Source organism: Numida meleagris, chromosome 9 (assembly GCF_002078875.1).
Source record: "Numida meleagris isolate 19003 breed g44 Domestic line chromosome 9, NumMel1.0, whole genome shotgun sequence".
Taxonomy (NCBI): domain Eukaryota; kingdom Metazoa; phylum Chordata; class Aves; order Galliformes; family Numididae; genus Numida; species Numida meleagris.
This window is the reverse complement of record NC_034417.1, coordinates 13,770,531-13,892,426: the sequence shown is the minus strand read 5'-3', so window position 1 is coordinate 13,892,426 and position 121,896 is coordinate 13,770,531. Positions and strand designations below refer to the sequence as shown.

At 44.9% G+C, this 121,896-nt stretch overlaps 2 protein-coding genes and 1 long non-coding RNA gene across 11 annotated transcripts in view; 1 reads left to right on the top strand and 2 right to left on the bottom strand.

Annotated features, from left to right (window-relative positions):
- Nucleotides 676-8,513, bottom strand: LOC110404042. Its single transcript, XR_002442029.1, has 3 exons — nucleotides 8,481-8,513; nucleotides 3,866-4,056; nucleotides 676-897 (listed from the first exon to the last, which is right to left on the bottom strand). It is a non-coding gene; the product is annotated as an uncharacterized LOC110404042 (long non-coding RNA).
- SV2B (synaptic vesicle glycoprotein 2B) lies at nucleotides 17,170-64,352 on the bottom strand. Of its 2 annotated transcripts, none has more exons than XM_021407701.1 (13): nucleotides 63,950-64,352; nucleotides 43,315-44,207; nucleotides 35,226-35,406; nucleotides 34,862-35,013; nucleotides 33,418-33,551; nucleotides 32,704-32,793; nucleotides 30,823-30,933; nucleotides 29,705-29,793; nucleotides 29,107-29,271; nucleotides 26,265-26,398; nucleotides 25,601-25,801; nucleotides 23,153-23,312; nucleotides 17,170-22,211 (listed from the first exon to the last, which is right to left on the bottom strand). In XM_021407701.1, exons 2-13 carry the CDS (start codon nucleotides 43,829-43,831, stop codon nucleotides 22,028-22,030), a joined length of 2,118 nt encoding a protein of 705 aa, XP_021263376.1. In that variant the 5' UTR covers nucleotides 43,832-44,207; nucleotides 63,950-64,352; the 3' UTR covers nucleotides 17,170-22,027. The 2 variants fall into 2 exon arrangements, with proteins under 2 accessions (XP_021263376.1, XP_021263375.1); XM_021407700.1 differs by lacking the exon at nucleotides 63,950-64,352 and adding an exon at nucleotides 46,781-46,902.
- The window catches only part of AKAP13 (A-kinase anchoring protein 13), a 197,250-nt gene continuing 161,836 nt past the window's right edge, over nucleotides 86,483-121,896 (top strand). For 7 of the 8 annotated variants that reach the window (XM_021407540.1, XM_021407539.1, XM_021407535.1 and 4 more), the window contains exon 1: nucleotides 86,483-86,688. In XM_021407540.1, coding sequence (XP_021263215.1) covers nucleotides 86,488-86,688 — 201 coding nt within the window. In that variant the 5' untranslated portion in view covers nucleotides 86,483-86,487. Of the gene's footprint in view, nucleotides 86,689-119,535; nucleotides 119,638-121,896 lie in introns of those variants that run through there. The other variant, XM_021407537.1, reaches the window with a different exon arrangement.

Genomic DNA, 121,896 nt, shown 5'->3' with positions numbered 1-121,896 from the left:
CTGCTTTGTCTTATTCGGACATAAAAGTTCAGTCACAGACTTTCCTGCACTGAAAAATACTCTAAAACAAATTCTGACTTCCTGCAGGAGAATTCCTATTACCTCACTTCCCACCTAGGGAAAGCTCTTGGAGGTGTGGCATAGACTATCAATTGTAGTTATAAGAGTAAATATACATTCTGGTTTAACACCTCTTGCTTTAGGCATTCCGCAAATAACCAATATAGCAATAACAAACAACAATTTAGAAACGATCAGCAAAGTGGAAAACCAACATAGATAAAAACTAAAAAGCCAAAGGGCATCATTAATATGAAGGGAAGTCTTCCCTTTAGAATGCATCCATGATGCAGAAAATGCCTATTCATAGGCTTTCACCTGCTCCCTTTTCCCTTAGAGAAAAACATGCATTAGAATTGAATGTTACAATTTATATGCGTTAGAATCGAAAAGAGAGACACAGCCATGAGCTTCTGGTTGTTTTGAGACCTCATTCACCTTAGTTCTCTCCTCATAGCTATTATAAATGTTTGACAGGTAGCAAAGGAAAACATATCTTGACTGCACTGGAGTTGAAAAACAGTTTCTGCCCTTCCTAAGTGGGGGGGGGAAAAATAAAAAATAAAAAAAATCAAGATTCCCATGCATTTGGACCAATAGAAAAATTAATCCAGCTACAATTTTACTGAGTATGACTGCATAGCCCAATAACAGTGGTACATGTAGAGAGGCAGGATAACTTTAAAGTATTATAGGCACAATTAACCACACTTCTTACATTAAGACGACTTTACAGGTTCTTGCAGCAACCAAGGGTTTTCATTAAAACCTAATTTTAAGGGAACTTCATTTTCCAGGAGAGATATCTACAGTTTCCTCCAAAGTCTGAGAACGGTCCTAGAAAATAATTGAAAAATAGAATTTCCTCAGGAAAAAGTTAAACTAACTATTGGCTATCAAAACCACTGCTCACTACAGAATAAGAAAAAGCAATCAAAACTTCTTCGCAAGAAAAATCAGCATCCCACAATCAAAAAATGTATTTGACAAAAAAAAAAAAAGCAAGAATCTTTTGTTTTCCTGGTTGGTGAAGTCCTCTCCTGTTCCTCCAGGTTATAATTACCAGGTCACTGGTATAAGCTATGTTCCTTTTCTCCTCTTTTATGTGAGCTTTTAATACCATCTTTTCCTCGGCCACCCCAGAACACCCCTTCCCAATGCTCCTAGATCCCTCACCCCTGCTAATTTATCTCCTGTGATCAGGAACTGGAACCCTCAATGCAGCACAGTCTTTGCAAAACCCTGGAGGTTGATGCTCTGTCATTCTCTTAGCAGAGCAATCCTCCCATCACTGCTGAAGGCTTTCTATGGCACTTATTGCATCAGTTTCAACTTGAAAAGTGTCCTACACAATGCTATTCACATTGGTTAAGGACAAAAGAAATCATTAAATGCTTTCACCAAACTTCTGATGTCAGAAAACTCCAAACTTCATCCAGTTAAGCTGAAATGAGTGTTCAGCTAATGCAAAACATCTGAAATGGCATCCAGTCTTATTTTAAAGACCATGGAAGATAGGACATCTGTGACACTAAATTATTCTGCTGGTTAATTACTCTTCCCATTTAAAAGTTTGTCTTGTGTTCTAATTTATTTATTTTTTACATCTTGACATTCATTTTAAAAAATATTTTCTCCTGAACAACACACAGGCAAATCTAGTATTTATCTGCATTGCTAAACTTCCTTTTGGAAGTAATATTTTTAAAAATTCCTGAGTTCCATCAGCTGTGGGTTTTTCCTGCTCTTGTTTCATTCTCTCATCTTGATGTGATGGTCACCCACACACTTTATTTTCCGCATGTAACACATTGTGTGCAAATATACTTGACATGCATACACACAGCATATATATATCCACACACAAATACATATTTATGTATTATTTTCAGTTGCTAGCAGCTGGAGCTGAAGCAGGATGCTAGTTGAACCAAGACATCTCCAGCCCAGGCTGTTGGCCTGTGGCTCTGGCCTAATTTGTTAAAGCCAGATGGAACTAAATATAACCCTCAATTTTAGGAGCTCCAAACCCTATTTGCATCTGCTGCACTGTATTTGGTACTTCTGGGAAATCACACTGTAGAAAATCTCAAGACCATTAGCAAAATCTCTTCTGAAGGTAACCAGGATTATTTCCTCACAAGCCAGCAAAGGCACTTCTAAGCACAATGAGGACGTGCTTTGCTCCCATCATCCCAGTGGCTGAGCACACTTCTGCTTTTAATGGCTTGTTCTGGGAAGCAGACAGGCCAGCAGGCAGAGCCAGGCACCATGGCATGGTGATGGAGAAGGCTGACCAACAAGCCACAGGTCCCCAGTGCTACATTGTCAAAAGCAATGTTCTCATTTAGTCACTTGCACTCAGTGTCTTTCAAGCCTCATTAAACTCCAACAGGAGTAAGATAGTCTTTGCGACGGATGGTATCTTCATCTCCAGGACAGAGATTTTTAGAGGATGTCATCGCCATCGCTCTGACTTGGGATAACACTGAAATAACTGCTGTCAGTCCCATAATGAAAGCAGGATGGAGGAATGCTGCTCACAACAGGCAGCCATCAACACTTCCAAAACTCTCCTCTGAAATAAGGCCACTGGGTTGTCCCTAAACCTGGTGCTGGGTGTGGGTCTTGCTGTGCTCTGCGGTGTTTTGGGCTGTCCGGAGCAGCAAGCAGCACGGCAGCCAGCAGGACCCCAGCCGTGGGCGACAGCTGCAGAGGCATCATTACTTCCCACCTCCCACTGCTCTGTGCAAGCTGCTGCTCCTAGCTACAACTGGCTTTTTTATTTCAGTTTAGTTTATACGTGACATAATTTCCCCATAAAGGAGGGCTAATTGTAAATCCAGATGGAAACGGAACGGTTTGCGTGAAATGCACTTTAATTAATTAGCTAAACGTCTGCAAAGTGCTTTGAAGATGTAGAACACCATACGAGTGTTAAATGGTAATAATAATAATAAAATAACAATAATTATTTTCCCCAGGAAGCATGCATACAGCACGTGCCCGGAATATTCCTATCCAAGAGCAAAAAGAAGAAAACCCCACTTTACCTCTGACATTTTTCTGAGGGATGAGTACAGCAGTAAAATAAATTCATTCATTTATTCATCCATGGAGACAAGAGTTTGGATCTAGTTTAAAATGAAAATAATGGCCCCAGCACCCATTAGTCAGTGTGACAGAGCAGAAGTATAATTTAGAGCAGTTAAGCAAGACAGAGCTGTTTAATGATGAGGCATCTGATAAGGGGACCTAATGGCTGCCTAATCCCCATTTTCTTTTCCCATAAAACCAGTATAGCCCAGCAACACAATGGCCTGCAGCAGCTCAGAGGCTGGGTGTCATTCTGTCTCCTCCTAATGGACGAGGAAGGAGAAAACAAAGGCTAAGATTTATTCCTTCACAGTGCTCCTGGCTGCAGTCAGGGACGATGGTCCCCTCCCTTGGAAGAAGTGTTTGTTCTGATGGCTGCATTCGCTTGGGTTTGTTTGCTGCAAACATTTAGACAGGTTTCTACACAAGAAGTTAGTGAAAATAAAAAGCCATCGCAAAGGTGAATGCAAATATATGTTTGCCAGAGAATTTGCTCTGGAAGTATTTGAAGGTTGCCCTGAAGGTTCTATGCATCTTCAGGGTAAACATTCAGCTCAAGAGCCTGCCTTGTGCTGTATCACCACGACTGCATTTGCTAAAGGAAACTGGGCTAGATCATCCTCACTTTGAAGGAGAGAGCTGACAGCACAGTGTACCCTCAGCTTTGTGACAAACTTTCACTTGAAATCTCCCAGATTTGTGAACTCACCCGTGACATCCCACAAAGTACATCTGCTTGAGCAGGTCACTGCAGAGATGGAGGGGTAGGGTAGGGAAGCTCTGTAGATGGTTTGATTTTTGTCTCGCGTAATTCATGCTTTACACAAGCGCACAGATGAGTGGTAGAAGTTTGTGTCATTAATCAGTAGTTCATACCCAGAGCATTAGGGATTTTAAAGCCTAGGAGGTAACGTGACAAATGAGAAAATGACATGTATTAATGGAAAACTGACTTTTCCCCTTTATTTTCCTCACTTCTATGGCAAGGCTGCACTTTCAGAGTGCAATCAAATTCCTTAAGAGGTTCTGATGGATATGGAGAGAGAGGAAAACACCATTTATCACTCAGAAAAGCTTCACATGGCACAAAAATGCCCCTTTACAGTAGCATAACTGCAGGAGATTTCATCTGCCATGGAGCCCACACGATGGCTCTCCCTTCTCAAACTGGGAGGTTGTACAAATCACAAGCAAAGCATTAAGCTCCTCAGAGTCAGAAATCCATAGTTTACTTTTAACCTATTTTAGAAATAAACAAACTGGAGAAGGAAAGTAGGACTTTCTGCAGGACTCTGGCACCCAACTCAACCACAAAAAGCATAAGTGAGAGTCACAAATCTAGTAGAATTTTATGACTAAAATATTTTTTCTGCCCCACATATAGTATGACTCTAAAATGTGAGACTTTAACCCTGCCAAATCTGGACTTTATGGCTACATGTAAATGGTTTACAACAAATCATAGAATCATCTGGGTTGGAAAAGACCACTAAGATCATCTAGTCCAGTCATCAACACATCACCACCAGGCCCACTAAGTGCATTTGTACCTTTGTAACAGAGATGTGCATTCTCCACCATAGTAATTAACCAAAAGCTGTTAGAAGGATTTTCATATTTCTGAGTCCAGGCAGTATGCCTCTAAAACGTCAACTTTGCCCCTAAACTGGAATAGTATCTGACAATCATCAATGAGCATTTTCTTGAAGAGTACGCATAGATTATGAATAAAAACCTGAGGATTCTAAACATGCAAAAATAACACAACTTTACCCTAATTCTGAATTCATCTCAATTTTACAGAGCAGCAACAGGGAATTTGAAGCCTCCATGGAATGGCAACAGCACTGAAAGAATACTGAGAACTGAGATGGACCTGCTGAATTTGACTATTATTCTAATGAAAGATTCCCACCCAAAGACTAAAGGATTTGGCCCTTGGAAATACAACTTGTACTTGCAGAGCTGTTTACTGACCTTTTCTGTGAGCCAATGTAGTCACAAGCAGAGAGATCAAAGGCCTGATGAACGTCTGATGTGAAGTGAAAAGAAAAGGCTTCGGGCTCTTTCCCTTAGAGAAAGATGAACACTCATTTCCAGTTAATTTAATAGGATATATGCTGAAAAAAGGACTCTGCTATACACTGTGCTGAATGCAATTTCTTGTATTTTCTCTGCCTAAGTGGCCAGTCTGTTCTAGTGAGTCTCTGTTTTAACAGATACCAAATATTGTTTGTCAGATGAATGTACCTCTTCAGGGGCTCAGCTTGCAAGGCACTGAATGTGCTGCACACATTATGTACTGCAGATTCAGAATGGGTATAGAAACTCAAAGTCATGGCTGGTTTGTGACAAATGGATGGAAAGACCCAAGCCTCCAGTGGGACAGACCAGCAAAGTTTCACTGACATAGCCAGAACAGCAATGATTGCAGCTCCTGGTGGTCTGAGTGCTGGTTTAGATCAGTTGGCTGTAGAACAATTAAACAGTGGCATGAAGGAGGACCATACTTGAAGGTATCAGCATCAGACTTAAAGCTGACAAGTAGTACCAAACAGTGCATTTCCTGACCAGTGAGCATCTTACTTCTGAGCCATTGCTAATAGCTGTTTTTTAGCCTAGAATCCAAGCCACTCACCCTAAAGAAGCAAAGGTGAGCTCAAAGGGAAACAGCCCAGCTGCCCATGGTACCACTCAGTGGAAGCAGCTCTCCTCATGCACCTCCCAGCACCAACTCCTGCACATTTCATTGGAAGAGGGGAACAAAAAAATGCATCTCTCCCAGCTCCACTGAACAGTGTCAGGGCTACGACAGAGTGACGGGAAGACCAAAGATTTGCTGATCTTTAACAATCCAGCTGGGGTGATTAGGGCTGTAAAATGGTTCAGTGCTTCTCTGCACTTTTAAAACTACTTACAGATGACAGAGTAATGCCAGAAACACTGTGCACTTACCTCTGCAGAGGTTGTAAAAGGAGACCTGCTCCTAAAAGAGCATTTTACCTGGGAAAACTGCAGCAGCTATATTTGTGCCAGCAAAGTACACCACTCCTAAAAGTTAGCCTAGGACTGAAGCTCTCTTAAGACTCAGCACCCCCATTTGCATATATCAAAGCAAGATGCTACCAGGCTGTTCTCCGAGTAGTGGAACTGCTCCAAGGAAATTACAAATTACTTCTGTTGTAACAGATCCTAATTGCACAAGGATGAACTGAAAAGTTTGCCATGATAAAAGATTGCCACTCTCTGCAAATCAGGGCTGCAGAGATGTCTGCGGATGTCCCTGCCTGTCACATTCACCCTTCATTGTTTTCTTGTCCCCTGTTCTCTTTTCCTTTGGTTTAACCTTCAGTCCTAAACACTCTGGTGTGGTTAGGTTATCACTTGTCACAGTGAGATGGAGGTCTTTACCCAGACTTAGGGAAAGCAACTGCGTACACCACAATCACCCTGAATGACAAACTCCCACTCAACAAGGAACAGATCTTATTTCAGCACCTCCAAAACTGATGTATACTAGAAACAATGAGAAGAGAGAAAGAGTCATAGCATATAGTGACCTGACCAACATAGGCATTAATTTTGACAAAGGCTCCAGTGTTGAAGTAGCTGTCCTACAGCCTGCTGTGCCTTACAGACACTTTTCACTTAAACCAACTGATAAAAACCTTGGGTCTTATCCTGGAAAAATGGAGACGACAGCAAGAAAATGAACCAGTTCAGGAGCTTCAGCTTTTCCCGAGCTGAAATCCAACTGATATTCCCAATGGAAATAAATTAGCATTAAAACACTTTAACTTTTCATCATTCATTAGAGTAAACATCTGCTGCTCAATTATTTTCCTTTTGCAGGATCATTGTCTTCACAAGTCTGAATGAATTGATTCCTTCAAATTGGGTTGGGTAGCACGAGAGCTAAATATTCCCAGCAGATCAGAGCATGAGCTGAGTGGTGTATGTGTGTGAAATAAATTCCCATCCAAACACGGAGGAAGTGACAGACCAATACAGAGCTACCGTTACAAGTCCAGGAGTGGCAGAAAAACAATACAGAAGCACACAGATGTGCAACATGGGGTGTGCTAGGTAAGAAGAAAAGCTTTCCTATTTTAATAGGTAAAATGGAATTCTGAAAAGGAAGTCAAATTATTAGAGAGAGATCCTAGAACAGACGAACCACAAAGTTTAAGAAAAGCCAACAACTCTGGTTGCTATCCTTGCTGTCTCCATTCCCAACCACATCAACATCCGCATTTGTAAGAAAACAAAGCCTATAATAAAATAACCACGTATCAAAAGTCAGTGAAATTCAGACAGGCAGCAGATGCTTTAGTTTTACATTCCTGAGATGAATAAAGAGGCAAAAATAAGGCACGCTTACCTTCCTTCCAATAACATGTCTGACAGTGACAGGTTTTGCGGATACAGACACACATGTGTGCACATATGCACTCAACATTGCTCCATAATATCAGGTTTTCTGGCTTGATCTCAAAGCTAGCATCAGAGAGAAGACCAGAAGCTTCTCCTCTACTAGTTTACAAACTATTACTGAGAACGCACTTATCCTGATGATCCCGATTAGGCCATAATTTATAACCATAATACAGACTGCCCCTCGCAAAGAAAGGACAATTCCATACAAGGGAATCCATCAAAAGGTGCTGATACATCACTCTCAACATACTAACAACCCAAGTTTTTTTTTTCCCCCTCCTGATTCCTTCTCCTTTTCACCTGTTCACCAAATGGAAATCACACTAATAGGAAGGCAGAGATACCAGCTGCTCTCTAACTCTCTCCATTTATCTCTCTTAGGTACTTACGTACATGCTTAACAATAAACACCTGCTTGAATCCGTTCTTATTCAGTAGGACATTCAAAACTAACTCATTGAAAGCCCCACTGATGCTAAGCAGAGTTAAATATAGTTAATGTCACGCTTAAAATTCATTCCAGACAAGGAGCACTTTATCAAGTCTTTATATGGCAGTGGATGCCTTAGCAATACAGGCATAAACGACCTTCAAAAAGGAGCTTATTAAAGCATTTCATAGCAGTTAAGGACAAATACCTAAGAGAATAGTTAAAGAAATGTATGACTTCAGACCCTTGCTACTCATAAGTAAAAGCTCAAGCAAGTTGAGAATACGAGGCTCAACTGACTCAAATAAATAAATAAACGAAATAAAATAAAATATCACAAAATTTCTGGAATGCTATGATGTGATAGAAAACAGCAATAATGGCAGGGTGGCAAAGTCCTAGGCTGCAGCAAATGAGAACAAGCTCAAATACACAGAAACGAAGAAAAATTGCTTACCACTAGAAGGCCTCTAGTAGACAGGGATCTCCAGCAAAAGACCTGCACCTCCACTGCCAACCCTTAAATGAGGGCTGGGAAGGGGTGGATCCTGGCTCCACCCCTTCCAGTCACTCAGGTGCATTACATGCACCTGAGCTCCCCTGGGCTGGCCCTGCCTTCCCACCAGGTGCTCAGTCACTGGTTCAGGCCCTGACTTAGCATTTCCACTACAAGCTCTGAGAAATAAATGCACAAATAAGTGCTTTTTTTTCTTTTAATTCTCAGGATAGCAACTACCCTTGCTGCCATAATACCCAGATGACTTCTATGTGTTTCATTTTGTCTGCCTAAAATGTAAATCTACATGTAGCATAATGTGCTGGTAACATAGGGGTGCTGTTTTGTAGCTGCTTACCTACCATTTCCAACACCTGAAAATCATGATCTAATAATGAGACCACTCCAATGAAAACCATTCAAAATATCTGTTACTTTCCTGACTCATTGTGACTGAAAGAGGTAACTCATCACTAGTACAAACTGTCCACTTGCCTATCAGTAATGACAGAAATAGCCCCTGGATGATGTATGGCGTAGAATGACTATAAAAAAAATCTACAGCTAAGCATGTGTAGTGAGGACTCCAAAATTGTACCTATGGTCTAGATTGGCTCAGGTTGGAGAGGACCTTAGAGATCATCCAGTTCCAACCTCCTGCCATGGGCAGGGTTGCCAGCCACCCTATTAGGCTGCCCAGGATTCCATCCAACCTCAAGAACATAAATAAAGCTACTTCTGGATTGAAGAAAATTTGTCTGTGGTATTTGTAAAAGCCATCTGTTCGCCAGAAGTTCATTGACCATTGCACAAATGGAATGACAATGTCTAATGGGAAGTGCCTAATGGCAGGTGAAGGGAGCAAGTTGGGCAGCTCAGTCTCTAAGCATTAAAAACTGGCTCTGGTTGAGCTGCCTGGCTGAACTGCCAATGGCTCCCCTGCTAGAGGTCTCAGGACATGTATTTACAGATAGGTTTAGGGCCCTTTATCAATTTTCAGCATTTTGCAGTTCTTCCCAACCCTCTACAAACTCTGTCTGATTTTGCATCTGACCTTAGCTTTGTGTGAATTGTAGCTAACACTCCCAGAGTGGAAGATGTACAAGAGCAATGGAAAAGCAATAGGTTTCATGAGGGTAACAATTTAAATCTATACTTTGCATTGTTTCTCATGCAACCACAAAACCCACACAACTGAAAACACCCAGAAAGTCCTTTCAAAGTGCCAAGAGCCTCCCAGGTGCTCACCCAAAGCCTGCTGAGTTCTATCCATCACTCCCTTACTTGCAGCCAGCATAATTGCTCACATGTGCAAAGCTGATGAATGATTGCATGAAATAGACACACATGGGTTAAAAGTAAGTCAAGTTCTGCTCCTTCTGCCAGCTGGAAAAGGAAGGTTGGAGTGTTTGTTGGTTTCCTGTTTTTCACCCACACCTGGGTGAAAGGACCTGTAACACTGGAATACCCAATAAGAACCTGTATACAAAGGACAGGACAGTCTAAGAAAGATAAGAAAAAAAATATCTGAAACAAACTCAGTCCCTTTGCTGGGGAAAAGCTGCTATTTCACTCCAATGCCTCCTGAAGCTGTGGATTCCTCCCTTGGTCTCAGCAGTGATTTTCTTTCCTTAATTAATCAATTACACATGTAACTGTGGTCCATTAGCAAGGCAGATGACTGTCTTCAGCCTCTTATTACTGGTTTTGGAAGGGCCCAAAAATATTTCAGCTAGGATGAATAGGTTTTCTCTATGAGGTTTTAAGGACACCATTTAGCTTGAAAAAAAACAAGAACTAATATGGGCATAATAAGCCAACTCCACCTGCATCGTGCACTTGGGAAAAACAACAGGCCCCAGTTTTAGACCTTGTCTGCTCTTAATTGTACTTGGAAGAGTACGTAATGGAAGGCTAATGGTACCTATGAGTTTAGTTCACTTAGCAGCACAGAGGGGATGATTTCCATGCAGTATAGCACTTTGCTTGGTTGTTTTATAAGATAATGATCAGGACAAATACATTAGTAATAGACTGTCAGGACCAGAGTGTCCCGGGTTATAAACTCCAGCTGGTCATGATCATAGTTATTAATAATAACCGTAATCTGCATTTCTAAATCACAGCTGATGACAAAAGCTACCAGAGTCTGTTTATACAATATATATATTACAGTAAGTCTAATTTTGTCTGGGTATAAATATATGGGCATTTTCCAGTTTGCAGGCATGTTTTCAAAGAAGCAAAATCTCAGTTCCTAGCACAGCTCCGTACACCATGCTGCACACAAACACCCAGCCAGGATTTCACAACTTAATTTTCTGACATCTTCCCCTAATAGACACAGTGTGTATATGCTTCTCATTAATCTGTTACTGACAAGAAGAACTCACCATTTTGATTTTAAATCTCATCTGGAAGCCTGAGAGCCTCAATTCTCCAGCTAGTGCTTGCCCCTGGGTCACTGCCACTATTAATAGCTGATTTGTATTTACATACTTTGTTTTGCACTGTATTCGCTGCCTTCTGTCTGTTTTGCTTCCTGATTCTGAGGGTGAAAAAAACAGTCAACATGGGACATCGGCAACTGCTCAAAACTGTCCCCCCTCCTGTTGCCTTCTCTCAGTCTTTCTGAATGTTTTCCTGATTATTTTTCAGAGAGGCTGAAAGCCAAGAAATTCCTGGAAAATTAGTTCTGAACCCAAGTGCTAAAAATAACCATTTCATAAAATGCTGAGAAGAATACAAAGCGTTCCCCTCTCTATATTTGCCAAAGCATCACTGAAGTCCAAATAAATTAAACTTCTTATTCAATCAGCACTGCCAAGTGGATGGGTAGAATCATCTTGCTCTCCAGCAGAGAGCACTGGATGACAAGTGCATTAGCCGTATCGTAGAACATATTTTGGTCATTGTTCTACCAGTAGCAGAAGGACCAGGACCTTGAAATTTTTACTGGAGCAGAGTGTCCTACATTCCTGCTAGAATATCTCTTAGAGCTCCTGGTGTTTCCCCAAGCGAATGAAGTCAACTGGGCTCTCATTCTTTTGTCTTCTAAGAATATTAAGACACTGTGGAGGAGTGAGATGTCAGGAATAAAAGGATAAAATGGCCCAAAAGCCAGGGTGAAGGCAGCTCACTAAGAAGCAATCTGCATTGTAAAGAAGTCTCATAAATATGCAGCCTATTAATAACTGCCTCCATTTGTGACAAATGTCACTGAGCTGATTTGAGTTGCTTTGGAGGCAGAATGGATAGCAATTATGTGTCACCCCCGAAGACTCTCTCAACACACGGTTCACATTTGAGGCACCTTGCTTTCTTTTGTTGTGTTTTCCTTAGTTGTGTTTTCAACACTAAAGTCCTGGTTTTCAAAGGTTTCAGATTTAGGATCACCTCTGCATGCTATTTGCATCTCTCTGACCCATCCATCCCATCTCACTTTGTGCTGCACAAATTCAAAAGCCAAACCTGAGAAGTATCAGAAAGTAATGGAGATGGTTAAGTCTTTGGACATTTCATGTACATTCAGTGCTGTGATAGCTTAGGAAAAGTTCCTCATAGAGTTCTGCTGATCCCCGCTGCAGTTTGACAATTTCAAGCAATTTGCCATAGAAGTGCTCTTACAGAAACCAAGACATTCAGAGGAAAAAACAAACTCAGAGGTTAAAAAAAAAATTCACCTGGTGGACTCTCAGCAAGAAGCCTTTGAAACGGATTCCTTTGTTCCATCCCTCAGAGAGGGACCACAGGGACAGAATCCCCAGATGTGATTGCTGATGGGAGCTGTCAGTCCTTCAGGCCGCATGAATCCCCACCCAAACAGGCCCTGACTGTGGGCTTAGGCTGGCTGAGTTGTTTTATTTCCCATTATAAAGGTTCTAGCTCTTCACTGCCATCCAGTCCTCACCAGGTCTCACAGGCAGTTTAAGAGACAGTAATGGCAAAGTTATCAACACCTTCACGTTTTCTGTTTTGTTACCTCCAGTACAAATATCAATTACACAGTCTGACAAGGAGAAAATGAAATTGCAAAGTATTAGGCTGCAGGTATTTAGTTTAATGATTAGGGCTGTCTTTAAAACACTATAATGACACCATCCCAGCCAGATAACAGAGAGATGGGATATTATGGGCATTCCTACACTTTGAATTTAAATTAAAATTTGCTGTGATTTAAGATGTTTTCTCCTTTGAAGGTCTGTACTTTCCTTGGAGAAAATAATTATTCTCAGCTAATAATGTGAGTCGCTAGGCAGGCGATTAGTGTTCTTGCAACAGTGTAAATTTGCTTCCTATAGTCAAAGTCTCGTGTGCATTATTTACTGTATGATAATCTCAACCTGGAATGAGTCTTTGACTTGAAAGGACACCTATTCTTTAAAGCTCATCATCACCTTGCCCTGCTTTTGCATATGCCTCAGATTGGAAGATATGTTGTTCTTCGTGATTTGCAGAAGTCATTGCCAAATGCTGGAAAGTCCAACAGCCGGGTTACCTTGATTATCTCTTTTATGAATAGTAATAACAGCAATGACAATAAATAAAGCCAAATTATGTCCAGGGAGAATCAAAGTAATCACTTGTGAGATATGACTGTAACAAGAGTAAGAAAGATGCCAGCTAGTATGTAAGCACAGGCAGCATCATCCCTCATGTCTCATTTTGAAACTGAATAAATCAGGCCTCCATCCAAGGACTTCACTCTAAGGTTTAATGTCAGGCAGTAGGTTCTTGTTACAGATGGAAAGGGGAACACAAGAATGAATATCCCAGGATTATGATCATAGAGCAGCTCAAAAAAAAAATTGTAATGTTTCATTCTGCTTAAGGGCAGACACACAACTAGGTTAGGATCCCTGTACAGTAAACATGTAGACAGAGATTTTTCTTTGTGTTGTCTTTAATGCTTTGTGCAGTTATACTCACAAGTGTATGTTAAAGTGATCTGAGGAGGTGCCTAGTAAATATCAGCAGAGTGGGGGCCATTTCCCAGTATAACACAGCTGCAATACACTGCACAGTGCCCTTTACATTAGCCTCTCACAGCAAAGTGGGCTTGTAGATACCAGCTGTCTAGTTCTTCACTACCAGAGAGCGCTCCAGTATTTGGAGAATCCCAGAGAATGGAGGCACGGCAACAAATAGCTTCCCACTTCTGAAACAAACATGGCAGTTTGAAAGTAACCCAAGTCAAAGCAATGAGGACTTGTTCTTACCTTACATGTGCATAGCCTGATAAAGAGCAGAAAAAAATCTAGTTCAGAATGTCTTTCTTCTCAAAGTGACAAAGAGCTGTAAGTTCCAGCAGCCACAGCTCCGGCCTGATCCAGAGCCTGCCAACCACTGCTGCCTTCAGGCTGGGGCCTGTGTGCATGGCAGAGACTCAGGGCCGGAGTCTGTTGGAAAGGTCCATTGTAACTCCTCATCCCAAACAGACCATGGTCAGAAAAGGATTTGAGTGCAAACTTCTGTTTTTTATTTCATAAGGCAATTTTGGTTTCTGAGTGGACACTGGAAGGTTGCAATAGTGATGTAAGGATACACTTAACTTCAGCCTTGCATTCCTCTGGAGTGGGTCCAGCATTCACCAAGATTACTTCTCTTTTCTCCTTAATCAGCATTTCTTCCTCTCAAGTTTTCTACTGAACCCTGACCTGAGAGAATGAGATCAACACGAAGGTGACACCCCTTCCAGATGAGATGTGGAGGGGACCACGCGGCCCAGTGCGGCCTACATCCAGGCCAAGCCAGGGCTGTAGCCTCTCTAAGATCCATCTGGTTAAGGTCAAACGAGGGCTGCAAAAAACCTTGCTGTTCAGTGGCCTGTGAGAAGGAACAGGGGTGCTGGGAAGTTCTCAGAGCTCTTCTGTCCTTAGTGTGAATGAAGATAGATGAAAGCACTGCATTTATCGCTCAAATACATGTTTCAGGAGGCCATCTACAATATTCTCTTCCTAGTCTGAAGCAGATCTCAAGGCTCAGAAAGGACTCCCTCTGGAAAAACACAATCAGCTCCTTCTGACGCCCTGCAGCCTGCACAGAGCCTGCTCCAGCTGCCGTCCTGCCAGAGGCCTTTCTGTACTCACTTAACCAGATCACAGGTCTCAGAACATGTTTTGCACAGGCTGTAAGATAGGCAGCTGCAGCAGCTGTTGATGTTATTGGGTTAGTTTTCAGCAGGCTCACTCCTCTGATCAGAATCGTGTCCCACCCATAAAGGAAAGGCAGTGAGGTTTTGTGGCTGTAGGTTGTTTGAGACAGTAAACAAGGAACTGACAAATACGTGTGATGCCCTTTGTGGCAGAGGGAGGCAGAAGCAGGTCACAAAAGTGCTCTGGGAGGAAACTTCATCACACGGAGCTCAGATCTTACCTCAAGGCCGTTCTGCTTGCACTGGAGGTTGGAGGAGGAGGCACTAGTGGGGCAATGCTGCTAACACCTCACAACGGTTAGCGGGGCTGGAGGCCTCACGCTGACCTGTTCCTAGTTCTCTGGGTAAGGCACTGGTCAGCCCAGAGCTTTTCTCATCTAACCAGAGCTTTTCTCATCTAACTTTTTTTCTCATCTAACTCATCTAACATTTTGACAAGGGATTTGCCTCTCCAGTGGAAAACTCTTAGGAGTTGCAGACCAAGAAAGCAAAAGTGGCAAGGTGCTGGAACAGCCTGCCCAGAGAGGTTCTGGATGCCCTGTCCTTGGAGGCGTTTAAGGCCAGGTTGGATGGGGCCCTTAGAAACCTGGTCTAGTATTTGATCTAGTGGTTGGCAACCTTGCCTGTGGCAGAGGGGTTGGAACTTGATGATCCTTGGGGTCCTTTCTTACCCAAGCCATTCTATGAAAGCTTGAAAACCAGTGCACTGGACTGTTGAAGCAGAAACTCTTATTTTTCTCCCCCATAATTACATTTGCTTTGCTTCAGATTTGCACAGCTCCCACTTTAAAAGCTTTGGTACCAGGCAGAGCTCTGTCTTTTCAAGACTTTCTAACCATCGGTCCCTTTAGCCCTGTTTGCCTTAGCTCCCTGCGGATCAGAGCCCTGTGCTCAGCCCGGGATGGCAGGAGCAGCAGCACGGCCAACTGCAGGGTATGCGCTGTGCAACTGCTGCCATCTTCTGGTCTTATCCATACTCATTTCAGGCCAGGAAAAGAATCAACCTGGTCACTCACAATAACTGAGTTTTACATATAAATGTGTATACATTCACATACATAGGTATATGCACACAAATGTTTGTCCGTGTGAAACAACTGATGAAAAATAAATTCATTTCTCACTTGTGATTTTTCCAGATGGTGCCATTGAGGATTAGTTGTACTCAAAGGATAAATAATTTTATACCACAGGCGTTTCCATTATCATGTGTCACGAATACAGCAAGATCCTCAGTTCTCACTGAAAACAGTAAAAAAAAATATGCTGCAACCTCTTTGGTTAGGTATTTTATGTGTTATATCATCTTACAAGGGACTGGTCTTAGAAACACAGATTCACTTGACATCAGCCTCAAAGCTGTAGTGCCGTTTATACATCAGCAGGGTGTTCAACCTTCAGCAGTTTCAGACACAAACTGCAAAAACAGAGCTTCATCTCCCAGCACCGACTGCCTGGCCAAGTTATTGACTTTTGAATGAAGTCAAATTGCCGAATGGGATCTCAACTTGAAAAGTCCCCCCAAAAGTGGAATTCTGAGGTGAATTGATGGGCCACTTTACCATAATCCATCTCAAATCATATTCCCACTATCACAATTCACAATTCAAAAGCATCACTCAGACCTATTGCTGGACTTAGTGGCTGCTGGAAATGCTGTCATTTATAGCTTTCTTCCTCCCCAATGTAACCTTCTCTGACAGCTTAGCTGACCCTGCACATCCAGGGAATCTGGGTCATTTCTTGGTAGCTATGGGAATCTATTCCTGAAATCCCACATAATGAGAAAAATGAAATTGTCAAGATAAAATCATTAGTATGGAAAAATAGGAACAAAGATTTGCCAGTCTACCCCACTCTATCTCAGGTAGCTGTTTCATATAATCCTTTTCTTATAGGAGAGGGCACTAGTAAGGACAACTCAAAAGCACCTTTAAGGGTAAATCTCTGACCTTTATTTAAAAGCCCGCTTCTAACAAAATGGTTTTTGATGATGCTTGCTAAAACACATCCTCCAATGGAAAGGCAGAATACACACAAGGGGCTTATGAGCTGTAGACACTATAGCTCTGTACTCTGCAGCCAGAGATGATTGGTATTGCAAAATTCACAGCTGGCAGCTCCCATTTGAGAGCAGCCCTCACCAGGTGCCTGAGCCTGCTGCTGCCTTTAGTCTACCTGGTAGGACCCCAGCCTGCATGGGTCCTCTGGGGCCTGGTTGAACCTAATCTGAGGAAAATCGCCTGACATGGTCTTCTGATGACTGGAGTACCTTCATGGTTTGTTTATTATGTTCCTCACCAAACGCGTTAAGAAATACACAGTGTGATAAAGCAGTAGTAGAAGGGAGTCTTAACTGAGGTGGGATGGTGTGTTAGGACATACACATTGCATACATCAGAGGCAGTCCCTACAATTTCAGAGAACAAGGTCAGCCACAACAGCTCCTGTGAAAAGACTCAAGGTTCACATTAAACGCAAACACTATGGGAGTCATTCTTTTTCTTCCAGCTTTTTAATGTGACAAGGGGAACAAAAACAAAGTCCATTGGAACAGCTGCAATTTCCAGTGACAACCAGACACAGATCAAATTTAGAAAAAAAAAAAAAGAAAAAAGAAAAAAAAGAAAAAAGAAAAAAGAGGGAGGGAGAGTTAAATAAAGAAAAGGAGAAAAGGAATTGGAACTGGCTATTTCACACACAGCAGACAGAACATCTAAATGAAATATTTCATAACACGCACAACACGGGGTGTAATTTGCAGTGGAACTTGCAGTGTGTGAACGTTTGTACAGCACTAGCATTACAGACAGCAAAGAAGTTTCATTCATTTTTCTTTCTTCACAGTTCTCAGGCTTGATTCTTCCCAAAAGCAGCATTTGCTAATACAAGGGGGAGAAACCAAAAGAAGAAACTTTGTGGAAATATGATGTATTGGGCTCAGATCTACATAGACATAAAAACATATTCTTGTGATTTATGTGTCCTTTGGAAAGTCAAAGGACGTAAGCAGGAGACATAAATGGACCTAAGACTTCCTTACCAATATCTGAGTATACTCTGTTGCTGGAAGTCTCAAAGCAGGACCCAGAAGAGACTTTCAGGTCTGCAGAAAGCTCAGCTCCATGCAGCTTAGCTCTGTGCCCATGTATGAACCCGATCTAGGAACTGGACTGCTCCCAGACTCAGGGGATATCACTTATTGCACGTCTCCAGTGTCACCTAAGGACATCAGCTGCCTGACCTCTCTCCAGAATGCAAAACAATTGGCTCTGGGCTTGGGTTTTCCAAGAGGGACCATTTTCTTTGTCCAAAAGATCCACACACAGCTGTTTATTAATCATACAGCATTTCAAGGGGATTGAGGATCGCATGGGCAAGCAGGAGGTTGCCCACCCAGTCCCAAGCACAGCCACCACTGGCAAGATGTGGCACCATGAAAGGTGAGAGCAGAAGCAGTGCTGCACAGCCAAAGTAAAGGAGTAGGAGTACAACAATCAGTTTAATCAACAGGGAATACAAGGAGGCAGAACTCTTACTGTAATACCACTGGTCTTCTACAACGGTAACAACAGTGCTTTGCGTTCCTCTAAACATCTGTTTCTGCGTGCTCGGGAACCCAGTAATGAACTGCTCCTGTGGAACCCGATACTCTGTCTGCACATGAAGACACAGTAGACCAGGTCATGTCCCTGCACCTTTTCCATGCCACCGTCCCTGGCTGAGCGGCTGGACTGGTGTGCCACGTACACATGAAGTCCAGCTGTCCTCTAGAAGAGGTCTTTGGGATTTAAGGCAAGTCCCCTGTCTTGGTCCTTGGTGCCCTTGTTGCTGAAAAGTTCATTAATCCAAGGAAATAGAGCTCAGCACTGGGCTTGTGATCAGCCAGAATTTTCCTCTTCTCTGTGGATAGTCCAGAGTCTCAAAACTCCATGACAAGGAGACTGTTCACTGTGGCAAGTGTAGGCAAAGAGAACCGCTGGAGGGCATGCTGGCCCTTGCGCTGCAGTATAATGCTGAATTACAGTAGAAATGAAGCCAAGCCATCAGAGGAGGTGACTGATCGAAACTTTCCATGCGTGGTGCTTGGTGCCCTGTGGCTTGAGCTCAGCCTGGTCAGCAGCACGCAGCTTGAAATTCAGACCCAAATCAAAACACGGACAATGCTGAGGGGGCTGCACCCAACAACCGCTTTGCTCCTGAGAGTAACAGTGCGAAGCCTACGCTCATTTGGATCATGACAAGGACAATGAAGAAACGTTGGGAGTGTTCACTGTGTCTTGTCCACACTGAAGTTGGCTGGGAGGTGTCAGAACAGGTCGACCTCACCTCCTAGATATGGTGTCTAAGAGGGGTGTAACACATGTTCACTATTTCTTACAGCTGAGAGTGATGGGAACCCTGGGTGATTAATTCACGTTCAGACAGCTAAGTTGCAGGTGTCTAACGCCAGCTTACGGAGTTTCCTCCTAGATTGTCCTTTCTTCTTTCTTTGTTCACTGCTGCCCTTTCCCAGGCCCTGCTGTTCTAGCTGCCATGTATGTTTGCCTTTTGTTTTTGGTCATGAATTCCCCAGTCAAGTGTCAGGGATGGGAGCATCAAGACCCATAGCAACATCCCCTAGCTCTGAAGTGACTGGCCATGAGTTTTAGAGGCACAGTCACATGGGTAGCCAGGGTGACACTGACTGCAACAACCTATTACTCTTTACCTTGTCTCAGATAATCTCTCAGATATGATGTTTACCAGGCAGACCATGTGTAAGAGTCATTCTGTAAAGAAGAAAGGTTTCTAAGATTGGGTGACTTTTCCTACTGTTACCTGACCATCTTTATCTCCTTAAGAACTCAATTTCTTCCTTCTCAGGAAACCAACAAGGAAATAAGCCATGCCATTAGAGTCACCAAGCAAAGTGAGTGGAGAACACAAATAGTCAGGTTTGCTGTCGGAGCCCTGGATATATATATATCTAACAGAGCTTCATAAAATAAATACAAAAGTTCTGGCTCCACAGAGCAGCACAACAGAATAACTCCGACCATTAAATAAAATTCCCCTTCCCCCAGACTCAATGTGGTCATCGGCATGCAGAGCCAAACAGAAAGGATGGACCATAAAGACCGTGGCGATCTTTTGTGTTGAAATACATATTTGGCTGCTTCACACTGAGCAAAAGTACCAGGCATTCTTAGAGGAAAAACACGTTCTGGGTTGTGGTTCTCAACAGCATCTGTGATCTGCTGCCAAAGGACATAATTACATTCCCTCCTACCTTACAGAAGGAACCTTGCTGTTTTCAAGACAATCAAAAAAGGCCCTAAGCTACCCATAACATGAAGAAATGAGGCATAATAAGCCTGGCTATTGCAGTGGTTTGTGATTTTATCAATTTCATAAACCTCAGAATAAATCTATACAAATCCCAAATAGCCCATTGGGACCTATCTGCTCTTTAAGCGCTTATCCCCAGTTGACACAAGGATGGAAGCGGTGCTCTTTAGATGGTTTTGCCTCATTGGCAAGGATTTGCTTCTTGTGATCTCACCACATTTTCTGCCCTTCACCTGTCCTGTGCAGCAGTGCCCACGCTCTGTCACAGCTGCGTGGGGGTTGACCTGGTGTGTGAGTGACTGCCTCTGTGCAGCTGAAGGCAGAGGTGTTAGACTTCAGTCTTGCTGGATTTCAGCATAGCATTGCTTGTTTTTCTTAAAAATAAAAGGGGGAAAAAAAGAGGGATCCAAAGAAAGGTAAAAGGAAAGTCACAAGCAAAAGTACAAAAGAACTTTTTGTGCCAGAAAACATCCTGGTGAGATAAATACCCTGCATTATGTGACCTTTTCTGATCAATTCTGGTCTATCATTGAGCTCGCTGAAAGGATCTAATTAGAACTATCTAGGTATTTATAAGCATTAACGTGTTATTTAACAGTATGTGTTTAAGTCTTGCTCCCCATGAAAATATATCCAAAAATACATGGCTCACTTTACTTCCAGGTGCAACAGAACTTCAGTCATACAATAAAAGGGGCATATGAAATTCAGAAATGGTCTTTACAGGATATCAAACAGAACTGTCTCACCTGATGGGGAATATAATTTTCTGTACAGTGCAAGCTTGCTGTGTGCATTGCCCGTGTAACAAGTTAAATGGCTATAAGTAACTGTGCTTACAGTATTTCAACGAGACCCAAATATATAAGAAAATGAAGCATCATATTCTTTAACTATTATGGCTAAAATGCTGGTAAATTCTCAATTACCATACTCTAGACATTAGAGAAAAAGTATCCTATTTACACTGGATAATATGTACACATTTGGTTTGTGGAATGCTCCAACATCTTATCAATTTCTCCCCTGTGAAAATCTGTAGGAAAAAAGAATCTTTATCATCGTAGAAATATATAGTCCCAGTCATCAATACATTTAAATATTTGGTGTCTGGATATGAAGAATGATGCGTCACCAAGTAGGTTGTAACTCCAGATAATCTTGAATTAGTGGGATTAGATCTTAGTGCCTCTCTTAGAATATTTTAATAGTGCAGAAATTTAAAATCATAAATTTCAGTAGCTGATCACTTCAATGTGTGCACGTACGTTTGCAAGTATGTGAAAATACATATATATATAACAATGTATATACTTCTCTCCCAGACCAAGAAGGCGCCTAGTAATCTCTATGCTCAAGTGAAGATAGTGAAGGGCTTTGAAAGCCTGATTCTTCCAAGAGAGCTGAGCACCCACCCTCAAATCTTTCAGGACTCTCTCACTCTTCAAGGTGATGACCCTAAGTCAAGACAGATAAGGTCACTAGTCACATCTGCAGCTCTGGTCCCTGCTGCTGGATGTGATCTAGAGCAGGTTTGTTACCTGCCTCCCATTCAGTTGCCTATCAGAGTTGAGCACAGTGGATTTGAGTTGCCAGGGAGTGCTTGGCAAGGCAGGCAGGATCTCACAGCTCGGCAAAGGCAGGCGGGATCAAGGTTTGCTCTCATGTCGGACACGCTCACATCCGTGCAGGCACACGCATGCAGAAAGCCACTGTTCCTGTCCTGTGTTGCTACACTGGGATGGAGTGGGAAAGGACAGGATCCCAGTGTAGGCAAGGTTAAACCCAAACAGCAAAGCTCTGCAGGGCATGTGTAGTAGCTGCATGCACCAGTCGTGGCTGCAAAAGGGTCAGATACTAAAGGGCTTCATTTTTATCCCTTTGGGCTCTTCTTTCCCCCTCTGCCCCCTCTCTTTGAGGTATTGACAAAACAGTATAGAAAAGGACATTTTGATTTTTTCCAAACATGGCTCTTTTTAGTTCTTCTTCCATGTCTACCCCTGACCCCCCTGGCCTCAGTTGCTCACATCAGGACCTGGTCTCGAGTCTCTGGCAGGCGCAAAGCGAGCAGGCCACCTCCAACCAGAGCAGAGGAAGCTAGAAGGATGGGAACCACCTTGGTTATCCCTACAAAGGAGGCAAAGATTGAGTTCCCCAGGATGGCACCAAACTTGCAAAGCCCATTGAGGATGCCAAAGGCTGTTGCCCTGTGGGAAAGACAAACAGAAAGCAATGGTTAGGAAGGATGTTCTTGGCATAACTACAGAAAGTCTGGATGGATTATTTTGTGAGTTATAGAATGGCTTGGCTTGGAATGAATCTCAAAGATCATCTAGTTCCAGCCCCCAGTGCTTTTATGTTGCCTAGGCTACTCTCCTGGCAAATAAAAAAGAATAAATAGTAAGTAGATATAACTGTTTCACATGTCTGTGTGATTGAAGAAAATGTATGTGGAGACTCATTTCTCCTCTTATCTCAACTTCTTCCAAGCTCTCAAGTTGCCCCCTACGGGAGCCTTTGCCCTTCTCAAGAAAAGCAGTACACAACCAGTCTAGAACTTGTCACAGTCCCTCTGGGCTGTCACCAGAGAAACAACCAGGGCTCTCCTCCAAACCCTGCTTCACCCAGCAGCTGAAAGCATTCTGCTTTCAAAGTACAGTTCTCCTTCACTTCTGCTCTTTCCAACAGCTTGAAAAAGGCAAGAAGAGTCTTATAACGTTTCTGGCAGGAAAGCATCTTCTGCAGCACATCCTCCCAAAGTTTTCTGCTCTGCCTTGTCTTCCAAATCATTCTGTGCACACGGCTGTCTCCTCGTTGTGGAGGAGGAGACTGTCACGGCAATGAGCTGAGATGGGCGGATACAGCCTGAAGGCCAGACCTCCACGCACATACATAGAAACGACAGATTCTCTGTATTGCATTTGCCCGTAATCTCCATACACCCACACAACTCCTGCAGACAAGCCACCATGCATGCAGTATTATGATTGCAAATGTCTGTGCCAGTCCAGTCTAGCCACAGGACCGAGCCCTTAAGGTCTGGTTAAAATAATAATAAAAAAAAATACAGCTCCCCTTATCTTTCCATCAGAAACCAAGAGGCCAAAGCCGTAGGGTCAAGAGTGAACAGGAGAAAAGCTCTGAGCACCTTTTATCCGTGGGGTACAGCTCTACGGTGATCACGTCCAGGGCGTTCCAGGCGGCGATGCTGGCCCCGCAGAAGAGGCACTGCCAGCCGATCATCGCCGACTCGCTGTTGCCAAAAAAGAGAAAGAAGCAGCACACTGCGGAGATCAGCATTGAGCCACCTACGGGGGAACCAAGGGAAAGATGTTGGCACAGGTTTCTCCATGCTGTTGATAAAGATGGCTTTCAAGTGACAGCGCTTCACCCCAAAATGAATGAAATCTGTACGAATCCAGAAGTACCTCGATGCTGCCTATCTGTCCCTGTCTGATGCTGGAAGCCTGCCTGAAAATGTTCTCAATAACCATCTGATCTTGCTGATATTCCCATTCTATGGAGGCTCTGAAGACAGGCTTTTCCAGGCAGGTTTCCAGCATCTCAGACTTCCAGATGGACCCAGAAAGAGCAGGGGGAAGTAAACAAGTCAGCAAGGAGAAAGAATCATTGTGAAGGTTTTTCAACTTAAGTTTTGAGTGAAGAGCTGGAGCAATTCACATCAAATTGAAATCACTTGACACATTTCTGGACTCAATTAGGATAATTTACAGTCGATTGTAAGAAGCACTTGAGGTCTCTTTTAATTATAAGAACATCATTAGATTTCATGGCGCATTTGCGCAGGAGCCATAATTTTATGAACACCACTGAGGGAGAAAGTGAGAGATTCATGCTCAGTTAGCCACAGTTCAGATTCAAGAATATTAATAGCTACATCACTGCTTTCTTCCCCAGTTGGGAATTTTCACCTGAAAGAAGCAATTTTTGCAACATCAAAAATATCTTTCACTTAACAGTTCTGTTGCTGCTGAAATATCTCCGTTTACTGCCAGGAAACTAAATAAATTTTTATTTGTTTGGGTTTTTAAAGTTCATTTGAGACCAACCAAAATAATTTGGATGCTGAACTGGAACTAAAATGTTTCATTTTGGATATTATGTTGTATTTTGCCAATGCAGTGCCCTGCCTATGGAAAGCTTCCATGCAGGACCCCATGCCCACTTCGGTGGTACCTGCCCAAACTGCATTCCTCACTGCACAGTGTGGATATTTCCTCTGCTGAAAAGGTACAGGGCAGCATTAGGGTTACCGTGTGTGTACCAGATCTGACATTTTGCATAGGAAAGAGTTTAGTGGAACACGATAAAACTGAATTGAAGTCCCAGTGAGGCACATAACGCAGAAGAGAAATTCAGTTTTCATGTTAAGCTGACCAGAAATAATATGTTCAACAGAGTGCTACGGGTGGGATGCCAGAAGGCTGTTTCAATTGAAAATTCCATAGTGAAGCGTTTCAGCATGTCGTTCCCAATTTTTGTCCTGTACTTTTCATTCTGCAGAAGAAGTAAGCATTTAGGTTTCCCGCTGTCATCTCAATTCCAGATGAAAATACTGAAATGCTGACATGTTTGCAGGGTGGGCAATTTGATTCTCATTCGGTTTAATTTATTTACTGCAAACCCTCCGGTTTGTTTGGCTCTTTTCCAAATTCACTACGTGAAGGCTCATTTTGCCCTCCCAATGTAAATTCCTGACACACTGATGAGGTCATCTTCCATACCTTTAGCCATCTGACCATGAGGCTAAACTAACTAAAATCCCCTCTGTAATCAGAAAAGAGACAGGTGAACACAGAAGAGTGATTCACCCTTTACCCCTAAGTCACATCCCTGATTTTACTAAGCTCACTTGTCTGTCCCTTGAGGCATGATTCCATAGTACCTGGGAGAGCAAGATCTGAGCCTTGGAGCAAGCAACACCAGAAATTTCCAAAGAAATCATAAAGCCGATAAGGTGACAACTTAGTCCCTTATGGCTAAAGAGTGACATTTACTTGGCTGTGACATGGTCAGTTAATCTACCATATGTTTCCTGAAGCTGTCTGTAAAATCATTTGAAAATCAGAAACCCAAAAGAGGGAACTCCTGGGCTGTCAAGCAGCTACAGCGAATAATTTTTGTGAATATTCATTGCTACAAGCAAACTGTCTTATTTATTTATACATAATGCTGTGGACATGAGCATCAGCTCAGCATCACCAGATGGTCCTGCTTCAGCTCAGACCCTGTGGTGCTGAGCAATGGATAAACACACAGGCTTTGACATAAGAGTCAAAAAGGCAGATGTCGCCGATACATAGAAAAGCAAGGTGGGAAAGTGAGGAGCAGGTAACTTGCCCAGTGCCACAGAGTAGATCACTTGCAGAACTAGAAATAGAACTGAGTTGTTGCGAGTTGCTGTCTGGTGCCTCACCCTCCAGTCTTTTTACTCTTCTGCTCCATTTGACGTGGGAATGATTCATCTCCACCTGAGCCAGCTCAGCTCGCCTCCCTGTGCAGAAGCGCAAAGCCCTGGATCTTTGCAGAGCTGTGCTCCCTCCTGACCCACTCCACAGCCATGTTCTCCACTCACCGATCATCTTTATCCTCCCTATTTTGTCCATAAGCAGCGCAGAGATGATGTTGCCCGGCAGCACAGACAGGCTGCCCAGGAAGCTGACCAAGTAGATCAGGAAGTCATTGTCCTCCTCAAAGTCCAGGTGGCAGCCTTCCTTCTCCTTCATGAACGTCGTGTTTATGAGCCTGCAGTTGATGAATTTGTGTTCGTAGAGATCTGCAAGAGAAATGACCAGGGAGTTTATCTTTTAGTGGCAAACTCTTTCCAGATTCCTCAGTGGAAATACAGAGTTAAGCAAGAGAAGGAACCCAATGTGCCAACGGGAGCATCCTCAGCCTCTGGGGCATTGTTAGTGATGGCGCGTCTTAGTGACAGGCTTATGCCCACATGGAAAGCTAACTCAGTTTGTGAGAAAATAAATAAGTCCAGTTAAACTATAAGGGAAAGCCCTCTTTTTCCTCTTCTTCTTTTTTCTCTTTCTTATTTTTTTTTTCCCTAGGAAAGAGCCAACCATAAAGATAACAGCATCCAGTCCCTTAGTCTGTCTTCACCCTCTTTTTCCATCATCACCCTCATTACACAGTGCACACACAGGCACACAGATCCCTATCATCTTTCTCCTAGAATCTGATGAAATAGTTCCTAATTAGAGATTAGATCATATCAGGAATCCCATTACCAGTGTTATAAAAGACTGTAGAGATGATGGTGCAGTTTTCAAAGAAGGTTTCGCTGGAGGTCACGTCCTCAAAGTAGCATTCTTCAAACAGCGAGTCCTCAAATCTCACTTCCTTGAATTTCATGCCAATAAATCTGTGGGGCAGAAGGTAGAACTTCATTCAGTGCTTGGAGATGGTTCCTACATTGGACAGCACGTCATCCTAGTTTAATAGACAGAGCACTAATGACAATTTTTAGGGTCACTTACAGGAAAGGTCTTTCTTGAATGCACAGCTGTCCTTCCAACAAAATGCTTCTGTATTTTGCATTTTATTAGGAAAGAGGGCTTTGAGGACTTCTTTAAAGAGATGGATCTTTTAGAATTTCTGCTTGCTTTTCTATCTCTCAAAGTAGCCACAAATAAGAAAATATGTTTCTAAGGCTGAGTGGACATAAATCCTCTCACTTTCAGCACTAGTCTACCTGAAGAAGACATAATTTCACCCTGCATGTGGCATTTTCTTCATGAGCTGACCTTGCTGCCTTCCTTATTCTGCCCCTTCCTCAGGCAGAAATAAAACCAGACATTATCAGGAGTCCATTTAGCCATTTGGTGAAAGGTTTCTGACAGTTGTTTAAACTCACAGTGATTTTTAAAGGCAAAGTGCAGTAAGATTTCTAGAGGGAGGTGTACGGCCTGTAGCCATCTCTGTTCAAGGACCGCTGCGTATCATGTAAAGAAAACAGATTACACCAGAAATAATCAACAGTGTCAGGTGATTGATTTCTCCTTCGCTGGGAAGCCTGGCACATCTGACCTGCCTGCCTGAAGGATGACACAATATTGATTTACCTGTGAGCTTTTGCAGGGACACGGGGAAGATGTATCAGTTAATGCACAGGCATGTTAGGAAGATGTAAAGAGCTACTAAGTGCAAGCATTATTGCTCTAGCTATGGAGGCCGCAGCTGTCACCAAATAAAAAGGCTTCTAACATATACCCCGAAGCTTAATTGAATTGAGCACTTACAAGACAGTCTAGCGTGATGGCTATTTACACCATTAAGAGAACACTGCTGGGCTTATTAACTGAGGCTACTAACAGATATTATTAATGCTCTGAATGTAACAAGAAGACTACTCAAGTCTTTTGCACTATAGAGAAGGTCTCATAGGTTACAGCAACACTTCAGCTGTTCTGCATTTGCTCAGTAATAGCCTGTGATGTATTTACTCACAAAGGCCCTTAGAAGTCTTTTGCCTGCAGATTGCTTTCTTAACATCTGTCTTTAAAAGAGTCATGCAGCAATGCCCTGTTGTTCAATGGAGTTTTAGCTCACAGGCAAGGGCCAGAGGGAAAACTGAGCTATAAATCATAACAAGATATGCTATGGACATTGCTGGAATGCAGTTTGATCAGGTTTTGAGTTACTAAATTGGAGAGGACAAAGGCAGGAGTACAGTGATACACATCACAGTTTTACATGTTCATCCTGGAAGGTGCTGAGCATCCTCAATTCCAAACAAAGTTAGGGAAAACTGAGGATCTCTGGGATAAGACAAAAGTCCCCAAATCCTAAATTTGGCCTCCAGTCACATCTCACCAGACTTTGGCTGCTCTGTAGGCAGGGGCATAGGAATTAAGGGGCTCAGTTTGCACCATCAAGCACAGATCCTCATTGCAAGGAAGGTCACTGGGGGGGGCGTAGGGGGGCAGGATGGGATCCTTGCACCAAAGTCCATCATCTATACACCAAGGAAATTGAGACAAACAGCTCCTGAGGGGAAAGAAGCCACCTGGATGGGCAACGAGGTGTGGCTTTAGTTATGAAGAGTAGAATAATAAGTGTTTTGTGTAAGACTGTGGCCACCCATGTAGTGCAAAGCTGCTGGAGTAGCACCCTTTCTAGGCTCTCTGCAGCAATGGGCTCACCACAGTCTACATAGGGGTATTTCCCACTTATTACATAGGGATTTAGAAAAATAAAAATGACCTGCTACACATCATTAGGATTTACATTGCTGTGGAGCTTAGAGTGAGCGGGGTCAGGCTGGATGCAGGGAAGACAAAAGGGAGGAAATCCCGTCCCTGGAGGCATTCAAGGCCAGACTGGACATGGCTCTGGGCAGCCTGGTCTAGTGGTTGGCGACCCTGCACTTGGCAGGGGGGTTGAGACTCGATGATCTTTGAGGTCCTTTTCAACCCAAGCCATTCTATGATTCTATGATTCTATGAAAACAATGATGCTCTCCCAGAGCACCTTCTCTGGCTTCAGAGCACTAAAAGAGAAGGTGGCACATGCCATGGTGAGATGCTGCCCTGTGCAGGAGAAGCACACCAGTACAACCTGCCATGTCATAACACACACTGATGGGCTGTGGGGTGGAGATCAGGGAGAAGTGGTTCCAAGGACTTCAACAAAACTTGTTATCTGCAAAACGGAGCAAAACATCAGTTTCTGTGCATCAGTTGGCTCTGTTGCCCAAAACCAGTAGATGTCAGTGTGTGCTAAGGAAAGAGAAGTCACCAGTGCATCGCAGCAGCCCAGCACAGCTGAATGCCCCCACATCCCCGGCGCACCCCCTCTGTTTGGAGATGTGAGGGGCTGAAGTGGTGTGAGGAAAATGGGACCAAAGGATATTTGATCTGTGGAAAACTGCCTGCGGGATCTGAGAGAGATGGATTTTATATCCAAAAGAACAACCGAGACATTCAAGTGTGTGGGAAATGAAAAACTGAGCTTTCTAGAAACAAGGCTTATTTCTCCAAATGCTATGTGTATTTTGGGGGATCTCATTCCCAGTTCCTCTCGTGCTCTTTTCCCCATCAGCCTCAATCGAGCTGATTTCTGTTTACTTACTTATCATTTCTATATTCCCCGTTTCTATGGATCTGGTTCTCCAGGGTGAAATTAAAGGTGAAGTGTGACACTTCTTCCTCGTCGAAGACCTTCACTCGGGACTCATAGGCCTCTTCTTGGAGATACCGGATCATGTCAGGGAACCAGACAATAAGGCCATAGTAACTACAGCAGAGCGGGAGAAATGTATTAGGGACCCTGGCACTGAAAATGCCGTAGTGCTTTTCCAAAAATCCACTTCATAATTTGTAAACCTGCTAAATTCCCAGTGCAAATGCATTCCCGAAGCAAATTCTTGCTTAGCTCTGACAGGACCAAGAAAAACTCTGCCTCCTGTAACATACTGCTCTCAGATGCATGTTGGTTCATTTTTGTTCACCTAAAGCAAGGGAACTCATTTAAATTTTAGTGACAGACAATGAATCCTTAGCAGGAAAATACAGTGAAGTGCTATCCTTGCTGCACAAGAGACCAGCAGAGCAGCAAGAAATTTGGAAGCTTCCCTTGGAAGACAGATTTCTGCAAGTGAAATCTGTGAGGCTGTAGAATTCAGACTCTGAGAGCCCTCTCGTTTCCCAAAAATGTTAAAGTACCTTACCTTAAGGCCATAGTAAACCAAACCACAGCCAGCATCAGTGTGTTCATCCTGTACTGGGCTGTTAAACAATATAGCACGTTGTCCCAGACCTACAAATCCACAAGAAAGAATCATCTGCAAGAAAACCCTAGCAGAGACTTAAAAGATTAATCATAGATTTAATATTTTCAGTAAATGGACTCACTGGGGGAAGGTCAGATGCATGGCTTATACTCAGGGTTAATTCAAAATTATGTTTGACAAGATAAATGGTTTACAGAAATATCACATATTCAGCTGTGTGCAAGGGTCTTTAATCTGTATAATGAGCTGGAGCATGTGATGAGGTTCTCTGACCCCCTGACAATATTGTTTTTTCACCTATAGGTATGGTCTCAGGGATGTTTTCAAATCGAGCTCTGAAGCTCATTGAAAAGCAAAAATCCAAACACAGATGGCACTTTAGGAGGGGTAGGATAAACTCAGGTAGGGATGAAACTAGGAGCAGAGCAGAGAGCAAAGCCTTCTCTTGACCTACAGCAGGAAATACTGCCAGGAACATGCAGGTAAATAATTCCTCATGTTCTTTACTTGCCACATAAGCATAATAACTACATAGCATCTGCATTGCTATTAGTTCAGATGGACTCCTTTATTTGAGGCTCATCCTCCTAACGGGAATAATCTAGCAAGTTTGTCCACAAAGTTTTGCCTGGGTATACATAAGCATAGCAAGTGTGAAGGGTTAAAATTAGCTGAAGACATAATGTGAGGTTGTTAGAAACTTGGTCTCAGCAGGAGCAAGAAGCAAGCACTATTCTGAATCCACTGCAGGTGGTAAATTCATCTTGGAGCAGAGGGAATCAATATCTCTCTGCTCTGAAGGACAGTCAAGTGCTTGGGGCCAGGGCTAGAAGATCTGCCATTAGCACAGCTTGACTGCTGTGCTGCTCGCAGGGGCATTTCAGGGTAGTGTGCCATTTGCACATGCTCACATCTGTATGGAAAATGCCATCAGCCTGCAAACAGAGCAGGCTTTTTGAGCGAGAGTTGGGGTTTCAAGGTGCAATGACCTGAAACAACGAGGCACTGAGCCACGAGCCCAAAAGCCCCCGTGGGATGGGTTTTCATCTCTTTACCTGTTTGAAGGTGGTTGTGATTCTGACCAGCCACCGCTGGTACCAAGTCCCTGTTGAGCTCTGAATTTCAATGAATTCATCTACTTGCTTTGGAGTTTTGATATAAGAAACCTAAAAAGAAAAAGAGATTGAGAGAGAAAAAGAACGTTGGCCCAAAGTTTCCGTAATTGATATTGGGTGTCCACAGTATTCTAGGCAGAGTTTCAACCTGATATCCCTTACAATCTTTTTCTTGAATGTTATCACTAGATGTTAGTTAATTGATTTATTTACAACATGAGATTTTATTGTAGAAAGAAACCTTCCTGCCTGCCCTCCTTCCATCCTGCCTTCCTTCTCACCTTCCTGCCATCCTTCCCTGCATCCTTCCATCCTTTCTCTGTCTCACTCCTTCCCTGAAGTAGTTTAAATGCATTACATCCACTTCAGTCTTTCATACATCGGTTATGTGACTGTGCACTACAGTATTTCTGCATCCTTTAGATTCCCACTTGAAATAAGGACTGAACAACTACAGTAAAAATTATCTTCATGATCAACCATTTTTATCTGCATCAAATCGTGCCCCCAGGATCTCCTTCTTAAGTCACAACTGGTATTTCTCATTTAACACCTTTTCAGTACCTCTGGCAGAACAACTGCGACAACTGAACGTGTCGATGGGAATCTTTGCATCTGAAAATGCATCCAGTCGTGATTTGAGCCCACACCATGCATTCATTTCACTCCACCAAAATAGCCTGAATTTTCAACATTGAATGCTGACTAGAAACCTTAAAAACAAGTCCTGGAAAATATCTGCTTGGTAACTTTAAATGGAGGATATGCTCAAGGGAGCCACAATCTGTTTGTAAATACAAGGAGGTGAAAATTCACTGAATAAATTTCTGACTGTGAATGAGTGCCTTGGCTCAACTGTGGAGTCTCTGTGTTCCTCTTGTTGGCACCACTTAAATGTCATCTCTGGGAACTGTCCTGGTGACAACTGACTCACCACAAGCTGCAACTTCTGGCCTATCAGAAAACCACAAAATCTGACAGTTTGCATGACACCAGCCGTCCGCTGGTGGACCGTCCGCTTGCGCCAGCAGATGCCACTCAACCTCGACTCAGCCTCAAGGTACAGTGCTAGGCTCAGCTCAGCCCGCAGCACCATGACACCATTGGATGGAGCAATGAGCATGTTTTATGTACAAGTACATCTCATTTTCCTCCTTCTACCCGTCCTTTAAGAGCATGTGTCTTCTCAAATTTAAAAGCATAAATCAAGATCTATTCCCCAGCTGGCTCACTAGGAATTTACAGTGGAGTTATAGAAATCTGCAGCCAACTCCAGCACACACGTTTTACCTGATTTTGATTATAAATCAAGACCCCTGGTGGGAACTTTCTCACAACAAGCAGCAGACTAATGTGTAGTAACCTCTCACTTCGCTTTCCCTGGGAGAGACTAAAGATTGGGTATGAGGCAGATGGAAGCTCATTAGAAGGTACATGAAGTTTAATCAGAGTTTGATTAGAAGACAGAATGGAGAAAGGAGTGAGTCAGATCTCCCACATGGTTAATATCTCTCTTACTTGGTTCTAGACTCTTAGAGCAGACCGATTAAGAGTACGTGTAATTGGAAAATCACTGGTGTGATGCTGTAGTGAAACACCAGGGATGAAGAGTATTCACGGGAATTCACAGGATTGACTAATGCTTGAAAAAACAGGCTGGCATTTAACTGGAAATGCATTAAGTGTCTCTCAGAGCCCTGGTCGGTGGGGGTGGTCACAGTGATAGGGAGACTCCCAAGAAGGAATTAATGGGTGCTGTGCTTCACCAGGGGAGTTATGCCCAGCTTTTCTTTCATATGCCAATGGTTCTGTAAAACTCACCGTAAACACTCTCTCTGGCTCGCCCTTGGCTCGCATGTTGGTGTCATGAACTTGCTTGAGGATCATCCAGGCTTCATCATGCTTACCCATCTGGAAGCACCAACGGAAAGAAAAATAACTGCAGAGAGGAACCAGTTCTACAGGTCAAATACACCGGAGAAGACCCATTGAGCGTGGCTGTATGAAGGGCAAAGAGCTTGGAGGGATGGTTTGTGTGCACAGGGCAGCACGTCTGTGCTGAGGAAAGGAGTTACCCTAAAACTGGCTGGGGCAGGAGAGGAGTCAGGAACAGATCAGAGAAGAGATGTGTGAGAAGACCCGGGCTCCATTCCCATCTCTGCTGAAGATTTGCAGAGTCTCTGCAAATCTTCAGCACTCTCTCTGTGCTTCCACCCCAATTCACCCGTTAACGTGCCCAGACTCAGGGATGTTTCCAAAATGTCTTTGTTGGGTACAAAATTTCTGGAACTCTGTGCCTTTTTCCTGTGCCACATTCAGAGGTAACCACTCACCACCTCTGACTAACGCTGTAGTCTGCAGCCTCTGGGGTTGCAGCAATCTCTGCAGATACCTTATGTGGTGTAGGAGTGCTTTTGCCTTTGAGCTTGTAGTGAGTTGTTTGATGGGACAAAGAGAGAGAGACGGTGACACACCAGGGACCAGCCATCCTCTGCTAATGGCAGGCAGCAACGTTCACATGAATCATCATCTCACCTCCAGCAAAAAGCGTGGGCTTTCGGGCATGAACTTCAGTGCTACCAAGGAGGCGATGCAGGGCAGGGAGCAGACCAGAACAAAGACTCTCCAGCTGTGGAAGTGGTACTTGGTTCCCATACTGAACCCCCAGCCTAGAAGCAGCAAGAGCCAACAAGTGAAAATTCCAAGCAGGCAGACTGCTTTTTCTCTCGTAAAGCAGCTCTGAACTTTACAGCTATGCGTGACACGGCGACAGGTTGAAAGTTTGCTATTCTTAGTAATGATGGCTTTTAGAGGCTCAGTACCATGTTCAGCAGATAATAGCAAGTGAGTTCATGTTCATTACAGAAAATGGAACATCCTTGCTCAGGCTCTGCCTTTTAAAAAGCTCCTTTAATCTCTGAGTATAGAAATCACCTAGCAATAAGAATAGCTCCGTGCAGCTGTAGGCAAGTCGGAGTGGGAAGGGGCAGACGAATCAGGGCCATAATTTATTGCCTCTCAAAAATGTCACCAAAAGTTTACAGAGGTTAAATTTCCTCTGATCTGAAAGGCACGTTAGAAGCAGCTCCTTTCCATCTCATACCTCACACACGTATTTCACTATTTACAACAGCAGGGTAGGAAGGCAAGATTATTTTCCCAAAACTGCAAAATCTGCGCTGAGACTCAAACTCAGAAGAAAAGAAATGTATTTATAGATAATAAAAAAATAAGCACTGTGCAGTAACTTTGTATATTTGTTCCAACAGACTCTGTCATATTGATCAGAACCAACAGCTTTATACTGACTGCATTTTAAACATAATAAAATGAATTGATAGTTAGATAAATGTTTTTTCCTTCCTGGTCTTTGTGCCCTGTCCCACTTTCCTCAAACAGGATTTTTCAGACAGCTGCTGAATACTGAGTGAATTAATCTTTTCCAGGAGATGTTTGCTTCTGGTGTTTTCTAAGTGTGCATACATGAGCTAAGAGACCGTATGATACAAAGATTTTTGCTCCTCGGAGCACATTCCAGAGTCCACTCATGTACAGCTGTGCACAGGGGACCCATTCCACTCCTGAGCTCAGTTAGGTGGGGTGGCATGCTAACCCTATGGCATGCTGGGGAGATGCCACCAGATACACAGCCCCATGAGTGGTGGCACTTGTCTAAGGAAAGGAACGTGTGCTGTCCTCACTGCTAGCATTCATAGCACTCAGTAATTCCCCCATTAAATTTCCTTACGTTTTATAAATGGATCGTATCTTTTGCAATGTTCTACTAATTAGCAGCAGTCAATTAATCAATCAGTCCCTTTATTAGGCCTTCTGTGCACGCTTCAGGTATCTACTATTTTCAGTATTGTTCATCTTTGGATGCATAATGTCTGACTAATGTTACTTGTGCGGGTTTTTGGAGTAGTGTGGTGGTGCAGGAGAGCGGTGGTGTCAAAAGCCAAAAGCACAAAACCATTACCGTAATGTGGGATGATGCTCCAAGCCATTGCTGAAGCAAAAATACCACCGATCATCCAGAACATGCAAAGCCAGCTCAGGTGCTCGCCCCTCTTCTCACGAGACAGGAATTCAGAGAAATAGGCAAACACGATGGGGAGGGATCCCCCAATACTGAGAAGGAAAAACAGCACATGGGAAAAATAAGAGTTTTCTTCAATGTCATGTGGGTAGGATTGTTCACGTTAAAAGGGAAGGTCACACCCACAGATGTGGGTCTGCTGTGATAGGACAAGGGAAAATGGTTTCAAACAAAAAGAGGGGAGATTTAGACTGGATATAAAAGAAAGGTTTTTTGCTATAAGGATAATTCACCAGTTACACACCCGAGGCCTGAGATAAGGCGGCAGAAGAGGAAGAATCCGTATCCCTGGACAAAAGAGGACAGGAAGGCGAAGGCAGCGTTGATTGCAAGTGATATGATGAGGCATTTCTTTCTTCCTAGTTTATCGGCGAGGCCACCCAGCATGACAGCCCCCACCATCATTCCCAGGTAGACTATCAGGCCTAGAAGAGAGGGAGAGAAACACTGAGTTTGGTAGCACCATCCTCCTGTTCGCAAGGTGGAAATGGTTTGCTGTATCATACGTGGCCAACATCAGCTGCTGTTCCCCCACGTTACTGCCAGCTACCACTTGAGAGAGAAATAAAGATGGAAATACCACTGAAGGCCTCACAGCTAACCTAGTTATATCAATGACAGGCCAGTTTTGTCAGGAACCTGCATTCATAATGCAGGGTGAGATGTTTCAGCAGGGCTCTGCATGCCTCTTATGACTTCTTACTTTCCAAAAAACTATGAAAACAAAACTTTTCAAAAACAGTGCATGCATTTAAAGAGAGCTACATACTCCAATTCTTCCCAAATGAGCCATCTCGGATACCAGAAGCTCTACCCATTGGTGGAATCTAACTCCTCCATTTTCTGCTCATAAGCTTTCACCGCTCCCTGCAGCATCACATCATGCAATAAAGACATACCCGCATTTGATCAGACCCACATCTTTCTTTCCCAACCTCTCTGCTCACATATCTTCTGCACGTAAGCAATGGCCAGGCATAAGCAGCTTAGCATGCACGTGTCCCAGCTGTGTGCCACCAACGACACAACAGAAGTCTGATGCCTTAACTCCACTCACCCCCCTGAGCGCAGTGGGACTGAGTTTATACACAGAAGCTGTGAGAGGAGAGAGGCTGCTACAGCATGGATAAGCCTCTCTGTGTGTTACCTGTCCTGCCCATGCTTCGTCTGGAACACAACATCTCTTCCTTTCCTTGCTTTTTCTAGCAGTATTTGAAAGGGTCAATCTATTGCCAATCTGACCTGTGCAGTGCAGGTGCTTCCTCCATTACTGAGCCAACATCTTATGTCTAACTAAAGGACAACTTGCAGAAAAGAGTAGAGTCTTGATCTGAGTGTTGCAGGAGAAGGAAGAATCTACGGTGTGCCTTGATAGTTTGCTGTACAGAGTAATTACTCTGACATTGAGAAAAATGCGTTCTTTTTAGCCTGACTTCATTAGATCTTCTACTGTGGGGTCCTCAAAAGACAGACAGTTTCAGTGAGCATGTTTAGTGGAGACTGAACAAGAGAGAATAAACTCTGCATATCCAGTTCATTACATGCTTGCAACTCTGGCCTAGAAAAACAAGCACTTGTCTTTAGCTTTTCTACTGAGATTTCCACCAGAAGGACCACCTACTACATTGCCTTTTACTTTATGTGGGTAGCAGTGCAATTAACGCTAATTCTCACAGGTCCAGGGGTATCTTTTTTCACTTATTTTATCTACTTTCAAGATTTAGAGACTTCACTGAGCAAGAATACGCCCAGTAAGAACAAGCTATGGTCCTTTCGCTGGCAAAATTCCTGTTGAAGCTTGCAGGAGTTACGACAGGAAAAGACAACAGGATCAGTTACACAGCTCAGCCCACATGGCCAGACTCTGATGAAAAATAAAAAATTATCATATATATCTGTGTGTGTATATATATGTATATATATTATATATGGAGAAAATCCCTGGAGGGCAGATGTTCATCCAAAGCCTCTTAACAGAAAATGTCCCAGATTAGAAGGAGATGGAGGAGGTTGTTACTGTGATTTGTTACAGCCAAATACCCTGGCTGGTACTGGCATGTAGTTCTGGCCAGGGACTGCCTCAGCTCAGAGGGAAGAGTGGATGCTCCTTGCAGCTCAGAGGTGGGTTTGGCTCCCTGCTGCCTTTACCCTGCACTTCTCAGCTGTTTCAAGAGGCCGATGTGTGGCCACAGCTGTACAATCATCAGACTAGAAAATCTGGCCATTCTGCACTATGGACTGCACAATAGACTTCATTCATTTGGGGGGAAAAAACAAGTTGATGATTTTTCTCTCAGAGCCAATCTGAGCACTGCCCACACTAGCAGGATCACTAATCATTGATTCACACAGCGCTGCAACCAGTAGGATGCTAAATAGTTCAATACGGTGGCCGGGACCCAGGGAGGAGTGGAGTAGTTACTCATGCAGTGCTTTTTGGAGTAGCACTAGGAGAATGTGGTGATGATTGTTACCTCTTGAAGAGATCCAGCTCCAGAGTTGAGTAACTCTGAATAAGTCATTATTTGCAGACTATTCCACGAGTAATGGAGAATAATGAACGCCTATGGGAAACTCTGTAACAGCCTCCCATAAAATCTGTGGAAAACCAAAGAGCTGAAATTCTAGGAAGAAATTTTGGGTTATGAGTCATGCAGTGCTGAAGCTATAAGGAAAATATGTGACCACTGACTGGGCTTATTCCCATTGGAAAAGAGGTAGCATATACAGAATTTTCACATTAAGAAAATTATTAGCCTTTATTGAAGATATGTGCTCCACATTAAGACAGGAATCTTGGACATAAAGGCTGAAGTTCTAGGAATGAAGAAAGGCGGATGCGGGAAATGGCTATGTATGTGCTAAGCTGTCTTTTTACTATTTCAGCAGAATTAGAAGCAAGCTCATAAGGGCTTTGCAAAGGAAAAATTCAAGATTTACCTAAATGACCATCACAAGCATGAATTACTTTAATTGACCCTTAATGGGATTGAAGTTTTTAAAAATAAGTCATATCTGAAAAGTATCTCTATCAAGATTTGACAAGGACTCTAGGGATAAATGGAAAATTCAAGCAGAAAACGTGTTGAGTTCATCCTGAATCCCTTCAGGCTGCCAGGAAAGTGAGGAAGCTGATGGATCCCCGTGCAGCAACACCTCGCCTTACACCTCTGCACAGAGCCAGTGGCCATATGAACGTGGGAGTTCCTACCTGCCTTCCAAGCGGAGACCACTGCCAGTACAGTAACAAGAAAGTTTTTGAAAGTATTTTGACAACCCAAAAGCATTAGGATCTTCTACATCTTGCAATTCAAACTGTGATAAAAACAAAACCCAAACACTTAACAGCAGAGCATCTGTTATACAAAGATGTACTTTATGGACAGCAGAATTTTGTGATTCAATTCTGACTATTTGGGAGATGGATGAGACAGGGCACAGGATTCAATTGTGCTTGAGTGATTTGAAGACGAAGAAACTTAGAAGTCCTGCTTGGCTTGTGCTCCAACAACAGCCAACATTTCCCAAAGGGTTCGTTCTGGGCTGTATGACTTTTTTCCCCTTCTTCCTGAAACTTCTTGCCTGCTCTTGCTTGTAATATTATTACTGCTTTACCCTTGAATCTCACTGATCACTTAAATGGGAATCACGTGAAAGTGTTCTCCAATTACACTTCCTTTGATCCAGCTGCGGGTGGATACAGAGTGAATCTGGCTGCAGGCACTGTGGGGATTCTGCAAGGTAAAGCCAAAGTTGGATGGGTGAATCCACGCACATTTGTCATGGAACTGGAAAGGCAATGGATGCCAAGCAACTCAGCCCCTCCACAGGACTTGTTCATCACACCGATATCCATAGAGCCATCTGGTCCCCCCACTCAGCCAAGCAAGGTGGGAAACAGCACAGGAGCCATGGCTGGGCTCCTAGTCTGCTTTTATCCAGAAAAAGGAAGATCACTGAGCTCTGCCAAAGGGATTAGGATTTACTGTCATATCAGGTGAATTCAGGTCAATAAGAAGAAGAGGCCAGTTTTATCTGCACTGATAATAAAGCATCCTCTTCGGACATCTAAAAGGAGGGATAGTGTTACACATCCGGTTTAATGTGACTCACACAGACAAGCTTTAATATCTACATAACTGCATGATTACAAATAGGATCTCTTTTTCTGTTTTTTGATCTAACTTTGCAAGGCTAAGAGTCTGGAAGATGATGTTCTCCTTAAAATATTATTATTATACCATAACAAGAAAGGGGAAATGTGAGCCTGAAAGATAGACTTCACTCTCAGCATTTACGTGGATGTTTTGCAGTCATGGGCAAAGGGCTCACATTTTTCTTGTCTCAGTTTACTGAACTGTGAAATGATGATAACTGCAGCTCCAGAGTCTGGGAAATCTGATGATACAACTGTGCCTTCAGTTTTTCATATGCAGGAAGTGAAAAAGCTGAAGACGTTACTATGACACCATCTTTTCTACTGGCTGTGTATTTACTGCTCTGTGCTTGCAAATATAAGATTTTGTCCTCTAAGGGGTGATTAACAGCACTTGAAGTTGTACATTTATATGCTATTTCTCCAAAGAATGATGTTGTGTGCCCTTTGGTACATCAGCAAATAGAAAATGTATAACTCTTTGTATGGTTGTCCATAGCAAATAGAAGAACACTCTGTTTCCAACAGAATATATTATACTGAAAAGGAATACTTTGTCACAAATAAATTTAATAAATGCATTGTTATTATGACTATTGCTGGAGAAAGCTCAGTAAAAGTAGATCTACAGCATGAATATATGAAAATAACATTGTGAAAAGTTAGCAAGTTATACTCAATGGCTAGTTTTAAAAATGATAAAATCAAACATCTAAAACATAGAGAGCTGGGGATGTTTTTTTGTAATTTTTCCTTTTTTTTTAATACTCCTGTAATCTTCAAAATAACAATTGACATCACAGAGAAACTTAAAATACATTCTGTCCCACGAGGGATAGTTAGGGCTAAAATAGCTGTTAATTTGCATCTGATGTAGATATGTTTATTTTCAGAACAAAATGTAAACGTTTTCTAAGATGTGTCATACTCGTTTCACACTTTTTATGAAACACAGTGGGCATCTGTTTATTTGTAATTTTTGCATAATTTGGCCATAATTTGCTGGATATTTTTCCACTCTTGCTTTCTGAGGGAGGAAAAATATGCAATACACGGGGTATTTAACATGAAACGTCCTTTTAGCAAACGCTGATCTTTGCTCAATTAGTCTTCAGGGGGCAGCTACTTCAGCTCTCATTTGTTCCCTCGTATTCCTGTAAGTTCAATTACCAACCTGATTTATTTCCCATATTTTCCTTTCTGGCCTCTCTTGCTACGGCTGAGTCCTCGTGGGTGTGTAACTGTGCACAGCTGCCTGGAAGCAACCCTCAGTCCACCTGGGATAGTCTGATTACTTTTCCTTAGCAAAAATGTGTTGAGAAGAGCAGTCACCTGGGAGCAATCAGAAGCTCACTGTAGACATCTATGGCTGATGGTGATAAGGTAAGGGGCAGTAGCATCTCTGTGGATAATGCCACTATGCCCCTAAAACTGAACGGCAATGAAAGGAAGACTTGCACCCACTCCAGCCAACCCTCTCTCCATTTAGTGCAGGTGCACTCTTGCAAGATCATCGGTACACATTAAGCAGAAGTTGAGGAGAAGAGCTCTTTGACTGCCACTGTTACTGTGATAAGCCAGCCTGTAAGGATCGTTGAAGCCTGGGTATTAGCAAGATTGATTTGTGATAGCATGACACATGGACAGACAAGGGAATGGAAACCACGAGGGAAATGAGCATATGCTGGAGGCTCTGAGCTTTGTGGGCAGATATCTTTTTCTTGTCACTGGTGGATGGGTGCTGAAGCTAATCCAGGAAAAGCTTTGAGGAGGATTGTTCTCATTTCCATCAATAGCACTTCCCCATCCTGCCCACCTGCAGCCGTGTGCCCACTCTGCTCTCCTTACATCCCCGCTTCGCCCTGCCCTTCAGTATTCATTACTCGTGTCAGTGAGCCACTCTGCAGTCTAGTGCTTTCTAAGCTCTGTATAATCCCTTTTCACAAGGGATCATTTGTCAAACCTCAGAGCCAAGAGGAAACCTGCAGCAGTGATACGTCCAGTGGCTGAGGCAAGGTGTTTATAAAAGCCACTGAATCAGAGACTTTCCTTCTGTGCAACATCAATCAGTAATGAGCATTATTGTAAATATCTGCTTTCTGGTCTTTTAAATCTTTCTCAAACCAAAATGAATGAGTTGGTTTTGTTCTTTGGCAAATTATTTCCTTTTGTTCATATTGGACTAAAAAATACAGTGTGAATGCAGGCTTTGACAGTAGAACCTTCAAAATAAACAAGATAAGGACAAAAGAAATAGCTCTGCAAAACCAGGTTCTCAAAAGCAGCCTGTAAAAGCAGGCAGGAAAGGCACAAGAAGAGTGCTGTTCCATTATTAGGAATTCCAGACCAGCTGTGTCAATGTGCAGTGAGCTGGAGCTCAAGCTGGATGTGGACCTAGATATCTCCTTGCTCATCCAGAGCTCATCAGAACACTCTGAACTTTCAGCTGTGCAAACACAGAGCTAGAAAAAGCATGAAAAAAAGAGAGCTCTTTTGGGAGATCTCTTGTTCTTTCCTACCTGTGGTTGGGCCAGAAATACTTCAAAGACAGGTTTTTCTTGTGACATTTGAAGTTTTCTGTCTCTGATGTAATCTACAGAGATGGATATTTATGGGGTCGGAGTTTCAAGAGATCTCAGCATTCCTATAGTCACCAGAATAAATGACCTGCTTTTCAAAAAAGGTCTTGTCACTGAAAAGGCACCCACAGGGAGCCTGGTGTTCCATGGGGAGCTGGTGAATTCAGAAGACCTTCTGAAATCAGGATTCAGTTGTGAGCAATTTGCTTTTATGTATCTGACTTGAGCTATTTTAAGCTAGAAGTGTGGTTTGTGAAACAAAAAATGTTTCCAAACCCTTTCAGGCACAAAACCAGGTACAAAACTGGCTCACTATGGAGATAAGCATCCCAATCCTCGAGTTCAGAGAAGAAAAAAGAAGATACAAGAAAAAAAAACAAATGAAGAAAAAGGTCTCTTGGACCTTGGTACACCAAGCTGAGGAGCCTATGTAAGGGTAATTGTCTATTGCCCTTGTTACATGAAAATAATACAAATAGAATGGAGTCACGGTCTAATCCAAAATCTGCATTTCTCTTGTATCAGGCAGAGCTTCTGGCCCAAATGCATGCTTACCAGGCCCCGATGGTTTCCCTGCGACCTTGGTACACATTCATCCAGATGCACCATGCCCTCCTAAAGCAGTTCTTCCAAAAGCTTCTTTATTTTCCCTCCAGATGTGCCGTACTATTGCACAGCTGGCTCTCACTGCAGGACATGCTGGATGGTTTCCTGACTCTTAGAGAGCTGGGAGACTTCTATGCCTCCTATGGCTTATTATGTGCAAGGGGAAAAAAATGCTCATCCAGCCTTTCCCGCTCATACTCACAATAACTATGCCTTTGTATTTTGACCGCAGGGAGGTGTCAATAGTGATGTTGCCAGTAGCCTGACACTTTAATCTCCATTCAGCACATTAATCTCATTTCACAGACCTAAGAAGAAACCTTCACAGGCTACTTCTGACCCAGTACATATTAGCAGTGTGCTCTGGCCAAGAAATCAGCATGCAGGACCAGCTGCTCTGATCTGCCAGCTGGGACTTTCGGCTAAAGGAAAAGGGAACCTGGATGCAGTGAAAAACTGGAGGGCAAGGAAGCATTGAGAGACACAATGTAACAGCAGATTGACCCAGGCCAAGTGGACCCCTGTCTGTTACATCCATCCATCTCAGATAATTGCTGCACTGCTTTGCAGACTTCTGATTACCATTTAATTTCTAAAAGCACTGAAATTTGCATCATTATATGCTTAAGCAGGAAGAGTCGCACTTAGCCTTCTGTGTATTTGACCCTGAACATCCCTAGGAGTTTTGCCTTGTGGACCTGCTCACTACGAGCTGCCTGGCTCAAATCCAGCCTTTGGTGGCCAGCCCTGGGGCCATAGCCCATCCATAAAGTGGGCTGAGATGTGGTGTGATTCTGCTGCTGCTTTACAGCAGCTGCCTTCACAGCAGAATGCTATCTCCTTTTGAGTCAGATGCACTCAGCCATGAATATGCACGAGATAAAACATTTTTTTAAAAGGCCCCCAGAAGGTCCTGAAACCGGCTGGTCATGATAAAAGTATATTCTGGGCACTGTCTATTAGATTAGAATTGCTGCTCAAGTGGCACTTACCTAGCATGCCTTTGTTTGAACTGGATAAGCACATATCCTTCTCAGCACTGGGCAGAACAAATCCAACCACAAACAGCTCCACCCCATCTGCCATCAGTGCCAACCCTAAAACAAAGAAGAGGGTCCACTGGAAGCGTCCATGGCCACACTCCTCAATGATGTTTTCATACTGGTGGGCAAGCTGCTCCTCATCCTCCATCCTCTCTGCCATAAGGTCAGCACGGTCTCTGTACTCATCATCCATGGCAGGAGCTCGCTGCTTCTGCTTGGCTTTAATGTCATCTGGGTGCGGGATTCCTTGGTATTCCCCCTCATAGACCTCATCATCTTCATCATGGCCTTCTGTAACATCACTCTGGGCATCTTCTTCATGAGTGGGCTCGTCCCCGCCGCGGTAGTAGTCATCATTGGGTGCGTACCCCTCGTAGTTACCGTCCTGGTACCTGTAATCATCTGAGACTTGGTTTGTCTCCCTGCCCCCTTGATAGAGGTTTGTGTTTCTGTATCCATCATCCATTGTGGATGCAGATTTCTAAATGCTGTAGATGTCTGTGTGTAGTTATTCAAATATATGTATTGATTTGTGCAATTTCTGGTCTCGGTTACTTGAGCATTTCTTGTCTCTCTTCCTTGTAACTAATGTGATGCACGGTTTCCCAGGCTCAGAAGGAGAATTACTATATAAAGTTTCCCTCTGACAGTCTCACGCAGCTTTTGATAATGCTTCACTTTTCAGCTGTCATGCGTGGTTTGCTGGCTTCTTCCTTGCTTTGGGTGGGAAGAGCCGGGGCTGCTGTCTGGTGAACAGCAAGGGAACAGCAAATGGCACAGCCAGGGAGCTAGGAGGACTTGACCGCCTTTTCCTGATTCATCATGGAGGTGAAGGTCATGTCCTGAGAAAGGAAACAATAGCAGTGAGACAACGATAAGCTTACAACAACAAATGCATTGAATTTAACAGCCAACATTTTGAGTGCATGTTTTCCAGTGTGAAAAATGGCAACAAAATGTTTGGGGAATGCTTTTGCGTCTGCAAAGCCCAAAGCTTCAGAAAAGAAAAAGGCATTAAAAGTTGCCAAGCTAAGTGGGAACCTAGTGTAGAATGTAAAGAAACCTAAAGTAGATTGCAAGGTCCAGAATTCTGCCATTCCCAGAAGTCCTGCCTCCCACATACTGTGCTGGTTCCTACAGAGAACAGAATGGTACCAAGCTTGGTTGCTTAAACAGAGCTCTCTGTTTCTACCCAGAGCGTGCTCATCCCGAGTACCTATGATGGCTAACATCTTAATGACACAAAATATGACCTTGCTTTTATTTCTCATCCAGATCCCAAAATCAATTTTATTTGATGGCTTCTTTGTTTTTCCCTGGTGTCTCCCCATCTGTGTGACAGATGTACAACTAACAGGCTGTGTCTGCCAAAATAAAGTCACCTAAAGCCATACCGAGCTCTGCTCTTTCATATCAAACTTTCAATGGAGAACAAGTTTCATAGAGAGCAAAAGACAAAGCTAATATGGAATCTCTGCTCTCTGCAGGGAAAACCAAGGGAAGCCAAGTCACATCTAAACACATTTTCATCTTAGACGCCTGATTTCCATTATTTTTCAAGCAGTTTTGAGCCAGCTGGCTCTCCAGTGTTCTCCTGCATTTGTTGCTGCACACAGCTGTAGACAGGAGGTTTGGAAGGAGATGCATGTGGGAATCACAGCATAGTCACGCTAGAGGAGCCAGCACAATGTAGGCATGCACAAAATATGGACTCTACTTTAAACTTTGAGCTTAAAGAGTAAATTTGCTAATCAATGACATGGCTATATATACTTGTCTGTATGTATCAAAGAATTACAGAATCATTTACGATGGAAATCAAGATCATCAAGTCCAGCCGTGAACCTGACCTACTGAGCCTCATCACTAAACCATGTTCCTCAGTGCCACACATGTGGGTGTTGTTATCTAAAAAGCTATCCTATATCAGGATAGAGTCTACAGCCATCAGAAACACCTGAATGGGTTTGAGGGTTCTTGTTTCAATGCTGGAGTGTCACCACTAACAGTTAAAAAAATCCAAGAGCACTTTTGAGACTCAGAACCTCCCAGACCTGAAGTAACTTTCCCGATTACATAGATTTGTGTCGTGACTGAACAGCATGTTCTTCACAGTAGTAAAAATGTAGCTCCATGGAGACTTTTTTTTTTTTTTGAAAAGGGAAAGAAAAACTGAAAGTAAGGGAAAAGAAAACTGAAAAAAAAATAGAAAAAGGAAGAAAGAAAGAACAATATGTGCTAAAGATCATCAGTCCTTGCTTTGGAAGTATTTAAGCATCATTTGCTGGCAAGCTATGTTTCAAAGTGCCCTCAGAGCTGGAAGTTCAGTGACCTCACTGCTCTTGTCCTCTGGTTGCTACACAGGTGGGCTGAAAACTGGGCTTAGGACACAAAGTAATAACATTAGTGATGGGTTCCTCTTTGGTCTGTAGGATGGATATTTTGGGGGAAGCCCCAGGAGAAGTGACAGTGCCCAGAGGCAGTCTGTAACTTAGTGCTCTTCAATGCTTCTCTTGGATACTCCACACTGCTTGATTCCTTTCATTGCCATTTGCACAGGCAGATTTGCTCTAGACTTGATTCTTTAACATCCTTTCACTCAAGCTGAGCTGCACTTAATCATATTAGCAGCCCCATTTAGCATTTAGATGAGAAATCATGACTTCTCATAAAGATTGCAGGCTTGGATTGCTTTAATTATGCTTCACAGCAATGCATGAGAGTTCAAGACAAATGTACACATCACACCGAGCCTATTACAACCTTGGGCCCTTTTACACTGACAGCTACTGATCCGAGACATGCTGCCGAGGTTTAAACACATGGCACATATCCCCACTAACCTCAGTGCTGGACACAAAAAAAAACAAAGTACCTGGGAATATAGTTCCCTCACTGGCTTGTAATTCTCCATAGCATCCTGCTTATTGTTCAAACCATTGCCTTTCTTTCTATTCTAAGCCATTTTTGCACCACAGCTTTCCCTCTATGTTTTGCTTGATGTTGACCTCAACCTTATTTCTCCACCAAACAGTCCATCACATCAATTAGCTGGATCCTAACAAGCACCTATCTGTCACTTAGCCCTGCATCTTGCACATTCTAATCTAACTGGCAGCCACTCTTCAATATGTACTATTCACCTTAGATTTTTCTTGAACTCCTTAGCTCCTTAGTTGATTCAAGATGCTGTGCTCTTAGCCAGGAACTCAGTCATTTGAGCTCTGCAACTTAAAATAGTAAAGCAAAGTCTTGGATGTATTTACAATAGAAACCTTGCCTACTGTTGGAACAGGGACCTTTAAAAAGAGCTACTGACTGCTGCGTTTTCCCCTGTGAACAAGGATAAAAGAGAGGTGCTTGGCATGGACAGGGGCTGAAGGGCAGCAGAGATAGAAGGGGATAGAGAGAGTACCTTGCAAGAGAAAGCTCCTCTGAGCAGCCCTGGGGCTGTCACTTGGCTGCTTGGTATTCTCATGTCCCCAGCACCAAAGCATTCTGCTGTGAGCTGCAGGTTGGTTGCTCAAATTACTTACAGCTGTATCTGTGAGAATAGGTGGGGAATAGTGCATGGAAAACCTAAATAAATTGAAGGGGGAGAGAAAAGAGGCTCCTGTGCTCCCTGTTTTGTGGATGAGGTTCAGGAAAAGTAAGTCCCTTGCCTGGAATTCTTATCAGGTGTTTGCTGACTTCTGTGGTCTGTTTAAAACCCCTATTTTACCCTGGGGGCTTCTAACGCTTTTCTCTTTTCAACTGCAAAGAAAAAACCCCAAAAGTAGTCTGCAACCTCAAAGACCACAGAAATAACACTTTCAGACCAGGTGCATATGAAATATTTCATCCTACCTACTGCAAAATGTGCCTTTCCATAAGCAACATGAGAAAGCAAGCATAAAGAGCTGTTTCAAACCGAAAAACAAACATTTAATTTAGAAAAGGCCAGAATGTCAGCTATTTGATCCCTTTTTTATTAGAAACGTTTGTTGAAACTGTATTTTATTTTTTCCCTGAAAAATTTAGGTTTGAAAAACTGGCACTTTCTTGTCAACAATAATGGCATCAGAAACTCTCCAGCTTATTCTTATGGAGATAGCGTTCCCTGTGGAGTATTGTTAAGAAGAGAATATAGAGAAATACAATACAGGAAAAATGAGAGTATGACTAACAGTATCTGATCTCTAGTGTGAAGCAGAAAAAGCCTTTTTTCCATGAGACTCTGATTATTCAATTTTGGGGTGTTTGTTTATTTGTTTTGTTGTCATTTTGTTTTGGATTTTTTTATTTTTTGGCTAACCTTAACATTGCTGCTCCAGCTATGTGATTCAACACCCAGAACAGTGCTTAGCAGTATCTTCATTTTCCTGGACAGATGGCAAGGCTGAGTTCTTGGCAAGGATCCTGCAGAGGGAAAAGTGGCAAGATCTGGAGAGAATACATATGTGAGTGCCATTAGAAAAAAGGAATGAGGGGAATTGGTTACAGAGAGGTAGAAAGCAAGGGAAATCCAAAATCAGGGATTGAGTATATGGATTAATGATCCAAATTGTGCTCGGAGTAGGTGGGAGATGCCCAGGGGAGGATGGAAGTCCTGACATGTTATTGATGCTCCAGTGGTAGAAGAAGTAGCACCTACTGTTCAGTAATCACAGCAGCTCTCACTTCATACCAAAGGATTATAAACCCATCTCTGCTAGAGCTCAGCTGTAATCCTTACTAATTCTTGCCTGACTTTTTGCAACTGTGTTTCGCTGCCAAAATAATAACCAGACAGGGAGAAAAGTCTTGGAGGATGTGATTGTGAAACTCTTTTGGACGCAGGTGGTTATGGGGAACATCAATCAGGAAAAAACATTCACTGGCCTCTAACAGAGGTGACTGTATCAAAACTGGCATGACTTGCAGGTTTTCAGCAGCCACAGCTCTTTGCATCAAATATCCTAATCCCAAAGTGCTGATGAGAAAAGAGTCCCTGAGGAGTTCCCGATAGGACACCCTAAGATCTGATCCCCAGTTACTGAACACTAGTCAGTAAATCAGGATGATTTGATTTGCTGAAGATCCAGTCTCTTTAGAAATATAGATCAGCCCTTAGAATATAAGTTTGTATACAATTACAGGCAGATAAATGAGGGCTCATACACCTATGAGAACAACATTCCCTCCTAGTCCTCCTGTCCCACAAAAACAGAAGAAATGTTTGTCCTCAAAACTAAAGTCCTAAAGAAACTGTGGTCACCAAGTGATCTTGAGAGGACCAGAGCACAGCCCAAGGTCAGAACCCCTTTGATCTGCAGGAATGTCAGCAGCTGTTTTCTGCTTCACTTCAAGAAATCAAGGCAGCTGAGTTTTCTAACCAGAGACATGGTAGTTGGGAGCAAAACTGAGCTACTTTGGCATGGAAGATGCTGTGTTTATGTATGTGAGCATGCCAATATGGGGTTATATAGGGTTTTCAGGTGTAAAGCTGTGTTTATTGCTTCAATAATCAGGTGTACCTGCAAATACATACAGGATGCTAATAGGGGCTGGACAACGGGAGATGTAAATGCAAAGCTTCCCCATATGTTTGTAACAGGTGCCTTAAACAGAGCTTGCTTTGAGCTCTGGATAAAGAGCTGTCTTTTGTTGTGGCCTCACAGGAGCACACCGCACTGAGTGAAAAGTAAGAATAAAAACCGTTTTCTCGTAACTCTTCCTTAATGAGAATTTATTTGATAGGTCTGTAGCACAGGTTCAAAAACTCTCTGTGGAGCTTATTAAGCAAGCTATTTGTAACTCGTTTTGTATGAGTAGCTGCGAGTTAAAGGAGAGCAAGATATTTGAGTCATTGACTTGAAATCACCCAGTTCGCAGAGCTGGCTTTCAGCAGTGCAGGTCGAACCTGCTGATTGCTCCCCTGCAGCACGGGTAGGGCACGTGGGGTAAAAGTCCTGTAGTCAGTGTAAAGTCATCGATTTGCTCTGAGATGCTGCTGGGATCTCTGGGACAGGACTCGTTTATTCACTTTGCTCAGGCTGTAGATGGGAAGATGATTGGGGCTGATACAACCCCAGTATATTGAGAAAGCTCAAGCAATTTAGTGTGCTACACGCAGATTAGATCAATGATTTCACAGAAAAAGCAGTTCAGTTCAAAATCCTCTGCTACAGAATCTATCAAACTTAACTCCCTTTTCAGTTCTGGATAATCTCTATTGATCTGTGGTGGTTTATATAGATTATAGTGTGGATCTATACCATGTATATGTTATTCTGCTGTGGCAAAGCACCCACTGTAACGTGATCCTAGTGTCCTGCACTGCTTCACTACAGCAGTTTCTGTGAAGTTATTTTTGAAGATCATGCATTTACAATAGCTTGTGAATTCGGGGCACACCTGGATGTGGTATGGATGTCAAAATTCAGTTCTTTTTCACTGAATTCTTATGATTTACAGTAAGTAAGAATTGGCCTGTGCTGCTCTAATGCCATTACACTTTCTCCCACTGTCCCATCCAGAGTGTGCTAGAGGAAATTCCTGGTTTCCAGCGCATCAGGCACTGAAATCCCATTGCCTTATGTGGTGGTGACTTTCACAACAGAGTGACTAAGGGCTGAAATTGTAATCCACCATGCTGCATTATGAATGGAGGGACAGAAAGTCCCCCAGATTGTTAAGGGGAGATTATATTTTAAAGCCTGATATCTTTTCGTGCAGATGCTTTAAAGGTCATATCTAAGACAGTATGTGCTGCAGCAAGTTGGCACAGTGAATATGGAGCAGATGAAACAAGGAACAAGCATCAGTCAAGCAGAATAAACAGCTTTCCTGAATTTAAGGACATAGAATAGTAAATTGGGTGTTCGTGAGATAGAGGAACGCTAACAGTAGGAGTTGGAAAGTAATGATGTAGCAGCACAAAGCTATATAAGGAGGGCCAGACTACACATTAGGGTGCCAGAGAAAGGCCATAAAAGGTCATTTTGACAAGCTGAATATGGATAATGAGTTGAGACAGATGGTGTAAGAGTATGGCAGCTAATAAATAATGAACAGACTTGCTTCAAGGAGCAAAAGGAGGGAGAAATCACAGCTGAAGTCTTAGTCAGAAGGGAGGAGGTGAAGGGGAAAAGAACAAACCTAAGGATGATGGGAGAGAATCACAGCAGGAGGACTGGTGGGAGGAGTGTATGGTCTCAAGCACCAGAATTTTGTGGAGATCGTAATTTACCCAAAGAAAACTTAGCAATGCATATGCCTGAACTGGAATTCAGCCATCTTGTTGACATTAACATCTTTTTCCAGAGGAAATACTCATGGCCTCTAAACCTCTCCTAGCTATCTATTCCCCCTTCTCTGCCATTATCATAGTGCCTAAGCAGCTTACAGTGCTTGTGCCTCCTCTGTAAGTCAGGGAAAGGTTCTTAGGTTAGTTTTTTGCATCACAATGTGAGGCAAAGAGACCAAAGCTTCACGGGGGCATTGAAATGTTCTGCACTGCATCCCATAGCCACAGGGCCCCTATAGACCAGCAAGCTGAGATCTCCTTCTAACCTTCACATCCATCTTTGACATGATGACTAGGGTGAAGGTGGGCACTGATGCCCTACACCTCTTTTCCTAATGTGGAGCTGAGGCATTAACCCTGACCTGGGTACCAAGAAATACTTCTAGATATCCCAATATAAATGTAAACCAAGAAGCTGACCCAAGGTCACATAAGGAAGCCACATCAGTGTCAAAAATTGAATCCAAGTTTCTGTTATGTCGCTGTCTTTTTCAATATCTTAGAGAGCTAGAGTCTCTTAGACTTTATTGCTTATTAATAAACCAATCACTTCATCAGCAATGCACCTGGCAATATGAAACTACAGGTAATTTAGTGTTGATTCAGAAATAACAGTGCCCTGGTGCCCTCTAATGAGTTTGTCACTTCCATGGGCACTTGCCCTTGAACAGCTTACAAGGTCTAACCTTGCTGGGCCTGGAGTTCCTGACAACATCCCAGAGATGGCTGTAAGAAATAACCTTGGGTATAAACTGCCCACGATTCAGCAAATTCTGCCTATGTCAGACAGCAAGTACGGCTGATTAACTATGAACTGCTTAGCTCATTGGCAAAGATGTGACTCTAGCTACAAAGGGGATTTCTATTTCATCACACTTGCAATCTGTGTTATTAAATAATGAGCCACTTAATTAACTTATTCATTAATACACGGCTGTGATGAATAGATTTGCTCCAGTGGCAGAGTTGTGAAAGCAGTTGCAACCCTGAGTGAATTCTAAATGCTGCTTTATTTCAGAAGAAATTCTATTTGAGCGAGTTTCTTTTTTAAATACCTCATTCATTCTACTGCTTCCAGCTAACATAGTGATGTCTAAGTCTGCTGTATTTGTGCCCCTCCAGCACTCCCTGCTCTTGTCCTTCTCACCTTTCTGCCTTGCCAAAATCTGAAGATCCCCCTCTCTTTGGCTCTACTCTCGACAGTCTTCAGGGCAGTTGTGCCACAAAATCATTCTTTGCCCAGATCCTTTCAGTACTTAAAGGGGACCTAGGGGAAAGATGAGGAGAGACTCTTCATTAGGGAGCCTAGTGATCAGACAAGGGTAGCAGCTTTAAACTAAAAGAGTAGACTTAGAATTTCTTCCTGATGTCTAATCTTTACTTAGAGGGTGGTGAGGTGCTGGCACAGGCTGCCCAGAGAGGTTGTGGGTGCTGCACATCCCTGGAGGTGCTCCAGGCCAGATTGGATGGGGCCCTAGTCAGCCTGAGCTGGTGGGAAGTGTCCTCGCCCATGGCACAAGGATTGGTATTATTCTTTAAGGTCCTTTCCAGCCCACAACATTCTATGATCATCTCCTATCTCGCATAGGAAATGAGTGTATTGTTCTAGATACTGAAAAACATCAGCAGCTAGGTTCACCTTCCCATTGCTGTGGGACTGACAAACTCCTCCACAAACCAGAGACAGAAGGACAAAACATTGAATGCATGTCAAACAAAAACCCCTGCAATGTTTTCCTCTCTTGTTTTCCAAGAGCGTGTTAAAGAAGGGCTCTAGCAGAGACTTGCACCAGCTGACAGCTTTCCCTGCGGGGAACTGTTCCTTTTATTTGGAATGGCTCTTTCCCAGCCCAGGGTGCTCAGGCGTCAGTCTCTAGAGACAGTTGCTTGCCAGCTCCAGTGAAGTGTACTGAGCCACTGACCATGCCAGTATACAGGCTCATTCCAAGAAATCCCCTGTGCTGTAGCCTGTCACAGCCAACTTTATGCTTCCACTGTGTTCCTTAATAGGTTTGTTACTTGTCCATCCTTCTGGGGCTACAGAAAAATAGTCTCAGGAAGTGTAGTTATTACAAAGCTAAGATTTAGATCAAATAAGAGGGGTGATTCTCAAACTAAATTTAGCATATATCTCTCTTTTTGCATGAGCCCTCCAATGCAATTGATGTGAGGCTACAAGAGCTTTTAAAATTGCAGATGCACTGTTCATTATGCACCTTACCTGTGGAGAAATAGAAGCACAAGCAGCAGCAGATTTAAAGAGATGCTCACTCTGAGACTCCTTTCAAGGTTATTTAGCAGAGAAAGTATGGGAGCAATTGGCTTTGCTCCATCTATTTTCATAGCATTTTGATTGCTTTGACCATTTTTGGCTATGAAATACTACCAAAGAGACCTGAAATTTGAAGCATCCAGGATCATTCAACAGATATCATGATGTGGTTATTGTATTCAGTATGTACACTCTGTAAATGATGTTCTCTTCTGTAAGAAAGCAACTTGCAAAGCTTGTCTTGGCTGCAAACTGCACGTTGAGCATCTCAGATGCCCAGATCTTTGAAGAACATGGTTTTGAAACAGGAATCACACAGAAAATCACAAAAATAGACAGATCTTATTTTCACTTACTAGCTGTGCAAACTCAAGTTGTCATAGGGTCTGGAATATATTGGCACTGATTTAACAGTAATACAAGACCTCACATATAGCAACACTACATTTATACTTGTGTTTTATACCCATATGGAGGCTTTCAAATCGAAAGAGTCCCCAGCAGCTTCTGAGGGGTATGAGATATAGCAAGGGAGGTAGGATGAGGCAGGGTGAAGGACAGAAAAGAAGGGAGGGAAGAAGGTGTACTGCTATCTGGAATACTCAGTCTTGAAAACTGATGTTACCTTGAGGCAGCAAAAGGGCAGAGCTTGTGCAGATAGGCATAGTACTTCATAGCAGCAAGAAGGCTGTGTGTTTGCCCCCCAAACGGGCTAATAGCATCCTATGTTCAGGATGGACATTAACGATGAAAGATCTTCATCTCCAAAAATTAATAGGTTCAATACATCATCAGAATACATTGTACCATAGCTCATATGTACACAAGAGCAAAAATCCTCACAACCACCTGTTGAGGCAGGGGAAGGATTTAGCTATTATTTATTGCTTAGTGTGACTCATGCTTGTGGGTAGGGACGCGACAGTGCAGATGGGAGTTAAAGTCAAACTGCCGTCAGCGCAATTTATGCCAGGAGAGTTGAATTCAGGCTACTTCTGCTCAGGTTTTACGTATGATTCTTCTGCAAAATATGGAAAGGGTAAGAAAACAGTTTGAAAAAATGCATTCCTGGGCAGCCATTTGTTGGAGCTCAGGCTCAGTTAGAGGCAAAATGGCTCCAGGTCTTGGGCAGCATCGCGAGCTGCATGGCAGGAGGGAAGCATTGCCTGCAGGTCTCTGCAGCGAGGGGTTTCCCTGCAGCCTGGCATCACGCAGAGAGCTCCCTTGGCTCATGGACAGAGTTGATTTCTTCTGGTAGAGTAATCCTGGCTGCCAAGTGAAGGCAAAACTGCTGATCCTTCTGCACAGCACCCACAGATCAGACCCTTCTCAGAGCAGTTTTGACACCAACCTGATGAATCGCCAGCTGCTCTGCTACAGATGGTTGGGGTGCTGCTGACTCTCTCTGCTGGAAGGTGCCAAGGCTTTCCTGCCCTTCCTGGCTCCTTTCTCACTCAGACATTCTGTCTGATTTTTTTCTTAATGCTCTTGATACAATTTGTAGGAACTTTCCAGCCCCATCAGTTCATGCTGTCGGTCTATTTGTCCCTGAGCTCTGAGATGCTGACAAGCACTATCTGATTCACTTCAAAGGATGAAGAAAGCATCCATGCTTTACTTCCAGCATGAGACTGCATGAAGGGGGAGATGGAGAATCCAAAGCAGCCCCTGAGCTGTTAAACACAGAGAAGGGGAAGATCAGAGGATATTTAATTAGATTCCTAATTACGGAGCTTATTAGCAGTCATAAAGTCACTAGGGTTTGGATCACATAGCAATGGGAATGGCAGATCTCAGAGATACGCATCACATAGATAAATGTGATTATTCCTGTGGCTTGATGTCAACTGGAAGAATATCAGTGACTGAAGATGTACCCCGATGTGTAATTTGTTCTTTCTACAATAAAGGCAAGAGGAAGAAATCACATAGGCACAATGGGGTTCAGGATATTTCAATCCTAAAGTAAAGGGAGCACCATAGGAAAGCACACACCTGACTTAGAGAAATACAACCTTATCTTTATTTTCTGCATTCCTTCTAAGACTACAGCTCTGCAGACACTTCTTTCTTCCACATGATTCTGTCTAAGGATGCCCAGCAAACAAGGAGTCTGCTGGAAACCAGTGGAATAAGCTTGACCATTACAAAATGAGTCCGAAGTATTTTGTCCTCTGGGAGAATGGGCTAGAAGATTGTCCAGTTTTCTATGGGGAAAAAAAGAAAAAAAAAACCCTTTTTCTTCATATCAGTCAATATTTTCTTCAGAATTTATCAGATTTTCCCCAGAGGTTCAGAACATTGCAGTGGGTTCAGTTTTTTTCAATGGAAAATGGACAAAAGGGAGCAGTTGCTTCTCAAATATTTCCAATTTGTCCAGAATTGATCTTTTTTTTTTTTTTCTTTTGTGAATAAACTGTTTGGATGAAAATTGTTTGAGTGGAGAGAGGGAGCACATTCTCCAAGGATGGGAAGAACACGTTTTTTACATGAATGCATTGGCAACACTGGATGGTGCAATGGTCTGTCCTTCCTATGCAGCTGAACCCAGATGCATAGCGAGCAGAGGAGAGAAAATGAAGGAAAAAATGCTACTTCATCTAACATAAGCTCAAGAACAAGGAGAGAGTGAACTGGCCAGGAAATAAGGAACTGAGAATAAGAAGAAAGTTTCAAAGCGATCAATGAGTCAAAAAACCCCACGTCAACTTCTCAAGCAGAGCAAACCAGGGGACTGAGCTGTAGTGCTGTGTTCCTGCTGATGTGCCCTAAGTTGCACCAAATAAGAAATTAACTTGGCCATATTTTGGGACATTCATAGCAGATGTGAAAGCCTGAAATTCATCCTGAGGCTGGAGTTCGAAGCTTCCTGACTGCAATATTTGTGGGGCTGAAGGGCAGGATGCATAGAGCGTGAGGAGCAGCTTGCTTTCTCCATCAGCCCAATGGCAGGCCGGGTCCGGCAGGCTCTGAAAGAGCATCCAAATGCCACCCAGCATTAAAAGGGATAAGGCCAGGCTGCCATGGGAGGTAAATCCAGGGAGTTTCATCTGTTTGTGCGTTTTGCGTGAGTCATTGTTGCTTTTGCAGTGCAGGAGCCCTTCACTGCATGCAGAGCAGAGCGCGGCAAGCCTCGGGGAGAGCTGAGGCTCATGAAATATAGATACAAGCCAGGCAGGCTCCTAGAACTGGGTAAATGCATGCACGATAATTGGCTCTATCTTTGAGCAAGAAACATTTTGCATAAAAGGATGCAGAAAAGGCTCGTTCAGTAAACTTTGATACGCACGTTTGACTCAGCAACTGCTGGAGAAAAAAAGAAAGAAAAGCCTTCCTCTGTGCTCTGTAACTGAACGAGCAATTCCGATTTACCCCTTCTATCCCTTTTCACTCCCCCTTTTTCCCTTCGCCCGCTCAGCAGACTGCAATATCCAGCATCCTTTAGAAAGAGCACGTGACAAAAGCAGGCAGTGACACCCTGATCCAACCTCTTTGCAGCCTTCAGAACATGACCAAAGAAAACACCTGTTTACCTGGAACAAGCAGGAAACAAATGGTGCCAATGCACCGATCCTGGCGTGGAGGCAAGCCCATGGCTAAATGGTCACTGCTGCTCTGAACATTTGGGTACGGCTCTTTTCCAGCTGCAGGGACACGCAAGCTCATTGGGATGTTCCAAATTGGTGCACACCTGAGTGGTTGCTCCTGAGAGAGTACTGAAGGCTCTGTGGGTCCTTTGCATGTGAGATCCTGAGAGATCTCTGCCTTTATGTGCCTTCACCATGCATGGGTGGTCAGAGAGAGCCTCTGCTTCTGCAGTGACATTGCTTATTTCCAGGAACCCCTCAGGAGCCTTACTCTGACCTTTCTTGCTTGGAGCAAGCAAGGTTCCCCTCCTTGATGAGTCTCACAGTGGAAGCAGCTTTGGCATCTCCTCCTCAAATGCTCATTTTGAAACATATCTTGAAACTGGTGTTCTTTAATGACGGGGGCAAAATTCGTGCCGAGCCTTCCCAGCTCCAAGCAGTACTCGTGCTCAAATTAGTAATGTTTTTTTTCCCAGCATCCTAGATTGGGCCACTAATTAACTCAGCAGCCAGAGGAAAGCAAGGAGGCAGCTCCATTCTGCTCTGTGCCCCATGGGCAGGCACCCACCAGCTGGCAGGGCGAGAAGCTCCTCGTTCTGTGCTGCTGACCTGCTGGAATTGGAGAGAGCCTTTTGGTGAGAGCATCAAAAGGGGAACTGCTCTGATCCCAAGCAAGGCAGACGTACAGGGGATCAAGGCCCCTGTGAAACACCTGTCAAGAGCTGAACTGTCACCTGGAGAGCTTTCCTGGGGCTTTTTGGGGCTGATGGAGCTTGTGTTACTTCCCGCTTGAGGGAAAACCTGTGTATTACGGATGTAGGAGGCTGTGTTTTCTTCCCTGTGTGACACACACACTTCTGCTGAGCTGTGTGGTCTCAATTGCTGTCAGCCTGCCAAAATCATGGCATTGTTTCATAGCAGGTATGAGAAAAAAAATTAACAGTTATTTAATTAACTTCCTTCGAAATGGAGAAATTACTATCAGCACCTGCCGTTGACAGCATACCGTCTGGCAATGGAAAATCTGGATGGTTTTTAATTGAATGGTTTATCTAGGTCTTGTAGGAATAAAAATCTGCTTCAAGAATTTGATTTTTAAATGTCATAGGAAATATTTTGTTTTGGAAGTCTTCCAGCTGGAATATTTCCAAGCACAAAGACATTTTTTTTAATTACAATTAGGAAAAAATAATTGAAACTAAACAGCTACACTAGACACTCAGAAAGAACAGAAAAGGTGCCAAAATTGTATTAAATAACTTTCTCCATGAAGACACATCTCATTCTAATAACACCAATCTGGATTTTTAATTTGGTTTCAGATATGTTATGGATCAGAACCTCAGGGCTGTGCATGAATCCAGATGTGAACTGCTGAGAATTCATCCATCAGCCCTGCTGTATGTTCTTCTAATCAAGTGCAATTACTGATGATCACACAGCACCATTAAAAACCACTTAGGGCCAGCACAAGCTGAACTGTTTAATGTAGTTTTTGAAATCGAATTTCAGAATTACTTTCAATTAGTTCTAAAGAATAATGGAAATGTGCCGTGAACAGCAAATTCTGCTGCAGACATACCACCTTAGTCTGAACAGGAAAGATAAAGGTGATTGATCACTTTTCCCTTACCACTTAAAAAATTAGCTACTATGTTCTTTGCTGGATTTTGCAAACCTTAAAGCAAACACTGTCCAGGGTCACTTAGGCTGCAAGTAAGCAAAGCTTAGCTTGTATGACTTCTCACGGGCATTTTTACTGAGATCCTTACCATAGGATGCTACAATGAAACTATAGTAGTATTTGGAGTTATGGCAGATTTGGCTGAACTTACAGGTACAGAAAACAAGGAACCAAACCTCAGAGCCCAGGAGGCTGAGAGCTGGAAAATGCCCATGGCAGCCCCTCTCCCCTGAGCTCTTCCACAGCTCAGAGTAGAAAAAGGGTCACCCAGAGCCATGTTTTAATAACACCTTTACGCTAAAACCCACAGAGCTATTTTTGGCCTGCCTACGGTCAGCCCTACTTAAGCACAGACTAATTGCGCCAGCACTAACTTGTCCTCATGTTAACTTCATTTCCATCCAGACAGAAGCTTTCAAGCAACAAGAAAACCCTTTCAATATTTAATCAGCAGCATGGCCTGAAACAGCAGGTACCAGCCCTGGCTGCCTCCCTCCTCCTTTGCAAGAAAGCCAAACAGGAGCCCCTGCCACAGTGTCTCTTTGGGGCACCTTATTTTTCATTCCTCTCTTTCAGCTTCTCCACTGCCTTCCAGGTGTAAATCTTGCATTATTTCCTGCTGATGGCTTGGAAATTGCTGTGCTCAGCAGCCTGGACTCATGAGTCAGCAGGGCTTGAGCTCTTGTCCACTTCTCTCTGTGTAAATCTTGGCTACAGACAAGACTTTGCAGAACTTGCAGCATGCAGAGGGGCAAATGCAGGATTTTCCTAATCCATGAGCATTTCCTACGAGACCACCAGGGTGCTGCCCTCCCCCCCCAAGCTGCTCTGCCCCTTGCAGTCTCCCCGACCGCTGCACAAGGCTCTGACATCTCAGTGCAGGGCTGGGGATGCCCGTGCTGCCTGGCACTGCACACCAAGATCATCTCTGGTGATTTATGGTGCTTGAGCTCCTCACAGCACAAGATCATCTCCTGCTAGCATAATAAAACAGATCCTAATAGCCAACCTTAACTATCCTTATCTAAGATAAAAAGAAAAAAGTGCCCAGAGCAGATGTAATTAATGATAAATAATTAATGCAAGATTAGTTACAAATTATCTGCTTTAATTCACCAGATCTAAGAGCATACCTTCACTTTCCAGAGGATGGAACAACCTCAGAGCACTGCCACATTCACCAGAAGGGCTCGAGGATGGTAGTGGTTATGGTGGGATCTGTCACACGTGCACTGGAAGTAGGCTCCCTGCTCTTCCCATACCTCCACCAAAGGTAGCAATTTGGGGCTATCACAAATGGAAAGGCTCCTCATCTCCTCCTGAATACCAAAAACCTTGGCTAGCAGCCAATAGCAGCCATTTCAGAAGAAACCACTGGGGTTTCTCAATCTGGGTCTGCTATAAATCATTTGACACCCCATCCACAAGTGCTCCTAACTAAAGCATACTAGCGTCCTGCTATGAGACAGTCCCGTTAAAATATCAGTGAATTTGGACTGTGGATGTATGTGAACCCGCTGCAAGAAGGGGCTGGTGCCCACTCTGAGCTTCAGTGGAAGAAGAGAAGAATTAAGGTGAGATTTCCACACCCATGTGGGCTGAAAGCATTTGGGCAGCAGCCCTGTGTTGTTGCAGGTCTCTGGAAGAAGCCCAGGCCTGCAGTGTACCCAAGCTCTTCACACAAAGCATCCACAGCCCTGGGACTAAAATCAAGATCCCACTACCCAGTGATAGCTTGCAAATCTAAAGGAGCTTTTATCCATTGGTGTTAGTGTCTGGCTCAATAGCTTGTCTGGTGCAGTAGTTCCTCTGGCACAAGTACAGTTGGAGAAGGTTCTTCTGAACTTCCATTCTTTTCCCATAAACCTCACCAATCTCTCAGTCATCATCGTGGAGACATCCAATTAAATCTGTCTCTAGATTCATATTCTGGGTGTGCTAATCCACCTGGCAATGTGCCTCAGAGGAAGGGGGTAGCTACCAGAAGGAGATGCCACCAGGCTTGTCTGAGGCCTGTCACTGCTTTGTCAGACTGTTTCATAAATGGGGTTCCTCAGAGAAGCCTCTGTCACCAGCCCTATGGGCGTTTCAAAACCAGGAGCATCTCGCATGCCTGCAATAGGGAACCTGTAAGCTATGATAATTAGAGCAGTTAAAGCTGGCAAATCTGCAGCAGCCTGACCAGCTGCCATAAAGGACAAGAGACACATCCCATGTAGGAGGCAGGCTCTTCCCTGCTGCCTGGAGTTTGTGGCTCCCACTGCATTTTTCCCAGGGTCAAATTTTCCTGCAGTGATTCTGCTCACCCTCTCACTGTTTACAGACCCATAGGGATCGTCTTCATGCTATGACTGGGAATCTCCATGTTGCAGGGGTGCTGAGTCCTAACGCCAGGACTGCCTTGTCCTGAGGACATCTGCTCTTCTTGCTCACCATCAGCTCAGGAGGACATGAAGCCAAGGAGGCAGCAGCTATGCTGGCATCATGGAGGGAACCAGAGCCTGAACAAACACATACATCACCCAGCTGAGAGTGGATGAACTTCAGCTTTCTCCAAACACACCTCTCACAAGAGCTGCTGTGAATCACAGCAAAACATCAAGTCTAACCAAAACACTGAATCACAGAATCAGCTGCCACACAGCCCTGCAGCATCTCCTGCAGGAGCTCGTCCAGCATCAGGCCTGCTCTCCAGGTCTCTCTCTTCAGCAAGACAGCCACATCCTCAAAGCAAGAGAAAGAAGGCGGCATTTCTCAAATAGATGGGTTTAAGCAGTGGACACAGGACAGTTCTGGTCTGGAAGCTATGTCGCCCATTGTTACTTGGAGATGGTAATTTAGGTTATAGGACAAGATTGCCTTATCTTTGAGAGGGCAGGTAGGGGCAGCTTGGACCTGCCTCTGGCTTCTGGTGGGTTGATGTGATGTCCTCTGGGTCTTGGATGAGAAGCGACAGTATGCAGCTCTACTCAGTGTCTCCATGTCTCTCACAGCTTTGTAGATCTCTATCCTATCCCTCCATATCTACAACCATATTGCCAGGTCCATAACATCAAGGAGAACAGAAAACAACTTTAAAAGCCAGTAACCCCTACCCTTTACTGAGGCAAATCCAAATACTCTAAACCACTTTCACATTTCATCCACTTCCAAAGAAGAAAAGCCATGATTTCTTCTTCCTCTCTGGGATTAAGGCATTCCAGAACAAGCACAGGAGACCTATGTCACCTTAGACGTGGGGGAGTCTCTACAGTCTAATCATAAGCATCTACTAGGACAGTTCTAGGAAAAAAGCAATTTGTCCTTCAAGTGGCCTGAACTTCCATGCTCCTTTACCCAGACTTATGTCCCTTTTATAAAGGTTCTACACCCTCTTTTGACCCAATCCTTCCTTCTAATTCATCCCAGGCAAAGGAATCCGCAAGGCCACCTTGCTCCCCAGCTTTCTTCTACCACCAAACACCAGCATGTGTCTACTGACATAAACACGATCACAAAGTCGTGACTGCACAGGAAGAACAAACAGGCTGAGCAGATGGGTTGTGCGGGAGGAAGCCCTCATTGAAAACACAAATAACTGGCAAAAATTTAGCAGATGTGGTAAGAAAAATCTGGACAGACAATCACGATGTGACTGGACTCCAATTTCAATCAAGTAATGTGCAATTTTCCCTGGCAAAGAAAGGTTTCATCTTCCATCTTCTTGATTACCTTGTCCAGAAGAGATAATTACTTTGATGTTAAGTGTATTCACATGAATGATGTAAGGTATTCTTCATTTAGGATCTCCCTGCCCTTACAAGGTGGATTTTTCACTAGAGAAATCCAGCTTCTATAGCCCAAAAGTCCAGGAGAAAAGACTAAAATTCAAGCAGAAGACTCCAGCCAAAGACTTTAGTGTCTGTCCTTCTCTTCTCCAACATCAAATCAGCATCTCTCAGGAAATGTCTTTGAGATGTTAAAGAAATCTATACACCTAGCATATTGCATTATTAATTTGGCCCTGGAATCTCATCTTGGCAGATGTACCAACATTACCACAGATGAGTATGAGGATTTTCTCCTTATAAATGTCACAGAGCCATTAATCACACAGGGGAAATTAACCCTGCCAGGCAGCAATGCAGCAGAGATCAGGAAAGCACAGTCACCACTGGCCAATGTCTCGGGCTGAACGTGGGAGAAATGTCAGGTGCACAGACACACAACAGATAGCAAAGATACTGTGTAATCCTCAGTCAGAGGAAACAAAACCTGTCTTATCCAAGATTTCCCGACACATGCAAATATCACGCTCTCCAAAGACAACATATCTGTCAGTCCCTGCGCTCTCTCCTTACACAAGGCTGGGATTCAGTCATGCAAAGCTCACTCCTCGTTCCTGGATTCACTTCCCCCACTGTTCACAAGATACAGATTTTGCACAGAAGACTGTCGCCCTGAAGTCCACGAGAAACAAAAATCAAAGCCAAAACTTGCTTCTTAGAAAAAGAAGAGCTTTAGGTATAACGTTAACTGGTGCTTGAAACTCCGAGGCTGCTCTCCAGTGAGCACAAGAAGCAGAGTCCTCACCCCAAGTGTCATAGTACCTGCCATCAGGGAGTGCAACACGCATGAGTTTACTGCAGGTGGAGGTTTCTGTGCGAACACTTCAGGAGAGGAACATGTTTATAAACAAATCACCCCCGCAGTTTTCTCTAGAAGTGTTTTTTTTTTAAACTCGTAAATAAATCAAGAAAGAATTTGTTTTGCTATCATGAAGCCAAAGGCTTTCAAAAGCCTCCTCTCACTAAATAATCTTAGGAATTGCTGGATCAAAGCACCAGCATTTGGGTGGAATATAGGTCTGTCCAGAAGGTCATAGCTGCGTACTGTCAGCAAAATAGCCAAGGCTTCGTCACTCTATTAATTTTCCTTTGTTTTTTTTTCTCAGCAGAGGAACATTATGTACAGAGCTCTGTGGATTCGATACTACCAGGTTGCTAAGGCTGCTCTTAGGTTTATTATTCCCTGATCCTCTTTAGGCAAGGTCGCTAAATTCATCCGTGGTGTCAGAGCTCTGCTATTAGGTGCAGGAAGCCCATTTTGGGAGTCATGGGAGTTAAACTGACTCGCAGACCTCTCCTTCAAGATATCAGATAGCAGCACGTAGTACAGCCAGACCCTTCCTTCCAAGCATCTTCATCTTTACCCCCTATATATCAGCTATTCTCAATGCCTAAGGGGCTGGTTTCAAGGAAAGACACAGACTTTGCAATGGAGAAAGTTTATCAGCTAGAAAATTTGGCAGGCTTTATGCACGAACTTAGGGGCAAGAATTCATGAATGACCTTCCAAAACTCCTGCAAAGGACAGGAAAGCAGCATTTGGGTAGCGGCTCAACCAGGATTATTACCCCACGGAGATCACCACTGGTGTCAGCCCATCAGCTCACAGTCTGCCCCTGACCAAGCTGGAAATAGCACGGAAATAAAGATTCCAAGTGGGCAATGAAACGGTATGTGAGTAAAAGCTGCTCCAGCTGCCTGGGCACATGCATTGTCTGATCTGCGCAGCTCCCTGCCTCTCACTAATAGTCATTACATTGCTTTGATGGGCACTGACCCCTGGAAAAGCTTCAGTACAAACACAACTGCCTTGACTGTTGTTTTGTTTTTTTTTTTCCTGTTGCTTTTTCAGCTCCCCTCCCTTTGTTTTTTACCCCATTGAATCTTACTACCTTTACATCCCGACTGATTGTCCAGAAAGGGACCAAAAAGAAAAGCATCTCTTACCCGAACTGCGAAATATCTCACTGCAGCCATTCACCAGCCATTTCCCCTCTTTCCAGCCCGCAGAGCTGCTCCTGAAAGGGTCTCCCCTTTCCGCCGGAGATTAGAAGTAAATGCTCTGCAAGCCAAGCCGATCATCCCACTGCGCCCGCATCCAGGTACCGGAGCACAAGCAGTGGAAAAGTCCATCAGGCAACAGCAAACAGAGGCGCATGCACGCACACCCCAGGCACAAAGCAATAGGAGCAGGGGGAGGCTGGAGGCAGAGCAGATGGGAGGGGGTGGCTCAGGGGAACCAGGCAGAGGGAGATGCTAACGCGACAGATGTGTTGACTTTAAGTTAAACAGGAAATTGACGATGCTTGACGCAGGGAGGAAAGGCACTAGCTCACGTTAAAGGCAGAGGTTTCCCATGGTCTTCCCCCTTTTTGCTCTCCCTCTCTTCTATCCAGGCTTTTCCTGGTGATTTCTCATTCTTACCTCATGCACAGTAAAAGGTATTTCCCTTCTGAAATTGGAGGTGGGAGCACAGTCATTTATCCCCTGTTCAAATGAAGCTGCTCTGAAGTTATTTAAATGACAGCCTCTAGATGCTGGGAATGCTGAACACCAAGGTGAGGCTTCCCATTTGTCTCAGTTCCCAGAAGAGGAAAATACATTGAGGTCTAAACCCTGTTTTGGGTTATGTAGGATGGACTGCAGGGAATGGAGTAAACTGATTTAAATGCAAGAAAGGAGTGCAGACCGTACCAGTGCTGAGATAGATTCCATCTTCCAGAGGCTGAGGAAAAGCAATGGCCCCAAGTCCAGTCCAGTCTCAGATCATCACTTGTACCACCTACCTCAGCCTCCCAGACCAGAAGCAACAGCAGCAGAACCCTGTTTTGATTTTTGGTGCCATTCAGACTGTCACCCTTCTCACATCCTATTCCTCCTACACACTGTCCCTGAGCTGTGTTACTGGCCTCCCTTCAACATTTTAATGGGGTACTGACAGTGATTTATTCGCACTCCAAACAGATGAACCTGAACTTGTCTCCAGATACACACTTCCAGAGCCAGCCAGAGAAGGTAGGTTGAGAGTATCTCAGATGCATTGGCTGCAACCCAAAAAGCATTCATTTTTCTGATTAACAAAAACAGAGGTTGGAAAAGTCTGGTGAGGCTCTTCCACTTTGGGAAAGTGCTGCTTTGGATCTCCTGTCCTTCCTCCTACCTTCTGCCACACTCCCTCATCTCTGCAATTATTTATAAAGCTCCATGCTCTTTCCTAATCAGGATACCACCATGTTCCCTTTCTTGCCACGCGTCACTCGTGTGTCACTCTGTGTCTGGGCCCCCGATGACCTCTGGGAGAGCTGGGCAGGGATGCCAGCAGCCGTGAGTCATCAGCAACCTGCCCGCACCCCCAGCCCTGTCCCCTTCCAGTGGGGGAGGCCCAGGGGGTTTAACGCAGTCTAATCCCCAGGATGGATAATTCGAGGAAAGAGGATTAGCCCTTCTGTGCAGATCCCACACCTAAATATAGAGCAGCCTTCCCTTTGCCTTGCAGCTCCTGTGCTCTGCCCCATCCCTCCCCAGGGGCAGCTGTTGGGGTCCCAGCTATTCTGTTTTACCATATATTTGGGGACCTGTGTCATGGTCCAAAACTACACAGCTTGACAATAACGCCTCATGAGGAAAGAAGGTAGTGCTAATCTTAGATAATCCCACATCAGGATGCTGCAACCAGCAGAGCTGCCCCAGGGATGGATATTTGCCAGAGAGCTGCAGAGAAGGAAAAGCACCGGGTTTTGTGGTGCCTTCCCTATCGCCCTCAAAGAAGGAGGGATAAAGTGGGGAGCTTCAGCCATTCTCCTCCTCCCACCTCCCGCAGACATGGAGTGAGGCCTGGCACAGCCACCACAGGCTGCCTTACCCTCCAGTGTCTTCATTTGGCTGTCAAAACCCTAATAGGACTTCTAGTCGCCGTGACATTAATGCATTGATTAGCATGGGAGTAATTCCATAATCTTCTCAGACAAACAATTTCATGAGTTTCAGCTCATGATCTGAAAAATTAATTTACCAGGCTGACAATGCAGAAATAAAACCTTGGAGGCTGGCTCTGGCTTCCCCAGCAAGACCATTCCTCATCCCGGGATTTGGTCGCAGGCCAGGAGTGGGAGAAGGAGAACCTGGGGCTGGCACTGAGCGTGGGCAAAGACGGAGCCTGACTTACACTGCACCAAGCGTGGGCTCCTCTAAACCCAGTCCTGCATCACCAGTCTCCAGTGCTGATCACCACAGGGGCTTCTCTATTTCTTGCATTTCCCCCTCTGGTGCATTTCATTGCCCCAAAGACAATACTCCCGCCTCAGAAGTTTTTGTCATAGAGTCATGGAATAACTAAGGTTGGAAAGGACCACTGAGATCACCCAGTCCAACCACTCACCCATCCCCACCATGCCCACTAATCACGTTCCTCAGTGCCACATCTCCACATTTCTTGGACACCTCCAGGGATGATGACTCCACCTCCCTGGGCAACCTGTTCCAAGAGCAAGATAGAACCACTTCTTCAACATCCTGTATTTTTCCCTACAGGGACAGACTGGATCAATCCCTGTTTTGAAATTAAACTCATGTACCCCCTGTACCAAATACCATGACAAGTGTTTTTAGGCTCACCATGAGATTTTTCACATCCACTTGGAAAGCACTTCCAAAAGCTGATGCCCATACCCTATCTGCAGACAAGCAGCCAGATTTACAGAGATCATCTGCATGGGCAAGGCTGCCTGGCTGCCTCTCAGGTAGCACCCAGCTGAGCCTGGCAGGGGGATGCATGAAAGCTAGGCTTGCACCTCCAACTCAGCTCCCTCAAAAACAAGAATCAGGAACCAGAGATTTTCACTGAGTGATGTTCCAGAATATAAGTGGGTGCAAATCACATCGATACTTCATGGGTTAAGATGACCAGAGAGGCTGTCTACTGGTGGGTGCTTTCTACTTGACTTTGATGCTCTTGTATGGTTTCCCCAGTGCTGCCATTGCACTTTTGCAAAATCACGTCAGGAAAACCAAAGGTGACTCCTTTTGATACAAGTGGGCATGGCTCTCCAGCAGGGCCCTGCAGAGAGGAGGCATTGGGAGCCCACCAGGACCTTATGGATGTCCCCCCCTCTTTCTGTTGCAGAGTCAGACCTCTGGCTCAGCACTACACCCTGAGATGACACAGAGGCTTTACTGTGCATATAGGATCTGGCTACATAAAGCAAAGCATTAACCCTTTTCCTCTCTCTTCTCCCTAAGGATAACACTGGGAAACCAGAGCAGACATGAGGCAGCAGTTTTCAGGATACGCCGCGCTCGCTGTAATTTTTGCCCATGGCAGGAAAGCCCTTTAAGCTCTGGTGCTGTGCTTAAAAGTGCCTGATCTCAGCACAGCACAGGTTTCCCCGAGCACTGCAATCCTCCTCACCCATACATTACAATCATTGGCTTGTTACTCTTTTTCCTTTTTTCCTGAGAAAAGGTAATCTATGACAACTGAACTACTTATGAATCCAGTTCCTACCAATGATTTTTAAAGGGACCTCAGTGGGTTTGGTTATATTATTGCAGCTAGATACATGAGTAAAATTCCCCTTGAACAACAGTTGTTCCATCAGAGAAAAAACCAACAGTCCCTACAGCTCTGTAGGTCTGGATATGCCATAGGGAGAGGACAGGTGCATGCACACATGCACAGGAACTTCCCTCCGGAGAACCTACATCCCACGACAGCCCTGCTCAGAGCGCAAGCCCTGCCAGCTCCCCAGGCTTCATTCCCTCTGAACCTTCATTTCATCCTTCCTAACAGAGCTGACGAACTGCAGGTTTCAGTTTTAGCTGTGTTTAAGATCTCCCAGAATCTGGGAAGGATGACAACGGGGGGACAACCCATAGGTGTGCTGGCAGCTGGGTGGGCAGCAGGGTGCGTGGGGTCAGTACGTGCAGGGTGCTGCACACCCACACCCAGCCCAGGGCGCAACGCCCACACGGGCACACAGACAGACACAGCAGCCCCTTCCACTCATCCCCTCATCAGCCCACCCCAACCTGGGAATGCACCGTGAGCGGTTCTTTAAAAATCGCCTCAGCCCAAGTTAAGAAGATAAAAGGCAGCAGCTCACAGAGAGCACAGGGAGCTGGGCAGCGTGACGGGGCAAGTTGGAATTGCTGCTTCCCCCTGATCTCACTGCACTAATGGAGCTCCTGACAATTCTAATAGATTCAGTGCAGCTCAGACACCAACCATCTCCTCGAGCAGCCTCATTTTCAGCAGCACCTTTTGTATTATCTTTAGAGAGAGCTTTTGCCTGCCCCTTGCGCTGCCTCCCCGGCACTCAGCACCAAGCCCCCAGGAGCTGTTGGCTTTCTGGCAGCCTCTTCTCACTCCTTTTCCCCCTGAGAACAGAGAGGGAATACCTTGCTCTTACCTTGGGCGCCCCAAGTTGCAGCCGATCCTGTTTGCTGCGCAGCGCAGCGGGAGGCTCCGCACCAGCATCTCCTCTAGCGGTGATGCAGCCCTGCCAGGCACTGCATGTCAATGATGCAGCCCAGGGGGGGATCCCGGCATCCGGGGAGCCCAGGGCAGAGAGGGAAGCAGGGGGCTGCCCACCCCACCTCACTGCACTGCCCTCCCCACTGCGGAGCGGGAAGGGAGGGAGCAGAGGGATGGGGAGAGAGCGAGATGCTGCTCGGCAGGCACGGAGGGAGAGAGGCAAAGCTTGTGTAATTTCATCACGTTAATCAAATCCAGCCCCTTGCCTTACGTTACAGCTCTCTAGCAGAGTTCTGCATTACACTGATTTTTTAAAAAATTATTTATTATTATGGTTATTGCTGTCATGCAGGCATGCTTCTAGCTGGAAGGAGAAGGGAATCCCAGCATGACAGGGTATCATTCTGGCAGTCTTCCCACTTTTATTCAATCCACTGCTGTGGCAAGACCCTGTCCCTGGAGTGAACAGGGGGTGAGGCTGTGGAAGGTGATGTTCTGTGTGCCACATTTCAGGGATGGCCCTGCTGCAGGATAAACCTGTTCTGCTTACAGCCCCCTCGTGTTTGTAATTGAGAGCCCATTGCCAGAACACGAAGAGCAGAAAAAATGCCAGAGCCCATGCAATTTTGTGCTTACAAGACACCATGTGTGGAACTTATTCTGCTGCATAGATCCAACCCGAACTACTTTCTATTTCTAAAAGAGATAACCAGGTAATGCAGACAGGTCTTTTACTGAGGAATAAAGCACACTGACCTTGGCTGCACTGCAGGGCTGCTCTCCAGGTAGACAACTCTGCACCAGCTCCAGCTACCCAGGCTCCAGTCCTAGCAGCTCAGAGCTCAGGCTGAGCTGATGCCCCAGCATTGCCCCACTAATTTTGCACCATTTGCTCACTCCAATGCAGTCATAACCCCAACTTGCTCAGATCAGGATGGGGACTGCTCAATAGCTTGCTCCCAGGCACCAGACTGCAGTGTGGCATATTCTGCATAAGCCCATTGAATTAGTGATACTAAGAAAGGATTGCCAGTGTTGCTGGGGATGGAGGCACACCCTGCAACATCTCTGTGTGCAGAAAGACTTTCACTAGTAGATTTTGACCGCAGTCCAGCCACTTCTGCCAGCTCTGTCAGCAGGTGACAGCCACGAACCCATAGCTTTATCCATGCCTCAGTTTCCCCACCTGTAAGACACTAGGAGTAATCATTTAGCTGCTCCCAAAGTTCCTTTGTCCTGTATTTTGCAGCCCATTCACCCACTTCAGTTCACCTGATGTGAATCTCCAACTCAGATGTGTTTGCAACTGTTAACAGCATTCTAACTTGGGCCTGAAAATCCTCTCTTCATCCCATTGTTTGCTGGTGCAACTCCTGTGACTGTGCTGGTGGCGTCACTTCCATATGAAAACTTCAGTAGATGATTAATGTGGTTATTTTCACACCCACTCATTTAAAATATTGAACTAAAATCTGAGGCTCAGCTTTACTCTCCCTAGTGCGACACATTAGTTTAATTGCATTTTGCATTTGGTACAGTGCACTGATTGCTTTGATGTGGGAGCACTTCAGAAGTCAAATTATTATCATCTCTCCTGGATGCTACAGGCCAAATATCAAGGCTATGGCAAAACTAAAAAGGAAGCCAATCTATCACAGTGCCACTGAGAATCACTTTGTATACACGTCACTCTTCCTGTCAGCCCTCCAGCTCATTAATTCTTCAAATTTTTCAAATCACAACATTCTACTTTGTGTCAGACCCACTGCACCTCGTGTGGGTCATGCTCCTTCCATGATTACATTTCCCCAGAGGGAACTTCGGGGTAGCCCCAGAGGCACTCTCTGAAGCCCACTGCAGCTGCAGTGAAGGAAGGCTGCTCAGCCTCACGCTGCTTTGCACTAGCAGGTGACATCACAGGACAGGGAGGAACAGAGTAGGATGGCCAAACCAGCACCCTGCTGGCTCTACTGGGCTGTTCTTAAATCCCAGCAGAGATCCTATATCCACATCTGCATTACTTACATCTGCATTACTTTCTGTCTTCTATGCAGGAGAGATCTAGCTTGCATAAACTTGTATTAAATGCCATTGCAGGATCAGTAGGGAAGGGGATGATAAACCTGAGAGATGATTCTTATTACTGTGACCACCAGTGCTTGTAATTACCTCTGCACCTCTGTGCCACTGTCCATTAACCATGGCTGTGCTGTGGAGCCATGCAAACCAGAGTGCCACTCTTTAGCAGCTGCTCAAGTGCCACTAGGAAGGCTCACAGGGGAATCGAAAACAGGAGCTGGGGAGGCTGAGCAGCACTACAAAAAATAACAAATGAGCATAACAGTGAGAGCTTAGCAGAAAACTACTTGGAATACAGAAACTTTGGTTTTCCAAAGACAAACCATCAAATCACGCCCCTGCCATGTGCTGCGACAGGCCAGGGGGATGCAATGCCAGAAGGCTCCCACCTGCAGCATCGCTGACTGCAAATGGCTGAGTGTGGAGGGGCGAGGGAGCTTGCATTACTCTGATCCAGCAGAAATCTCTCCATAAGACAGGCCTGAGTGGAAAACACGGGTGCAGTGGCAGGTGTTGGTACAAAGGTTGAGCTAATGAGGGCGGTAGGACCTGTGCTGACAGCGTCGGACCCACTCAAGTGTAGTGCTGTCACTGTCACATGCGAGGCTCTGCTCCACTGCATCCTTATCAGGATCACCTTAAACATTACCCCTTTTTCTTATTTTGGCTAATGGTTCTGTTAGTTAAGATTTAAAACCCCGAGTAAAACTGCAGTGAACCACTGAAAAGTGGTTCAAACCGCTTTTTCTTTCTTTGTTTTTATATCTTTCAAGGAAGGATGCATTATCAGGTCAGCAATGACTTTGCAGAGCACTGATGTGCTAGGCAGAGCTCATTTATGTGGAAAGGATGAATGGTTCCCTACATGTTAATAGCACAACTGGTGACAAAACCTTGGCATTAATATTTAACATCCTTTGTTATGTACATGCCTGACTGTTACCCAGAGAGGGCTGAGTCAGAAGATAGGAAGCTGCTGGGAATTGAATAACCATTATTGGTGGGAATTCACAGTGTGTAAACTGGAAAATAGAAGAGACATTGTTGTGCTATACGGCAGCCCAGACGTCAAGAGATCGTACTTTTATGGATAGTGTGTAATACTGGGAAAGGAATTATTACTACTCTTTGGCTTTTGTCAACACCTTAACATTACAGCCTGCTCTGCATGTGTTTGTAGGTATTAATTCGGTGAGAAATGAGGGAGAAAATTTAATGGGCTAAAACCCGCATGCATCCCCTGCAAATCCATGACTATTCACGTGAGAGCAGGGCATAGAAATCAGAGACAGAGCACACCCGAAGAAGCAGGCATACACACACACATCCTCTATGTTACATTAAACAAAAATTAACCCCCATCCACTCTCTCTCTGTACCCACTGCGATAGAGCTGATGGTCAGAGGCGGTTGCATCCCACTCCCCTACACAGCACAGGTGCTGGTGTTGTCAGGAGCTCTCCAGACACCTGCAGCTGTGGCTGTTAATCAGTTTAAATTGCCCATGACACCACACTTCAAGGACTGCCCATGTTTCCACAGCCACTCTGTGATTACAGCAAATTCTCCAGCCCCGCTGTACAGAGCACTTTGCATCTGGGTAAATTTCAGGAGCGCCCTGTTTTATGTGGGCAGCTAAAGGTGTAAGAAAAATGTGCTATATTATATTACAAAGAAATTTTATATGAACCTGCAATACTAGAAAGGGAGAGACAAAGGTGGGGCTCGTGTTTCATATTTTTCCTTTTTTTTTTTTTTTTTCCTTCCTGAAGGTATGCTTTCTGCGGAATGTCCTTGAGGGAAGCAGAGAGGCCTCCCTCTCCTTAGTGAAGGGTCGAGAGAAAAAACGCGGGAGAAGCAGCACGGAGGGGGCGAGGGAAGCGGCACCGAGCGCCGCGGGCCAGCAGGGGGCGGCAGCAGCGCGGCGCTGCGGGCGGGCGCGGCCTAGCGGGCTGGAGCTGCCTGCTGGCTGCAACATGGCGGCGGCGTGCCCTCCCACCCCCACGCAGGGGTCTGGCTAATCCCAAGCACCCATAGCGGTTTAACTATTGTTCTATGTAAACAGGCGTAATGAGGAGCCATCCATATTCCTGCCTGCCACCTGGGAGTCCCTCAGGCAGCCGCTCAGATGTTCGCTCTTAACCCAAACCCCACAGCTGCCCTTTCCCCAACCCATGTTCTTCCCTCTGGAGCCAGCTGGATGCCAGTTGCGTGTGCACATGTGCCTTACAAGGAGAATTTCATTAGCTGGGATGAGATAGACTCCTCCCTTTCACCCAGCCCCCGGGGTAGGTTGCAAAGGAAACCCACAAACTTTTGGTTTTGTTCTTTATTGAAGCTAATGAAGAAAATAGTTTGCAAGTTCCATGACTCATGTTTATATCCTCTCTAGCTACAAGTGGAGCTGCAGTGTCAGACAGCCTGACAGGTCAGCGTGTGACCACAAACAGCACTGCCAAGATGCATGGGGTTTGATCCTCACAGTAGGGATGGGCACACAAGCTTGCTCAGTGCTAATAAAGATGCTTTTGTCTTGTCCAGCTGGAAGCAGGACTAGCTGGATACCCCATGGGAGGGCTGCCTCTCATGTGATTTCCAGACCATGCTTTCTATATCGCACAATCTGAAATGACCTTAGAGATAGGACCCAGCCCTGTTCTGATCTTCGGGGCATCTATTGGTTTGCTGATCTCAGTGCAAGATCTGAGCATGATCACTTGTAAGAGTCACTGGGGAGACCGGGCAGATGCCCCACGTCATGTACATGACTCTTGTAAATGTGGCTGTGGAGCACCACCATAGAACAAAAACAAAGGCTTCATGCATAATGGGAAACACACTGCTTGTGCTGTTAAGTGATATGCAGAAGCCTAATGCAGTAGCAGTCTCTGTCCATGTCCTTTCTTTTGTGATAACCTCAGTGCTGTGTCAAGCACATCACTAAGCCTGTGTGATCCCTAAAAGGGATCTACCCTCTCGTGCCTTTCACCATGGGATGTGCTGCATACTGAGAAGTGCCACAAAACAACCAGCTGAACCAGGGTGACTCAGCACCATCTTAGTAAGTAAGATGCAGTTGACCACTGTGAAGCTTGAAGCTTCTTTTGGTGGACCCTTATCTGATTCCCAGCTGATGCCTTCCCTCTCCTTCCTCCTGTGTGTAGACCAGGAGCATGTTCTCCCAGATGCTGCAGCATAACATAAATGCAGTTTGAAGTCCTCCATTGCATGACCTAGCACATGTGGCATAAGCACATTTCATCTGGAGGCACTGTAATCCCTGACATCCTCCCTGATAATGGTATTACTCTGCCCACTTCATCTCCTGGTGGAGCATTGCTTCTCCATCTTCACACAGATAAGCTCATCCAGGTCTTTCTTCCATGAAGTGAGTTTTCTTCATTACAGTTCCAAAAGACATTCAAAAGAACACGATTTTCATGTGCATGCATGCAACTGAGCCAGGGAGGGATCCAAACCTCCTTTGTCCTTGCCAGACATGAGCAGCCAGATATCCCTAATGTTTTGGAGTCTGAATGGAGGAAATGGGTGCTGTGGGATTGCCAGGACAATGCAGATTCAATTCCTGGCCTTCTTTCCAGCATTTTGCAGCCTCACCGCTGCCCATTTTCTCTAACAGACTGGGAATCAGACCATCTGCAAAACGCACCCCACTCTCTTAATCATCTCCCTTTCACCATATGTATGCATCTGCCCAGATCCTTGCTGCCTAGACATTTTACTCCCAACTCACACACTTTCCCAGTGCTTGCAAGTATCAGCTGCTGTATTCCTCAGCAAGCATAGCAGTTCTGTGCACAAAACAGGGCAGGGGAGGGCAAAGGAGAGGATCTCCATTCACACTGCTTGAAATCTCTGCTTTGATCCTGAGTTCTTTTCTCCTCAAGCTTTGGATGCCACAGAAGAGCCGGAAAAACCAACCAACCCTGACCAAGTGGTGAACATATTTTCTTTGTTTTTCTTTTTTTTTAAGAAGAAAAGGAAAAGAGAGTTCTGACCCCAAGCTCCCTTGAGAAAACCTGATGTTTGGTTGTATCAACACATCAGGTCATGAATAGATCTCTGGTGCCTTCTGCTTACCTCTCAGCTCAGGATACAGGCACAGAGCTAGCTGACATGGAAATGATGAGTGGGATTCATTGCACACTTCTGATGACTTACGGGCTCCAGCACAATCCCTCCAGCAGCACAAATAAACCCAACTTGTTCTCACCCAGCATCTCAGCACTGCTTACCTCCCTGGGATTGCTGGGCCCCCGGGACTGGAGATGCATGCTCTCCTTGGAACTCTTACACGCAAAAAGCTGAGGTACTTCCATGTCGCCTATCCCCAACTCTCATCAGGAAGGAGCATCTCATCACCATCTCTAGCAGGTGTGCGGTGCCGGCCAGCTAGCAGCCTCATCCACTTGTAGTCCAGCCTTGTCTCTGCTTTGTTTACTCCTTTTCATGGCAACAGACAAGCTGTGGAGCTTTTCACCCACACACTTTACCTGATAACAGCCTCGAACCAGCATCTGTTTGCCTAGAGGCACAACTCCTTGCTACTAGTCAGGACCTATTTCTTAGGAATTGTTGCTAAATGATGTCACTTTGGAATGAGCTCCATCAGCCGTGTCTGCACTACCTCACCTGCCACTCCAAAACCACTGAGCCTTGCTGCTGCCTGTGTCCGGCTGTGCACAGGGACAACCATGGACATCGAGGCAGCTCCCTCTAGTGCAGCAGGAGGATGTGCTCAGCTCCTTCCTGAGCATTTAGATGCACAGAGCTTGAAGAGCTAAAGCTGTGCTCCCTATCCCGTGTGGTACAGTGCTTGACTTAAAAATGCAGGTATTTTGCAGCTTTGCATGGAGTTAGCTTGATTTCCAGTTTGGGGTTGGCTCTAACAGAACTCCTGGAGTGCCCTTTTAGCCTTCATCTTCTTGGGCTGATGGTCAGATGTGAATGGGTACTAAGGAGCAGCTCAGACCCAACCTTTGGTTCAACAGGCTTGGGCTGAACCGCAGGTCAAGGCTGCCTGCCCCTGGCAAGGGGATGCTCGCTCATGGAAATGTCACACACACATTGCCAGGAATGGGAAAGAGCAGCACTCGTCCGGTCAGACATGTGGCTTGTGCCTCTCTCCATTTTATAGCAATGCACAACAGTGTATTTTAACTCTTGGATGGACAGCTGGGCTGTTGCAGCATCCCTCCATGTTGCTGTTATTGTAGTGAAGGTACAGTGATTCAAGCTACAGTGCCATTTTTAAACGCTTCTCTAATATGTTTTGTCCTGACCATGCTGCGTGTGGGACCCAAGACAAACACACAGTCACACACAGACACTCACACATGCAGACACCCTTTGCAGCCTCATGGGTTCCGCTGGCTTACGAACAAGGGAACAAACAATCTGAGGGAATGCAACTTCTCACCAGAGCCCGGCAGAGCGCAAAATCCCACCCAGCACCAAGGACTCGTGATTTATGCTTCTGTTACTGCACTGAAAGACAGAGGCAGGAAAAAAAAAACGTTTTGCCAGATTTTCCATCCCCTGCGATGAAGCAGGAATCTCAGCTTTTGAATGTATTCGTGGTTTCACCCCTCAGTTTTAAGGAGAGAAGCCTGCAAGTGGGACAGGTTTGACACCTGCAAAGAAAATAAAGAAGATGCTGCATGGGAAAATAGACTAGTAGGCAGACTGGATCAGAAAGACCAGCAAAGGGAGAACATCTGAGTTCAGTAGCTGAGGTAAAGTGTTTTTTGTGTCAAGTGCAAACATTAACATTCAAAATGTGAAGACTGAGGCTCCTCAGAAAAAGGATTAAGCTCAGCAGGTACCACACAGACGATCCTGATTTATCAGTGTTTTGGAAGAAAGAGGTGGGGTTGTGCACGTAGAGGAGCATCTTCTATCTCTCAGTGCTTGCTCCAGGAAGCCTCGTGTTGGGGTCCAACCAAGCAGCCAGAAGGACAGACTGACATCCCCATGCCCACAGCCCCAGCCCCTGGGGCATGACCTGCTCTGCTTCCTGTTTTGTTTGTGACTAGGTCTGGAGAAGTTTCAGTTTTTGTCCTATACACTGCTAAAAGCAATTTCAGTTGAAAGCAAGCAGTTAAGAACAATAATTAAGCAGATGCAATTTTTAAACATTTAAGGTTGAAAAAGCTTGTATGATCCTTGAACCCACATGCATTGCTTGAAAGTACAAAACAGGATTCTTTAGAGGACCGTAGTGATAAATTGTTCCCATAAATGATGAGAAATGTTTAAATCAATAAAACGTTTGTTTAGATGTCCATATGGAGGAAAGATACAGTCTGTTGCTCTTCATATTGGATTGATCCCAGTGTTAAATTACAGCTGGCTACAGCCCTGCATCATTTACTGCACAGCTTGACAAGCATGTAAAATATTCACACTGAGCACAAAAATTTTGTGTGTCTGATCTCTGCATTGTCCTTGTCACTTCCTCCCAGCCAGGGCCAAATTAAAGGCTGCTTAATATGGGGGGAATCTCGCCGCAGCTCTCCCACAAGCCTTTAGCCACATTACCCGATATCCTCTCGGATGGCCCCGGGGAGCGAGCAGCTGGGAAGCAGATGTAGGCAGCCTTCAGCACGTGACTGTGCGTCTGCCTATAGCACTAGCTGTGTTTGGGATGTATCAGCTGCTCTGGCCTGGTGGCCACAAATACATAAATACAGCAGTAGCGTGGGCAGGGTCTTAAAGGAGTCGTGGCTGTCGGAAGGCTCCCAGAGGGTAGCAGCAGTGGTGGGTGGCAGGGGGGCAGCCAAGGCACGCAAGTGGGAGCGGGGAGCACTGGGTGATGCTCCCAGCCTCTCACTGCTTTTCCTAGGTGACCCTTACTGCAGAGCAGTGTGGGATATTCCTTGTGGATCCCATAGAGAGGGCAGGGAAGAAGCTGAACCAGTTAACAGGGGACCTGGGTTGTTGGTGCTGCAAAATGCCAGGCTCCTTAGCCCCAGTGTGCTGACTTTGTCAGGTTCACTTCATGAACTTGGGCAGATTTCATCACATTTATCTGCACTCATCTTTTGGGCATGACAAAATAGTCCCATTAGTTTAGGGATGCTGATGAGTGCCCTCCTGCTTCCTGCAGACACACTTCTGCTTCCACAGCTCTTGCTTTTCCCTTGGGAAAAGGAGCCCTGAGCCATGCAAAAACTGGGCATTGCTGCAAGCAGCAGCAGCAGGGAGAGAAGCTGCAAAAAGCAACCTGATGTCCTAATGAGGGCCAGTAGAGGCCACTGCTGTATGCTTGAAAATATCTCCAGGGCTGATGTCCCTGGTGTGGTCTTCACTCTCAAGCACTCTCTTTCCTCCAGTGTTTTCCTCTCTTCTCCTGGTGCCACATCTTGGCTCCAGCACCCCCAGGCATGCTGCAGGCAAGGTCAGGTCGTGGCAGCCCTTTCTGCTCTCTGCAAAGTGTGATGTAAGTGGCTTCACAACTTATTTCCTCACCTCCAAGCTCCAAACCCACCAAGTGCCACCAGTAATGGGAGCTAACACACGCAAGCCCACAAGAGGCTTTGGTGCTTCAGCACAAATATCTTTAAGACAGTGTGGTATAAAGATTATATCTATATGTATACATAAAAAAAGTATTCGGGAGTCTCTCAGGCATGGTAACCTGAAAAATATTCCACCTTTCACCCAGGGCATGGTCTGCTCTCCTGTCCCTAGCACTTTGCCTTTGTCCCCTCCGTAGTCCTGTGCTGCCCACCCTTCCAGCTAGCTGGTGGCAATTTGGGCTGACCCTTGTCACAGCCTTGACAAAAAAGATATAACATGGACTGCGTGTTGAAATCTGTAAAGATATTTCTGCAGGTCTGTTTGTACATAGCCGGCAGTGCAGCAAGATGTGGAGTGCCTTTGATGTTTCAAATGGCTTGGGTGTGTGAAAGTCAAGCTGCACTGTGCCTCGACTTTAACGAAGCAAACAGAGAGGTGACTATGAACGGCAATTGCTGCTTTTCAAAAAGGTGCCATTGTGGAGAAACATGCAGGGCACCGGCAATAAAGTCAACAGTTCTTTTAAAAATAACTAAATTTCTTTAAATAACTTTAAATGTATTTTAGAATAGCTTGAAATGTTATTTTAAGAGACAGAGGGCCTTTTTCATTAGATGATGAAAGAGGACGTTAATTTTTCAGAACTCTGGCATTTTGTCAATGTCTGCCTTTGAAATTTATGAAGACAAACTCTCTCCCTGTGCCTGCGTTTTATCTGCTCATTGCTCCTAGAACCAGGGGGAACAGAGTGCTCTCACAGTGTGCTCTGATGGAGATGTTGTGCCTTGCTCTGTCTCGGTCATGATGAAATGTGGCTGAGCACATTCAGCCCGTTCCAGCCGATGTTACGCCTGTTTTTGCTCTCCAAGTGGAAATGCAGTCATCAGAGGGTGTGTACGTGTGTGGGAGATGGCTTCCCACCGAGCAGCTGGGATCCAGGGACTGGCGGGGCAGCGTTGCCACATGGAGAAGCTGCTGGACATGCACATGGCCTTGGCTTCAGGCCAGCTGGCAGCACTCAGCTCTGCCATCAGCCTTGTGGGACACATGGGGCCAGAACCTAAGTGAGTTGAAGGTTATGTACTTTCTGCCCTCCCTGATGGGGAAAGTGAAGAAGACTTTGGGCTGCTTATGAGCAGATGCAAGACCTGGCATGAAAACATTAGTAACCAGTGCTTTAGGTGACAGCAAATCCCCTGGGGTCTAACAGTGCTTCCCTCCTCCCTATTTTTTAATTCACTGTACTCGTTTCCACCGTTAAGCAGCTGATGCTGAGTTATGGTGGGAATTGCCCAGGGGTGGCACGTGGTGTGCATGTGCATGGAGGTAATGGCTTTACTGTGACCCAGTGGAGCTCAGAGCCAAGCGAGAGCTTCGGGATAGCTGCAGAGAAACTCAAGGGCTGCTCTTCACCTAGTGAGCGTGGATCACATTCAAGTGGCTCCATGGCTTTTAGGGAAATGTGGTTTGCGCAGCAGAGCCAGACACAGCTCTGTGAGGTGTTAGATCACAGAAATCTCCATGGTGGAACAAAAGAAAAAGATGGCTAGTTCACTGTTTGAGACACTTAAAGTCCAGCTGATAAAACACTACAGATGGGCTCTGGGGAACTAATTGTACTAGCAGAAGTAGTGTGAGGCTGTGGGGAAGCCTGGTCTAATAGATGTGCTCCTACAAAGCCATAGTAACAAGATGCATCATGTGCACCTTCCCTGCCAAACACAACAGCTCCCTTCCTCACCTGGCCTTTCAGCGCACTCTTCAGGCTGCCATATCACACAGCAAAGCGCTGAAACCAGCCAACGCTCTTTATAGATGGGGGAAGGTGATTAGTCTACACCTTTGTTCCCACTTTCAGAATAATTATCACTGCTCTTTGCCTCAGTGGACAGCAAAACTGTGCTACAGAAACATCTAAACACTCCATGGCTCGTTGAGTTTCTGGCGCTGTCTCTTCTCCTCTCATTAAGACACACAATAAATTATGTCCCACAGCAATGTCAGAGGGCATAGAGCGGGCTGCCATGACTCTCCTGAAGGTAATGGGACATGGCAAAAATTGCTGCCATGCAAAGGGTGTAGATATCAGCTATTAAGATGTGTGTGAACTTCCATCATTGGCAGTCTGCACAATCAATGTGTATAGGCAAGCAAATAAGCAGAAAGGTTCTGTTTGTGGCTTCTTAGTTATAAAATTGGTTTTAAAATACAGATTATTTCAAAATAGCCTTACATATGCTCAGCAAGATGTCTTAATCTTTTGCATGTTCTTTAAATGCACAGCTGTAAACTACTGTCCCAAAACAATTTTTTTAGCCAGGGGTTTCTGCACCAACTGCAATGTCTGCTTTGTCCTTCTGGTGCCACAAAACCTGAGAGAGTAATTCAGTTCCTCTTCTCATTTTAAAGATGCTCAAAAAAGGAATCTCCTGCCATTACAGCAGTAAGCTGATGTGACTGAGTGTTGGCACAGACAGGTAAGCCTCCGGGTTTCACTTTCAGAACAGACTCTTAGTGTGGCAGGAGCGTCTGGTGGTTTTAATAACTACATATGTAAAGGAATTGCAAATGGTTTTATTGATATTTGGATCTGTGTGTAAATCAGTCAAACAATAGCAGAAGAGACCTGTTAGTCTGTGTACATCAAGGCTTTCAGCAGCTCTTCATAAGGCAATCAAGTAAACATTGTTCCCAATTTGTAAAAAGTGTAATTTCGCTGTCTTCCATGAGAAACGGCGAAGGTAACACTGCACCAAGAGGCCTAATGCTTTGCAGGATGGTTTGCGATGTGCACCTTCATTCCCATTGCAGCAGAACTGGGAGTTAGGAGCATGTTGGCTTGATTCTGTCTCCATGTAACACTAAACCCTCAGATGTGGTTTGGGGCTGAATACATACATACACGCATCAGTGCTCTTGCCGCGTGACAAACGAGAAAAACGAGTGCCAACATTTGGAAATGGACTGTAAAGGAGAGAGAAAGACTCAAACAAAGCAAAGGACTTTGATGGGTATAGTTACGCAAGAGAAACGTCACTAAATGCTGTGTCTATCTGTGCAGCATTGACTTTTTTATGTAGTCAAAGCTTCTATGGTATGAGACATTTGATCTCCTATCGAGTGATCTTCCTCAACAAGGAGGCTCTCGACTTTCTGATCTCTTGCTGCAAGCACACATGTTGCTTTCTGCTCTTGACTACTACCCCAGACAGACAGTGGGGGAAGGGAGAAGTGAATAAAAAAGGGAAACAGAGATTTGCTGAAAGTCATAGGTGATAGGGTCACTTAATCAGCCACAAACAAATTCTTGGGGATGGCAGCTCACCCAAAAGAACCACTGCCATGACCCTTTGTTCCCCAGCGCAGATACATCTTAAGGCACCATGAGACAAGCAGAAGGAGGGAAGTGGGAAGGGGGCAATAGGTGGGAAGTCATGGGAAGGAGGGAAATGTGGTGCTGGCAGAAATAATATGTATGTTGTGAAGACAAAGCCCTCATTAGTCGGAGAAGTCTGCAGACTGTAATGCCATCCAGGACACCTGTCAGCGCAGGGACAGAGGGGGCTGTTTGATCCTAATCTATTTCTTGCCAGCATGGCTCAGTGCTGTCTCTGTTTGATCTACCAGAGGTTTCGATGGCTGACGCTGTGTCCCACTCCGCAGCCTGCAAGGCTGGAGATAAGTCTTCAGAAATACCCAGCTGACCTTGGAATGAGCTTTGCTTGGATTGGCTTACAGGTGGTGATCAAAAATACCGTGTGACGGCTGCTTAATGTGAAATTGATCCCTTCCATACAAAAGCACATCAGTGTGTATTGCAAAACACTACTTGCCCAGGCGGAGATGCCAGAGATGCCATACCCCATTCTTGACACCACCAATGTAATGGACTTCTTCAGTCTGCTGAGAAGTGGTTGAGAAGCAGTCTAGTGTTACAGGACTTCACCCAGTGAGTGCCCAAACCCCCACTGTCCCTCCTGCCGTTAGGATTTGTGGCAATGCGCCTCTGATTTTCTAGGCTCCATATAACACTCATTTACATTGCATGGTGAAGCAGCTTTGTTTTCCCCTCTTGATAACTGACGTTATTTCGACTCGCTGTCACGAGAGATCTGCACCTGACAACAGGCCAACTGTTTGTGCTGCTGAACAGAGGTGTTCAGTGGCCCTTTGTATTTTTCTGTGATTTGGAAGTGTGTTAAGTCAAGGAAAAGCACAGTGGATTTTTGCTGACCCCTGTGCACGTCAGCATTTCTGGTGGCAGAAGTGCTGGGACCATCTGGTGGGCGTATGTCATCTTGCAGATCTGGGCTGGCTGGCAGTGGGCGCAGAGCTGGTGTGCGAGAAAATGGGGCTTCGTGCAGTGGGGAGAGGAATTTCCTGGCTCTCCTGCACTGGGAATTTCATTAAAGAGAGTCTACTTTGTTCTTGGTGCATGGAGCCAACTACTGCAAACTGCTTCAGGTAGGTGTTGTAATACACTGGTGTTGGCAAAACAGCTGGTGGGTGGCTGATCATGGAGATTCGCGGGGCCGTGTTTTAAGCAGTTCATCTTTATGGGTTTTGTGAATATGCCTGAAGTTGATGATACCTGGTGAGGTATTAGAACGGGCTGCCCAAGGAGGTGGGGGAGTCACTGTCACTGGAGGTTTTTAAGAAAAGGGTAGATGTGGCACTGAGGGACATGGTTAGTGGGCATGGTGGGTGTGAGCTGATGTTAGACTAGATGATCTGAGTGATCTTTTCCAACCTTAATGATTCTGTGATTCTATGATCAGAGATTTGGGTTGATGTTCCTCTGATAAAACAGAGATCCAAGGAAAGGGATCTCCCTTAAAGACAGGAAATCTGCTCCCTGTTTGCCTTCTGAAGAAGGCATCTTTTCTGGTACTTCTGTTTCATTCTGCAGTGGCAACTTCATGACCATCAATAGGAGAAGTTTGGGAAAATACTAAATGCAAGGATATAAAGGTGAGATGTGTTTACATGTTCAGATGAGGTGGAAATGTTTGCCATCACCAACCCAGTATTGGTTCCCAACACCTGGAGAACTCTCCTCTCTCTCCCTCTGTGATTTGGGAAATCTTATCCAGCCCATAGAGATAAAGAGAGATAATCTGAGCACTGGGAGCAAGAGAAGGAGCACTCGGGTCCTAGACAGAGAAGATACCATCCCACACCCATGTTATAGATACAATTTTGGGCTTTATAATCCTTACAAGGTTCAAGCAAATGTCTCCAAATGCCCTTTGAGGGTAGACTTTGAGGGTTTCTCTTGTACAAAAAGCAAATAGACCCACCAGCTTTGGCGGCAGTTCAAGAGAAGCCAGGGATGCCGTATGCATTCACATCCTGGCCACACGTGGGGATGGTAATAAATAATTGGTTGCAAATGCAAATGTTGCTTTCTTGATTACTTGCTTTACTGTGGGATCTGCTGTATTGATTAATTTTAATCTACTTTGCATGTTATTTAGATCTGAAATTGAGCAGAGCGCAGGGGATGGGGAAACTGCTCTAATTTTTAGGGAGTATACTGCATTTGATTAATTTTATGACCTGCATTGACTAAAAGCTTTTATCCTGGTCTGCTATCAATTTAACTCTCTGTGTTTGTCATTTTTTACTCCTGGGGTCCCACATAATTCAGTTTTGTAAATTGATTTGACTGATGTTTTCTGATCCTTCAATAAAGGCTTTTGGCACAGACTTGTCTGTCCCTCGCTTTGCACGTAACTGGACAACAACCATCGTTAAGGACAGAAATAGAACTGTATTAAATTAAAACGCATCCTGAAAAGAACAAAGTGCCCAGAGCAGACGCCTGGTAACAGTGTGCTTTGAAAAAGCACAAAGTGTAAAGCTGAAGTGCCAAAGAAAACCTTCCTCGAGGCTCAGTGGTAACAGTTTACAGGTCTCCTCTCCCCCCCTGTCCTACTGCTGCATCCCACACCTATCCCAGGGGCTGCAGCACAGCTCGAGCCTCTGCTGGGACACGTTAGGTGTGCAGGTGCACATATCTGACCAGGAGAAAAAAGGCAGTGTTTATATCAGGGCTTCCATGACATATGTAAGAGGTCAGTGTTAGCTCAGCCCATCAGGGGACAGAGGGGCAGATGGGGCAGTGATGAGCAGCTGAGGTCTGCATCGGTGGACAGCGAGGTGCAGAGCCCCAAAACTTCCTGCAGGAAAGCCGTGGGAATTACAGACATTTCATGGGTTATATACTGCAGGTCAAGAGTGTTTGCATTTTGCTCGGGTGTTTTTACTGTTGTCCTCCTGGCTATCTGCTGTCCTAAGGGCAAATTCCACTGTCTGCCTGCTGTGCCTTACTGAGGATTTTGCGTGTTGACCGAGGTCTATCCTTATGGGGAAGCTTCAGCTGAAGGCTGCTGTCAGTCATAGGCAATAATTTTGTTTTGTTTATTAAGGTTATACAGCTCACGGGGCTTTATGGATGCCATTGGCAGAGTGCGAAGCAGTAAAATGGTGGTCAGCTTCTCCAGGTGTGGCTGCTGCTATCTCAGCTACAGTCCCTCATTTTCCAGGCACTGGAACAAAGCCCGGCACGCTGTTGTCAGCCACACTCACCCTGTCTGTGTATCTCAGTTCGTAGCTGCTTAAACATGATGAAAACAAATCTTTAATAGCTGCTGCTTCCATCGTTACATTGAACTCTGTTTTCTATTCAGTTGCAAGGACAGCTAATTTCCAGCAAATGGGAACAATGCGCTCATATTGCTAATTCATGCCACTACACACAAATGTTCAGATTATGTTGTGCAGATCCAAATTCCATTCTCATTCATGAGTGCAGCTCGCACTTAAATCTCATCCCCTAGCAAGAAGTAGGAAGCCCTGCAGCAGTTTATGACAAATTAAAAAAGCAGCAACGAAAGACAAACTGTTTTTTTTAGTTTTTCAATTTCTTGCTAACATTTGAAAAGCAGACTTAGGCTTATAGTGAAAGCTGGAGGAACCAGTGTCAAAGGCAATTTGCCCACAAATGATCTGCCAGGAGGCTGGCATCCACACCACTGCTGCACAAACATCCCTTCATCTCGGGTGGTGGTTTTATGTGGGCGCAGGAAGGGTATTTGAGATAAAGGATTTGGGGCTGGATAACAATTTAAAGACAGAATTAACAATGTCAAGACAGAAGTGGAGCACAGACTACATCCTGGTGAAGGCAGAGCACTGATGAGAGCATGGCTGGGTATTTGATGTGGCGGCTGGCTGAGTTTTTCCCCATGTTGGTCCTGGGCAGGGGCTGTATGAGCCCCCCTGTAGGGATGGGGAGCTCTGACCTGCCCGGAGCAGCTTGTGGAGCTTGGTACCATCCCACAGCCTGTGGTAATTCCTCACCTAGGTCATGGCCAACAACTGGTGCTTTGGAGAAACTCATTTGCAGTAATATTTTTGATAGGAAAAATCACATCCCCTAAGAGGTTCCAATAGAAATGATGGCAGAGGGCAGATCCCCACCACAGCACACCATGCCTCTTATTTCCAGAGGCCTCCTCCAGCCCAGCCACACGCAGACCATGGCCACACTAAGAGATTGCCCAGAGAGGTGAGCGACCCATCCCTGCAGACACTCAGGGTCAGGCTGGATGTGGCTCTGAGCACCTGATCAGCTGTAGGTGCCTGTTCAGTGCAGGGGAGTTGGACCAGATGGCCTTGAAGGGTCCCTTCCAACTCAAACGGTTCTATCGTTCTGTATTTGCAAACAGTAGGGTTGCCATTTCCACCATTTTCCAGGGCAAGGAGTGGAAATAATTGTGGAGATGTTCCTCGATCAAACTTCCACACCTCACGCAGTTTCAGAGGAACAACAGGCCCTGAGGAAAGGCTGTGAGGGGCTGTGCAGGGCCTTGGCAGGGCACGAGCTGGGCTGCTGGGTTTTGTGCCAGGGACAGGCGGGCAGTGTTTGGGTGCAGCTGTGTTCTCAGCTGGGCAGCGTGTGCTTTACAAGAGCTGGAGGTGGGAATGCGAGCAACGTACCGCCGAGCAAAACAGGCTGTAAAGCTGAAGTTTGGTGCGTGGGAAGGAAGTATCCCCTTTAAACAAAAATAACCCACTATATCCAAAGCTGCCTGCATCTCCAGAAGCATAAAACTACGACCAATCCCGCCGAGCAGCTGAGCGCATCGCCTCGGGCAGCGAAGAAGCGGAGCCGCCAGGTGTCCCCCAGGTGCCGGACCCTTCGCCCCCAGCGTGGCTCCCAAAACGAGGACTGGCGAGCAGCGCCACAAACTCAGGAGCGAGAACCGATGCCCGCTCACAGCCGCCGCTTCCCAGCCCGGCCCCGGCCCCTGCCCCCAAACTCCCCGCCCGCTGCTCGGGGGCGGCCCCGCTCCGCGGCGGCTCGCGGCGGCTCTGGGACCGGCGCATGCGGGCTGGCGGCGGGCGCGGCGGCGGTGCTCAGGTTGCAGCCGCAGCCCCCGGCCCTCCTTCCTGCCCGCCTCCCCGGGCGGAGAGCACCCGGCCCGGCCGCCTCTTTCCCCCCCTCCCTCCCCTCGTCCCCTTCCCTCTCCCTTCCCTTCCCTCCCGGCCCCGCTGCCAGGGGCGAAGCCGCCCGCCGGGCCCCGCGGTGAGTGCTCGTCCCGCCGGAGTTTAGCGAAGGGCCGGCGTGGGGGGAAAGTTTTGGGGGGCGGCTGAAGCGGAAGGGGGGGCCCTTCCCGGGGTATCTCCGGCGGAAGGGGGCTGCGGGGGGACCCCCTGCCCCTCCGCGAGGCTTCCACCCTTCCTCCTTCCCTTCCTCGGGGCTTTTCTCCTCACAACTTCGCGTCCTTCTGCTTCCTTTCATTTCTTTCTCGTTCTTCGCTTTTTCTTCCTCGAGTTTGGGTCCGTTTCCTCGCGCGGCGCTGCTCTCTCCGCCGCTATTGTCTGCGGGCGGCGGCGCGCGGCTCTCCCCCCGGCGGTACCGCACGGCCCCGAGCTCCGGGGGCACGGAGCGGGACGAGCTCGGCCGGGGGCCGGGACTTCACACCCGTGCACACGTATGTGCATACATACACACGTAGACGCGCAACGTGCCCGGAGCCCCGGGCTGGCCCCCAGCCTCCCTCCGCTTCCCCTCTATTCAAACCATTGATATGCTGATATAGGGGCGGGCGGGGGGAACCCTCGGGCTGCGCTGACGCAACTTTGTATCCGCGTTTGTTTGTTTCCTCGTTTATTTGTAGCCGAGTCTCTCGGTACCGAAATCTCCGCTTCGTGCCGGAGTCTCCCGAGCGACGCCCGCTGTTGGCTTTTCCCACCTTTGGGGCTGAAGCGTTTGGGGCTCTGAAGTTGCTGTTGCGAGGGTTATTGCCACGGGGCCTGGTTTGTGCCTTCGCGCTGCTGCTCCTTGATGTCCCTCTCAAATGAATTTACGCCGCTTTGGAAGCGATTGTGGGAATTCCTGGCCGAGGATTGGCAAAGTTCGGGCGTTTCTTAATCTGCAGATCGTCAGTTTATTAATCCGCTGTCCGTGTTTCGGAAGTCGTGGAAAGGAGCTGGGATTATTAGTGGGAGCGGCGTTGCTGAGCTCTGAAGGGGGCTCTGCCCGGTGACCTTCGCAGTCCTGGAGCTCCGGTGTGGAAAATGTGATTTCTGAAGTTTGTAAGGGCACATATTGTGCTGGCTCCGGTTGCTCAAGGGGTTGGGGCGCTGCGCTGGCAGTGGACAGCTGGGAGCCGCGCTGCTCCCTGCATCCCAGGCAGCCGTCAAACTTGAGGTGCTCATGGAGATATGCAATGCGGGAGAACTATGTCAAGCACGTAGAGCTCCCGAGCAAGCACTCAGACAGTTGCTCTGAGCTCTGCTCTTGTGCTGCCAGTTCTGGCTCACGCAGTCCCATTTTGGTTTTAAGGGGCCAAATGACATTATCTAGCTTTATGGTTTTTGTTTTTTTTTTTTTTTCCCAGGCCTCATAGCAGGGCATGGGCACGTTAAATGAGGTGATGATATCTGGCATGAGTTCAGACCTGTACATGTCTTGTGCATGTATGGCATGAGCGTAGTGCTGCCTGCCCTCTTGGTGCTGGCTGCCCTGGGGCTGCTGCTGGCAGAGCCTGGCTGTGGGGTTCTGCAGGGCGGACGGGTTCTGTAGGCAGCTCAATGACAGAGCTCCGTGGGGACACGCCATGCTGTGTCCTGGCATCCCAGCCCATGGCTTGCTCTGGTGGCCAAGGGATGCTTGGCATGGCCAAAGCAATGAGGGCAGGATGTGTTCAGACAACAGAGCTCAGCAGGAGTACTCCTGATGTACGGAGCCCCGCCAGGTAAATGGAGGCTTTTAACCATGGTGTGGGGGAACTGGGAGACCCAGGGTTATGCAGAACTCGCCGCTAATCTCCCAGTGGGATCTGCTCCTCACTAAGCTGTGTTCTGGTCCAGGCTACGCTCCTGTGCTAAGAGAAGGATTAAGTGCAGCTGAAGGAATCTGGTTATGCTTTCCAAAGCCTGAGGTAGGGCAGTGGGCGATAAATTATGCCAGAGGGAAAAAATGCTGGTAGGCTTATTGTGGTGTGCACTCTGCTGGTTACAGGGGCAGGGGCTGCTTTTGTGTAGTTCTCTGCTGGCATAGCTTTTAACAGAGCTGCTTAACAAAAGGCAATGTAAGTCACTGTGCCTGCTGCACCTATTTCTTTTCCACTCCGTATCCAGGGCACCAGGTATCAGCTTTCCCTGCCCGGTGTTTGGTGGTGTTCCACTTGCCTGTCAAACAGTCCTAGAAGCAGTGCTGTAGCTGGTTATCTCTGCCATCTATGTGAGTGCTATTAATGCTATTTCTATAGGGGTTCCCCACATGGGCAATAAATAGCCTGGAGTAAATTAAACCATGCAGCTGGTAAGTATGGAGAGCCTACTTGGGTTCGATGTTGCTGTAGTGCGGAATGAGGGTGAGGGAGTTAGGAACTGGGGTGAAAGGCTGGAAAGAAGCCATGTGCCCTCATAGACTGATCGTGGCCCTGTGTTTGTGAGTGAGATGGTGACTTCCAGCCAGAGGATAACGCGGGCATGCAGTGCAGGTGGAAAGCACTTGGTGCGCTCAGTGCTAAGTGCTGTCTGTTGTTTGCATGCACTGATCACCTATGGCATAAAGGTGATAGGTGCAGGTAGCTCTGCGTGTAGGTACAGTTCTGCTGTGGGGCTGCAGCTTGTACAAACCGCCCGGTTAGGGCTGGGGCATGCACCACCTGCATTGCCACTTCCAGGAAATGCACTTTTCTAAATCAAAGCTTGCTGGTAGCCTGCTAGATACCATCAGGTTTTTATGAACAACCAAAGTGTCTTTCCCTTCTTTCTTTCTTTCTTCTTTTTTTTTTTTTTCTTTTTCCCCTTGAAAACTGATGTCAGTAGTATTGAGGTGGGAGGGAGTCAGCCCTTCCTTGTACTCACAGAATGAACACTGAAACTGTGGTGCTGCAGCCTGGCAGTGCTGGTCTTAGTGGGCATGGTGGTGATGGGTTGATGGTTGGTCTGTGTGGTCTTAGTGGTCTATTCCAATCTTACTGATTGTATGAACAACAAAGCCACGGATGTGGCATGTTATCCTCTCTTTCCTTCTTTTTTTAAACCCGCCTTTCTCCCTTGCAAATGACCTTTATGCAGATGCAGAGCACATCACTCGGAGCTGGCTGCTTAGTTCCCTTGGTTAGCGATAAGGAAATATGTTGGCAGTGCTCCGGGGTAAGCTGCTACGCTGGGAACTTGGTGCTGCAGTCAGGCTGTATGGCTCTCTCTGAAAAACATACATCGATATATTTCTGTTCTGTTCCCTTTGTCACACAAGCGCGGTGACTTCTCCCTGAATGCCTCCAGGGCTGCACCCCTGGTGCTTTTCCAATGGCGAGGAAGGTGTCTGGCTGCAGTGCCTGTCCCTGTTTTACAGCATGGGTGATGACGATGATGAGAGATGTTACTGAGATAAGCCAGTGAGTTAGAAGTTAAGTTGTTTCCTTTTAAAATTCCTTAAGTCTACAATTTACTTCTGTGCAGACTGAGGATCAATGTCCTCTGCGAAAGTAAACCCTGACATTTTTTTATCATCTTTTTTTTTTTTTCTTCTTTATAACCATTTTAGGTACACTTACACATTGTTGAGGAAAAGGGTGTAATCGCAAATACTTTTAAGTAGTCATCCTAAAAAAGAATGCAGCGTGATAACTTGCTGAAAATAAACTTCGATTCTGTTGGAGCTGTACTTGACCTCGTGTTATGTCGTCACGTGTTCTAACAAGATTTTTGTATGTATTTAAAAGAAGAAACCTGAAAATCAGAAGCTGGAAAGTTTCTTGTGTGATTTTTATAGTGGGTGAGAGGAAGCTGAAATCTTTGCTGGAATGACCAGTTCCCACAGCCCAAGTGCTGAGCTGCACGAGTTCAGGACCTCTCAGATATTGGGCACGGGCCTGGAGGAAGTCTAAGAAGAAAATACCCCTCAAACCATGGTGTCCTGCATAGCTGCTCCTCTGTGGTGCTGTTTAAGTTGTCCAAGCACAGTCCTTGCAACTGATCCTTTGTTTCCTCCTGTACCTGTGACTTCAGGTATTTCGGTGCCTCTGAGTGGGAGGGGAAATAAAATGGGTGATGGATTCATTGAAATGAAGATGATGAATGCTGGTGAGACTTCTTGGTGTGTGTGATTTACAGCAATTGTCCTGGAGAAGAGCAGGATATGTGGCATTCGATGACGATGCTTAGGACCCTGTGCTGAGAGCCTACCTGATGTGCTGTGTTTCAATCCCAGCTGTGTCTGTGAGCTTTTTATCACCCGTGGCTAATGCAGATAGGAGCAGTAAGTTATGTTAAGACCTGTGACAGGCTCTGTAGCTTCATTTGAATTGTATCTGAGGTTTCTGGCAAAGTTACCTGGGAAAGTAAATCTCTTTCCCAATGTATCTCTGGCCCAGTGGTGTAGCTGCTGTGTAATTCTGAGTGCTACAGCTAATAAAACCATTGCAAACAAGCGCTTTGGCACGAAGAACTCCTTCAGACTCCTACCACTGACTCACCCTTGGTTTTTCCAGGAGCTAACACACCTGGCATGTGTCACGCAGATGCTGGCTCTTGCAGCTCTTCCTGCTGGCAGCCAAGGGGCTGCGAGCATCCCAGCATGGGCAATAGTAAGGAAGGGAAAATGGGGAATGGCAAGGCTTGGGTTTGCTGTAGTGAATGAGAAGGTCTCGTATGGGGACCGCTTGTTTTATAGAGTCATTTTCCTCCTGAGTTTCCTTTGGGATGCTGGAGCTTTTGGTCCCGTAATAGTCTTTGGACAATGGATGCTTGGATGGAGGAAGCAGGTGTTAAAGGAAGGGGGAAGTGAGCTTTCTGGGGGAAGGGGAGACAGGATGGCACAGCTTGGTGGTTGAACATGCAAGGGATAGGCCACACACAGCGCAGCATGCTTCCCAATTGCTGCTCCCCTCTGTGAGATCACGGCAAAACTGGGGCTTGCCTTCCTCAGGTGGCATCCCTCGGTGAGTCAGGCTTAGGCCGTGCACCTGAAGTTCTGGGTGATGAATCTCATTGTTTTTGTTCCATGCTACCATAAATCTGGACACCTGAAACTCTGCGTTTTGCACTCCAGGAGTGTTTTGCTTTTCTTCAAAAACAAACGACGGATGAATGAGTTTGTGTGACCTGGATGAAAACGGTTCCCGTAGCGCGATCCGAAGCTCCTTGAGTCGGTGCAGATATCGATCCTGGAGATGAAAGCAAAATGCTGCGGTTCACATGCTACGTAGCAGATGTTTTTGCATCCGTAGCCGAAAGACTTCCCACACGGGGAGCACCGACAGCGCTTTGCATGTCTCCGCCGGATCTGTGGCCCAGGCAGGAGCTTCCCTGGGCGAGGCTGTCAGTTTTTCCATTGCTGAGTGCTTTGCAGCTGCTCCACCCATTTTTATGATGAGTGATCACCGTCTGAGAGCACAGCCCTGCACGAGGCGGTGAGCAAACCTTTCGTTGCGTTGTATGTAAATGTTTGTGCTTTCTCATCTCCTAGCAGCTGCAGAGAAGGTGGGTTGTCTTAGCGGAGGGCTAGGTAGAGAAATGAACACTAAACTCCCTTTTTATGTACTGTTGCAAAGAGAAGTTTTGTGTAACCAGCATCCAGTTCACAAGCTCCGGGTGACTCCTTTGCATTTTTGTGTTGTGTGAGACAAAACATGACTGTTAGCTGCAGATTTTCTTGTATTAAGCAGTGCAGCCACCAACAGGAAAATAAATTGGTCTATCGTGGGGTTATGTTGTGCTGGCTTCAGTGCAAGGACCGGCCCCATCCAGCCCTTGTCTAATATGGGCTCAGCTCCGAGGCTGCTTCTCCCATATCCTGATGAATTTTAGAGTGAGTTTTTGGTTGCTGTCGCCTGATGCAGGGCGTAGAGGCTGAGGGTTTGAGTTGTAACTGGGTTAACAGTGCCCTTTTGTGTGCTCGAGTGGGCGTCTTGCTCAGCTTGTCTGGAAAGCACTGGGGGGAGTGGGGTGATGGGGAGACACTGGGGTGGTGTGGAATGGGGTGATGGCAAATCGTCACTCAGTCGACGTTTCGTGATTAAAGCAAAGCTTCAGTCCCAACTTTAATGAATTAAGCTAGAGAAAGAGCCAGCTCATTGCTCGAAGGGCTCGCGAGCTGGAACTGGGGATAATAAATGTGTTTGCATGGATGTTAAGAGGATTAATTGTTCGCAGTGTATATTGAAAGTAGGAAAATTGAAGTAGTACTCAAGAGGTAACCAGCATGCAGCTGGGTACGTACCGTTGTTTTTCCCACCTTCCTGTTGGATTATACTCAGCATTTGTCCATCTGTGAAATCCGTCCATGTTTGAGATTTTTCTCTGTTCTGGGTATTTTGCTCTTCACCCCTTCAGCTTGCTTATGGGCAGTAGTAGCCTTAAGCAGGTAAATGGTTCTCTCTTCAAGATGGGCTATCTGCTGAAGAGGTGTGCTGCAAGCTGTGGTGGGCTTCCTTCTGCAGCTGGAATGAGCTCTGTTTAAACTGCAGAGTGCTTAAGACCTCCCTGGTTTTTGCTTGATCAGATTAACTAGGATTTTGGCAGGACTTTGTGCTGCTTTTTCTTAGCCAGTCAACTTGCGTGTTGAGCCTTCTGTAACTTTCTTGCTTCGTAATCTCAAAGTTCAGAAGTCATCGGGCTGCTGGAGAATAAAGAGAGATCCTGTCCCAGCAGCAGTGAACCTACAGAATGCCCCCGCTTCGGTACGCCAACAGCAAGCTCTGAAACCATGGATAGATAGAATCCCACCGTTACTGTACAGCTGCATTGTCCAAAACGATGGAGTGTTTGAAAGGTGTAAAAATGATGAAGTGTTTCCAGTGAGTGTGCATCTATCAAGTCTCCCGTGCTCTGTGTGCAAGGCTTTTTTCTTTTTTTTTCCTAGAAACTAATTTGTGATACCTTTGCCAACTTTGACTAAAAATCCAGTCTTATCAGTGCTTCTGATATTAATTAAAAAAATACTGTTTGCATAAATAAATACCTGCGTGTATTTATGCCTTGGGCTTTTGCTATTGCAGTGCCAAGAGAAAACTTAGGCCTTTTGGAGGAAGCGTGCTTAAACTCTGCTTAAATTTTGTCTTCAGGAATGCTACAGCGCTTGGTGTTTGCTTTGAGGGAGCTCAACTGTTTGCTTTGTAAGGATTTCTTTTGGACTGTCTTAGCTGGTGCTGGCTGTGAGCCACCGGATAACTGGGGAATGAAGGAGGATGAGACTTAGGTCTGCGTCCATGGACCACCCTGAGCACTGGGAGCGGACTGGTGCTGGTCCTGGGCAGTAGGACACAGCTGGGCCAGGGATCAGGCCACGGCCACTGGTTTTGTTCACCTCCTTCAACTTTCTGTCAGCTCTCTCATTTCTGTTAGAGAACAAACCTGCCGTGCCCAGCCTGGAGAGGCTCTGATGCTGCCAGGAAATCGAATAACTCCTGATCTATTCTTAATTTCTTGTGTTTCCTGTGGTTATATTGTTTGTGTTACCAGCCCTAATATTTACATACCTTTCAGTGAGCTTTTTTTTTTTTTTTTTCTTCAGAAGATACTGCTTTGTTCCTATGCCTTGCAGAACAGGTTCTTCCATTTTTTTTTTTCTATTAAGCAAACAACTTACTTTCTCAAAGGAGTAGGAGGGGGGGGAAAAAAAGAACATTAGAGGAAACACCAAAGGGAGATATCTAAGAATAGAATTGTTTTTTGCTGATGATATGCTAAGACTCATTGTAAACTTGTATCTACCCTTCCAAATGTCCTTGGGCTTTTTGAGAGCTTTGTAAAACTTCCTGCCCTATCGGATGACGTGTTTGTGGGTGCTGTGTCTGAATAGCATTGACAGTTGGCATTTTGAATGTGAGGGTGCTTCTATCAAACAGCCTGTAAGAAGGAAGTTGTGCTTCCCAGTCAAACAGTGATGTGCCAGTCGGCGGGCTCTGCAGCGCTGATATTGAAAATCTGTGTTGGTGAATGGCGTCCTGCTGTATGGCTCTGGAACTTCGAATGCAGGCTTCTCCCGTGAAGTGAGGAAGACTTCACAAAGTATTCTGTTCCCCAAAGAAATACACATCAGCCTCTTCTTGCAGCTATCGTTCTTCGGTGCCCATTATCCCACTACTCTTCCAATACACATTTCCTTAAAAGAAACAAGGAGGAACGTAAGGATTTCTTTGCTTGTAGATCTCCCTGCCATGAAACAAAACCTATTTGCCTGTTGATGGCTGGGCAGCCTGTCTAGTTCTGCAATGAGATCCATAAATAGCATTAGGTTTGGGCGAGTGCTGCTCTGCTCTGAAAGACAAAACCTGTGTCTTGTAGGCTTCTACCCTAGAATGAAACAAGGGGAAATTTAAGAGTGGTAATATGAAAGGGTTTTGCTTTGCTCCCTCAACAAAGGGCACGGTGAGATGCTCCCCCACTGCTCTGCGTTCTCCTTTTTTCAGCTGCTGGTGGCATGATTATTGCTGGATGTAAAGAAATGTAAATAACACCAAGGTAGTGAACTCTGTTCGCAGCTCCTTGGAAGCATCCTTGAATGGAAACATCTGTCTGCGAGCCCTCTGTGGTGCACTCGCACAGCTGCACCGTTACGATGGGCTCTGGGCAGAGCCTTGCATGCAGCCCTGTCCTAGTGAGTCTCCTTGGCTTTTACATGTGAAAGCAGGTCCTGAGCAGGAGTGGGAGGGAAGGAAACTGTGCAGCTGCAGCAGCAAGCACAGAAAGGCGGGCAGGAAACCACCCTGCTAATGCACTCGGGGCTTTTTCTTGAGCCTGGTGTGGAAGAGCTTAGTAGCTCTTTGCTAAGTGGGCATTAAAAAAAAAAATGTCCAAGAAATGAAGCAAATAATGCAGGAAATACGTAATGAATGTTTCATGATTGGGAGAGATAGTAACTGGGGCTCAGAGCCCTGAGCTTGCTGCAGGATGTAAATACTGACACGGGTGGGTTCTGTGCACTGGTGGCATTGGCAGCTTTGACTTTGCATGCAGACTTTGTGCTCCGCTTGCTGCAGGTTTCCTGTGAGCTGTCAGCAGCACCATCAAAGCTTTCTGAGATTTTAAAACAGGTCAAAAATTTCCCTCTTACATTGCTTCAGTGCGAAGCAGGGCTGCATGGCTGGATTCCCTTGGTGGGGGGGGGGAGGGGGTCCGCTGGTTGAATTAAAGCAACTTGCTGTGATGTGTTTATGGAAATGTTTCTGTGTGGTTTTAAAAAACATCAGTGTTTTATTTGTTGTGTTTTTTTTCCGTTGTCAATACGTGAAATAGTGTTTCTCGAAGGGAGTCCTTAGTTGTGCTCGCCAGCAAGTAATTCAGCAATGTATCCAGTTTTGAAAGAAAAAAGAAAGCACGTTATTCATAACATAAATGACATCCTTGGAGTTAACTAAGATTAAAATTACAGTGAGGACCGACTAGCGAGGGTTCTGCTCTGCCTAACTTATAAGGCTGCATTGGAACCTGCAGTCAAATTTGAGCTGCCAATTCAGCTGCAATGCAAAATGCCTCCCTGACTCGATTGGAGTCAGCTAATCCCGAATTTGAAGTGAATTAGGGTGGGGTTTCTTTTCTTCTCATTGGGCAGATTTACCAAGAATTATTCTGATTTTTGTTTTCCCTTCTGAGTCATTTCTAAATCTAACGCAATCATTTCATAACGCAGAGGGGATTGCTTCTGCTGTCTCTCTAACGTCTCTTCAGGATTTCCAGCACTGTAAATAATTGCTCAAGGCAAAGGTACACTAATGTTATTTGATGAACAGGAAGTCTGCAAATAGCCGCGGAGTTTTGCCATAATTACATTTGCAGTGATGCAGGTGCTTGGTCTCACCCTGCTCAGGGAAATCAGCGCTCCAAATAGTGCCATGTGTCAGAGCGCACGAGCGGGGCAGCAGGTGGGTGTCTGAGGGAAAGTACAGCAGCAGAATTGAATTCAAGGGTTAAAAAACCAACCACTGCCCCCCTCTTAAAAAAAAAAAAAAAAAAGAAGAAAAACAAAAAGGATCTGTGAGTGATGCTGGATGCAGCAAGAGGGTACCCTGTTTTTTTTGGAGTTTTATGACCTTGTGTCATCGGGCTGTGAGTTTGTTTGGGAACATGCTGATGCTGGAGAGGGGATGATATGCAAACAGGACTATTCCCGTGGGTGATGATTATAGCCAAAATGGTCTTGGAGTAGTTTTGGGAGAATCTTGGCTCACGTTCATTGACTTGAACAATTGAGAGAGGACTGTGATGTGGAGTAGAAAGGAATGGGAAGAAAGGAGGCCGGCTGGGAGAGGAGGTGTGCGCAAGGTAGGTGGAGCACCACTCATCCTATTTCTTCCAAGTCCTTTTTCCGCCCTCTAGAAGCGGTCATTATTCCGTGTGGGCTTAGAGATTTGGAAGAAATTGGTCTGCATGTGAGGGGCGGAAAATTGCAGAGCTGTACAGAAACTTAGTGCAAAAGTTTGTAACTGAGGGTTGTACTGATGTCTTCACCTGACTTTGGCCTCAATGTCTTGGGAGACGTAGCGGAGCATTCATGGGATGGTATTGCATTCACCGTGCTAATGCTTAGCGCTGATTCTGAGCACTTCTCTCAGCTTGGGGCCTTCAGAGAATCATAGATTTGTTTGAGTTGGAAGGAACATTTAAAAGTCATTAGTCCAACTCCTTGTGATGAAGAGGGACACCTACAGCTCAGTCAGGGTGCTCAAAAGGAGCAGGTCATTCTTGAAGGGATGACTTCTCAGGAGTATGACTTCTTATTCTATTTAGAGAGAAATGGTGCTGCGTGTTCAGAAAGGGAGAAGTATAAATATTCCAAGTGTCTAGTCAGTCCCGCGGTTACAACTGTAATTATGAATGGCTCTCCCTGTGAGACACAGTGATAACTGCAGTGCTGCCTTGTTATAAATACGGCATCTTCTGTGCTATTGTTCAAAGACTCCTTTGGAAGCCTGATTTAATAGTTGAGCTGAGTGAATAATTCAAAAACTTTTTATCAAGTGCTTGTTTAAATTCTTAAATGAGCTCACCATAACCTTTTTATGCACCCCTCCTACATGTGTCATACAAGTATTAGAATAATTGAGTTTTACTAGCGTACATGTTTCTGTGAAGCAAATTTTCAGAGCTTGATGTATGACTGTTTATGGAAAGGGGAATGTTAAAATCTTGCACACCAGCATCTATGCCAGAAACTCTCACTTGCTTACTTAGGGGAAGGGAATAGGGGGCGCGGGACCCCCAGCTTCATTTGAGCACTCCCAGCTAGGCCCATCCATCAGACTGACTGGTATGCAACTTAAAAACTGAACGCGTAGTTGAGGGAACTCCAGTTGTATCTTTTTTTCCAGGCCTTTCTAAAACAGTAGCAGTACTTATTTTAAAATATTTGCTTTTTTTTCTGATAAGTACTATTTCTGACTTTTTTCTTCTCTCCCCTCTTTATATGAGAGCAAGCAACACATTTGAGCTGCATCTGCTTAGCATCACTGAATAGCTTAGCACAGAGAACACCCATGATCCTCTTTTGAGTTGGGTCTGCTCTGTCCTGAAGATATCACATCCATGAAGTCTTATTTTAACTGAAGCAAGATGAGTTGTTGCATCCAGATAACTACCAGTGACTATTGGTCTGCTGTGAGTTTTTTTTTTTTCCTATTATGAAAACTGTTGATTGAGGAACATCTACTCTATGCCTTTTTGTTTCCTGGTAGTGCAGTGAATACCAATGGTTCATCAGCTCCAAATTGCCGGTGGTGGCTCCTCAGACTTGAAAGCAAATGGAAAGGTTTGGGAGCACTTTTTTTTGCTTGTTTTTAATTAATTATTGGTACAACAAGGGTTGTTTCATGACAGGAAAGACCCAACAATCATACAAAACGTGCAGAACAAGCAGGCTGTGTCCCGTCATCCTATTACGACATTCCCACCATAGGCAACACCCTTTGTATTTTGATAAACTTGCCCTTATTAGTGGTGTTAAACTGCAAATTAAGTAATCTGTACAATTGCTTTTGCGCATTGTATATTTATAACAGGATATTGTTTCCTCAGACATGATGCAAAGAATGAGTGAAGATGGGTAAGCAATATTACTCCCATTTACTGTTTCGGGAACCCGAAACATAGCAGCTTTTTATGAAATTCCCTCTAAATCTGAGCATTTGCCAACTAAGCTGTTGTAGTTTATGATGGAATTTGCTGATTGCAACAGGCAATATCTCCAATGCGAGGAGAGTGAGTGCCAGCTCTTTGCCTTGAGTGATGCGTGCGGAGATGTAGGCTGGTGGCAGAACTGGAAGCAGCTGCTATCTCCTGGTTCCCTGCTCCCGTGCTTGGTCACCTTGTGTTTTATGTCTTTGCCCGTGTAGAAGTGTAATAAACATTTCATTATTTTTGCTTGCCTTAATCTCATTTAGCATTGTCAGAGGGAAAGCTGTTAACAACTTGACATCTATTTGGAATGGATGGAGTCATGAAGAATAGCACAGTTGGTTTCTTCTAAAGCTGCATGCTGTTTTCTGCTGTGGGTGTTTTGATTCTTGTTTATTTTGCAAGCTATTTTGAAGAAGAATAGTCTGGGAGAGAGGAAGGAAGAGGAAGGCTTTACCCTTGCAACCATCATTGTTAGCCCTGACTTTTGGTAGAAGTTTGCTTCTTTGGCCTGACCTTTCAAAACTTGAGAAATGTGGTTTTGTTTGTATTTCCATCTTTTTACATTTTAAAACAATTGTAACTATACTATACCAGATTGTTTGAACGTTAAGAGGGGGAATGTTTTTCAGTGTCCTGATGGAGTTTCCAGGCAGCTTTTCATTAGCCAAGTACTATACCAGGCTCTTGGCGGTGAGGTTTGCTTGCTTAGCTCAGAGAATCTGCAAAGCAACTGTTTAAAATTGCTGACACATGTTAAGTAATGTGGAAATCGCCATCCTACTCCACTGAGGTCTGAGTGCTCATGACTGCAACACGAACAGGATCTGACCCTGAAAATTACACGTGAACTGTCTTAATCTGGAGAGCATTTCCTAGACAGTGTCTTCCCTCCTACTCTGGGTGGTTTATCCAGTCGGCCTTGAGTATTGTTTGAGTTTTCTTTTATTAATTTAATGTTTTTACTTGTTCCTCTCCTAGAAATATCCCATTCTACCTTGTTTGTGTATTTTTGAATTATTCAACCACGTGTGTATTTAGTAATACTAAATTAAAAAAAAAAAGTACAAATCTCAATTCTGTATTTGAATATCAAGAGGAGCCATGTTGCCAGTCGGCAGCACTGGGCCTGCCATGGGCCTGCCACAGGCCTACCACGATCCATGACGTTGGGGCTGATCCATATCACCACAGCAGCGTGGAGAAAATACACAGCAGCCTCAGGACCTGAAAAATTCTGAGAGTGAGTTCTGAGATTGAGTGCACCCTCAGCAAGTTTGCGAATGACACAAAGCTGGGTGGTGCAGCTGACATGACAGGGGGAAGGGATGCTGCCATCCAGAGGGACCTGGACAGTTTTGAAAAATGGGCCCACGTGAGCTTAATGAGGTTCAACAAGGCCAAGTACAAGGTAGTGTGCTTGGGTTGGGGCAGTCCCTTCCAACCCAAGCCATTCTGTGATAATTCTAGCAATAATGCTATTGGTATAATGCTTATTATTAAAGAAAACTGTTGTATTCTACCTCTGCCCTGCAAACTTTTGCTGTTTTGCTTTGGAGCAGCTGTAATCAGCCTGTGCAGCTTCCCTTCCTTCTGTTGTGAATAAATCCGACCACCTTATCTTCTGCATCGGAAAGTCTTCCCTGTTTAACAGGCTCTCTAGGAGCACATATAAAAGGGGCTTTCACTAGCTAACAGGAAGCAAAATGAATAGAGGAACTTTTGATAATGGCCTGTCTGTCTGAGCACAGGATCAGCCCAACGAAATTGTACCAGATTGGTGAATGATAGTGCTTCAGCTGGGGCCAGAATTATGAGTTTTTAATCTCGAAACAAGCAAAGACTTTTTCCTCTTAAATAGTCATCAGCTCCCTCTTTGATTTGGGGCCTGCAGTCATCCATACTCAGCCGGTTGTTTTTTGCTGTTGTTGTTGAAGTCTGGTTTCATGAGCCTTAACAAGCCTTGGGTGAACTTTTGTGCAGCAGCGATTGCGAGGAGGCCTGCTAGTGCCCTCGTACTCCTGCTGATGCTGCCAGTAACTGTCCTGTGTTTTTGAGCAGTCTGCTTTTTATTCCCATGATAAGTTCTTGCACTGCAGCTTGGCTAATTGCTCTAGGCCTGGCTTGTCTGCTGCATAGCACCAGTTCAATCGCAAGCCGACGTTTGAGGAGTTGCACTGGTATAATACTGGCAACACCAGTGGAAAATGTCCTGTTGTTTCTGATATGCTTGCTGCTTTGAGGAGCAGCTTTTTGTCACAAGTTGCTGTCTGAAATGCAGTGTGATTCGGAATGGATTCCTTTTTCTTATACCAATTGAATGAGAGTTTTATCCTGCTTACTAAAATATTGCACTTTTCTGTGTTGTTTCAGACTCTTTTTCTTGGATTTGAGTAGTAGAAAACTCTCGAATGTTGTCTTTTCTTAGGTAAATGAAGCAAGACCTTTTTATGGGTCCTTTTTTAGAATCACTTCCCCTATCTAAATTCTTGTGCATGTTGTGTTGTAATTGAGAGCTGCTGACCAGCTGCACTGCGTGTGCTGTGGTTAAGGCTAGAAGGATGTAGTAAGCAAAAGTAGGATAATGCCTGTAGTATGACAAGAGGACCTCATTTATTAATTTAATCAGATGAAGTGGACTTGGTGCAGAGTAATGAAATACAGCTTTCATCTGTGTATTACTGCACGATATTATCGATTTATAAAAGCTTATTTTTCCAAGAGTTTCTCTGCTTTAATTTTTTTTTTTTTGCCTTTTTTGGATGTCTGCTTTGTTGGCATTGCTTAATATCATATTGTTAGGAAATGAAAGCATGCTACTTTTTCTCCATCCCTTTTTCTTCCCTTATTCCCTCAACAGTTCTTGGAAAGAATTTTTGACATGGAAGACAAATCATAGTATGCTCAAGATATGCGTGTTAATTCATCTATTTTGTCTGTAAGAATGGGAGAAATCAAATACCATCCCTGCACGTTTCCGTATTCTCAAACCCATCTACAGCTCTGAAATGCTGTAGCCAGGCTGTCTGGTGGCAAACAGGCTTTCTGAGGGCTGATGGCAAGCACACGTTCTTGTTTATTTGTGAATACCGTTGCAAACCTTGCTGCTGCACTTTTAAGTAACGGAGGATATGAGCTCACCTCCAGCCCAGCAGTGGTGCGCATGATGAGAAGGGCCAACAGAGAGCTGCTGTGCCTAAAGGTACCGTTTTCCTTCTTGTGATGCAGGGATGATGTTGTTGACCCCTGATGCGAGGCAACAAGTTTGCACGTAGATATGCAGCTTATTTGGCGTGTTAGCTGGAGCTGCTTGTGATCCTGGATGAGGCCAAACAGTGGCTGCAGTCATCAGAGGGGAATAGAGCATCCTAGCGTCTGTGCTTACAACTACAGATGATCTGCTGCTCTTTGTGAAGTGTCTGTGTAAGGGTTTTCTTTTCTCTGTTTTGTGCCCCTGGGCCCAGGGCTGTACCCACCCCCTCTCCCTTCTGATCCCCTTCTGGGGCATGGTCAGCTTGGAAGCTGCTGGCCGCTGTCCTTTGAGATACGGGCCTCAATGAAGTAAAGTTAATCCAGTCTCGAATAAGACCTTTGCTTCAGTCTGCTTCTCCCTGGTGTTTGTGCCTCCTCAGATTGGTCCTGCAGAGCAGGAGAGCCGTTAGGCAGCAGCTTTAAATCCAGCAGATGAGCAGAGCCTTTTAACTTTGTATATTAGACACATCTATGAATATGTGCAGAGCTAGCTAATAAATAACCCGGGGAATGGTAGTTAAGAGGAAAGGACATAATTAATCCTGTCGTGTACTCGGCTTTAAAGTTGAGTCCAGAGCGGTAATGCGTTATGCTAGAAAGGTAAACACTGTCATCGTTCAGCAACGAAATGCGCATGAGGCTGACACTGTTTTCCTCCCTTTGATTTAATAATTTTTTCTTTGCACCGGCTGTAATATCTGAGATGTTCCTTGATACAGTGGAAGTGTGGTGAAGCCCTACTTTCCGAAGGGTCGTTATTCCTCAATTTTAATTCAGTTTTGTACGAGTGCTGCTCTGCTGACACAGACCGTGTGCTGTTCCAGAAGGCTCTGACCGCGTGTGCTGTGGGCAGGGTGCTCAGCTGTCATTCCTGCAGCGCCGGAGGGAATCGGTTTTATCAGGTGATCCTTTTTCAACTCGCCACGCTGCTGTGTTTGACCCAGGTCAAAGACACATATCGTATAGAAGAAAAAAAATCCCTTTGTGGAAATGCTGTTAAGAAGCTGTTGTTTCTGGTTTTTTTTTTTTCCTTTTTCTACTCCTTTTTCCCCCACCCCTGTACTAGAGTGTAGGGATAAAGACTGATTGCAGTAAATATAACTTTACATGGCCCTTCAAGCTCAACATTTGTTGTTGTGTAGAGAGGGGAAGAGGTTAAGGGAGAATCCTTGACTTTTTAATTTTTGCTTAAAACATGTGAAGTTGTCATCAGATTGATGTGTTTGTTAGCAAGGTAGCTGTCGTGGTAAGAAGTTGCATAAAGCAAGATGGTTCTCCTGCTATTGAGCACAACCAGTGCAACACCTGATGAGAGTCAGTGGCCGACTCCTTAACAAAAGTGAAGGATGCCTGTTGCTCATAGAGAGATTCTCAATGGAAGACCATAGAGTCATTAACATTGGAAAACAGCACTAAGATCATCTTGTCCAACCATCAGCCCACCCCCACCATGCCCACTGACCATGTCCCTCAGTGCCACCTCGTGTGTTCTGAGCTCTCTGTGTCTCCCTAACAAACTGTACCACTCAGAACTTTTTCTTCTGCTGCTGTTCCCACCACTGTCAGTTTAAAAGGGCCTGGTAATAAAGCAATGTTGTAAATTATTTCTGTGCTCCATCAGGGTTCTTCTGATTCCAGAAAGCTTGCAAAACTCTCAGGAATGTGGAGAGGAAAGGGAGTCCTTCCTTGGTACGAATCCAAAAGACGCTGCATGTTGTCAGCTTGCACAAGCTTTCTTTCCTCAAAGTATGAAATATTTTTTTCTTTTAAATTGTTTGTTGAGAAGTGAGGTTCTGATAGAAAATTGATCACCCGTGGTGGATGGCATGAAGCATGCTGACTGGAGCGGCTACTGTTGTATGGTTAGTGTGCTGTTTATTTGGCATCCAGTGGTCTTTTTATTTCGCTGAGGCAGATGCAGGGTTTCCGAGCTCCACAAGCGCAACCGTGGGAGAGATGTGTTGGTTTTAGGTTTCACCACTTGAGTGATGGGGTTAGTCCAAGACAGAGATGCATCCCTGGGTATGGAAATGCTCTTGGCCCAGATCTTGTCTAGCAATGTAAAGCCTGAGAAAGGACCAAGAGGTCAACTTGAGCTTCTTGAGGAATGCAGTATATGTTCATTCTGTGGCATGTGTGGACTGTTACTGTCTTATTTTTTTTTCTTCTTTTAATTTCAAAGTGGAAAAAATTGGCTACAAGCTCCTGTGTTGATTTTCAAAAAAATGCTTTAATTGTAGCCTACTTTACAGCCACGTAATTATTTACATTAATAACACTGAAGCATTAATGATTAAGAACTTTAAGATAATTTTTGCCTTGGAAGCCAAGGAAGAAGCATTTCTTGAAGTCTGCTTCTTAGCACCTCTCCTCCACCTTACCTGTCTTCCTACCACCCAGCTGGGCAATGTTTCAATCTGCAGACACTAGGATTTTTTTTTTTTTTTTGCACAGATAGCAATAGCTATGTAGCTATTATGCATTTCTCCCAGTATTTGTATCAGAAGTCAGCTTTTTCTGTTCCTGTCAGTTAAATGATTGACTTTTTTGATGGTGTATAGAAAACTGAACCTCTGGAACAAGCTAAAATGGACAGATGCTTGTTTCCTCTTTGCTCACATAGGCACTTATTCACTTCCCCATCTGCTTTGATTTTGAAGATCGCTCAGATTCTTCCTCTGTCTGACCCACTTGGCATAAGCTACAGAAGATTATCTTTCTTCAATAGCCAACTTTATAGGGCTCCAGCTTATTCGTAAGTAATCCTTTGAGTTTTGAGTGCTGCCCTTCTCTTCCTTCCCCCTTCAGTGACTATGCAAGAGGACATGGAAAATGCCTGACAGAAATCAATTTGCATCGAAGCGCCAGGCTCTACAGTTAATAAACCTTTGACTTGTACGTGTTTGTAGATAGAAATGAGTAAGAAGAGTAACAGAATGAATATATTTGTTTTGGACTTCCCTTAATAAGGGAGTGGTGAATAACAAAAAACATACGAAAGGCTCGAGGTGGTCGTCTTGCTGTCTTTAAAACCTGATTTCATCATTTCTCATTGCACCAAGTGAGGCCGATTGCCTGTTGTAGTCCTTTGCTTTTGCTCTGAATGAAACAAGGTGTGATTTCACATCTGCTTTTTCCTGGTAGCCTGGTGTTTACCACAAGCGTATGTATTTCTGGGTTTTGGCTAGCTTTCCTCCTCCGTCCTTCCTTAATTCTCCCATGCTTTCTAGCTTTTACACCACTCCCAAGCACGGCATGGTTTTCGTTTTTGTTTTGCTTTTCTTTGTTGGCCTTGGTGTGGATACAGCATTTTTCAGTGGACTCTGACGTTCTGCAGAGCAGCTTCTCTCAGCTTGAGTTTCCAAACCTTGTGACCTACGCGTGGCCCTTCTGCCCCCTGGGTAGCCAGAGGCTGCAGCCTTTTGCAGTGAGAGGCTGTGAGTTGGTCTTGCTTTGGACATGTGGGATTCTAAGTATTTCCTATTAGATATACATGTAGTATAAACAAATTTGTTTTGTTTAGTATGAGCTTTTTATCCTGATAGGACAGAGGACCTCTTATAAAGCAAGGCATATAACTTTAAAACTAATATTTGTCGTTATCTAAATAAACATAAATCAGGATGATTGTAGTGGAAATGCTAAGTCATGGTGTGAACCAGTGATGGAGCACCTGGTGGGAAGGCAGGGCCAACACAGGGGAGCTCAGGTGCATGCAATGAAATGCACTGAGTGACTGGACGGGGTGGAGCCAGGATCCACCCCTTCCCAGCCCTCATTTAAGGGTTGGCAGTGGAGGTGAGGGTCTCTTTCTGGAGATCCCTGCCTACTTGAGGCCTTCTGGAGGTAAGCAAATGTTCTTCCTTTGTAGCAGCCATGGACACAGAAACATTTGGGCTTGTTCTCATTTGCTCCAGCCCAGGATCGTGCCACTCTGCTATTATTGCTGTACTTTCCATCACGTTATAGCATTACAATGATATACAAAGAATATTGATGTTCCCAGCACAAAGACCTGGCGACAGACCTACTTGGATGTGGGCTGTGTACTTTCTGCTCGCTTCTTTATTCTAGTTGTATACCAATTTTGTAACCTTTTAAAATTTGTATCAGTGACAGAATGGGTGTATATATTGCAGTGGACACAGATTTCAGTTTTAGTGTTGTAGAATACACGTGGGAGATGTAGGAGGAATAGATGTTGGGGATGGCATATACTGTGTTGGTTTGCTGGTACAGTACCTTCACTGCCCTCATTGGCTTGATATGGGAGAGTCCAAATTGATACCTTTAAACTGGAAACGGTAAAGCAGCAGATTGCTTGCTGCAGAAAGTCTTTTAGAGGGCTGGAGGATGGGAGTAGTTCCAAAATCGTCACGCTGTAGAGAGGTTTCCATGCTAGGCTGTTAGATGTGTTAGAAAGGGAAGCAAGAAGCTCCTTTGTTTTTAAAAAGTTCTCCAACTCAATTTAAGTTCAAACTATCCCATTAGAGGCAACAACCAAAGTGATCAAGCACCTGTCTGAATGCCAGCACATCCAAAGCCATTGTATTGCTGGGAATCAGTGTTAGCTTTATAAAAAACGAAGCTTAGGACTTGGAAAAGGCAGATGATAATGAACATGGGGAGGGAAGGGGAGGAGAATGTAGTGTTCTGGGTAATAGGGTGACCTCTGGCTCTCTGACTTTGTTTACTAAGTAGCTAATGTTTTTCTATTATAGAAAATGTAAAATTTTACCTCCAAGGAACTTGAGTTTAGTGGGTGGAGGAGTTCATAATACCTTGAAGTCTTGACTTCTGCTCATAATTCATGAGTGACTTTCAGTATCTTCACAGACTGAGAGTGTTCTGAGCTTTAGCTCATCAGGCTTTTCAAAAAACTGCAAATGTGCAGATGTGTGAGGGGCTGGGAGGAAGGGAGCCCTTGGCCTCTGAGTGGTGGTAACATTTAAAACTCATATGGATACAGCTCGCGTAGACATCCATTTCAACATTCCCATGAAAAGCTTATGAGTTGGCGAGGTTTCAAGGACCGAAAAAACGCTCTGTATACAACATGTTTTATTAATGTTGAAGGAGTAATGTTGCTCTATTTCAATGTCTGCCACTGCATAGAATAAGTTCAACTTGTAGACTTTGGCTTTTCCCCTGAATAAAACTAAGGTGCGACTTCACATCTGCTTTTTCCTAGTAGCCTTGTATAAATCAAGGGTAGACATACCTCCAAGCTTTGGCTAGGTTTCCTTCTTTTCCTTCCTTAATTCTCCTGTACCATGGGGTGAATTCGTGATTCTTGGCTCTCAGCTGGTACTGTGAAATGCACTCAGCGTAAGCCTTGATGTTAAGCATCACATCCCACTTACTTGCGGTGATGACTTTTTGCCTTCTTTTAAACTGTATGTAAAGGTGAATGTGAAATTAGGCAGCTGAGAAAATGGAGTAGCCTCTTAAAACTTGGCAAGTCTGGTTGAGCTAATGAGTGAATCTGTTTTAGAGGAAAAAAATATATTTTTAAGGGAAATTGGTGTTGTAAAACATGAACTGCAAGATGAAGTTGCTAAAGATGATTAATTTTTGCAGCCATCATACCAGGCAGATAGACAATTCCAGCACAAAATTCCAGTTTACAACCCCCAAAATTGGTGTTACTTTTGTAAGATGACCTCTGCATCGGGGCTGGCTGGTGAACAAGGCATGGCTGCGGGACAGCTGAAGTGGGAGCGCCTACAGTGCACACGGCATCGGGTTGCACACTGCAAAAGGAGCCCAAATTCAAGTCCTGAACACTGGCTTCTTTCAGGGCTGTGCAGTCTGCTTGCAGGGTACTGCAAGTGTTCTTTGGGACTGGAAATTAAGTGAGGATATGTGATTTCTTGCAAGTAGCCTTTGCTGTCTTGGTTATCGTGTTGTTAAATATGAAGTGAGATTGCTGTATCTCCTCCTTACGCTTCTGATTTGTGAGTACTGCTGCTTAATTAATGAAGCAATTGGAGCACTCTAAAAGTGCTGCAGGATTACAAAATATTATTGCATTTGTGTGTGTGTGCTCTTAAATGTCGAGGTTTCCAACTCCCACTGTGTATCTCCTTGGATGGACTATGCAGGTTCTCCCTACCCCAGTTCTCTCCTAATCTGCTCATGCCTCCCACTTGACCAAAGCCACCAGATCTTCCTGCCATGGGTTCAGCAGTCTGTCCTTTGGAAATCAGATAGTTTTCTTCCCTTTGAAGCTAATTAGAGCTGTTTTCTCCCATTATCCCATTGGGTTGCTTCAGTGGTGCCATGGACATGTTGACCTTCTTGCCCAGCTGAAAACCAGCTTTGCTGAGCATTATTTGATTCTTATTTATTATCTATTTATTTATGAAGAAATGTCTGTTTATTGGATCGGAGTAAGCTGTACTTGTAAACAGGCTTAATTATAGAACCATTAAGGTTGGAAAAGACCTCTAAGATCATCTAGTCCAACCGTCCACCTACCTCCAATGTTGCCTGCTAAACCGTATCCCTAAAATATATCACCTGCAGATGAAAACTGGGGTTTAGCACTGGGTTCTCTAACTAGAGATGCAGAAATACCACCTGCATCACCAGAAACTCAAATCCCTTCTGTCAGTAACTGAACTGAATCTCCTTGGGTCTGTCTATGTTACCTGTAGCCCCGTTACCAGTGCTTACAGCTGACACTCTGAAAGAAGAAAAACTCGTGTAACTCAGTCTGCTTCCCCTTGCTGAGCCAAGGCCTTAATTCAAGCGTGGATAAAGCCAGGAATTTGATCAGGCCTCCTAATGTCGGTCACACTTTGAACGAAGTGAAATGGAGTAGAGCCGAGTTACAGAAGACGTGGTTTTTCTTGTGGAATTTGAAGTGTTTGGCATGCCGCTGAAAATGTGCGGGTATAGTCTCCACTGAGTTTTCTGTACTCAGCTCCTTGCTGCTAGCCTTGTGTTCTGAGCAGGTAACCAGGAAGAATTGTTTTTTATTCCTACAGTAATATATGTGGCACTGCTCCAATTGTGAAGTCCCGCTGAGTCCATCGGTTCATCTTAATCTGGGACATTTATGACTTAAAACAGACAGTGAGTTTCTCTTAATCCCAAATTTGGTCTTTATTCAGCTCAGTGTAGCAGGGAACATTCTGACATGCCAGGACCCTTCTGTGGGGCATTGTGTGGGTTTTCTTAAAATAAAAATAAGGGGAAGGGAAAGGAGAATAGGTCAGGTGGTGAAGTGGTTTCGGTCGCTATTAATGTTTGCCTGCTGCAGCAGTAACTCATATTTCGTGGCTTTTCCCAGGGCTGGGAGAGGAAGGGAAGGAAGGAGGAAGCTGGTTGTACAGTTTTTGTTGAACTGGTGCCTTTTACAAAGCAAAGTTTTTCTGCTTTGTTGCATCCAGCATCCCTGGGAATATATAGGTAAAATCCTATATATAGGAAAAATCTGTTAAGATTGCAGTCTGTTTATTTCAGGAACCATGGCCCAACTAACAAACCAATTTTGCTTAATCTGTTTTTTAATTAAGCATGTTAAAGGAATGGATTACTAGTCTTTATTCAAAGCATCTGTGAATCCTGCTCATTGTGCTCTATACTGTGCAGATTGAAAGACTTTGCCTGTGCGCAGGTTGCTATTTTAAATTAAATGCATGAAAGAAAAGGAAAAAGTGACTGCTATGTAAGAACTGTAGAAATAGCTTACTGGTAGCCTTTATGGTTAGCTCTTGTGCTGCAGTAACCTTCGAAGAGCTGTGGTTTGGATGCTACCTAAAGCATACAGCAAATAAATTTGCTCAGGAAAGAATATGGTCTTGATGTGCAATTGCTCCTTGGAGCCCTGGGCTTGGGAGAAATATTAGTGTTGGAGATGGTGGTGAGAAGTACTTCCAAGTCTCTATACTCGCTGCTTTTAACATCTTAGCAATGCTCTTGGATTATATGTGTGTATATATATATATTTAATTGGAAGGGGCATAAATCTTGTTACATACGAGGGAATGCAAAAATAAAAAACTTTTGTAAAATTTGTGCTTACACCTTTTGAAGCTGCATGGGGATGAATGTTCAGCATAGGAGCCAGGAGCAAGCGGCAGCAGGGCTTATGTGAGATCTTTGTGTGGGAGGAATTTAATTCGTCCCTGGTTTACATAATATAAAAGAGGAGACCCCTCTTTCTCTGACTCATGGGAGCAGCCCCACTAAAGTCGGAGCTGCTATTCACATGAAGGAGGATTTGCAGATTGCAGCCTAACTTAGATGTATTTATTTGTGTAAGACCAGCTCTGTAATACAGATAATGCACTATTTATTATGTCTGTTAAGCTTTCAGATTTCTACCCACTTTAGGAAGAATTCACTGGACTTTATCATTCTGGAAACTGAGCCTGTCATTTCCTGAAGGGTAATAAACAGCATTGGCAGAGCTTGCAATGCTTTTCAAAACACAGCAGTATTTCTGTGTAGTGTTTGGAGCCTGCCTAGCACAGAGCACCCAAAGGACAGCTTCAGGTACCTTGGTGTTGCAATATTTAACCAACCGGAGGCATGGCTGGTTGAACATTGCCTGTGATTCTGACTTGGTACGTGACTTCCAGTGCACAGGGGTAACAGCTCTGCTCCACGAGTGCTGGGAGGTGGTGGATGTGGAATGAGCTTGCAGCTCTGTTTTTGAGAATTGTCTTTTCATAATGAAATTGTTTTGTGTTTCCAAAAGAGACTTCCTGTCAGCCCTTGCAGACCCAATGGCCCAGCATCAACCTTCACAGCTATCCCTTGCGGTGCTGTTGAGGATGGTGAGGTGGATGTGGGCAAAAATGGTCATCCCTTCCATTTGAGCCATGATGCATCCGATGATGTTTGTTGGAGGAAGGTTCTTCTTGCTGCCCTGTGAATACTCAGGGTTGTATTTAGTGTTTTTTCCTCCTGCAGCTCTAGTTCAGAAGGGGCTGGAAAATTCTGCATCAGAAACCACTAAGAGTTCTCTGTCTGCCTTAGGTCACTTTCCTTCCAGTCCGAGCCGCCGCTGCCTGTTGCTCTGTTTTGTGTTGCCTTGGGACAGCTTACTTCTGGGAACACAGTGCACCTGAGAGGAAAGACTCGAACTAGTTGCAGTAGTTCATTGTCAAGGGTGCTGATGAAGAGTAAGCTCATGTGGCCAACAAGAACAATCACAGCTTGTTTTTAAGGGGAGAGAAGTTAGGTGTGAGAGGTAGCTCGGTGATGGGAGCCTTCCAAAAGGGAAGAAATGCAAGCTGCTGGCTCTTTGGCTTGTCTAAGGGATCTCTTTCCCGAGATGCCATGTGGTAGGGTGAGGGATGTGCTGGTGCCAAGCAGTGTGGCAGCAGAGCTCAGCTCTTCTCACCGGAGATGTTCTGGGCTCACTGGGAGGAATTCTGCTAAGTAAAAACCATTACCCCAAGTCCTGTAGAGAAGCATTGCTCAGAGGTGCATCTTGGTGTAATGGTGTTGTGTGGTTCAGGTGCTCTGTGGTCAGAGGACACCTGGCCATTATGTGTGTGCCTGGTGCCTTTGGGGTGGATGGAGCCCGTGTTACCTGATGGAAGGGACTTTTCCCCTCTCATAATGTCTACTTGCTTCCCATTTCACTGTGCATAAGTGTGTCAGGACTGGGCAGTAGAGACACACATCTTCACAATAAAAAGAAGAACGAATCTGCACTCTTCTCCGTTGCTTTTATGTGGGCCTTTTGGCTCATGACTCATGGGCTCGTTAGAGGCTTCTGAGCCAAAAATGTAGCTGCATTTTTGTGTCACATGCTTTCTTGCCAGGTCCAGTAATAGCAACCATTGGACAAGTGTAACACAACCTGCGTTACCGCAAGTGTGCACGGAATCAGGCTCGTGGGAAGCTCGAGATGACTTTCATAGCAAGGAAAAAATGTTATCGCGCTTCCTCCTTCCCCTCACCCCTGGGCATGTGCTGCTTGTTAACACCTTGGATTCTTGTGGAGGTAGTAGTAGTAGTAGTAGTACTAGTAGTAGTAGTGGTGAAGGATGTCTCTGATTTTGTGATGGAAGATCTATTGGCAGTGACTGGATTGTGAGATTGTCCTGGGAAAGGCTAGCAGTAAAAGAGGATTTGAATTACTGTTGGGAGGCATAGAGAAATGCTTAGTTTTGGCAAACAATATGTTCAGCTGAGAAAGGAAGTGCAAAGCAGGGACCTCACTGGATTCTCAGAGTGGCTTGTGTTCCCTGTGCAATGCAGATGTTTCCCAGAGCAGTTTACCAGCACGTTTTCCACATCTTCAGTCCCCCAAATGGTACTCTTGTCTTCAGGCTCTCAGCGCTTTAAGATCTTAAACTGCCACGAGAAGACTTGTCCTTTTAAAAGACAGCATAAAGAAGAAATAGAGCAATCTCTTGAATTGTATCTTGAAGTTGTTTGGTGGGCTGGTAGTTTGGCACTTCTTGAAAACATTCTGGAGAAGCCCCATGGTAGCAATCAGCAGTGTCTGATCAGAAGACAACTTGTAGGCTTTGAGAAAGGACGCAACTGCTGAACTGGGAAAAAATATGCAGCGTTGGATTCCTCCCGTGGGGTGCTGAGGATAAAAGATTCTTTTAGTGTTTCCTGAAGTTGTGACAGCGCTTGATATCTGGCCCATCCCTCCCTGCTTGTGCAGTATATGCACATTCTCAGTGTAAAGGTTTTGAAGTGCGTTTCTGTACAAGTTTCACGAATATCTAAAATGCTCAGAAATAACCTGCACCTGTTTTGGCTGTGTCTGTTGTCCTGCTCAAGAGCTGTGACTGCATGGCATCACTGATGTTTGTACAGATACACTGCGAAACAAACCAAAAACCCAACCTCCAAATTCTTCTCCCTAATTATTTCCAATAGTTTCAGTATTTATGACAGTAATAGCTTTCAAGACAGTAATGTTTGTTTTTGCATATCCTTTTGCATTACGCATTTGTTTGTTGTTGTTTTAATAACTTGCAAGCTTGGATTCATGAAGCTTCTGATCCTTCATCAGTACAAACTGCAACTGTGTAAACTTTCTGTGAACGTTTTGAATAAACCTTTGCTGGCTTTCCTACCAAAATTCATCTTAAACTCACTTGGGATGCGCTGAGATGCTGCCACATCTTCTCTAAGGTAGTATAGGAACACCTGTGTGCACACAGACACTTTAAGCCCCAAAAGAAAAAGAAAACACATTTCCTATGAGTGCTAAAGGAGCAGATTGTGCTACTCTTGGACTCTTTCTTCACCTTTCCTCATGAGATAATCTTGCAGGGGGCTGAGCACTGGCTCTTGTAATCCAGCAGTGAGCTCGTCCGCCTGTTTAATGCCAGCCAGGCAGTATTATTGCTGCTGACCTTGGTGACCCACTTATTTGTAAAGCAATGCACACTCTGAGCAATGCGGAAGACTCTGAGGCCTCGGCTCTCCGGTGGGCTCGAGTTCTTATTGCTAGCAATTGATTAATGAGTACTTGGGGACAGTAAGATTTATTTCATTTGATGTCAGCCAGATAAAAATTGCAGCCAATTCTACCCACCTCTGTGCTGTTCAACAGTGGCTAAGTTTCACTCCAGGTCTTCTCACGCAGAAGGCAGGCTTTAAAACAGGTCCCTATCTTTAGAGGCATAAGTGGGGCTGGGACAGCAATGCTGGGCAAGTTGATTTTGCTCTGGGCTTTTGGAGTTAATGCCATCTGTGTCACAAGTTGTGAAAAGTGGCTGGCTTCATGAAGTTCCAAAACAGTTTCTCATGATTTTGCATTAAGACCTATTGTTACGAATGAATGTCATCTGTGCATAAACCATGCTGTTTGCTTTGTCCTATTGCTCTCAGGTGGTAGGAGAGCAGAAGTGTCTGGGCACAGAGCAGTAGCTGAACATAACAAGGTGAATCAAGGGCAGAACAGGAGGCTTAACTTGCAATTTCCTTGTCTTTGTTGGTTTAAGTCTGACCCTCCCATTTGTTCAATGTTTTGTATTTCATTTCCTCAGTTGCTTAAGGAAAGGTTGTGGCCAGCAGAGGAGCCTCAGAGGTGGGGCAGGCAGGATTCAAATCAAGAACCTGTGTTTTACTCCCAGCAGACACGTAGGTTATTAAGAAATATAGGTCAGAGAAAGTAGATTCCAGCTGCAAAGGTGTGGAGGAAGCTTTTAGTCATGGGTGGCTCCTAATTTGTTCTGTAGCCTTGAGGATGAAAAAGGAAAGTCCAACCTTAATGTTTTGGTGATGCTCGGAAGGGGCTGGATGAGTGCCCTCATGAGCACCAAAAAATGGGATTTGAGCTCGACACTGAGCTTTTATTTCCAGCCGTAGCACTGTGCTCCTTTCCACTCCTGATGCTCTGGCAGTTGAGAGGTGGAACTTGCAGAGGAAAACAGCTGTAGTCCAAGCTGTGGAAAAATTGCTGAAGACAGATTCTTTGGGGTTGTTGGACTTGGTGTTCAACTTGAATTGCTCCTGTGAACATTTATAGATGGACCTAATCCTGAAGTTACGGCTTGAGTGGAAAATGTGGGTGAAATTTTTCAGCCTGTGACAGAAGCAACTGAACTTAAATGATCCTCGTGCTTTCTTCTGACCCTAACATCATTTCAGAAAAGCCCGGAAACAAACAATCTCTTGGCCTAACATACCAAGGAAAAAAGAAAAAGCAAAGTCAGTCAGTCGGTAGATGATAATCTTGTGTAGAAACGCTGGAAAAACTTCGTTTTTTCTCTGTGAGCCACCACCCTTTCATTCTTTCTTAATCACCCGCATGCCTGTTAGCCCTTTGCCACTCATGACGTTTGCATGCAGAGATCCCTGTTGCTTGGGAGCTAATCAGCTTCTGGTTGTCCTTCCTCCACCTGAGGTTCTCAGGGGAATCTCTTGCTCCTGTGTCACCTGCGAGAATTCAGGTCTAAGCCAAGAGCCCTTCCCTGCCGTTCTAGTACCTTTGTTTTCTGTTGTCTGTAGAAATACCATTCCTTTTTCATAGATCTGAAGCATGTCAGGGAATACAAAAGTTGAACTGGCATCTGTGTCACTATTCTTCGTGGCATGAAGTTCTAGTTCTAGTTGTGCTATGGAAAAAGTGTGTGTGCCCTTAGACGTCATGGTGAGCATTTTAATGGGGCATGTCTTGGAGCACTTTGTAAGTATAGATCAGAAAAAGGGTGTTTAGCAACAGATGTTATCTGTGGAGTAACGTCTAGATTGAAGTCTGCTGTTGTTCAGGGCAGGGCACCTGGAAGGGAAAAAACGAAGCAGAAGTGAAATTGTTACCTTGGAAAAAGATAACTCAAGCATCAACAAATGAAAAGCTCAGAGAATAAGGTATTTGACCCAAGCTAAGAACAACGTTTAAATATGATGGTGTTGTCCCTGCCTTAGAGCATTTCCCTTCAGAATAAAATCACAAGGTACTGAGCAGACTGGTGTCTTAAAAATAGACAAGTGTTTTGGACCCTGACCTGGCCATTGTGTATGGTCACCTGTAGGGACAGGTATCTGTCCCAAGCAGTGGTAGTTCAATGAGTACTACTTTTGCTGCTGAGCTTACTGATGGTATGGACTGTCAGCTAGGTGGACTTCAGCAATGTGTTTGGCTTTCTGTGGCCATTATCACTATGGACTGTTTTGTCCCTTTTCCCTTTTTTTTATAGCAATTAAAAATGCCCTAGGTCAGACAGTGACCATGCATGGTGCTGCAAACCGGCTATGGTCAGCTGAAACAAAACAAGGAGCAAAATCTTTACCAGTCGTAATAATCACGCTGTATTGAAAAGGCTGTATGTGCCATTGATGAGTCCCTCTCAGCTCAGGAAAACCAGTTAAATATCATTGGTGGCTTGTTTTGTTTTGCTCAAGCTAACCCTATTTACTGTGCAGGATTACGACAAGTCCTGGGGAAGGCAGGCAGTGTGCGAACAGATTAGCATCAACTGCAGGAATATGGCAAAAGGGAGATCCAAACAACATGGGGTTGTGCTTGCAGAGGGTGAATCACCACTTACACAGGTGCAGATGGGCAGATAGACACTGGAAACCCTATGTGCACGTGGAATTGCGGGCTGTGCCTTTGTTGTGCTCGTGCTTGGGTAGCACCCGCCAGTACTGCTGACACCCAGGGTATTGCACAAGCGGGCAGGTACAGGTGTACTGGCCAAAGGGTGTGTGCTGCAATTACAGTCAGCTGTAATGCTGACTTTTTTCCTGCAATGCTCATTGCATTGATCAGCGAGATCCTTTGCTGTACCTGCAAGAAGGAGGGGAAGTCTACAGAGTGAAAACTGCTTTCATTGTTTTAACCTAAGAAGCTTTGCTGCAGGGGGTGGTTGGGAGGAGAAATGCAGTGGCAGGTGCTTGAATGGTTCTAAGCAGTATTTGTTGTCCATGTTTTGGACATAGGTTACATGGATGTTTGCTGACTTGTTTTGGAAGTCTTCTTTTGCTTCCTCCCTAGGAGTTACTGAACAACTTGGCTATTTGGTTGTTGAGCAAGGTCTGTACAATGAGCTAATGCTATTTATTGATGTCCCTTGCTTCTCTGCTTGCAATACGCTGAGTTGCTATGACCTGTTGCTTTGAAAGATCTTGCTGCAAGCCTCTGCCTCTTGAGAGGCAAGGCAAAAATACAAAAGCATCTGAATGAAAACAGTTCTCTTGTTGGAGGAGGGGAAAAAAAAGTTACATGAAAGTAAAGTAGACAACCCACTGAAAGACTCTCCATGACTGCACAGTTTGCTTTCAGCCATCTGATGTGAGCTGCCCCATCTGCTGCGGCTGCAAAAGGCTCAGAGCAGCGCCCTGCAATAAGATCTGCTGGGGCAAAAATGGGTCTGTACATAAAGGAAACAAAGGACAAACGCTGTGTAGTTTTCCCAACTTTGCTGCTGTGTACTCAGTGGTATTTTTGGCAGTGAAATGCCCACTTGCTCAAACTGTTTCCCGGGGGCTGGGATGGAGGACGCCCAGCAACAACTCTGCAGTGCGGGATGCACCTGGAGGCTTCTCTCCGAGTCCTCAGTGATCTATAAAATAAAACCTACGAGCTCTGCCCTCTCCTTCTGTCTGCACAGAGCCTTGTTCATCGCCAGCTGTACGGCCACAGCCCACAGAGTGGCCACTGAGCCCCAGTGTGACAGCAGGGATGGTCTACAGGACAGGAAACACGTGGGAGTGAGTTCTGGAGTCTGTCAGCATTCGGTTCCTGCACTGACTGTGGCACTTGGCTGATTTTGAAAGCCCAAATAATGCTTCTTGGCCCTGGCACTGGTACAGTGTTTTTTATCTGACTACTTTACAAAAATAACTAAATAACTAAAATTATGCTGCTGAGCTGCAATTCAGTACTGTGCTTATTGATGTAAGATGTCAATATAGCAGAAAAGCCATTTCAAGCCAAATGATTTCCCGCTTACACTATGCTATGAATAGAGATCAATATTATCTGGAAGTATTTGAGCCTACTCAGGAAAAGAAAACCCTCTCATCTATCTTGGGATATGGACATTCACTTCCGCATAAACTGCTCATGCTGTGAGTGCTGATCAAATAGCTAAATTGCCACATTTATTGTCACAGTCAATGGGTGATATCTCTCTGACCTGGTGCTGATAATGCTTTCTTAGATAGGGCCGCAGCTGGGAGCGAGATCGCCCAGCAATGCAGAAGTCGCAGCAGTTGTAAAGCAGCAGGTTGGAGCTGAGCAGTGCCACCTCTGTAATGTGACCTGGCGCTGGAAACAGCAGAGCTCTGTTGCTTGGACAGCCTTTGGATGTGTCTGTTTGGATGTACCCAAATTTGGATGCAAATCTGGGAGACGACTGGGGGTGTTTGTGTTGGAGCATCTCCTGTGGATGGCACTGCTGCTAGAGCAGGGTGCTTCCCATTCATCTTTCCCTTGCTGGTGTAGGGGAGGCAGGTGCATCTCGGTGACTCTGGGAAAACATCATCCTCAGTACAACCCTGCAGCTAGCTGCCCAAGTGCTGAATTGCTCGAGCTGTTGTGCAACAGCCTGTAATCTGAGCGCTGGGTTGCAGATTTTTGTTGCATCACTAGACCATCTCTTTCATTATTGGTTTAGGAACATTATACAGATCTCCTTATTTATATAATTAAGCTCTACGCAGCTCCGGTGACGGGTTGTTTTGAGCAATGAAATAACGTAATCCCACAGTGCCTGGCTGGTGCCTGGCACACCCGGGCAGCCTGGCACCCTGAGCAGCTCCTGCATGGGCAGGGGACACTGCTTCTCCATGGGGACACCGATGCTGTGTGGCACTGGGTGGCACCCTGTGCAGTTGTGTGGGTGGGGACGCAATGGTTGCATCTTGGGCGGTTCACTGCATTTTCTGGGCCCGTTTGTTCCTCTCCCAGCACTTACTCTGCTTGATCTGCAAACAGCCTGGCAAAGGGACCTGAGCTGCTGCCTCTGTGGACTGGGTGTGGGGGCCTTGTTAATGGAGCCACAACAGCATGCAACGTGTGCTTGTACTCCGTGCTTTGTACCAGCACAGCAGGAGAACGCTGCATTTGTGTTCATTTGTCAGTGCATGTGCACTACTGAAATCATAGAATCAGAAAATGGCTTGAGATGGAATGGACCTTAAAACTCATCCAACTCTGCCCCCACCAGCTCAGGCTGCCCAGAGCCCCATCCAACCTGGCCTTGAGCATTTTCAGGGATGGGGCACCCGCAGCTCTCTGGGCAGCCTGTGCCAGGGCCTCACTGCCCTCTGAGCAAATTTCCTTCTAACACCTAACCGAAATCTCGCCTCTTTTAATTTAAAACCATTCCCCCTTGTCCTGTCACTATCAGACCATGTAAAAAGTCAGTCTCTATCTTTTTCATAAATTTCCTTTAAGTAAAGAAAGGAAGTTGACTGCAATATGCGCCTGTTTCCATCCTTATCACAAGGTTTCTAAGTACAGTAATCGCTGTTTACTGTCTTCACTTTTTTTTTTCTTCCCAAGTTGGAATGCCTTGCAACTGCTAATGACTTTGACTTCATTCTGGTGGCCAAGCAGTGCTTTCTCACTGCATTTCTCAACTGGGAATTGAGACAGAAGCCACAATTAAGTGACAATTTGGAACAGTGAGAGCATAGGGTTGATGTGATTGCCATGAAGTCATAGCCGTGCTTTGATCAGGGTGTTGGACTGGCTGACCTTCATGATCCAACCTCATTTATCTCGATATCTTGTTTGCTGCCACTCTTCCTTTTCTCGAGGTCACACGGTGCTCTGCAGAGTGACAGGTCACCTGCCTGGGCTGCCTTGAGCCTGGCTATTTCAGGGAAAAGGAGAGAGGAAGCAAAAAGACCTCTACCAGAATTTAAAGACTTTGTCTTCTGGGAGTGGTTGTGGGCTTGAGATGTTATTGCATCTGTTTGCTTTGCTTTTTAGCTCATTGCCCCATTATAGTTCTCCAGCAGTATGGGGAATGGCGATCTTGCTGTGGTGATTCAATGAAGTGCTAAGGTCCAGCACACCTTAACTTTACTTAACTCTAAACTCTCTGACAGCTCGGTTTTAAAATCTTCTGCAGACAGTCAGCTGTGGTGATGATGCGGAAACAGTTTGAAGCTTTTAATGTACAAGACCATCTGGAAAACAGTAGTTGTTACTTGGGATGGATGCTGTGACATAGATCGCTTTAAAGAAGGTCAAATCTTTGGAGTAAGTCCTAATTTTCCTCTTAGTGTATCAGTGAAAACTCTAATGGGGCACAAAAACTCTATTATGCATTTCGTTTTTTTCCTTATGGTTTCAGTCTTCAGAATGTCAATCATGGTGTGGCATGCAGTTGTGTTTTGTTTTGTTATTTTAAAATCTTAGCTTTTCTTCATGTAGTGTGCCAAGTTGGATACTGCCCTCTAAAACGTATCTGTTGTTTGGGTTTGGAGGAGCCCAATGTGTGTGGTAAATGTGATGGGCTGCGTTCAACCCTCTGCTATTCTGATAAACATTTAGTATGATGCTGTGGTTCATGGACGCTCTTTGCCTTTGCATCTGTCCAAAATAAAGCAGATTTTAGGGAAAGGATCTTTTATTTTCACATTTGTTTTGCCCACGTGTGTCCATAGCCATAGCAGGTGGATTTGTCCCGCTGAGTTGGATGGCTGCTGGGATGCTGCTGCTCCTGTCCAGCTTTGGTGGGATCCGCTTGGCTTTCCCTGCGATCAGTGAGGGAAGAAGTTGGTGCTGTAAAGGTGGCTTCATAGCATGGGAAATGCCTTGTCCACGCTCCCTTCCCTAAGGAATTAGGAAGTGTGCCTCAGACCATAGGACAAACTTCCAAAAAGCTCTGTGAGCCAGCTTCTCCTGGAAGCCCAGTAGAGACAGGAAAAGGGCATCCTGTAATGAGAATATCTTGATGCATAAGTACAGGCTATTTATTAAAAGCAACAAGGTAGCAGTAGCATGCAGCTGTACATCCAGTAGCCGAGCTTTCCTTGACGTCATTTGATATGAAATTATAGGGAGATTTTGTAGCATGCAACAGCCCAAACTCGGAAATACTCCAGAGGTTTGTTTGGGTGTCTTGGCTATCAGAAGGTCCCAGCTGTATGAAATAATCCCAAATAATCAGCAGTTCATCACCCAGACCATTAGTGCCCTGTTATTGGTGCTGGGTTTTGAGTTTGTTAAAGCTTCATTATGGCAATTACAAACAGATGGTGAGATAACTCATTTTACGTGTCAAAACAATCAGTTCGCGGAGCAAAATAACTGTGTAATGCTTCTCAGAAGAAGTAGTTGGATTTGTGTTCAGGGGAAAATAAAAAAAAAAAAACAAAACAAGTGGGAAGCAGTTTCTCTGTGATGGCTGTTTTGGAAGTTCTCTGTTGATTGACTTGGCTCTGCAGAAGAAGCAGCTGAGCGCTGGAGGCCCTGGGGTCTGCCTGCTTGGGTTCTCCTGAGCCTTCAGGAGAGCCTCGCTGGCTGCTGCCTGTGTTTTGCCCCTCTACCTGCTGGTAGCTCTACTAGCTGGCTGCTCCTGAATGTGTTTCAGACACGGATAACCCTCTCTTTTGCTGTGTTTACAGCCTCTCCATTTCTGAATGTGTAGAGAGCACCTTGTGCTGCTTGGCATAAAGATGCAGATCACCCTTAAGTCATTAGGCTTATTTATTTTTCTTTACAATAATTACATATGTAACTATCCCATTCCTCATCACTATTTACCTTCTCTCTCTAAAAACATGGATAGCTGTAATGCTGTCCTTATCCACCAGCACATTTCAGTGCTCTGCAGTGACAGGGACAAATTCTGCATTAGCCATCTCAGTATGAAGGGAGTGAGACCATGGGCAATCTGCCCTTAGTTCTGTCCTGGTAAACAAGTTTTTTTCCCCCTCTTTCTACTAAATTGTTAAAATTAATCCAAATTAATCCAAATTCAATGTGTTAAATAAAGGTGAGTATCAAAGGGACTTTTCTTTATATTCCCGATTTATGTTATGTGAGCACTGCGAGATGCCGTGCTACTTGCATCATCACTGTGGGCCCTCTTGGACAGGAATTGCTCAGAGTTATGGGTTAGAATGGAGGAGCACTGACAGAGCAGCGTAGGAACCTTTTATATCTTTCTACATGAAGATGAAGGTTGCTGTGGAGAGGGATTTGCTTGAACTGAGATCTGTTCCTTGCGCTGTTGCTGCCTGGCAGAGTGGTGGCCATGGGCAAGCCCCTTTGCTGGCTGCGTGTCATCATCTTCCTGTAATGATGTGGAAGTGATTTATGTATTTTTTTCTCCCTCATTAAGCAATATGAACACAGCCATGGGACATAATTATTTAAAAAAAAGTGTATTTTTAAGACACACATAAGAGAGGTGATGTCTGTTCATCTGTGCTGGGAAATTATTTCACAATAGAGGATGAGGAGCAATCCATATGGGGAAACCCTTCCAAAATGAGTCTACTTACACATGCA

Bases quoted from the DNA above. Each gene is read 5' to 3' on its own strand.
- SV2B (XM_021407701.1), bottom strand. From the start codon at position 43,831: ATGGATGATGGATACAGAAACACAAACCTCTATCAAGGGGGCAGGGAG. The intron at 26,399-29,106 runs GTAAGTAAACAG...TCTGCCCCACAG, and splicing joins GGGGAATATAGAAATGATAA to ATTTATTGGCATGAAATTCA. The intron at 25,802-26,264 runs GTAATGGGATTC...TTTCTCTTGCAG, and splicing joins TACAGTCTTTTATAACACTG to ATCTCTACGAACACAAATTC.